The sequence below is a fragment of the Mytilus californianus genome, unplaced genomic scaffold (assembly GCF_021869535.1).
Source record: "Mytilus californianus isolate M0D057914Y unplaced genomic scaffold, xbMytCali1.0.p SCAF_5, whole genome shotgun sequence".
NCBI classification, from domain to species: Eukaryota; Metazoa; Mollusca; class Bivalvia; order Mytilida; family Mytilidae; genus Mytilus; species Mytilus californianus.
In genome coordinates this window covers 21,066,749-21,210,927 of record NW_026262701.1, presented here as the reverse complement: position 1 = coordinate 21,210,927, position 144,179 = coordinate 21,066,749, and the positions used below count along the sequence as shown (strand labels likewise).

The following is a 144,179-nucleotide window of genomic DNA, read 5'->3' as shown; positions in this document are numbered from 1 at the left end:
TTCAAACGGGAAAACAAACGGTCTAATCTTTAAAAAAAACGAGAAACGAGAAACACTTATGAACCACATCAACAAACGACAACTACTGAACATCAGATTCCTGACTTAAGACAGGTGCAAACAATTGCAGCGGGTTTAAACGTTTTAATGGTACCAAACCTTCACCCTTATCTGAAACAATAGTGTAACATCACAATATAGAAAGACACACTATAAAATATCAATTTAAATGGCTTAACTCAATCAAAAAAAATATTAACACAAGTGAACATACACTGAACGAATAAATTTGATCTATGATATAATGCAAATACAAAATCAATAAAATAAGGGAATAATAATTAAAGTAACAGTATCATACCGTTGTGAAATGTTAAACAATTTCAGAAAAACAAAAATCCGCCATTAACATTAATATTATACACAGGTTAATGAAAATAATTTTGTTGTTAGGTATACAGTTTAAATGGAGAAAGGAAATATTTTTACAAAATAAATAATTTTGATGTTCATAGTTCGAAGAAGTGAAAATTTATCGTAATACCAAACACTTGTCAAAGCTAAATCTGGATTTTAGTGAAGTTCTTGTTGTTAAGTCTGATTTTCTACTTTGTGTTTTGAGGACTTGTTCGTCTTTTCGTCGTTTTTCGATTTTTGACAAGGCGTTGCTAATTTTGTTTTCGATTTATGAGTTTTGAATGTCCCCAAGGTATCTTCTGCCTCTTCTTTATATCATCAAAAATTACTATCGTAAGAAAGGGCCGTATTTTCAACAAACCTACCTAGAGTACTTACAATACTTCAATTTTTATTCTTGACATAATTGTTGCTGATAAATTATCAGAAAAGGTTGATTGATTGATTTTTGTTTGCTTAATATCCAGTGGCAAGTATTTCATGCATCTTCAAGAAGACAACAAAAGGAGATGTTTTATAAATGACCAATGAACGATGATGTTAACAAATACTAGTATAGGTCAGCATACGTACGGTCTTCAAAAAAATCAAACCCCTACTGTAAAGTAAACTATAAAAGCCCCCCTGACAAAATGTGAAGCAAATCAAAATTAAAAAAAAACGGCCTGATTAATAAGAAATGATAGAGAGCGACTGAAGACAACAACTGAGTTACAGGCTCCTGACTTAAGAGCATTAATGACTTTATTTTCATTAGAATGATACAATGTTTTAATTCCTGTATCAAGAAAAGTAATCGATTTTTTTTTATCTCTGTCTCTATATGACGTTAATACTTTTTGATTAAAAAATTAAATCTACGTGTTTGATCATTCATTGTCTTGAACTTTCTATATTTCTGTCAATTTTGCCTTCGGAACAATTTACTATGCGGTTTGGGTTTTGCTCATCATTGAAGGCTATATTGTAATCCAAACCTGTGCAATCATACCATATTTCCTTATTTTTATAGTTCATAATTTTCAATAACAACTATTTACACATAATCACAATTGGTAATAGATATTGCATTTAAAATATTTAAACTTCGAAATAATGTATCTCATGTGTATAAGTTGCATATTTTCGAGCAATTTTTGTAACTTTCTGATTATTTCGAATATATTTTTCAACGATTTTTTGCTCGGAAAAAGATGGCCAAACGTGAAGCATTTTGAAACATTTCTCAGCTGTTACATACCCTCTGCCATATCGTTTGGTTGTAAACTATTTTAATTAATGCGTTAGGCTCGTCTATCTTCACAATATGTGAATTACATTTAAAAGGGTGTGCTCTGGACACAAAAACTGTTCTTACTGACTTATAAGAAAGAACAATTGAAATCGACACTACATGAGTTTTAAGGTAAGCATCGCGATTTGGTTGACTGCATCAAATCATTACCGAGATGTTTTTGCGATTTAAGATCTATAGATGCCAGAATAGTCGTCCGATGTGTAAATTTACGGATAGTGTTTTATTTATGATTATGGTATTTTGACTGGGTGTTGACTCGCATGGTAGTTGAAACATGTTTACTCTACCGAGGAAGCCAGTCTCGCTCCTTTTGAAATCTTGCAATTCCCTCAATTTTTGTTCTCTTTCATTGATTGTATCTTTTCATGTTTTAATGAGATTTGAACATCGGTTAACTAATATTGCATCTAATATCAATTTTTAAAGGAACCATTATTAATGTTTTATGCTGTGAAAATAACTTTGTTTTCAAATTAAACAAGTGGAGAAATATAAAATATGACTTTAATATTTCATACAATAATTTAAAGTTATTTCCCTTTTACCATACATGTTTAATATGGAATGTTATCAATGTTATATATTTTAAAACTATTGAACAAACTTAATTTGGTTCTTAGAAATAGTTATTTGACGCTTTTACACTTCAAGTTCCCTTTCCGATTGAATTATAATTTCAACCTCTTTTTCTGTCAGTTACGAATAATTTTCTTCGCTTCAATTCTGTATCCTTTGGTTTTTGTCCTTTAAATTAAATTCCTATTTCATCCAGTGTTTTCGTTTTTTTTTTCAATTTCAACTTTCAACTTGTAAATTTTATGTCTTTCATTTTGATAAGTTCTGAACCAACAGATATTATTAAATCAAAAGCAGTTCCTCTTCTTCTAAAGAAATGAACAACTGTATTTGTTATTTCAGATTTCAGCATGGAACTTTATAGGTTTCTGAATAATCATTTTAGTAGGCTTTGAAACATTATTACATACCATGAAATGAAGATCTTTTTAAGAGTTGTAAAATCTACCGTTATAGTATTTAAGATAATGATTTACGTGAGCTTTATTCATCAAATCGGCACCAATCAACAAAGACACCAAATTGCGATATAAATGTACATGCAGTTAGTAAAAGCTACTTTAAAGACGATTACACCTAATAAATATCTCTAAATGTTTTCCAAAAATAAAAAAAATCAATCAGTCACATTAAACAAACTTATTGTTAAAAAGTCAAAGAAAGTCTGAGAAAAGCATAACCTTATCGGCTGATCTACATTTCAACTGAACACAATTACATGTTAAGAGTGTCGAAATTGAAATAACACTAAACCATTATTTTCATTAATGATTTATTTTCCTCTACCTGCTTGCAAATTGAATGTGTATTATAAGAATACAAAAACATAAGGCAGGTTTTCAGGTAAAGGCGCTTGCACTCAATCTAATATATCTGTTAGAATCCTAAAAAATCCACGAGTAATATGTGATTCCCTGGTGAAACAATCTGTTTCGATCCAAACAGGTAGACCGAATATGATCGATGTCTACACCCTATCCACATTTTACCGCTCACGTCTATGCACATTGAAATGGGGTTCGGTATATTATAATCTCGTGTGTCAATACGTGTTTTTAAGGTGCCTATTGTATTTAGGACATGTAAGAATTGTGTATCTAACACAGCAATATGACCGTCTGAAGTAACAGATAAGCTTCTAGGTTTAAAATGCGAAGTTAAATTTGGATCACCTTTGTACATCCACATAACCTTATTTGGATATGCCAGCGATATAATACGACTTTGACCGCTTACTGGCTCTTGTAAATCAATAACATACATATCGTTATTAATGTGCGAGGTTGCTTTAAGCGGGTATGTAAAAATTCGCTTTTTGTCATCATCAAATTCATACGTGTGTAATATATCTCCGTTGAGCTCCATAATGATAATTTGCCTTACACTATTTTCTGATAACTCAATTTGACCCTTTTCGCATATTCCTATAACAATCTTGCAGGACTTTGTTAAGTGTAAAGCTCGAGGAACCATTTCTGGAAAATCAACAAATTCTAGTATTGTTCCGTCATTTCTCATCTTGACAAGCTTCGATTTTCCCTCAAGAGACAGAATCACTTCTTCGTTATCAATTTCTAGCATCTCTACGACATCAATATCTTTAATTTCGTTTTTTTGTTCAATGCCGTCCGTTCCCATAGCTATCATTTTTAAGCAAGTATCATAGTCACTCACCATTACTGCACCATCTAAGCAAGGTTGGATATTACTGACCGTTATGTCAGTGTCAAATGAACCAAGTACTTCTATCTTTACTTTATGATCCGGCTGGATATCAGTTAAAATCCCAAACATATCTGAAATTTGTGTTTCATTAATATTTCCTTGATCTAATTTCATTGAATTAATATGCGCATCTCCGTATGACTTATCCGGTTGTGTCCATGTTTTGATGGAATCTTCTGTTTCTGTTAATCTTTTCAAATTACCCGAATTCAGGGATAATGTCAAAGATTCGACTTTTGTACTTAAATCTTGTTTTGCATTTATGCTGGAATTTCGAGCCGCTACCTGTATGTCTTTAATTTCTTTCCACCTGTCTTCAAGCTTTTGAAGTTGAATTTTCGATTCATTTTCTACCGATTCTTTCATCTTTTCTGCTTGATCTAATAAAGCTTTTTTCGCGCTTTCGTACAAGCTATTCTCGAAGTTTATCTTCGTCTCAATACTTATTTCAGACGACTCATGAAAAGAAAGTTCGATTTTAAGTTCATCTCGGTAGTATTTCAAGCTATTGAATTTGTCCTTGTAAAGGTCTTTCAAACTCTCAACTTCATGACCACTATGATGATTTGTTACACAAAATGGACATACTAGCTGTTGGCATCTCGTGCAAAAAAATATTATTCTCAACTCGGGATGTGTTTTACAAAGTATGTGCAAATTCGGTTCGTTAATTTCCTTCTTTCCAATTTTTGCCAGTTCTATAACATGATGGACCTCTGATTCAGGGAATTTAGTATGAATGTTATTCTTACATTTTTCGCACATTAAATAATTGCAATTAGTGCATTTCCACTTTATTTTCATACTTTCCTCGCAAATGTGACACAAGGCTGGTGTTACAGGAGACGCCATTTTGCGTTATGATAAAGTATGCAATAGCTATAGATCTTGGTAAACAAAACACACAATTTAAATTTGCACAACTCAATCGACCATAAATCGTTTTAACTTTACAAATGTAATTTAATATGATTATCATCAGGAAACATTAAATATTTTATACGTTATGTGCAATACAATAGACAGAACACATAATTACTAAATAATTTGGTTAGTGGTTACAGAGAATTGATATTAAAAAGGAGAGGAAATAAAAAAGGAGGAGGATAACTCAAACGTTTTTAAGAGCATTTATTAGCAAAAAATTTTAAATTAAAAAAACAACAAAACCGTATAATTAAGCATACTAGTATAACAATATAAAATTTTATAAAATTACGTATTTAAATCAAAGTGGGGAGGGATAGGCCAGAAAATGTTTCTCAAACAATGTTTCTTATCTTAAAACGATCAATGCTTTTATCAAACCAACCACGTGTCTTCTATAAAGAGGTAGTATAAAGATAAAAGAGGAACGAAAGATACCAGAGGGACAGTCAAACTCATAGATCGAAAACAAACTGACAACGCCATGGCCAAAAATAAAAAGACAAACAGACAAATAACAGTACAGATGACACAACATAGAAAACTAAAAACTAAGCACAACGAACCCCACCAAAAACAGGGGGTGATCTCAGGTGCTCCGGAAGGGTAAGCAGATCCAGCTCCACACGCGGCACCCGTCGTGTTGCTTATGTTATTACAAATCCGGTAAATGATAAGATGTGGTATGATTGCCGATGAGACAAGTATTCACAACAGTCCAAATTATGTGGATATAAGCAACTATAGGTAACCGTACGAACTACAACGATCAGAAAACACCATAACAAATAGCCAGCTATAAAAGCCCTTGACATGACAAAATGAGAAATAATTAATGAAACGACAAAAACCAACGAACTAAATTGTGACAAAGCAATTAACAAAAAAAATCAGTTGGGATGTATGATCGTGTAATTGTCTAGTTATTGTTTTAGTTCTATATCGTTCTATATTGAACATATAGTCATTTCATTCATAGGTTGAGTTTATCCGATGTGATCCGTGATGCTGGTAGAGTCGGTTTCAAGTGAGTGCTAACTGTGCACCCTTACTAGCCGACTTGTTTTGTATTTATGTGAAGCAGAATTCAAACAAAACCTTTTCATTGACAAAAAGAAAAAGCATTTCGCAATGTTCTTTATTTTCACTTTCAGATATATTGCCTTTCTTTGTGAAGCCGGTTTGCCACTTACCCGTTATTTTCATTTCAATATCCGCTTCCCGATCATTGAAATACGCTGAAACTTTGATTCCCAAGCCTCAAATCATTTGCCTCACCAGATATAACGGCCAAGCTACGCCACTGATATCAAAAGTGATATTAAAATGATTTTGATATCATTCAATAATTGAAAATATTCATTTACTAATATATTAAGAGGCTTTCAAACTCGGGAGGGATGGGTTCTAAAGGCGATATTCTCAAAGATAAAATATCATATAAGTGTACTTTGCATTCAGGGTTCTCGTATAAGAAGAGGCAATTTCCACCTTTACCATTGTTCCATTTGGTACACTTCTCGTTCAGTTCGTCATATTAAAGGCTTGAACAAAAGATGTGAGTCGATTGAAAAGAGTAAATCAATTGACTGATTTATGCTAAAAACAACAAATAAACAACAAATTAAGACAGACATCAACTGAATTACAATCTCCTGACTAGGGACATCAACATTAAGTATGCGACGGGGTTAAATATGTTTGTGATCACCCGACCCTCCCCTTACAAGGATTTTGTAATACCAACACAACAATAGAACAAAACGATAAAAGTAAGTTGAATAGTAGCAAGACTAGTCAGATCGTTGTGTGTGTGTTTCCCTTCAGTTAAAAGATGGAGAAAGATACCTAAGGGGAAAACCAAAATTCATTAGTCGAAATTCAACCAACAACACCATTATAGCAAAAAAGAAAAACAGCCCACAAAACACTACATAGAAAAACTAAAGACTGAGTAACACATTTACCAGTGTCTGAGCAGAAAGTTGATGAACCAGGGTTATGTCAAAGAACGTCTCGTCCTTTTTTTCTAAAAAGAGTTATAAGTTCACAGATGGGATGAATAAATATGCAGCCATGTCCTTTCGGAATGGGGATATTAAATCCGATATCTCCTACCATATGTACTAAGTGTTTTGTTTGTTCTCATCCTGAAGATTTATGAAATATTTTCAAATATTTGCAACTAGACTTGTGGCAATAAACATTCACTCAATCTTTTCAAGTCGGAAAGCATTTCAAACCCTACTGGCTTTTCAAAGTGAAAGTCTAAATAATACACTTAATCAGTAATATAGATACAATGATAAGCGTTGATTCTTGAAAAAGAAACCATGAGCCCGGATGGCGAATGGTTTGTTTTTCATGAATCAACGCTTATCCATTGTGTTTATAACTTAAACTATTGTGTTGATATCTTTGCAAGATTGAAGCCTTTTCTTAATTAGAAGGTATTGTAAGTGAGTTTAAATAACCACGTAATCATGTTCAACGATGCATTAATAAATCTAAGTTCACAATTAATTGGTTAGAGAAATACAAATAAAAACGTCTGTCTTTAAATTATCAGGCATCTGAATATTATCCGTAATCTACAAAATAAGACATATTCGAACTTATTTCTAAGTTTATGTATATATAATAAGTATGTTACCGAAATTTCTAGCAAGAAGCCTAATTCTTGGGACATCATTATTTACTCGCATAGGGATTTGCAAATAAACATTTGGAAAATCATGTAGTAAAACAGATGAAATCATACTATATCTATAAAACAAAAATGGACAGATTGAATGTAATCATATTCGTTTCAAATATGTGAATAGCCAATAATAATCCAAAAATAAACGGAAAAACCCGCTATAATTACAAAAATATCCACAATAACATACAACATAAAAAATAAACGGAAAAACTAAAGAATAGGGACAACAAAGAGAATACAGGGATTCGAACCTAAACCAGTAAGTCTCTATATTTAACTTGACTCTTTAACTCATTGATCTTAACCATGTTAACCTCGCGGCTACCAACTTTTATACTATACGATTGCCTATTATGTATATATAAAGGTACAAGCTCTGTGTCGACCTTGTACCGATGTGTATCACATGTTCATTTATATATAAAAAAATAGACATCTAAATTGCAACCCATTGGTAGCCGAGAGGTTTCGTCGATGTGTTGATGTCAGTCACACATAACAGATTTCAAGGAGGGGTTCGATTCCCAGTAAAGGCATATAAAATTACAAAAATTAAAGGTAAGTTTTTAGATTAATTCCATTAGTGAACAGAAATCAGTAAATGAGCCAATTCAAACTTAATGAAATTAGGCACACAAAGGAAACAATTGAATATAATTTGATGAGTCCATTTCAGCGACAGATTTAGGAAGCGTTGATTCTGTAATAGTTATACACCGAGGGATAGGTGTGTCCGGAGGCCGGAGGGATTTCTTATCCAGACACGCCGTATCCCGAGGTGTATAACTAACTTACACCCCATTCTAAACCCTATATTTGTTAACATTGATTATTAAATGAAAAAAAAAAAAAACGATAGCATATTTATTGACAATATCAAACCATGATTTATAAGAATTTTTTTTTATTACATGATACCCCACTAGTAACCTTTCTTATGGTATCTTTCTTCAAACTTTGACAAGTGAGTATATTTTACAAATGTCAAAGTTGTTTTGCATATTCCCGTTAAATCCATGCGCTAAAATGGATCAGCGGGTCAAGGTTGACCGTTTCGTGTATTCTTATTTCAAACAAAAAAAAAACATCATGCTCCTTGTATGCAGGAGGGACGAAAGATACCAGAGGGACAGTCAAACTCATAGATCGAAAACAAACTGACAACGCTATGGCCAAAAATAAAAAGACAAACAGACAAATAATTGTACAGATGACACAACATAGAAAACCAAAGACTAAGCAACACGAACCCCACCAAAAACTGGGGGTGATCTCAGGTGCTCCGGAAGGGTAAGCAGTTCCTGCTCCACATGTGGCACCCGTCGTGTTACATATGTTATTACAAATCCGGTAAATAGTCTAATTCGGTAAGTCACATTCGTGAAAAGGGAGGGTATTGTAGTTACGACATAAGGAACATATCCGATATCATCTGTGAAACGGTTATTCCATAACGGTCAACCAACTCGTGATGGCGTCCGTAAAATTTACGAAGGGATGACTTCAACTTCACCATTTGGAACTCTTGGTTTAATAGCTTCCTTGTGAGCAGCAATCCTCTATCAAGGAAATCATGATAGGAAACACAAGCCCGGGAATATCGTATCAATTGGGAGATATATATACTCCGTATGCAGGCGCTGCTGGAATGTTGCTACAGAGAAATGGAAAGTTCACAATTGGGAAGCTGAAATCATCTCTTTTGTCGTAAAGTTTTGTTTTCAACCGACCCTCATTGTCAATTTCTAAATGTAAGTCAAGATATGAGGCAGACCTAACTGTATCTGTAGTATCCTTTATCTCTAGTTCGATGGGATAGATTCGTTCAACATAGTCACCAAATTTTGTATTATTTAGTGAGAGAACATCATCTATATAGCGGAACGTAGAGTTAAAGGATATTGCTAACTTCTTATCTTTCTTCCTGAAGAAGTTCCTGTATGAAGTCAGCCTCATAATAATACAGAAACAAGTCGGCAAGAAGAGGGGCACAATTGGTTCCTATTGGAATTCCGACAGTCTGTTGAAAAACACGTCCTCCAAACGTAACAAATATGTTGTCAATCAAGAAATCAAGCATCTTGATAATGTCAGTTTCAGAGAATTTTTGTTTGAATCAGAGTGATTCTTTACAAAGTAGGATTTATCCCTCCCCAAGACAAGATACTTGTATCTACGTTCGCCATTCTTTTTAATGAAACAAAGTAATACCAACTCTTTCAATTTGTCTTTTAGTTTGGAATGGGGAATACTTGTGTAAAGTGTAGAAAAGTCAAATGTTTTAATACTATTGCAAGATGAGAGAGTCTTAGATTGTATGTACTCTAAAAGACCTTTGGAATTTTTTAGTATCCACATCAGTTGTCAATATGGACGACATTTTGTGGCAAGCGTTGGATTTGGTAGAAGAGACTTAAGATAAAGGCAATATTATAACCAAAAGTACTTACCTGTATCAGTGTAATAAAGGTAATCATAACTGTATTTTATATCTTACGGTTTTATAACCCCCCCCCCCTTTTTCTTCTCGAGAATAAACAAACATTCATATTCGGACATACTAAGGGATAGGTGTGACCCGACTACCAGACACGCTCAACATACAGAGATACAGATTTAATATTTAGGAACTCCCTTTTGGGGGGCAAACAGGGGCTGATCCAGCTTGGGGTTCCCAACTCAAGAGAAAAGGGGGGTCCAACCATTCAAATGCATTGATCTTTTAAATAAAAGTCGGTCCAAACCGCGGAACCCCCACCCCAGATCGGCAAATGGGTAACCGAGTGGGGAGGGGGAATCCCGGGAGTTAGAATCCCCATTTTGTTAAGACCAATGCTTTAGAATAGAGACATTTGACTTGGATAAAAAAAAATACCTTCAAGCAAAGGAGTATTTAAAGGATGATTTTTGTATTCAAAATAGATGCTTAATTTTTTTCGCTATTGGAATTTCTTAAATGCAGTGGCGGATCCAGAACTTTTTGTAAGGGGGGCCCACTGATTGACCTAAAAAGGGGGGCTACAGTCATGCTTCAGTGATTCCCTATATAATCAACCAATTTTTTCCCACAAAAGCCCCCTCCCCCCTGGATCCGCCTATGAATTTTTTTTTTTTTTAATATCTTGAAACAATTTGTAGTGAACACTATTAGTAATTTCTTATGTTCAAGCTATTTAAAAAATAATCAATATCTATTGTCACGAATAACAATGGATTTTGTTTGCTGTATGTAGAAGCAGGGGTTTCCAGAAACCCCGTTCGTCACATCCTGTGGTCAAAATCCTTTGTTATTCGTAACAATAGATCTATTCAATTTACACTTGTTTCAGAAATAGAAACTATGAAGTATAACAATAGAACTGGGGTGTAAAGAAAAAGAATCCACGGTAAATGAATAGGCTGACGTCACGGCAATGGTTTAATACGTGTTTAATTATTTTACAACAGTAAAATACACTCCGACTGAAAAACAATCCCTTTTACAAATCAATATTCCATTAAGACTAGATAAACATGCGTTATTATTTTCATTTACCTGTGTACGTTATTTTATTTAACCCCATTTTGTCCAAGGTTATAGTTGTCTTACTGATATTGTTTTAAATTTCCCCCCCTTTTTTATTAATTTTGTATTTACATTGTTGCATAGATCAAATTTATTCGTTCAGTGTATGTCTACTTTGTTTTTGTTAATATGTCTTTTGATTGAGTTAAGCCATTTCAATTGATATTTTATAATGTGTCTTTCTATGTTGCGATGTTAGACTATTGTTTCAGGTTAGGGTGAAGGTTGGCGCCTGTTAAAACGTTTAAACCCGCTGCATTTTTTTGCACCTGAAGAACAAGAACCTGTTATTCAGTGGTTGTCGTTTGTTGATGTGATTCATAAGTGTTTCTCGTTTATCGTTTTTATATAGATTGAACCGATGGTTTTCCTGTTTGAATGGTTTTACACTAGTAATTTTTGCTGCCCTTTAAAGCTTGATGTTCGGTGTGAGCCAAGGCTCCGTGTTGAAGGCCGTACTTTGACTTATAATGGTTTACTTTTACAAATTGTGACTTGGATGGAGAGTTGTCTCGTTGGCACTCATACCACATCTTCTTATATCTATGCACTGATGAAGTATGTATTAGGTCGCGACTGGAGAACTATATATCATTAAAGTTGAGCGAGTGACAATACTTTAAATCTGAATCTTATATTTTTGGCATTCCAATTTGGACTTACAACTCGAATACATTATTACATGGAATCTTTAAATCACTTAATTGCTCATGCAACTACAATGATGTCCGACTCTTCAAAACTTTTCTAGGCTTGCAACATGAATAGAGTCTAAGCGGAACGTTGAATCAAACCCATATACCCAGTTTCCTCAGGTTAAATTAATCTTAGGTTTTTTTATTTCAGGTCCCTTTTTGTGACACCAAGGGTGACTGTGTTATGTGGTATAGATATATGATCGCTCATAGTCTTATTCCAACAAAATAGAGACGTTAAATCTGATGCCTTGTTTAGAGATAGTGCAACATTCTATGCACGTTTAGAACCATAGTTACAACTCTTTGAAGGGTTCGTATGTGGACCCTTGAAAGGCAAATTTTCTGTCCTATCCATTATACCCTCATTTTCTAGGGACAGTCTAAATTCCCCCGACCTTCATCCATGAAGTCTTTTCTTACAGGACCTACCTATTATTGTTATTTTTAATTTGTTCTCGTCCTGGACATGCATAAAATAGTTGCCCTGGACGTTAAGCAACCAACTATCAATCAATCAATCAATCGCTTATTGTGGTATTTTTGTATTTATATATCTTTGGCTATCAATTGTTTGGATTTGAGTGTTCCTAGAGAAAGTAAATCCAGAAAGTCACCTAGGATGCACCAACTTTATAAAGTGATATTTAAAATATTTATTTTTCTTTCTCAAATCTAGACTCCAAATACAAATACAATTCTTATCACATCCAGCACGTTTTGCAATCACCAAATATATAGAAGAATATTAGAAGTTTAACGCTTAATTCGAATATCATTTACCTCTACATAGCTCAAATTACGATCGTGTACATATGCATAGGTAGATGTTATAAAACTAACTTATTAAGTGTTAGTGTGTAAATGGCCTGTAAAAAGAGTCTGGTCCAGTTCCGAAGAACGGTTTACCGGACCAAATGGCCAGTTGATTTCTCATAGTCTTGGGAACCACTGTAAAAAGTTTGTTTCATGTAACAGATGAAAACATTAATGTGATGGAATATCGAACATGACGTAATTCCAAGACGAACTAGCTGTTTGTGTCGTCTGCCGAAGTTTAGATATGAAGTTTCTGGTTTTGTGGAGGATAAGTTAAAAACAGGAAAAGAATGTATGTTTATTGTTGATGTATTATGGTCAGATGAACGAGCTTGTTGCATAAGACGAAGTTACCAAGACTTTCTATAAAAAAGAAGATGTGGTATGATTGCCAATGAGAAAACTCCCCACAAGAGACCAAATGACACAGAAATTAACAACTATAGGTCACCGTACGGCCTTCAACAATGAGCATAGCCCATACCGCACAGTCAGCTATAAAAGGCCCCGAAATGACAATGGAATTTAGGCAAAAAATAATCAAACAGAATAAGAAACTGACAGATCTTCCAAAATTACCTGGTTTGTATTTGAACGCTAAATGATTAATAAGGAATGATTATTATAATGTATTCCTCGTGTCGAATTTATCTCTTGTATCTTATTGACAAGTTGTTGGGAGGTACTAGATGACATGAACACATTAGATAGTTGCCTAATATACGTTTGGGCGATTGAAATACTATAGACAAAATTTTTTAAAAATTCTCAAACTATTGCTGTATTGCATTATTGTTTAATAAGTAGTATATAAAGGCGGGTCAGTTACCACACTAACAAAGAATGATACATTTGTATATTATTGATAGTATGTGAAAAATGATAGATTCTTGTTGTCAGAATTGATGAAATATAAAGCATATTTTGACATGAGAATACTGATAAGTAATATTTGCTTTAGGGACTTTTGAAAAGGATAGGTTAATTGCAAAAGTTTACCGATGTTAAAATCTCGTAAACCGATTAGGAAAAGACAAATCAATGTAACAAACATAAACTGAGGGAATCGCATGAACACCAATTATAAGCGAGACGAGATGCGTTGACAGGGTAAGCGTCTCTGATGTTCAGTAGTTATCTTACATAGTTGCTTCTTACCATTTAACCGAGCTTTTAACGGGATTTTCTGTTTCTGACAGTCTAGTATATGGAAATTCGTGGCGCGGTATTTTATTTTCCATTTTTACATAATCTCAAAAGCTTTAATAGGTCTCGTTTAAACAATTTTAAAAGTGTTCCTATAGCAATGAACTTGAAGAGTAAATTAATATAGATTTGAAAGGGTTTTGTTAAAATATACTTTTTCACTTTTTTGGTCTTTTGGAAAATGTTGTTTGTGCTGTATTTAGACCCCTCTTCCAAGAAATTTGTTTTGCATGCACTCGTATAAACATTGCGATTTTTATCCAACGAAATCATAGGTTTGAACGTTGTTTTCAATTTAGACTTGTTTATATTTTTTCATTTGGGCTTGTATTATATTTGCCTTCGGGTTTACATGATCCGTTCATCTTATTTCGACTCTTCAAAATTCAAGAGTCTATCCTAAATTGAGGTAAATTATATGGCCTTCCAAATACCGTTTTCGATTCCTAACATCACTGAAGAGACATTAATTGTCGAAATCCGGATATGGTGTACTAAATTTTTCACCTTTTGTTTACGGTATACCATCTTTTCCGAAAGTGTATTTTAACAAAACGCATTTGACTAACAGATCGAACAACAAATGTTCTTAAACCCTGCTGACTGCCATTGGCGATTGCCAAATCAACGGATCACAGTTGTAACAAAATGGATCTTAATTATTAATTTAATACCTAACAAAAAATAATAAACTTGCGGAAATGATGGTATACCGCAAACAAAAGGTGCAAAAAATTTGTACACCATATCCGGATTTCGACAAGTAATGCTTACCTTTCCAGAGCACCTCAGATCACCCCTAGTTTTTGGTGGGGTTGATCAGACTTTATTTACTATGTTGTGTTTTGTTTACTGTTGTTTGTCTTTTGGTTGTTTTTGTTTTTTGCCGTGTCATTGTCTGTTTGTTTTCGACTTAAGAGTTTAAATATACAGGATACATTATCTTAGGTTTTTATGAATGTGTGTTGTTATTTTTTGTATACAGGCTGTAACCTTAAACAAAGCGGTGGACAGCTTTGGATATTTGGTGGAGAATTTGCAAGTCCAACACAATCACAATTTTACCATTACAAAGAATTATGGGTCTTTCATTTGAAAGATAAGAGATGGGAAAAAATTCGGTATGTATATGATTAATGTATTTTGGTTATGAATAAAACAGTGTCAGTAATGAAAATGCTCCAATTAAACATGAAAATACTGCTCATACAAATTAAAGCAGCTAGAACAAAACTATTGTTAAGGGGGAGATAATTTATAAAAAAATTTAAGATTTAAGATACATTGTATGCTAGTTATTATTATGTTTTTTATGCATACTATCAGTTACCAATTACTGTCACCTTGCATTTAATGCAAACACAAAAGCTATAGAAAATTTGACATGCTGCTGTTTTTTTTAGATAATTACTTCATATGTATAAATTATATTTTGTTTGATCCAAATAAGACAGGTAAATGCCAAGTTTTCTGTTATTTGGCATGTCCTGGGAAGATATGTATGCTGGGACATGATGTAATCAGTTTATGACATTCTCAATTTTTAGAAGTTTGAAGTAACTTTCTGTTTTCAGGCAAATCAATGTCTAAAAAAATATAAGGAGATGTAGTATGCTTTCTTTAGAATACTAATTTCTTTCTGAAAATTTTTAGAAGATTAATAAATTTTGAAATCTAAACTCTATGCTCCTATTTATTACAGAAATAGAAGAAGGAATAACACTTTCATACTTTTTGTTTCTTTTAAAAAGAGTTAAATTCTTAGTTGATGGTGCTAAAAGTATGATTTGTAACTCCAAACAGATTTCCGGTTGTACAGTATTCAAGAAAAATTGAACTTCTGACAATACTTTGTAACTGGTACTAGACAAGTTACACCTTTCATGTTCATGAATATAAATAAAACTTGAAATAAGCACCTTAATTTTAGAATTTTATTTGGATTTCAGTGTCCCTGGATCACCATCCAGCAGAAGTGGTCACAGAATGGTTATTTGTAAGAAACAGCTGATTGTGTTTGGAGGTTTCCATGACAACATTAGGTTTGTTAATCATGAATATAACTGGTTGTCTTGAGTATATAAAAATGGTTATCCCTTGGACCATCAAACAGTAAAACTGTTGCTAGAATGGGCATCTGTTGGGTTGTACAGGATGTATAAATACACAGCTATGTCTGGTTGCAATGGGGACATTAAATCTGATGCCATTTGTAGGGAGAGTGACATGCTCTCTACACATTAAAGAATCTTTGTAACAACTCTCTGAGAAGTCTTTACATGGCCTGTTGCAAGGCAAAATTTTCTGCGCCTATCCAACATACTTTCATTTTCCTATCGGCCTAGCCACAATCAGATGTACATTTTGTGTTTCACATGAAGTCAAAAATGAAGATCACATCAGGAAAAAACCCTTTTGATTTTTTGGTACAGAAATGGTTTAAATTATGAAAAATAGCCGTCATAAGGCTAACACTTGAAGCATTTATATAATTACATGCAGTTTTTGGAAGAAATATTCAATATTTTTATTAAATACCAGGTGTTTAAAAACTGTCTAATTTTCTTTAATGGTTGCCTTCAAGACATGGTCACCAGTTTCAGATTTTTGGCCAATGACAGAGACAAAAAAATATGTTTAGAATTATTGAATATCAAACATTTCAATCGAAAAAAAATGAACATGTTTAACTGTGTTAATGTGTTCTCTTATAAAAATAATATACATTTTATCTACAAATGATGCTGAACCTCAAGGAAATTGGGAACAAATACATTGTGATAATGTCTACAGACAAGACATTTTTTCACTTTTTTTGTATATCCAACTTTGATGGCATATATCTCCAGCTAGGGTACTGCAATATTGATATAGGAGGTAGTTGTTGATGATTTATATACAAGAAGAGAAAACAAAACACATACTAGCATAAATTTCATTTATTTTTCTCTTTTATCACTACACTGTACAAGGTAAAAACAAAAATACAAAATTGCATAACGAACGCATAGTATTCAACTTTTTATCATAACTTTGTAACCACTAAAGATTTTTCGTTGCAACAACCGGCAAAAGAAACATGAATAAATTGTCTATAACAGTAAACTAATAATGTAGTTCAAATTATGTTCACTTATTAACTATCAATTGATAAAAACAGTGTAATTTTAAATGAAACACCATAACGTGAAATTTTGCCCATTTTTAGCGTGTATTTTAGTGTTTTTTTCAAAACGGTCACACATATACATGATATTTGATATGCATTGTGAAGCCCTATATTCTCTTCTTCAGTTCAAAGATGTAATACTTAAATTAAGTTCATCTTCTTGTCTATAGAAGCCTATATAAACATAGACCTAATATGAAATGTACATTTGATTGTGGCTAGGCCGTATGGTCGTCCAAATTGTGTGCCATTAATGCCAGTTGACCTATTTACCCTGCAGAACCTTTATTTGTATTTATTGTTAGTTTGTTCTCATTGTGAATATAAATTATTTGTCACTGAACATTAGACAAACAAAAATCTCTCAAAATTTATCTACAATTCTATTAGATCTCATTTAAAGAGTACATAAACATAAGAATTTTCAAAAATCTGAATCATTCAAAAATTTTATACAAATTTAAGCTTAGTTAAAATGCCATGATTGATATTTAAATTTCAATTATTTTTCTTTTATGAACTTTTCATTTTTATTTACAGGGATTACAAATATTTTAATGATGCATTTGCATTTAATTTTGAAACATACTCATGGGATAAGCTTGAGATAACAGGTAATCCACCAGCCCCACGGTCAGGATTTATGATGGGGGTGTTCCAAGATATCCCTAAAGCAGTGGTGTATGGAGGCTACAGCAAAGAGAGAATTAAGAAAGATGTTGATAAAGGAACAATACATACTGATATGTTTATATTGTGTGCCTGTGATGGTTTGTACATTCTCTGTAATTCTTTTATACAAAAACTTAACTATATTATGAATTTCCCATTTATTTTGCTTAATTTTCCATCAAGAAAGATCTAGAGGTTACTGTTCTGCCAGATTTATATTTTTATGCCCCAACCGTAGCGGAGGCATATACACAACGTATACACAATGCTTATTACCACATAATACAGATTAAGTTCGAAATTTGGTGGCGTCACATTTACTGTTCTTCAGTTATGTCCCTTTATAACTTTATATGATATGCAAGCGGGTGCATACAATTCTTGAGTTATGCCTCTTTATAAAAATAAAAACTGCTGAATTTTTTGTTTCCGTTCTCTAACTTTAGTTTGCCACAACCAAATGTTATGAAACTTATACACAATGCTTATAACCACATAATACAGATCAAGTATGAAATTGGGTGGCATCACTTGTACCTTTCTTGAGTTATGCCCCTTTATAAACATAAAATTTGCTGAATTTTTCGTTTTCGTTCTCTAACTTTAGTTTGCCTCAACCAAATGTTATGAAACTTATACACAATGCTAATTACCACAAAATACAGATCAAGTTTGAATTTTGGTGGTGTCACTTTTAACGTTCAAGAGTTATGCCTGTTTACAAATGGAAAAATTGCTGAATTTTTAGTTTCTGTTCTCTAAAGTTAACCTCAACCAAATGTTATGAGACTTATACACAATACTTATTACCACAAAACACAGATCAAGCTTGAAATTGGGTGGCGTCACTATTACCGTTCTTGAGTAATGCCCCTTTATAAATGGAAAAATTGCTAAATCTGTCGTTTCCGTTATCTAACTTTAGTTTGCCTCAACCAAATGTTATGAAACTTATACACAATGCTTATAATCACAAAACGGTCTTAACTACGTGAATCCTGCATCTGTATGTAGAAATTGACTCATGCATATTTACAAGCTGGTGCATTTGTGGCCCATAGACACAATCTCCATTTATTTTCTGAAGAATGAACACCAATTTAGATAAAAAATTAATCATTTATTATTTTCATTTTTGTTGTTGTTGAGAAAGTGCATTTCCAATGCCTCTTTCTGGAAATTATTAAGCCAATTATTATTAATGGCATATAAAAAAATATACTACTTGTTTGACGATTCCCTTTCCATCCTTGTTAAAATCATTAAATTGCAAATATTTATAAAAAAAAAGAAGATGTTTAAAAAAACTGACAGTGTCTAAAATTGAAATATCAAAATAATTTGCATCAATATTGCGAAATTCTCCATCTTTGGGCAATAGCATAGAAATTTTACAGTTAGATTATGGAAATGAAAAGAACAAAAAAAAATAATAAAGAAAGAAGTATGGTCATAGAAATATCAGACTAGCTATAAAATCGGCTGGATCACAATCTTGACGATGCTTTGATTTCTTTATCCATTGGTTAATCTTGTATTTTCTGTCAGCCAACTGTTTTTGTTGAGCCTGCAACATTTATGTCACGGAAGGGAGACATAGGGATCCTAGATTCAGATGTTGGCATTATCAACATTTAAGTTTAATCTGTTGTTAAAGTTTTTCAAGACTTCAATAACTTGGTCAGTCTGTATTGAAATTTTATGAAATTACGACAGAAGCTTTTTTATGACCAATGACAGTATCCAGAGCAAAATTGTTAAAATATTTAATTTCATTTTTCCGTTTTTTTAGCTCACCGGGGCCCGAAGGGCCCCATGTGAGCTTATGCCATCACTTGGCTCCGTCGTCGTCGTCTGTTGTCGTCTGTCGTAAATTATTTCAAAAATCTTCTCTGAAACTACTGGGCCAAATACCTTCAAACTTTAACTAAATGTTTCTTAGGGTGTCTAGTTTATAAATTGTATCGTAATTTTTGATCCATCGACAAAAATGGCCGCCATGGCTAAAAATAAAACATAGGGGTCAAATGCAGTTTTTGGGTTATATCTCAAAAACTAAAGCTTTTAGAGCAAATCTGACATAGGGTGAAATTGTTCAATTGGCCATGATCTATCAGCTCTGAAATTTTCAGACGAATCGAACAACCCATTGTTGGGTTGCTGCCACCGAATTGGTAGTTTTAACAAAATTTTGCAGTTTTTGTCGAGCCTGCGACTTTTGTCGCAGAAAGCTCAACATAGGGATAGTGATCCGGCGGCGGCAACGGCGGCGGCGGCGGCGTTAGCTAACTTCTTAAAAGCATTATATTTAAGAAGGTGGAAGATCTGGATGCTTCATACTTTGTATATGGATGCCTCATGTTACGAAGTTTCAGTCAGTCACATGTCCAATGTCCTTGACATCATTTTCATGGTTCAGTGACTACTTGAAAAAAAAAGTTAACATTTTTTGTAATGTTAAATTCTCTCTTATCATAAGTAATAGGATAACTATATTTGGTATGTGCGTACCTTGCAAGGTCCTCATGCCCGTCAGACAGTTTTCACTTGACCTCGACCTCATTTCATGGATCAGTGAACAAGGTTAAGTTTTGGTGGTCAAGTCTATATCTCAGATACTATAAGCAATAGGTCTAGTATATTCGGTGTATGGAAAGACTGTAAGGTGTACATGTCCAACTGGCAGGTGCCATCTGACCATGACCTCATTTTCATGGTTCAGTGGTTATAGTTAAGGTTTTGTGTTTTGGTCTGTTTTTCTTATACTGTATACAATAGGTCTACTATATTTGGTGTATGGAATGATTGTAAGGTGTACATGTCTAGCAGGTAAATGTCATCTGACCTTGACCTCATTTTCATGGTTCAGTGGTCAAAGTTAAGTTTTTGAATTTTGGTCTTTTTTTCCTCTAATACTATATGCAATAGTTCAACTATATTTGGTGTATGGAAATATTTTATGATCTATATGCCAGTCACACAGGTTTTATTTGACCTTGACCTCATTTTCAAGGTTCATTGCTCAGTGTTAAATTTTTGTGTTTTGGTCTGTTTTTCTTAAACTATAAGCAATAGGTCAACTATATTTGTTGTATGGAAGAATTATTGGCTGTACATGCCTGGCTAGCATGGTTCATCTGACCTTGACCTAATTTCCATGGTTCATTGGTCAATGTTTAGTCTACTTGGTTAATGTTAAGTTTAAGTGACAATTGTAATAAAGCTTTATATTTAGGACTATCAACATAATATCAATGATTAGTAAAGAAGGCGAGACATTTCAGCGTGTGCACTCTTGTTTGTTATTATTTTGAATATTATTATAGATATATATAAACTGTAAGCAGCAATAATGTTCAGCAAAGTAAGATCTACAAAAAAGTTAATATGACCATAATTGTCAATTGACCCCTTAAGGAGTTATTGCCCTTTAAAGACAATTTTACACAATTTGTTCATCAAGTTTGCTAACATTTAAAAATCTTCTCCTCTGAAACTACTGGGCCAATTACCTTCAAACTTTAACTAAATGTTCCTTAGGGTATCTTGTTTATAAATTGTATCTATCGACAAACATGGCCGCCATGGCTAAAAATAGAACATAAGGGTCAAATGCAGTTTTTGGCTTATATCTCAAAAACTAAATCTTTTAGAGCAAATGTTACCAGGTAAATATGTTTAATTGGTCAAGATCTATCTGCCTTGAAATATTCAGACAAATCCAACAACCCATTGTTGGGTTGCTGCCACCGAATTGGTAGTTTTAACAAAAATTTGGCAGTTTTTTGTTATTATTTTGAATATTATTATAGATATATATAAACTGTAAGCAGCAATAATGTTCAGCAAAGTAAGATCTACAAAAAAGTTAATATGACCATAATTGTCAATTGACTCCTTAAGGAGTTATTGCCCTTTAAAGACAATTTTACACAATTTGTTCATCAAGTTTGCTAACATTTAAAAATCTTCTCCTCTGAAATACAGGTGAGCGATTCAGGCTCTTGAAAGCCTCTTGTTATGATAAATGGACTTAGTTTTTTGCAGTTAACAAGTAGATACAGTACGGGGTTAAAGTTTATTACACATCAATTACTTTATCAAACCATCATAGCATTTTATGAAACTTTTTGGTAGAAGCTTTTTTATGATAAAGGGCTGTTCTAAAATTGATTTTGTTGGGGGTTGGGAGGCACACAAATTAATAAGTTATGGGTGGTTTTATTTTCTTTTTGGTAAGAGTTTTAAGTAAAATTAAAAATTATGTATTATGGGTGGTTGAGGTCTAATAAAAATGCCTTGTATGCCTTTAATTCTTGAAAAGCCCTAAGAGATAATGTCTAAAGCAAAATTTTGAAAATATTTTTTTCATTTTACATTTTTTTTTGTAGTTAACATTTACACCCACCCTGGGATTACATTTTTTTGACCTGATGAATTTATAATCCTTCATGGATTGTTATGAAACTTGGACAGAAACTAATCTTCAAGATCAAGAAATTGCATCTACGGAATGTTTTTTTTATTTTACTGCTAAATGAACATATTTTTACAGTCAACATTACACTTTTACACTGACAGCAGCAATCACAGGGGAGACACAGGGTTTAGCGTAACCCCTTTCTGGAATTGGTTTCTGTTCTCTAACTTTAGTTTGCCTCCACTAAATGTTATGAAACTTATACACAATGCTTATTACCACCAAACTCAGGTAAATTTCGAATTTTGTTAGCGTCACTGTCATTGTTCTCTAGTTATGTCCCTTAATAAGATGAAAAAATGCTGAATTGGCTGTTTCTGCACTCTAACTTTACTTTGCCACTTCCAAATTTTCTGAAACTTATACACACTGCTTATTACCACCAAACACAGCACAAGTTTTAATTAGGGTTGTGTCACTTTTTCCGTTCTCGAGTTACCCATTACTGTTTGTTATTGAACAATGAGAGCACTCAAACCTAGAGCAATCTCTAATGACAACATACAAAAAAAAATGTCATTAAGTTTCACTATGAAAACTTTTGTCAATTTTGTTTTTGTTTTTGTATCTATGAAAGGGAAAGATTTTATGTTTGGGGTGGAGTTTGATAATTTATGAGTTGTAGTGTGTAAGCAATTTAACATCTGTCATTTAGTTACTTCTGATAGCTTGAAATTTAACAACTTTAATTGCATGAGGGAAATAAATTTTCTTCAAAGTTTCTTGGCTTCAATGAAAGGGAATGATTTATATTTGACATCGTTTTATAAATCATCTTCTTCAGTTATGCTTCAGTACATATTTTTCATCTGTCTATTGCAAGCAGCCAGAAAGGTCCAAGGTTTTGTTATTTTTTCTGTTGTTGGGTTGCTATTCTAAAATATACGATACATCACCTCTCTGGTTTGTTTGCAAACAACTTGCAAATTGTAACTTGGATGGAGAGTTGTCTCATTGGCACTCATACCACATCTTCCTATATCTATTATATTATGGTAAATATCAGGTGGGGAAAAGTACCTGTTTTGTGTATTTCAATCCTAAATTGTCAATCCAGAGCTTTCAAAATATCTAGAATATTTGATATTCATTGAAAAAGTTGTACTCACCACTTTGTGTAGACACTTGGATAACTTATGGACATTTTCCAGATGATGAAACTTGAAAACTGTCTCACAAACATTGTTATCCCTTTTTTTTCCCACTAATCATGTGACTGTTAGGAGAGTTCATGTGACACTAAAATGAGAAAAAAAAGTTCTTTTTATAAAATGTCTTGCACTTACCCTATATGTCGCTCTATAAGGGGGGACCCACTGGGCTTCTGCCCCCACCCACCCCCCCCCCCCCCCCCCCAAAAAAAAATCCGCCTCTTATATCTATATTAATAAAGTTTTGTTTAACAAGAATGATGCATTAATATTGAACCACCCATCTTAATTGTTTTATCAGGAAGAAGATGAAGAGCAGTTAGAAGGCAGGTTTTATAATGATATGTATATGTTGGATATGGAAAAGGGAAAATGGTTCAATATGGCACCAAGGTAGGTGATGTTATGTAGTGTTAGGCAGGTTTTATAATGATATGTATATGTTGGATATGGAAAATGGAAAATGGTTCAATATGGCACCAAGGTAGGTGATGTTATGTAGTGTTAGGCAGGTTTTATAATAATATGTATATGTTGGATATGGAAAAGGGAAAATGGTTCAATATGGCACCAAGGTAGGTGATGTTATGTAGTGTTAGGCAGGTTTTATAATAATATGTATATGTTGGATATGGAAAAGGGAAAATGGTTCAATATGGCACCAAGGTAGGTGATGTAGTGTTTGACTTGAAATTGATTGATAATTCTTTCACATTCAAATAGTTATTTACTAAGTAAGACAACATTCCAAGAATGTGTTTAGACTGGTCAATTTGAAATGAAAATAATGCAACTTTTATTTACATCTTGAATTTTTTATCAAATCATTGTAGGGAATAAAATGATTTTATGATTATTAATATACCCCAAATCTGAGTGTGGTTGATATATTGCTAACCCCTTGTCTGGTCATTCATAAATATTAATGCAGTTTTTGTTTCACCTGCAACTTGTCGCAGAAATCAAGACATAGGGATTGTTTTTCCGACGACGATGACAATGTTGGCATCAACAATTGTTTAGTTTTCTGCTTAAGTTAGTTTGATAGGAACTACTTGTGATAGATCAATGATATTTTCTATAAAGTTGCATTAGTGTTACTATCAGTACCTATCAGTTTGACTACTATTTTGAGGCTCTGATTCCTAGGTCATGGTCTAGTGATATTGAATTAATTAGCAATTTTCAATGTTAAGTTTTCTGCTTAAGTTAGATTGATAGGAACTACTTACAATAGACAACGATATTTTCTGTAAAGTAACATTACTATCTGAACATCTCATTTTGTCGACCATTTTCAGGCCTGCCCACTAGATCATGGTCCAGCGACTTTGAATTAATAAGCAATGTTGCTGTTCATCAGATTGTCTTTTTCTGATTTTTATGCAGACAGGCAAGACATATCTCTGTATCAACAGTTTATTGTATAAAGGAATGATTTAATATTTTGTCTGGGACTGTATAATGTTGAGTTACACTATGTATATCAGCCTGGCAGATATTTGAATTGTTATTAACCTGCTAAACATGAAATATTTTGTGAATTTCTAATAATCAATGAGTGGTGATATACTTTTCATAATATCAGATGCAACTTCTTGTTTGTTTCTAACATTCAGTAATAAACATTGTTTACATGGAAAAATTCTGTGCTTTTATCTCTTTGTTTTTCAGTATACATTCAGAAAAAAAGAATTTTTGCATTACTGCCAATGATATTCTAACTCATTATTTAATCATGTTATTCTTATTAAAACAACACTATTTGATATAAATGGACCATTAGTGTTTTTAGAGGAACGATATGTATCATTCCTTTAAAGAGCACATTACATGATAAAGTTTCTTTCTATATGTAATGGTATATGTCCTTTGAATTGAATATTGAAAGTATTGTGAGGACTCTGATTCCTCAAACGATGAAGGCAAAACAAAGAAAAGTGAGGACATGGAAGGTTGGTTATCAAATAAGACGGATCCAATCAAATTGAGAATTTACTTTTTTCACATGTGTTAATTATATGTTAGTTTTTGTCTTCTTCTTTTTTTAAAGCCAAATGAAAGCATAAATAAGTTATGACTTTACAGCCTTGCCTTCCAAAAAATTATATCTTGTATCATTTTGGCAAAGGCATTTTGCACAGCAGAAACAAGGATTTTACTTACTAAAAACTTTTGTTGTCCAAGTAAAGGGCAACGATTATAACAGGAGTTATTGCCTATATTGCTATAAAGGTCTAAACATTAGTCTGGTTTCAAACTAAAAGTAAGTGAATGAATATAAAAATAAAGAGGTCATGTTAATTTATCTGTAGAATTTTTCCATTCAAATTTTAGTTTTCCAGATAATAGCCAAAAACAACACTATTTGATATAAATGGACCATCAAGGGTTCTGCTAATTGTTGAAGGCTATATGACAACCTATAGTTGCTTATATGCAAGTTATTTGGTGGATAGTTTTCTCATTGGCAATTCTTTCATATTTTCTGCTTTGAAAGTGCTTGATTGACTATTTAAACTCTGGAAGATCATGTCAGACACATTGTAAAGATAGATACCTTTTTATTGTAGATAAACAAATGTTAACCTTTATAAGTCTTTTGTTTTTGTCCATATGTTGTTGTTTCATTGACATATCCCACATCTCAAATGAAAGCCATAAACAAAGTTTGGTAACTCAATATACACATATGAACCAAATCATTACATATTGTGGATTCATTTATTTTCATGGATAACAATTTTCGTGGATAAAGGAAACATAGTATTTTCATTGAAATTAGATTTCGTGGTCCTTACAAAAGTCTGCATAAGCCTATAGAAAATTTGTACTTCGTTGAATATTTAAATTTGAGGTTCACCTGTACCAACGAAATCCACGAAAATTGGTATCTCATGAATAATAATGAATCCACAGTATCATTTGAAAAGACTCATGTTTATCAATATTGAAAGTCAATTAATAATAATTTTATGCTCTATTGTAGTGTCAGATGATGATGACGACGATGATGATGATGACTTAGACGACATATTGGAAGTATGTGACGTTCCCGTGAAGACTGAAGATGAGCCTGTAAATGATTACTTTGAACGGACTAAAGAGTTCTGGCTTGAGCAGTCAGAAAAATACTTTAAAAGTGAAGATATGAGTGTTTCCAAAAGAACTATACAAAAATTTGCTAAAGAAATGTGTACTGAATATAATAAAAAATGAAAATTCCTTCACGAATTTTTTATATATATATATATGTATATTTAGAAGCAATGGATGGTTTAAAATAAAGCTAGAGTTCGAATGATCCTGGTTGACCATTTTTGGAAAATGACGCTATCAGCGGCATGTTTCCGATACCATTGACCAGAACTTACGGAAGTCGATTATTGCCTCCGCCTACCGCACTCGGTTTCATATTTACTATTTTACATACTAACTGGAATCTGCTTATAATACGCTACACTCGAAAAAAGTGTTGTAGTCGGACAGGAACAAGTTTACATACTTTATTTTATTTACCAAAAAGATATCTTGACCTGTCCATATGTTTTTTGTTATTAAATGGTATTTGGAGCTATCCCTTTGTTATATTTTTCATATTTATTCGAGCTTTCACTTTTATGCACATGTCTTACAATCGTAAACAATCAGTATGTTTACATGATAAATAGATCCGTTTTGTTATGGTGTTGGACTTTTTACCCTCCAATGATCAACAATCGCTAGACAAAATAGTTCTAAATAATGTCAGCCTTTCATGCCATTTCAACTTTACAATCATTAAAAAAAGTGAAAATCGGAATCATTTTGATATCCATTGGATAAAAACTGGTCTTTATCCAGATTTACGAAGATTTTAAATATCGGAAATTAGTAATACGGTTATACCCACGCGGTGCGTATGAATCTGTGTTTACAAAACGTCTCTATAGTTTTAGATCGTAAGTCACGATAAACTCAAACTGAAAGTAAACAGTTGTTTGTAAGACGCAGGTTTACTCACCATAAACAAGCTGAAACGTTCAGTATGGCATATATTTTAGGTTAAAGACGGTCCCATTCATTTAAAAAGCATTTTGAAAGTAGACGATGGGATTATTTCAGGTTTAACGAGTAAATTATCACAAAGTTCATTTCTTGACGACCTCATAATTTCATCATGTCGATGGTACAAATCGATTTTTACTGTTTACTGTCGCTTCTCATGTTTTGTATTTAAACGGTCGTTTATTTTTAAACCCGAACCAGGCATATGCATTCTGTAATTGTGCAAATCTTCGTTCTTTGGTCAATTGGCTTATGGATAGTTGTATCAATTTCAACTCTTGCATTATTTTTTTTTTAAATATATTTACATTACACATGCAATGGCAGTACCTTTCCAATTACTATTTATGTGTTGTGTCTAAATTAAAGTTGTAACACTTTATAGTGACTGGAAAGGATAGAAAAATTCATCAGATGAGAAAAGGCCGAAGATACTTCAAACGGCACCGAATCATTAAATATTGCATCTTATAAAAAGAAACTGAAATTTGGATAGTTCCACTTCAAGGTAAAAATGTTTATCTCTTATGAAATGAAATAAAAAAAATATTGTAACACTGTAGTTAATATACTATATAATAAAATATTAATTTTCGCGAACCATTTAGGTCACAGAAATTCCAAAAAATGGCATCAGTAAGGAGAGTTGTACAAATGATGTGAATACACAGAACCCGGATCCAAATTATATTTTACTAAAAGTATTCATCATTTTCTGTTTTGTATGTACTAACAACATTTCATTTTTCTACAAGTTCGATTAAAATATTATAAAACCTGCAGTTCAATAGGTCACATGCCCCAAATAAACATTCCCCGATTGGTCGAACTACTGTGGCCTCGGTGTAAAGCAACTCAAGCCTCGATGTAAAGATCACGCTTCCAAAAATAGAGGTATGTCCCAACTTAACATTCCCCGATTGGTTGAATTGCTGCTCGATGTAAAGCAACGGAAGCCTTGATGCAATGAAGAAAAGGGGTTGACAGGATAAACGTAATCGTTATAAATTTTAACTTCATGGTTCTTATGCAGGCAAATTTAATAAACAATGATTTTATACAGTTGTGCTATTGTTTTCATCTTACATAGGGCTTTATTTCTGATCTTATTTCTGTGTACACAATTCTGAATCTACATATTTCACCTTTATCAATATTAGGTAATCCGTTTGGACGATTCCATATACTAATATGTTTTAGGGTTTTTTAGCTTCAGTGTCGAGTTAGTGTATAGTATTGAGGGCTATCTGCGAGAAATAAATCTTTTTTTCTGATAGATTAACTAAATTCAAAACCAATATAAAAATAGTTAACACATATATTTTATTTAACTGAGTAAATTGATCGGAATGTGAATGATACATAAACCTAAAATTCGTTTTGGTCTATCCCAGTGATGACATTTGCGCGGGAATTTAGTCCATTGAAATCGTAATATAATTTACTTTGGATTATAATTATCTTTAGATGTAGTGTTACAGGATTTAATGTGAAATCATTTGTCTCTTCTTTTATAGTACACGAGTTTGACGTCAGGTTTGTACACATGAAGTCTCTAGTCTAAAAAAAAGCCAGTGACAGAAGGATAAACAGATATTGAGATAAGCAACTGTCTAGGGCCAAGTAAGGGAGGTGAAAAAGCCAGTATTACGCAGAACGATAAACAGTTACATAGACGGATCCAGGAGGTGGGGAAAATTTGGTTGATTTTATAGGGAAGCAGGGGCGGATCCAGCCATTTTATAAAAGGGGGGTTCCCAACTCAGGACAAAGGGTGGGTGGGGTTGTGTTCCAACTATGTGTCCCCATTCAAATGCATTGATCGTCCAAAAAAAGGGGGTTCCAACTCTCGGAACCCTCCCCCAGATCCGCCACTGGGGAAGCATGACGGGAGTGGGCAACCCTTAGGTCAGTCAGCGGCCACCCCCCTTTTGGCTTTTATGAAAAGTTGTGGATCCGCCACTGAGATTTATATAAGCAGGTTTTCTTTGTGTAGATACCTTAGAATATCACCAACTGTGACTGAGTACACAATTTGATTCATTTTAGCTCATTAGCTGGGCTCACTCACTAAAGGTTCATTGCGGGTCTGCTCACTGGCTAACATTTTACGATATTCATGACTCGTGTAGAAAAGCCAATAATCTATACATGTGTGTGAGGAGTAGTTATCAAGCTTCCTTTCGTCTGTAAAAATTGTCTTAGGCCAAGTTAGGGAGATGAAAAAGCCAGTAATAGAACGATAAACAGATGATCAGGTTTTCTTCATATAGATCCCTTAAATAACCCCAACTGAGGACACAATTTGATTCATTTTAGCTCATTAGCTGCGCTCACTCGCCATAATAGGTTCATTGCGGCTAACTGGCTAATATGTGTAGAAAAGCTGATAACTTATACATACATGTACATGTATATGGTCAAATCATATGCTTTCGTATGTCATATGAATTTGTACTATGCATGCCTTTTCAATGGAAATTGTGACGACAGTATGCATTCTTAATAGCACGAAAAAAGATGAAAAGAGGATACATATGTCAACCAATATTTTTCAGCAATGTCAAAATATGCGAGGACACCCTATCAAGATCTATCAAGCTTGTGTTCATGTTGCATTAAAACTGTTTTAGGAAGGTGAAAAATATCAACAACATAACAATAAATAGATAATCGATATTGTAAAATATCAATGTGTTGAAAAGCCAAAGATCTACATATATACTTAAATTTGTCAACCATAAAATAAAACTGATTTAGTTTACACCACAACTGTTGAAAAAACCTTTATGTTTATATAACTTATCTCAATACTAGTCCATTCAACTGACAGAATCGGTGTACATTTCATGAACTCTTCAATAACAAGAATCATCATGGACTATTCTTTATAGCAATATCTGTTAGCCATTTAGGGGTCTTTTGCATTCAAAGTTTAGTTTTAGTGGGTTTATTTTGCGAAAAAGAACTCAATTTCCAGATCAAAGTTAACATTTTCTATATATTTTGCTGTGTCAAAATGACCTAATAAATATAAAGGACAGTACCCATATAGACCCAAAAATGGTATATCACATTCTACACATGACATTTTAGCAGGAAAGACTGCCATTGGAGTATATAACTTTAAACCTATGTATATATAATTAAAATACGATAATAAAATTCATGTCTTTTTCAGGACCTCTGATCCAACCATGTAGTATGGCATGTTTGTGAGATATGGTTTTGGTGGATAGGATGTTCATGAAGGACCTGTAGTACAAAGTATATCACTGGATTAAGCTCTTTGTCTAAGTGTATTATTAAAGTGCTTTGCTTTGAGCTCAGTTCATTGTTATGCAATTCATTCTTTGTGAAATAAAGATTTGAAAGACAACTCTCATGTACAAGGATTTGTCAGGGTAGTATCCATTCTATGTACAATGTAAGTAATAAGGAGATAAAAGCATTTTATTATGATTTGAACCAAACATTTTTTGTCCATTAACCAAATTTAAAAAAAAGATCAAATTTACACGACAATGCTACACTCGCTACTAGCAATATGATGCTAGGTTGTTTAAATACATCTGTACTGCCTACTGATGACTTGGTCCTGAGTGTAAATGGTCATTCAGTATGTTAAAAAAAAAGGGCAAAATTTATAAGGCCTTTCTGGCCTAATTGATTTCTAAAACTATATTTCATTGTACATGTTCAACATTTTTCATTCATTTGTTTATTTCTTAATTTGTGTGAATTAACATTGTTACAGTAAATGTTAATTACTACACTTTCATACCACAACAAATACTGCATTGGTATCATTTATATTTGTATCCATATAACAAAAAAAATTGAAAAGAGGATAATTTTGCAATACCTTTTTCATATTGAATACTATAACTTTTTTGATAATTAGACATATTAAGTAGATTTTCATAATACCCACTTGACATGCTTGAAATTCTATCAGATTACTTTTGGAGCAGTTATGAGTCATTGAAGCATGCTCACAAAGGTTTTTTTGTTGATATCATTTTCATATTGGTCAAAACTTTTTTTGCTTCGGCCAGCTTTGGAGGAGATGTTATCAAAGAATTGATAAAAAACAACACAGAAGTTTACTTTCTAGCTCTTCTAGCCTCAAGCATCATGTCAGGCATTGTCATTACTAAAAAACAATAAATGTCTTCTAATCTGAGAAACAATTTCGACATTTTAACAAAATATTTTACTAATGATACTTACAATCCACCACAAAGTAATATAAATAGAACCATACAAATAGTGAGCAAATACATATAAAAAAGATGTGGTATGATTGCCAATGAGACAATTCTCCACAACAGACCAAAATGACACAGAAATTAACAACTACGGGTCACCGTACAGCCTTCAAAATGAGCAAAGCCCATAACACATAGTCATTCATGTTATTTATGTACACAAAATAAACGAAAAACAAATATTATGTAACACATAGACAAACGACAACCACTGAATTACAGCCTCCTGATATCATGTTCTCAGATATCATCTCCCATTTAAAAAAAAAAGCACATGAAAAAATGAACCTATTATGTGTTGCTCTCCTAGCTACAAAATCAAAGATGTGGAAAATATTCTATCATAATCATTTGGTAATTAATGCAATTAGTGTCTCTTCCATGCCCGTCTTGAACATAAAATCTAAATATTAAATAAACAACACTCCTCATGCTCAGGTTGGTTATCATCGTGCAACACAGTTAATAACAACATATAGGAAAAACATAGAACTCCTTTTGTCATATAAAACACTGTCAAACATCCAAACATACTATCCACATTCATCTGTGTCCACACTTGTTAATTAATAAAGATACTATTACGTGTATTTCTGTATTGGCCTTATTATTGGTTCTCGGCCAGCAGTCAAACGGCACCGAATCATTAGATATTGCATCTTATAAAAGGAAACTGAGATTTGGATAGTTCCACTTCAAGGTAAAAATGTTTATCTCTTGTGAAATGAAATAAAAAAAATATTGTAACACTGTAGTTAATTATAAATAAAGATACTATTACGTGTATTTCTGTATTGGCCTTTTTATTGGTCGTCGGCCAGCAGTATTGGCCTTCCGCTTCGCCTCAGACCAATACACCCAAGACATGGACCAATAACAAGGCCAATACAAAAATACTTACGCAATGATATTATAGAATGACAGTATGGTTCAATAGTGGGAATCAGCCCCTCAACTACTTTTTACATAAATATTAACTTCTGGCTTCAACGCTTTGTTCGTCTTGTCTGGAGATCTTGCTGTAGTTCCAGTTCAGCAAGCATTTTAGAGACGTATACCGTCCATCCTCTTTTGACTTGTAATCTCTGGTGATAGATTTTGCCGCTTGACATTGTATCCTTTCAAGCTTGTTTTTTTTTTTTGTTACAGTGTAGGGGTCCCATACTATGGCTCCATATTAAATTGTAAGATCCATTCCTAAAGATCTAGATCATTGTTCTAATCTGACTAGTAAGTTGAATATATGGTGACCCACGAGAACAGCATTATCACTATTGAAATTGTGTTTAATACCATGATTATTCAATGTCATTAACTTAAATTGGAGACAGACATATGACCTGAAAGACATGAAAGGTGGTGTGGGAGTGAAAATCAAAAACTAACTGACTATGATATATGGTTAAAGAATGAATATCAATTACATGGGTCAACATTGTCAAGCGCAGAGTTGTTATAAAATAACAATATGGCAGAGAAGTGGTTTCAAGTTTCATATAAAGCGACCTGACTGACATGAAATAAAAAATCGAAGGAGTATCCCTATGTGTCTTATCTTCAAGGTGAAATAAAACTAGTAAAACAATATTATACTATTGTCTAAATATACAGAAATATAATTTGCTTCAAGTAACAGAAATAACTAGGTCACTAGTAACTTATTTAATGAGTATGTGGGGTATAAGAGCTTGCTAACAACAGGCTCTTCATAATCATTTGGTTTGAAAAGGATACTAGTAGTCTATATTCTTGATTTAGAAAAATGTAATTGCAAGAAAAAAATCACATTACTTAGAATACTTTAGATCATTCAGGTAGTCTTATTTATATGTACAAAAGAACAGCCAGTAGTCATTGAATATTGTAGATCATTCAAATAGTCGAACTTTTATTAGTACAAAAGAACAGCCAGTAGTCATTGGATATTGTAGATCATTCCGGTAGTCTTGACCTATTTATTTATACAAAAAAACAGCCAGTAGTAATTGGATACTGTAGATCATTCAGGTAGTCTTGACCTATTCATTTGTACTGAAAAAACAGACACATATACGAATATCAATTATATGCTTACGAGACATGTTGCAATGTTAAACTTATTACGGTATGTGAAAATCAAGACTTGCATAAAAAATATCACAATATTAGAGACAGTGGCGTCATTTTTCCTCAGAGCTTTCAGCTCTTTGATTGAGCTTTTCTCATCACTTGGCGTCCGGCGACCATTAACTTTTACAAAAATCTTCCTCTCTGAAACTACTGGGGCAAATTTAACCAAACTTGGCCACAATCATTATTGGGGTATCTAGTTTGAAAAATGTGTCCGATTACCCCGCCTGCCAACAAGATGGCCGCCATGGCTAAAATAAAAACATAGGGGTAAAATAAAGTTTTTGGTTTATATCTCTGAAACTAAAGCATTTAGAGCAAATCTGACATGAAATCTGTCCACCCTGAAATTGTAATTTTTTAGGAAATTTTACAGTTTTTGGTTATTATCTTGAATATTATTATAGATAGACATAATCTGTACAGCAAAAATGTTCAGCAAAGTCAAATCTATAAATAATTCAATATGACCAAAATTGTCAATTGACCCCTTAAGGAGTAATTGTTTTTTATAGTAAATTTTTTTCAATTTTTCGTAAATTTTTGTCATCTTTTACAAAAATCTTCTCCTCTGAAACTACTTTGCCAAATTTTAATCACACTTGGCCACAATCATCATTGGGGTATCTAGTTTAAAAAATATGTCCAATGACCCTGCAAGCCCACCAAAATGGCCAACATGGCTAAACATAGAACATAGGGGGTAAAATGAAAGTTTTGTCTATTATTTTGAAAACCATTATAAAGAGAGAAAATCTGACCAGAGCAAAAATGTTCAAATTGTTGAGCCCCTTCCAATTGTCTAAACTGTCAGATGACTTCTTATAGGAGTTATTGCCCTTAAATGACGAATTTTACCTTCCTTTTTTTCCATTTTTGCCTACTAAATTGAAAACTAGAACAGAGAAACTTTAAAATGGTCAGCAAGACAAGTTCTACAAATAGGTCAACATGGTGGAAATGGTCAATTGACTCCTTATGAGAGTTATTTGATGATGATTTTGACCAATTTTTAGCATTTTTGCCTTATATCTGAAAATTTAAATAGACAGATAGAAATTTGGCTTGGCAAAAATGATCAGCAAAACAAAATCTACAATGAGGACAATATGAAGGAAATGGTCAGACGACTCCTTATTGGAGTTATTGCCCTTTAAAGACGATTTTATCCTTTTTTTTGCGTTTTGCCATATATGATAGAATTTTAATAGATAAAGATACACTTTAAATCACAAAAATAATCATCAAGTCAAGATCTACTAACAAGTCAACTTTTGCCGATATAGTTTAGTGGACTGTCACTCTATAGGAGTGATTGCCCTTAAATGAGGATTTTTTTATCCTCTTTTGTGTTTTGAGAAAAAACTAAAGAAGATAGAGAGAAACTAAACAGGCTAAATGATCAGCAATATAAGATCAACAAAACAGATTTTTGTCATGAATTCTGTTCTTGTCTACAATGTTGGAGAGTGTCCTTTGTTGAATATGCACATAGACCAAGGTGATCGACACAGGCTCTTTAGAGCCTCTAGTTATTGGTAGAGGACATTTAACTACCTGGAGAGAACCAACAGCTTTCTGCAGGACAACTGGCAATCCTTGTCCATTAAGATCAGTCAAACATGCCTCATCCCAAGTGGGGTTGGAAATCACAACCTTAGAGTTGACAGTGATAACTGAAGATGAACTAATGAGAGAAATTAGCTACAAAATCCCTCTTTAATGATTGTATGTACTGTACTGATGGGAGAGGGTTGTGCACTCACAAACATGTTTAACCCTGCCACATTCTTCAAGTGCCTGTCTGAAGTCCGGAACCTGTACTTCAGTGGTCAATGGTTCATGTCTGTAATATTTGTTGTTTTTTTTGTAAACTGTGAAGTTATAAATTAGGCCGTTAGTTTTCTTGTTTGAATTGTTTTACATTTTTCATGCCTCTTATAGCCTACAGTTTGATATTTTCTCATTGTTTAAAGCTTACTGTGGCTTATGATTGCTAACATCCTCTCCATTTGAAATCTGTTGGATAGTTGTCTCATTGGCAATCATACCAGATCTCTATATTTTTATATCCAATGGCTAATAAAATATATCATAGCCTTTGAACTTGAAACTCGACTGATTTTTGTACCCCATGCTACGAAATTTGGGTGGGTGTAATGTTTTTGACCTGTTTATTTATCAATCTGTTCGTCCATTATTCATCACTTCCTTGTTGCCCTGCTAGTCCCTTCTTTTTTTCACAAATCTTTTTATTTAAATGAAGGTTTCCACTCACCAAAACCACAGATGACTCTTATAATCATTAAAATCTAAAACTGGGGACCATTGTGTCAGGAGGGGAATTTGTATATCTGAAATATGCAATATCTTTTGAGAGGGGGACTTGTGTAAAAATAACCAAAATGATTTGTTGTTGCTGGGATGATATATGTGATCTTGCTCACTATTGGAATAAAATATGATCAAAGGTAGCCAGCTTATGTGCATTTGCAGGGATGACATATACTGCGTTGCATGCATTACATAATTTTAAAAAAATTGATAAAGTGGCTACAATGTAATTTTTTACCACAGAGGACCTAGTAAAAATACCAATCATTTATATATATGAGTCTTTTGTGGACAAAACGTATCTAGCGTACAAGATTTTAAGCCTGGTATCTATGATTAGTTTATTTGCAACCACTTGGTCTATGCAACTGCTGGTGGAGGTTTCCTCCCCGAGGGTATCACCAGCCCAGTAGTCAGCACTTCTGTGTTATCATTGATTTGGTCATAATTATGAATTGAGTTTATAAAACTTAGGATATTCTTTCTCAGGAATAGATTATAATAGCTGTATTTGGCAAAACTTTTTCGGAATTATGGGTCTCCAATGCTCATGTTGAACTTGGTTTGAGTGATACGTTTGATTTGCTTTTCCTTATATCCTTTCTGAAGTAGACTGATTTAACAGTATACCTTTTTATTGTTATTTTAAAGAAAGAGAGAGACTGAAAATTGTTTTAATTTGGAACACGAAGACAAACAGTTAGGACCTTTATAAAGAAAAATCTGTAAACAAAAGTTCCAATTAAACATATAAAAGATAATATAAAAGTGCATTCAGAGACATGTAATAATTGTAATGGGGAATGTGTGAAAGAGACAACAACCCGACCAAAGAGCACAGAACATAGTCTTCAAAACACATTTACTGCATTTCCTATTAAGTAATTTATCAAATGCATATTTACAATCACAATGCATTATAACTAGGAGTAATAGCGTAATGGTCCCAGATTATAAGCATACCAGCACTGGTTACTGGACAGTTTGAATTCATTATGAATGTTATACAAATCAATTATGATTTGATGTAAATGTGAAAAGACGGCATATCCAATGATTGACAGTCAAATCCAAAGTGCCAGATGGAAACGACTGGAAGCTAGATTAGGGAACGAAAGATAATTTAGTTAGATAAACTTGTCTTTTTGAATGCTGCAAGATAATTGATATTGAAAAATAGTAAAATAACAAACATACCGAACTCCAAGGAAAATTCATAACGGAAAGTCCCTTATCAAATGGCAAAATCAAAAGCTTAAACACATCAAACGAATTGAAAACAATTGTCATATATTGAAGTTTCTTGATGCTATTTCGCCGTTCGTTACTTTGATGTCTTTTCATTGTATTTGAAAAATTTAAGTTAAATCAGAGCTTATTAAAAAGAAGGGGAAAATACCAAAGGAATATTCTAAACTCGTTAAAGAGAAACTGAAAAAGCTATGGCAAAAAAACAAAAACCAACGCAAAAAACTAGATATCAAAATATGATTAAGTTTTATAAGACAAGAAGTGGTAGATGGTATTAAGAGTACTCCTTGTTACTCCTAGGAATTTTAGGCATTTATATTCAAGGAAAACGAATCTGATATTGAAATAAGTAGTCTTAAACTTTAGTCTAAACAAGAAAAGGTAATTTTTTTTCCTATATGATCGTCCACAACGTTCCACAATCCAGATAACAATTCTACATATTGATTAAATGATGCCTGAATAAACATATATAGGTTTGCAGATAATTCAAACCATCTTCTGGTTGATAAGTGAAGGTATTTAGACAAACGCAAGTCTGAATACATATCTTTGGTGATAAAAACAAATCTTATTAGTATGTACATTTTTCATGATCATGGTGGGTTTTTTAACTCATCTGGCCAAGTCGGTTATTAAATTTGAGGTGTTCGAAATATTAAGGATTTTCTACCCAAGGAATAGATTACCTTAGCTGTTTTTGACGAAACCTGTCGGAATTTTTGGTCTGTTAACTTCGTATATACTTTGGCCTTTTAACTTTTTTTATTCGAGCGTCACTAATGAGTCTTTACGCGCGTCTGACATACAACATTATAGCCTGATATCTTTGATGAATTTATTCGCTTGGCGGGTGATGCATATATAGCAGGAGTCGCTTACCTTATTGACGCATGCGCATTCACTCCTTTGGAGTTCAGTTCGTGCTTGATTCCTTCAGATTTGGTTTTTACCTTGATTTTTATCTACATTTAGATTTATGAGATTTGTACTACTAGCTGTTGCCTCGAATCTATAGACCTTTTTATGATAATCAGAAGTGTATGGTTTTCCATTTGTTTTACATAGATGTATTCGCGGTAGTTCACGTCTGTGTGACGGTTTATGTGATATTGTCCTCGTGACAACTCGACGTGTCTGTGTAAAGGATGGAATGCCTTGTTGTATGTTTTCATTCCCGTTGACCCATCGATGTGTCTGTTTGATGGATAAAGCGTACATTTTATGAAGTACCTTTTATTAGTTTTTTACCATTTCTTTATTTAAAGTTTAACTCACTATTGCACACCAAGTATAGTGCATGCTTTTATTCTAAAAACAATTTTAGACAGCTTTGTAGTATCATGATAACATAGATGCAGTACATATGCAAGATCATGAAATACATTACATCTCAGCAACAGAGACCAACACCATCGATTTTTGCGATCATATGAACAGTAATCATCCCGACACAGAGACATCTCGTTTTATTTTTAGGAACTTTGTTCAACTTGTCCCGTTAATAGATAGGTGAATCTTTTTGATATTGTGGACGAACACTTTCCTCCTAGGAATGGGTGGTGTAACTGTTAGGGGATAGGCTAGCGGTTTGTAAATGTGTCTTTTTCGGGCTACTAAGGAAACAATAACTTCTATTTCTACTGTTAGCCGACGCGTATGCATAGACATTTGATGAACATGATATACACTTTTATTATTATTGTATGTAAATATTGTTTGAAAGGTCTATGGGAATGATACAAAGGTGTTCGCCCTCATCGTTTGTCCATTGAAGGGTTTCTTACTGAATGACAAGTTCCAACTTCTGTTTACCCTCGTTTTGACAAGTTCCCACTTTATTATCTTTCTATTTCATTTGCGTATGTAAGGCATGAGTATAGTTACTTGGGTCCGTTTAGCTAAATAAACTCATCATAGATACCAGGATTAAAGGTTTACACGCCAGACGCGCGTTTAGTCAACAAAGACTAATCAGTGACGCTCGAATAAAAAAAGTAAACAAGGCCAAATCAAGTTGAAGAGCATTGAGGATCCAAAATTCCGAAAGGTTTTGCCAACTACAGCTAAGGTAAACCGTTCCTGGGGTAGAAAATCCTTAGTATTTCGAAAAGTTCAATGTTTTGTTAGCAGTTAATTTAAAATAATGAACATATCATTGATTAATCATGTCAACACAGAAGTGCTAAGAGTAGGCTATGTTAAGTCCATTTGACCATTTTCCAACCTGACAGAATGCCAACATTCGTTCTCGTCGTCATTCGCCTTAGTAATTGTACTGACGTCGATGACCTCAAAATTGAGATTAATATCCAATCAGCATCACAGTAAGGACTTTATATACATTTTTTTAAATATATGCAGAATATTGAATGTTTTGTATATAATAAATTGTAAAGCTTACATAAATCGTGTCATCCGTTGTACTAATTAGGTCGGTGTTAATGAGTTTCTCGGCTTACATATTGAAAAAAGTGCCTTAGCTATTTTGCCTATCACACTTCAATTTCCAGTCCATATGGACAGCTACCTTAACTTTGAACACTGATACCAGAGTTGATAGAACTTTAATTTTTTCCATTTCACGACACTTTCTGTAGAGCGGTGATAATTTATTTCGAGACACACTCGATCAGCACGTCGTAATATTTATATTAATATTTGTATCGGCAATCGTCTAGGTTTATGTTGATGATTAATTAGATGGTGTCCAGTCTAAAAAAAGGGGCCCGATGGCCGAGTGGCTAAGTAGTCGAACAACTGTATTACTATTCTATCAACACTGAGGTTGTGAGTTCGAATCCCGCACGTGTCAGGTGCGCTCGACTACTATGCTAGTTGGTGGTTCTCTCCGGGCACTCCGGCTTCCTCCGCCAATAAAAACTGACCGCCACGAAATATTACAATGATGCTGAAAGTGGTGTTAAACACCTATCAATCAATCATTCCAGTCAAAAAATTCACAGGAAATCCTTATACTTTATAACAATTCCATTTGTGTTATGTTTCATATGGAACTTGTCGTTTTGTATTTTTTAAAGTCCATTCGGTAGCCTGGGATCCTGACTAACTGCTCGACAGTAGAACTCCGCGAAGAAAAGGTTTGTCCAGAATGCGAGGCTACCATTTGGTGGGCAATAATTTGGCAGCACTTGCGTCTTAAAACCACAGACGGACTTGCACAGCTAGAGGGACTCTGAATAAAACATTCATTTGTTAGTTCACAACTCGAAAGCATTTAGTGATTGTAACTTTATAATTTACATGTTATAAGGACAAAATTTGCTCCATTTTTTGTTTGCAGTCGACACTTCGATTTTTTGTGACTCCACTTACATTACAGGTATTACTTGTTATCGTTATAATTTATCTGACTAACAAAATAAAAGGTATAATTATCAAACTATTACCATTTGTCAATTGTCAACCGAGTGCTTTTACAATATTATCTCTTACAATCCATTGTTCAACGATAAAATTATATCAGTGGAATACATTATTGGGTCAACGAGCATATAAAATTGTATTGACAGATATTTGGCACAGCAAATGGCCTTCATCAGTGTCAGTTCTTTTTTCAAAATGTAATAAAACAATGAGTTCTCTGTGTGTTAAAAGAGCTCGCTCTAGAATACAGATAACCTTGTACTTTATCCAAATAAAAAAACTCATTCACAATTTCAATAAAAGTAACTTGAAATAATAAAAGCGATGCATTAATTTCATCTTTAATTTCAAACCCCAGTAAAAGACATGATGACAAGCATTCCTTGAAATTTATTAGTAAAATACGTCATATAAGAATCTGAAGACAATCCTCCACAACTGATCCACAATCTCTCTTGACCGTCAATACACATAGCCTCAGGGTTAAGCACGTGAACGTTTAATAATGAAACAAAGGTTTTTAAAGCACCTCTTATATCTAAAATATGTAGAACTTTAGTATCGGAGTCTAACAAAACAATATTTCCGGTTGCAGTTACTGCAAGGCTATTCGGTTTGAACTGAAGTTTTGAGTTTATGGTTGTATTTCCCGTATACGTCCACATAAGTTTATTTGGATAAGCAAGCGACAGAAGACGACCGTGTTTGTCTTAAGATGTCTTGTCAATCACATACAAATCATTGTTGATATTTGTTGTTGCTTTAAGAGCATATGTTAATATTCGTTTATGGTCAGCATCGAATTCAAATGTATGCAATTTTTTCCCACTCGCATCAAGGATGATGATTTGCCTTACACTATTTTCTGACAATTTGTAAGAAATTTCTTCTCAAACTCCGACTACTATATTGCCAGATTTTGTAATGTGGAGTGGTCGAGAAATGTATGGCGAAAAATCTATACAATCCTTGAACGTACCATCGTTTGCTAATGTTACAAGTTTTGATTGTCCAGAAAGAGATAAAATTACTTCGCCTTTATCACTTTCGAGCATTTCGTCAACACTTAGATCCTTTACTTCTTGTCGTTGTTGAATTTCGTTTCCCAATTCCATATTTCTCAAGCATGAGTATTTATCACTCACCCACACTGACCCATCTTGGCAAGGCTGTATGTTATTGAAAATGGCTTTACTTCTGTAAGAATAAAGGACTTCAAACTGTACTGTATCCGAAACTTCTTCTAAAGACCCAAACATTTCCGAAATTTTTGTTTGGTCAATTGAACCACAATTTAGTTCAATTGGATTGATATCAATAACTCGATAAGTCTTTTCGGGCTCTGTCCAAGACTTTACAGATTGGTCTGTTTCAATTACACTTTTTAAACTACCTGTATCTATAGCTAAATTAACTGATTCCAAGTTTGAAACTACTTCTTTTTGTGCGTTGACGTTTGTATTTTGTGCCTTTATTGTCGCTGTGTTCATTTCTTTAAATCGGTCTCCAAGAATTTTAAGTCTGGATTTTGTTTCATTCTCAATTGCCTTCTTAAACCTTTCCTCTTGTTCTAAAATTGTTTTCGTCACATTTTCGTAAAAACATCTATTAGATTTTGTCCTGTCACTAAGTTCTTTTTCACATGTTGAATGAAAAGCCAAATCCTCTTTTAGTTTATCCTGAAAGTATTTTAAACTTTGAAATTTTTCCTCATATGCGACTTTCAAACTCTCTAAATAATGATCTTTATGTTTCTCGGAAAGACAGACAGGGCAGACTAACTGATTACACTTCTTACAAAATATGCAAATCTTTTGTTCAGGGTGTTCATCGCATAAAACAAAAAGATTTGGCTGAAACGAACCATCCTTCCCGATATCTGTTACCTTGATGACATTATGTTCGTCAGCTGCTTTGAATTTCACGTGTACTTTCCTTTTACATTTATCACACATCAACAGGGAACATTCTTGGCATTTCCATCTAACGTTTTTTTCATCTTCACACAGATGACATACACAAGGAATTTGCGCTTCTCCAAGATTAATAGATTTTGACAACGCCATTTTCCGTTAGCTGAATAAAGTCAAATTGAGGACGTGATAAATGTACATGGTGTAGTCGATAGATAATTCTGGAGGTGTGTATTTAAATAATATACAGTAAACAAAGTCATAGCAATAATTTTTTTTTGTTTAAACTTTACATATTATTTATTTGCCAATGGAATTTATGTATGTATGCCCACAAACTGAATTTGTGGACATTTTATGGAAAGAGGTTTACTTGAATCCCATTCCAGGCCTCTTTCAATTCGAACAAATATGTCAAAGGTGTTTGTCCCATATTTTGATACTTTATATAATTGATTAATAATACAAACGATATTCTGCATACCTGTAAAATATCGTAAAACATGTGCAATATTGAAGAACTTGATAAGTCTTATTCAAATATAATCAATAATAACATCATTAATCGTTGTATTTAAGGAGCTACTGGAATATTGCAGGACCTCCGTAATTCAAAATATAAAGGTTTTAGAAATATTTCAGGATATCTTGAAATCAAGTTGTGGAGGTCCTGAAATATTTTAGGAGGTTCTTAAAGATTTCTGGATATCCTAAATTTGAATTATTAGGGTCCTGAAATATTTCAGAAGTAATAAATACAATAATTTTGACTGAATATGTGCCTATTACCTACGATGAAGATAACAATTCCATGTATATTCTTCTTCGTTATGCGATGTATGGTAATACATTTAGTCACTTTTAGGGGATTGTATTTTCAAATATGTTATAGGATGAATAATGTCAAGCAATATATTGCCTTTTTTCCAAGAATACAAGAAGAGTTTTGAAATATAAAGCAGACAAGTTGCTTTATTAAAATAAAGAAGTGCACTACCTGAATCTGATTGCTTGTTTGGTGCGAAAGATCAGATTAATTTATAAAGATGGATGATTTAACCTCGTTTTTTATTAGATGTAGAAAACTGACCTAATTTCCTAATGCACATGGTTTTTAATGTGGGGCATAGTTCATGTTAAGGAAATCCTTACCAAATGTGACATTACAACATGCAAATTGTTTTTTAAAATTAGAAGATGATTCGTGGCTAAATTGATATCGAAGTGTTTATGTGAAAACAGTTTTTGTTTTGAAGAATTTTGTTGAAAGGAGTTGGACAATTTTTTTCTGATTTTGTTTCACACCACGGCCATTTCCAAAAAGAGTTGAGTAAAAGTGATTGCACCTACGCCATGTTTGTTATTATAGATGATGATGGAATCACTATGTTTTCAAGGTTGAATCTGGATAAATATGTAATCTTTTTAATGTCATGTAACAATTGTACCAAAGCAAAAGGAAATAAAAGCAAAATGACAGGGCATTGTATTGTGGTTTGAAATAAGAATCATGTAGAGATCGAGAGAAAAAAATTGATAACAGACAAAATTTAAATCTGCAGCTTGTAGTATCTGAGGCATTTGCGCAGTTAATGCTAAACAAGCAATGGTATTACTCTGATTAGAAATTCAGATACTATGGATTGTGTAAGTAAATTACTTTTTCCTAGTATAATGTCATAAGAAAATGAAATTTGTAATACTTTTTTTTCTTCAATATCTGGTAATAAGAACGTCAACGTTCAATATAACAGTATTTCTTGCCCTTATCACACTTTGTGTTCCTGTTATCAACTGCTGCTATGCTGTTATGTATGCATTCATAATGAATAACCTTTTTTATAGTCATATATATATATCTCAATTAATACGTCACTTTTATGCATATTCACACTATACAGACTTTATTAACAGTGGAGTTATCCTAACACAAAAATTGTTGCAGTAGCGATACGATGAAGCAGAAGTGGATCCAAAAAAATTGGGGAGGGGGTGTCACCAATACAAAACATTTATTGATAAAGAGGATGAGGGTTATGAAGGTAGTTACAAAGCAAATGGTAACATATGATTTATAAAATTGATTCTCATTTCATGTTTGTTTGATATATTCCAGCAAAAGTGTAAAAGAGCACATCAAGGCATAAGTGTAAATCATAATGCAGTACATGAGTTCTTATCTATTTAGTCATGGAAAATATTTGCGGCAACTTTCGACAACGATCTCTCCAGGTAGCTCTACCTAGTAGTTCTTTTGTTTGTTCCTTTTGATTCTCTTGACATTTTAAACATTTGCAGATACAATCTTCTATTTGTACAGCCATTCCATTCATTCATTAAATATTTAACGGTAGATTTTTCAACTCTTTAAAAGCTCTTCATTTCATGGTATGTAGTAATGTTTCAAAACCTACTAAAATGATTATTCAGAAACCTATAAAGTTCCATGCAGAAATCTGAAATAACAAATACAGTTGTTCATTTCTTTAGAAGAAGAGGAACTGCTTTTGATTTAATAAAACCTTTTGGTTCAGACCTTATCAAAATGAAAGACATAAACTTAAATTTACAAAATTGAAAAGAAAAACGTTAACATTGGATGAAATAGGAATTTGATTTTAAGGACAAAAACCTAAGGATACAGAATTGAAGCGAAGAAAATTGTTTGTTCACTTCAGTGTTTCTGTTGTTTCGTTGTCCAAATGTACTATATTGTATCGTTTAAATCTTGTGTTTTTAAGGTGCCTATTGTATTCAGTATATGTAAGAATTGTGTATCTAATACAGCAATATGACAGTCTGAAGTAACAGTTAAGCTTCTAGGTTTAAAATGCGAAGTTAAATTGAGATCACCTTTGTTTATCCACACAACCTTTTTTTGATATATCAGCGATATAATACGACTTTGCCTGCTTACTGGCTCTTGTAAGTCAATAACATAATACCGTTATTAATGTGCGAGATTGCTTTAAGCGGGTATGTAAAAATTGGCTTTTTGTCATCATCAAATTCATACGTGTGTAATATATCTACGCTGAGCTACATATTGATAATTTGCCTTACACTATTGTTTGATAACTCAATTTGACCTTTTTCGCATATTCCTATAACGATCTTGCAGGACTTTGTTAAGTGTAAAGCTCGAGGAAACATTTCTGGAAACTCAACAAATTCTAGACTTGTATTGTTCCGTCATTTCTCATCTTGACAAGCTTTAATTTTCCCTCAAGAGAAATTTCGTATTTTTTTTGTTCAATGCCGTCCATATCCATAGCTATTATTTTTAAGCAAGTATCATAGTCACTCGCCATTACTTCACCATCTAAACAAGGTTGAATATTACTGACCGTTATGTCAGTGTCAAATGAACCAAGTAGTTCTATCTTTACTCTATGATCCGGCTGGATATCAGTCAAAAACCCGAACATATCTGAAATTTGTTTTTCATTAATATTTCCTTGTTCTAATTTCATTGAATTAATATGCGCATCTCCGTATGACTTATCCGGTTGTGTCCATGTTTTAATAGACTCTTCTGTATCTGTTAACCTTTTTAAATTACCCGAATTCAGGGATAATGTCAAAGAGTCGACTTTTGTGCTTGAATCTTGTTTTGCATTTATGCTGGGACTTCGAGCTGCTACCTGTATGGCTTTAATTTCTTTCCACTTGTCTTCAAGCTTTTGAAGTTAAATTTTCGTTTCATTTTCTACCTATTCTTTCATCTTTTTCTGCTTGATCTAATATAGGGTTTTAGCGCTTTCGTACAAGCTATTCTCGAAGTTTGTCTTCGTCTCAATACTTATTTCACACGACTCATGAAAAGTAAGTTCGACTTAAGTTCATCTCGGTAGTATTTCATGCTATTAAATTTGTCCTTGTAAAGGTCTTTCAAATTCTCAACTTCATGACCACTATGCTCATTTGTAATACAAAATGTACATACCAGCAGTTGGCATCTCCTGCAAAAAATATTATTCTCAACTCGGGATGTGTTTTACAAAGTATGTGTAAATTTGGTTCGTTAGTTTCTTTCATTCCAATTTTAGCCAGTTCTTGCGTTATGACAAAGTATGTAAGAGCTATATATAGATCTTGGTAAACAAAAACACAATTTAAATTTGCACAACGCAATCGACCATAAATAGTTTTAACATATTTTGAGACTACAAATGCAATTAAATGTGATTATGATAAGGAAACATAGCTTTAAAAACTGTTAGGTTAACGTATACGTTATGTGCAATACAATAGACATAACACATAATAACTAAACAATTTGGTTAGTGGTTACAGAGAATTGCTATTAAAAAGGAGAGGAAATACAAATGGAGGAGGGTAACCCAAACTTTTTAGAGCATTTATAAGCAAAGCGTTTTGAATTAAAAAACACAAAAACGTATAATTCCTAACTAACGAACCTTGCAAAACAAAATTTTATACAATTAAATATTCAAATCAAAGTAGGGAGGGATAGGGCCAGAAAATGTTTCTCAAACAATGTTTCTTATCTAAAAAACGATCAACACTTTTATTTAACCAATCCCGTGTCTTCTATAAAGACGTAGTATAAAAATAAGATGTGGTATGATTGCCGATGAGACAACTATCCACCACAGTCCACATTATGTGGATATAAGCAACTATAGGTAACCGTACGAACTACAATAATGAGAAAACGCCATTAGTTCTATATCGTTTCTGTATTGAACATATAGTCATTTTATTCATTGGTTGCGTTTATCAGATGTGATCCGTGATGTTGGCCGAGTCGGTTTCCATTTTGTACTAATTCTGCACTTTTACTATGAGGCTTGTTTTGTATCCACATGAAGCAGAATTCATACAAAACCTTTTCATTGACAAAAAGAAAAAGCATCTCGCAATGTTCTTTAATTTCATTTTCATATATTTTGATATTCTTTGTTGCCGGTTTGCCACCTACCCATTATTGACATTCCCATATCCGGTTCACATGCTTTGAAAAGCGCCGAGACTTTGATTCCTAAGCCTCAAATCATTTAACACACCAGAAATAACGGTCCAGCTAAGCCACTGAATTCATAATTTAGTGATATTAAAATGTTTTTGATATTTTTAGTAATAGAAACTATTCATTTACTAATATATTAAGAGGCTTACAAACTCGGGAGGCAGGGGGTTCTAAAGGCGATATTTTTCAAAGATAAAACATCAGGTTCGTGTTTTTTGCATTAAGGGTTCTCATATAAGAAGGAGCTAAATCCACCTTTACCGTTGTTCCATTAGGTGAACTACTCGTTCAGTTCTTCATATAAAAGGCTGAGACAAAAGATGTGAATCGATTGAAAAGAGTAGATCAATGGTCTGATACCCTGATTTATGCTAAAAACAACATATAAATAACAATTTATGATATGCATCAACTGGATCACAATCTCCTGACTATGGACAAGCACATAAAGTATGCGACGGGGCTAAATATGTTTTTGAGCGCCCGATCCACCCTTACCAGGGCATTGGAATATCAACACAACAATAGAACAAATGGTTAAAACATAAGTTGAAAAGTTGATAGACTAGTCAGATCGTTGTGTGTGTTTCCCTTCCATCCTATTTAAAAGGTGGAGAAAGATACCAAAGGGGAAAAATTCATTAGTCGAAGATCAACTAACAAATTAACACCATTATGGCAAAAAAAACTACATTGAAAACTAAAGACTGAGCAACTCATTTAAAGGTTTATTATGGGGTTGCTTATCCAGAAACCTCTTTTTCAGCACATAATTGAGTCCATACTATCAAGTATGAAGTTCCCTCGGTCAACGTGATATCATTATTGATAGGAATCGAACATGTTTAAAATTAGTTTAAATCTCGTCTAAGGTTCTAGAGTTATCCTTGAAGTCATTTCATTCATTAGTTTCGGCCTATTTTGAGTTACTATGACCTCAAAATTAGTTGAGATCTTTCTTTCATAAGAGGCAATATATCAAAGTAAGGTTGAAATTCGATATACAATATTTGATTTATCGTATGAAGTAACTTCAAGAATAAACATGCGTTTTCAAAGCGAATCAATTCGGGTTTCCATTACTAAAAACTGTTGAGACGCTGCTTTGTAGTGGTGTCTGTTTGACTGTGCGGGATCTGGGACCTGATACATATAATATATTAGGTCACAGACGGGATGAATAAATACGCAGCCACGTCCGTTCGGAACGGGGACATTAAATCCAATTTCCTATGGAATTCAATGCTACTGTCATACAAGCTAGAGGTTTAGCTAGCTATAAAACCAGGTTTAAGCCACCATTTTCTACATAAGGAAATACCTGTACTAAGTAAGGAATATGACAGTTGTTTTACATTCGTTTGATGTGTTTGAACTTTTGATTTTGCCATTTTACAAGGGACTTTCCGATTTGAATTTTCTTTGGAGTTTGGTATTTTTGTTATTTTTCTTTCTACCATATGTACTAAGTGTTTTGTTTGTTCTCATCCTGAAGATGCACGAAATATTTTCAAATATTTACAGCTCGACTTGTGGCAAAAAAACATTCACTCAGTCTTTTCAAATCGGAATGCATTTCAAACCCTCCTGGCTTTTCACAGTAAAAGTCTAAATAATACACATAATCTTACGTGTTTAATCATTTTACACCAGTAAAATACACTCCGACTGAAAAGCAATCCCTTTTACAAATCAATATTCCATAAAGACTAGATAAACCTGTACTCATGAAGTTTGTATTAGGTCGCGACTGGAAAACTATATATCATTAAAGTTGAGCGAGTGACAATACTTTAAATCTGCATCCAATATTATTTGCATTGCAATTTAGACTTGCAACTCGAATACTTTATTACACGGAATTTTTAAATCACCTCATTTCTAATGCAGACCTTTCCAGGCTTGCAACATGAAAAGAGTCTAAGCGGATGGTTGAGTCAGACCCATACATAAGACTGAGCTAAGGTTCTCGTTTCCTCAGGTTAAGTAAATCTTAGTTGGATTTTGATTTAAGGTCCCTTTTTACTGTGGTATAGAAATATGCATAAAATACTTGCCCCGGACGTTAAGCAACCAACTGTATCAATCAATCAATCGTTTAATGTGGTATTCTTGTATTTATACATCTTTGGCTATCAATTATTTGGATTTGAGTGTTCCTAAAGACGGTAAATCCAGAAAGGCACCTAGGATACACCAATTTTATAAAGGTGATATTTAAAATATTTCTTTTTCTTTCTCAAATCTAAACTCCAAATACAAATACAAGTTGTATCACATCCAACACGTTTTGCACTCCCCGCACCAAATGTATAGAAGACTTTAAGAAGTTTAACGCTTAATTCGAATATCATATACCTTTACATAGCTCAAATTACGATTGTGTACATATGCATAGGTAGATGTGATGTGATAAAACTAACTTATTTAGTGTTAGTGTGTAAATGGCCTGTAAAAAAAGAGTCTGGTCCAGTTAAGAAGAACGGTTTACCGGACCAAATGTCCATTTGATTTCTCATAGTCTTGGGAACCTCTGTAAAAATTTTGTTTCATGTAACAGATGAAAACATTAAAATGATGGAATATCGAACATGAAGTTATTCCAAGACGAACTAGCTGTATGTTTCGTCTGCTGAAGTTTCGATTGGAAGCTTCTGGTTTTGTGGAGGATACGTTAAAAACAGGAAAAGAATGTATGTTTATTGTTGATGTCTTATGGTCAGATGAACGATCTTGTTGCATAAGACGAAGTTACCAAGACTTTCTAGAATTTAGTCAAAAATTAATCGAACGGAATAAGAAACTGACAAAATTACCTGGTTTGTATTTGAACGCTAAATGAAAAATAATGAATGATTTGAATCTGTATTTTAATGTATTCCTCGTGTGGAATTTATCTTTTGTATCTTATTGACAAGTTGTTTGGAGGTACTAGATGACATCACCACATTACTTGATTGCTTAATATACGTTTGGGCGATTGCAAATACTATAGACAAATAATGTTAAAAATTCTCAAACTACTGCTGTATTGCATTATTGTTTAATAAGCAGTCTATAAAGGCGGGTCAGTTACCACACTAACAAAGAATGATACATTTGTATATTATTGATAGTATGTGAAAAATGATAGATTCTTGTTGTCAGAACTGATGAAATATAAAGCATATTTTGACATGAGAATACTGATAAGTAATATTTGCTTTAGTGACTTTTGAAAAGGATAGGTTAACTGCAAAAGTTTACCGATGTTAAAATCTCGTAAACCGATTAGGAAAAGACAAATCAATGTCACAAACATAAACTGAGGGAATCGTATGAACACCAATTAGAAGCGAGAAGAGATGTATGGCAAGCCGTTCTCGTCAAAACTATGTTTAAACCATTTTTTCGAAAAAATTACACACTGAGAATTAAAAAAATCACACTGAGATTTAATAACCAAAAATAACACACTGAGAAATCGAAATTACACACTGAGATTTTAAAATTACACACTGAGATTTAAAAAAATGAAAAACACACACTGAGAATTTAAAATTACACACTGAGATTTTGAAAAGACACACTGAGATGAAATAAATTGAAAAACACACACTGAAAATTGTTAACTACACAATGAGATTTCAAAAATACACACTGAGATTAATATGCAAATTACTAATAAATATTCATGAGATGAATAATTCAACAGATTAATATCTTTGTCTGCCGAACTCTTGTCATTATAATGAAATGCGGTTCCTACAACCAACATTCGTAATAAATTTTTTTTTTTTGCTAACTCATATTCATAAGTTTGTTGCCTATAATTCAGATTATATCTAACAGTAAAACGGGATTTTTTGCTTAAAACTGTTTAAGCATGGTCCCTTTTCAAAAGTCTTTCAAATGTTATCCTGATTTCGCAAGGAAATTTTTTATATTTTTGTTACGTATATATGCTAAAATAGGCACTTGGGAAAAAAAATCACTGCATTGTTTATATTTTTGCAGATTGTTCCAATGTTTTCTTATAATTTTAATAAAGTTTTTCACCATTTGGTTATATTTTTTAATGAGAGTAAGTGGGTATTTTTCTTGTTCTATTTGTCTTAAATAACGTAGTTTTTCTATACGTTGTATTTTTAATTTCTTTTATAAAACATTTAGCGCCAAATTGAAGGACTAACGAGTTCTGTCCCCTAGTTGTTTTAAGCTTGTAATAGATTCAGATTAAGTATGCTAATTAGATATGTGCGCATAAAAAGTGCGCACAAATCTAAGTGTGTAATTTTAAATTCTCATTGTGTAATTTCAAATTCTCAGTGTGTGTTTTTCAGTTTATTTCATCTCAGTGTGTCTTTTTGAAATCTCATTGTGTAATTTTCAATTTTCAGTGTGTAGTTTTCAAATCTCAGTGTGTAATTTTCAATTCTCAGTGTGTGTTTTTCATTTTATGTAATCTCAGTGCGTTTTTATGAAATCTCAGTTGTGTTTTTAGGTTTTTTAATCTCAGTGTGTTTTTTTTTTTTTTAATTCTCAGTGTGTAAATTTTGCGAAAAATGGTTTAAACATAGTTTTGACGAGAACGGCTTGCCATAGAGATGCGTTGACAGGGAAAGCGTCTCCGATGTTCAGTAGTTATCTTACATAGTTGTTTCTTACCATTTTACCAGCTTCTAACGGGATTTTCTGTTTCTGACAGTCTTTGCTAGTATAAGGAAATTCGTGCCGCGGTATTGTATTTTCCATTTTTACAAAATCTCAAAAGCTTTACGAGGTCTCGTTTAAACAATTAAGGGTTCCCATAGAAATGATCTTTAAGGGTTAATTAATAAAGGTTTGAAAGGGTATATTCTGGAAGCCCATCTATAAGATATCTTCATTTCTCTCAGAGATACAATTAACATAAATTATTTCAAATGGAGATATATCCATTTTTTTCGAGATTTCTTAAATGATTAGATAAACATAAACAAGAAAATAACATTCTTTATTTGTTTACACCAGCACGAATAGAGGTATTTTAAAATATAGATTGACTCGGCAGTCTACAATAAGTTTAATTATTTAACTATTCGAAGCATATTAATATGACTTGGCGGTTAGTCACAATAATTGCGAGTGCGGACAACCCATTTTCAAATCAATTCTTTGATAAAGAAAATCAATTGTGTAAATATCTATATGTAAGTACATATTTGTGATATAAAATCATATCTTTGTAGATTCGACTGTCATACAAATGTTAAAATGGAACAAGACAAGCACTGCAGAAGAAAGAGAATATCAGCTACATTTTTATGTAAAAAAAACTGACTGATGGCAATCCATTGGTATAACTATTAATAATAAGATATATACATATATAATAGATTGTATGCAAATATCAAGAAACAAACATCCAGTGATTAACGATCTTAATGGAACAAGTATCTCTTTGAAGCATATTATTTCTAATGACTTCGTCAGTGACGTTCTTGAGGACTCTGTTGTGCGAGAGACTACTGTTTGTTCAACGTCTAGGGACTTAGTACCTCTGCACTAAGATCATGTGAATAAGGTACCTAGATTCAAACAAAGGTTTTACTGCATTTAGGTTGTTATGGCGAATGCTTAGGTTATGAATTTTACTTCATATTCTATTTGGCGAATATCAGCAAAATGGATTATCCTAAATACTGTCCTCCTTTAAGAAACTTAACTTAATTGGGCTCAATCATCACTGCATTAATCTGAATTAAGTCTGATGAAAGTTTTGCAGATATATGACCGACCAAATGGGGTTTGTCAGAAAGTGTATTGATTAAATCTAATATATAATGTTCCATCTTCAATAAAGTCTATTACGATGCGTTAACACATACATGTACCTTACTTTCCTTTCTATGATGTAGGATGATATTGATTTGAAACTAGAGTATCTAAGGATGAGTGTTAGCAAGGTTAATAGTTCTATTCAACCAAATGTTTTAGTTTAAATTTTTAAAAAGGTTTACGGATAAAAGAATAATGCTGCGTAAGGACCATTAGTCACCTAGCTCATTGGGGCCATGTGAGCCATAACGGATCCAGAAGCTTAATGAGTCGAAGATCGCTATTTTATCTGTTTACAACGTATTTGAGTTACTTTAGGAATGGAATGATTGTTTGATTCTCAGTGGCTGTTCCACGTCCAAGTGGCTAGAACCTCATGATTATTAAGGCTGTCGACAATTGTAAAAAAAAATTCTCTCAAATGCGTAAAACTTTTGCCCTTGAAATATGGAAGGGGTCCCTCTCGAGTCCAACCTCCCTCTTCCTAATTTAAAAAAGAATTTTTTCTGTCATATGTACATACGAAATTGCTTACCAGTCCAAAAGGTAAGCTCCTTTCGAAATGACACATGAGGCCAACTAGTTTTTGTCAAAGAAGAAAATATAAAAGACTGCAAAATATGAACATGAAAACGAAAATAAATATTATAACGGTATTAAGAGAGAGTCGAATGATACCAAAGGGATATTCAAACTCACAAGTCGAAAATGAACTGACAAAAGAAAAAGACAAACAGACAAGCAACATACACAAAAAAATATAGAAAACCAAAGACTGAGCAACACGAACCCCACCAAACACTAGGGGTGATCTCAGGTACTCCCGAAGGGTAAGCAGATCCTGCTCAACATGTGACACCCATCGTGTTGATCATTTAAGTACAAACCTTACATCTCAGATGCCCCCGAAGGGTAATCAGATCCAGCTCAACATGTGACACCTGTCGTGTTGATCATTTAAGTACAAATCTGGAGATGTTTCTAATTCGGTAGGTCACATCCGGGGGAAGGGGATTGTAGTTACGACAATTGGAACATATCCGTCGTCATCTGTAAAACATTATTTCTTAACAGTCAACCAACTCGTGAAGGCGTCCGTAAAATTTACGAAGGGATGATTTCAACTTCACCACTTGGAACTCTTTGTTTTAATAAGAGCTTCCTCGTTTGCAGCGAAACTTAAGACCTGGAATATAGTATCAACTGGGTGATATATACTCCGTATGCAGGCGCTGCTTGAATGTTGCTACATAGAAATGGAAAGTTCACAATTGGGAAGCTGAACTCATATCTTTTGTCGTAAAGTTTTGTTTTCAACCGACCCTCATTGTCAATTTCTAGATGTAAGCCAAGATATGAAGCAGACTTAACTGTATCTGTTGTATCCTTTATCTCAAGTTCGATGGGATAGATGCGTTCAACATATTCACCAAATTTTTGAATTATTTAGGGAGAGAACATCATCTTTATAGCAGAAAGTGATGTTAAAGTATACTGCTAACATTTTTCTTTCTTCTTAAGAATATCCCGTATGAAGTCAGCCACATATGAATAAAGGAACAAGTCGGCAAGAAGAGGAGCACAGTTGGTTTCCATGGGAATGCCGATTGTTTGTTGAAAAATACGTCCTCAAAATCAATCAAGAAATCAAGCATCGTGATAATGTCAGTTCCGGAGAATTTTTTGTTTAAATCAGAGTGATGTTTTACAAAGTACGATTTATCCTTCCCTAAAACAAGCATCTTCGCTAGCCAAGGGTTACGATCCACTTCCCTCCTCTCCAACCTTGGCAGATTAAGCCAACATTTGTGATGACAATGTTGCGCCATCTATCGGTAGATTAAAGACACGCCCATTCCGAATACATTATTCTTGACCAATGGTAGCACTTGAACTCTTCAATTTGGAGATAAAAACACGGTAGCGTCTAGATTCTACACACTTGGTAAAGCAGGAAACGAAAATATACGTTGACATTCATGCATTTGTGCAAGAAACATACACAGGAACTTCTATTAGTTGATTAAAAACATTCAAATTGTCACTAAATATAGTCGTATGTTTAGGGATGTAAAGACTTGTTGCACAATTAGCACGTGGCAATTGTTTACATACAATATCTACATTTACACGTGATCATGTTATAGGCGCTTTTTGATTGGATGCAGTGAGTTTCTACTGCAACTAATGAAAATCATTACCTTGTGTCTCCGAAATTCTATCTCAATCCGCCAAGGGTGTAGAGGAGGGAAGTGGCTCGTAACCCTTGTCTAGCGAAGATGTAAAACAAGAAACTTATATCTATTGAAGCTATTCTTTTATATGAAACAAAGCATGACCAACTCTTTCAATTTGTCTTTTAGTTTTGAATGGGGAATACTTGTGTGAAGTGTAGAAAAGTCAAATGTTTTAATACTATTGCAACATAAAAGAGTCTTTTTACGACTAGGTTGAATACGGACACTTCTTCCAAATCGTTGTCTCGTTATTCATTCTTCATTTTCAGATCGTCAGTTTGCCATTTGTGTTGAATTTCTTTGAACCTCGAGCTCGTGCTACAGATCCCATTCCTTATGAACATCATTCTGACGGAGAGGAAGATGAACATGATCCATAATCAGAGGAAGTTTCGATTGCAAGTGGATGAAACGGAAAGAAAACATATTCTTGTCTTCCTGGTAGATCATTATGTCATTGATCAGAAGCCATTGACAAGTGCCAAATCAAAATATTCATTTTGTGTCATAATATCAGAAATATTTATAAACATTATATATATATAAAATGCAAACACTTGTAAAATAATTAGGAATAAATGAGCACTCAAGTAATCCATCATACAAAAACATATCATTTGATAAGAATGAGATTTTGACTAATCATAAGTCCGTCATGGCTTCAATGAACATTACATTGAACACCAAATCAGAAGACTTACCTTGTTTGTATTGGATACCTAAGCTTCACAAAATTCCGTACAAACAACGGTACATTGCTGGCTCATCTGCATGTTCTACAAATGAATTATCCATTAGATTGACATAAATTCTGTCTGCAGTGAAAGAGGGTCTCCAGAAATACTGTAAAACTGTTTACTCACTAGTGGTATTAACCATATGTGGATTCTAAAAAACTCGAAAGAACTTCTGGATAATTTTAAATCTCAATCTTTCTCTGAAATTAATGCTATGAAAACTTTTGATTTTTCAACCCTGTATACCAAAATTCCCCGTGTGAAATTGAAAAAATCATATAAAAGAAATAATCCGCAATACATTTTATTGGGTGTATCCTTCGATTTTGATTCATCCAATGAGCTGATAAAGGTTATGACCCTTAAACTCTGTTAATCATCTTCTGAGATTATCGGCAACATCACGTTGATTAAATAGGTACAGAAAGGGTTAAATTGCCAAAGATTTAAAGAAACAGAAATTAGTAAAGAACTAGTCCTGCAATGAAACGCAAGCAGCTGTAATATGAAATTGCAAAGAATTGGTAATTTTGAGTGAAGGATACATCCGATAGAATGGATGGTTTTAGTAAAGACTTCCACACTTGCAATGTCGAACTTGCATACACAGAAGAAGATAGGATATGCAGTAGAAGTATACGGACAACAATTGTATAAAATACTCGATATATCCAAGAAACAGAACTCGTATTGCTGTTCTTTTTTTAACTCGGTAGTTGCTGGGTGATCTTTAATAAAGATTTAAAGAAAGTCAAACTTTACAGGAAGATCAGTACAGACCTATAGCTAAGGGTCAACTTGAGCAAAATTCTCTGTATTCATTTTAAATCGTTTAATGATTTTAAATCACCATATGCAGAAAAAAAATGTAAAAGTAATCTATACAGAGTACACACTAAATAGGTAGAGATGATCTCCGGTACATTACACATAGTATACCATGTCCCGCTTGCCGGCATTATAACAATTCCATATTTGCTGGATCACAAATATGGTGAAGTCTAATTTTGCATACAAGTATATTAGTTAATTTTATTATAAAGATCAGCACTTTGTTCCAAGTCGATGTAATCACAACGTTTTGGTAAACAAGCTTAAAGCAAAACTTTATATGGATCGATGCATACACCAGAAAACATAATTCCACCTACTATCGTTAGCTGTGCATACAAATTTGTCAAAAATCCTAATTTAAAGGCAATTAATGCTGTATAAAGTCCATTGGTATTTCTTTTTAAAAAACGTGTAATGCTGGTCATATTTGCTGTTCATTTTTATCTCTCCATCTATTGTAATCTTCAGGATTAAATGTATAACACAGAGTATAATCATAAAAAGAGGGAGAAAATACCAAAGGAAGAATCAAAAACCGAAAGACATAAAATGATACAGACAACACCATGGCCAAAAATGAAAATGACAAAAGACAATCAAAGGTATACATAACACTAAATAGAAGAGTCTAGATTGAACAATACATGTTCGAACTTCACCAAAAGAAAGTGATGACCACAAGTGTTCCTAAAGGGTATGCAGTTCCTGCTCAATTTAAGCAATGTGGAATGTCGTGTTACTCATTGAAGATAAAAACTAAGTGACGAGTCGCATTGAGTTGTGTCCCACACAAGTAAAGGAGATCAGTATGGTGCCTACGACAAACTCAAATGGTGAGTCAATAACTCACATGACCAATGGCAAAGTAAGGCATCAAAGATATTATTGTATAAACTGATATGTTAAGCAATGTCCTGTGTGGAAGGGGCACAATTTGTACAAAATTCTCTAAACTGTAAATAAACTTGCACTTTTTCTGTAACGTCTTATGATGTGACTACTTATCATTTGATTCAGCCATAATAAAACTAGAGGCTCTAAAGAACCTGTGTCGCTCATCAGGTTTATGGGCATTTTCAACAATTGACTCTCTCCAACATTGTGGACTAGAAGTTTTGCCTAATGTCTTAAAAACTATCTATCTATTATAGTTTTTAAGACATTAGGCAAAAACGCAAATAATTGGTAAAAATCGTCATTAAAGGGTAATAACACCAATAAGGAGATGTCTGAAGATAATGGCCATGTTGATTTATTTGTAGATCTTGTCTTGCTATTATAGGGGTCCCTCTATCTATGATACTTTTTAAGATAATAAGTAAAAACACTAAAAAAGATTCAGCCATAATAAAACTAGAGGCTCTTAAAAGCCTATGTCGCTCACCTCCGTCTATGGGCATCTTCAACAATGGACACTCTCCAACATTGTGGACTGGAAAAGTCATGAAAATTTCTCTTTTTTGCTGATATTTTTTTTTTGTCTACATTTTCTCTCTATCTTTTTTAGTTTTTGCGCATAACACAAAAAAGTCATTTAATGGCAATCACTCTTATACAGAGTCTACTAATGATTTCGGCGCAAAATTTTACTGATTGTTGTTAGGAAACTTATGTAATTTAGGTATCAAATAGAGTGAAAGAAGATCTAGTTCTTCATCTTTGGTTGAAATTTCAAAGGAACATAGAACAGACCTATGATTATTCAAGATTTTCTCCTTGGGACGTGTCATGGGTGTATATTTCGAGTTTCCAAGTGAATTGTCAATACTAATTATGTTATCAAGTAGTTAATGTAATGTGATTTACACACAAAACCAATGTTGTTAGTGATTTTTAATTGCGGGGATAACAACATATTTATTACGGAGCTAGGACTGTTGCTTAGCAAATTTTGGGTCCTTAAAGGTGTAGTAATACCAAGTACCTCACATTCATGCTAAAATGAGTCGAAAAAGCATATTCCCTCGAATTTGACAGTTGTAGGAAATTAACACTGCATTTCAATGTAGAAACTTTTTACTTGATAATAAACATAATTATGTTTTGGCACCATTCTTTTTTATTTTGATGTTCCTAAAGAATATTTTGGAATATTGAGGTGACATGGTTACGTAAGCTTGTAGACAGGAAAAATGGCTTGTTTTACTTCCGGTGACGTTTATTTTCTCATATATATATAATGAGAAATTATTTGAAATGTTCACAGTAGTCCTGGACAGGATAATTCTTGACTCGATTCAATTTTCTTTATTTGAAATAAAAATAATATTTGAAAAACTGCCAATTTAACAAACAGTAATAGGGGGAAACAATAAGGGAACTATATTACCTATAAAGATCGATGTAGCATATGTATTCATAGACCCATTCAGTGTTTTAATTCTAATTTGTATCAACGATTACAAACTTGGCTCAATCGGAAAGAGTGTCTACGTCTTCTTTTTTGCGTTTACCCCATTACCTGGCATTATCATCGACTTAATCCAACAGTATTTTGAAGTTATATTTTCAATTGATGAATGTAGATTCACGATATTTCGAGCTCTGGATAACAACTTTCGAAGAAAAATATAAGTAACAATGTTAAGGTTACCAGTAATTACGAGGCCGGTCGGATCATATATGACTGGGGAACTAGCACAGGCGCAATCTAGAATTTTCGACTGGAAGTCGTCCATATTGAGATCCTGCAACACCTGTTTATAATTGAAATTTTTAGTCAAAATTGGTTTGGTATAGGTTTAAGAGATGATAGGTACAGATTGATCTTTAAAGTAGAGAGGCATTTTCGACTGAACTGTTGTATGATGAAGGACATTGCCCAAATTGATGGCATCGAGACCTTTATTGGCAAAAGAAAGTTTTAGATAGGATCTTTTCTGGCAATATCCGAGATTATAGCTGTAAGTTTGTATAGGCTTTAATGTGAGACACAGGCTCTTTAGAGCCTCTAGTGTAAGCAGTAGCCGCTTCAGTTTTTGTGACATCTGTGTTTTCGTACTAGCAAAGTATTACTTGTTATAGTCATAATTGTTCTTGACTGACAAAATGATATATCAATGGGAATATATTTTTGCGTCAATGAGCATATTAAAATGTATTGACATTTCGGCATAACAAAATGGCATCGCAAATGGCCTTTGTTTCACTATCATACAACATCTTCTTATTTCTATATTCATCAACGTCAGTCATTTTTTTTTTCAAAATGAGTTATTTGTGTGTTAAAGGAATAACACCACTAATTCATAGCCCCATTGCTTTCCATGGTAAATTCTGCAACTTCAAGCATGCATAACTATTTTATCTTAAGTTCAAATAAAGTGATGGTCATTTCATGTTAAAACTATACCTTATCATGAGTTGTGCTGAAAAAAACCAACATAACTTTATATGCATATTAGAGCACACTGGTTCCCGGAAGTTGGGTAGTACAAACACAGGTACTTCTGATCTAAACAAAAGTGCAGACATGCCCTCCTTTCTTGATTTCATATATTTTTTTATTATTAAATTTTTTTTTTTAACAAGGGTTCTACAATGATCCTAAGTCCTTACTTAAGCTTTCATTTGATATCAAAATTACCAACATATTTTACTTATTGACAAAGCTACAGCTTTGTGTAGGAACTATTTTGTTTAAAGTATGTACTACTTTCTTTCTGACCGGGCCAAAATGCCTAGAACACAATCAAACTTGCTATATTGACCTCTACTTTACTTTACTTTTTTCTATGATCCATTTTAAGCACAAAACCACATAAAGCCCTCGTCCAAACACTTACTCACTGAATGCAAGCTCAAATTGGACTGGTAGTAACATGAGCGAAATACAATGAAAACTGCATATGGATGATGATAGTGACCAAATTAGACTCTTTCCATCATACCAGTTCTAATTAATTAAAATCTACTCAAATAACAATGTTCTAACCTATATATCTTACCAGTTCTAATTAATTAATATCTACTCAAATAACAATGTTCTAACCTATATGTCTTATTTTCATCAGAGATTGTTCGTTGAATCTAAACATAGTAGTGCAAACATAAAAATTAATTGTATCCCCCTTTTTCTGCAAGTTGGAAAAGGGATGTTTGGTAAAAAAATACTTATAGGTGAAAACACAAACCAACAAGAGCAATTTATGTATATCCCAGCTTGACAACTTACTAAACTGGTTGAAAATTGGATTTCAAGTGAGATTTTAGAATTCTTATATATATAAGTATATATCATTTTTTTTTTTAATTAATAAAATGATACAGTAAGAAACCCAATAAAACATGAAAACTCACAAGATAATTTGATCAAAATCTATCATTTTACAATAAACCAGTCATAACTTTTAGATTCAGATAAAGTGATAGTCATTACATGTCAATACTATCCTTGTCCTGAGTTGTGCTGAAAAAAATCAACATACCTTTAATTGCATATTGGAGCTCACTGATTCCCGGAAGTTGAGTAGTACAAAAACAGGTACTTCTGATCTTAGCAACAGGGCAAATATCCCCTGCTATCTCAGTATCATATATATTTTCTGTAATTCAAAAGAAATTTTTAACAAGGATTGTACAGTGATCCTACGTACTTTCATTTAATACCAAAATTACCAAAATGTTTTACTTATTGACAACGTTACAACTATGTATAGGAACTAATTTGTTTAAAATATGCACTACTTTCTTGTATGTTCTTTCTGAGCGGACCGAATTAGTGGTTCTATACCTAAAAGAACATACTCAAGTATACATGTAATCTTTTACTTTTATCCAATTTAATTTAAAATCATCCAAAGAAAACCAATCAATATTAAGCAGACGTAGTTGCGTACGTTTACATCCCCATACTCAAGTAGAAGTGAACAAGTATCTTTGATATCCAATTACTGACCCAAAAATCCTTTTTTTTCGTTCGCAATTTGTTGAAAGTGTAGTTGCATATCCAATGTGTTTCCTATAAACAATTGTATTTCTAAAATAAAATAAAATACCAGGAAAATAATAAAAGCGATACATAAATTTCATCTTTAATTTCAAAACCCAGTAAAAGACATAACAATAAGCATTCCTTGAAATATATTAGTAAAATACGTCATAAAAGAATCTGACGACAATCCTCCACAACTGATCCACATTCTCCCTTGAACATCAATACACATTGACTCAGGGCTAAACACGTGGAAGTTTAATAATGAAACGAAGGTCTTTAAGGCACCTGTTACATCTATAATATGTAGAACTTTAGTATCAGAGTCTAACAAAACAATATTTCCGGTTGTAGTTACAGCAAGGCTATTTGGTTTGAACTGAAGTTTTGAGTTTATGGTTTTATTTCCCGTATACGTCCATATAACCTTATTTGGATAAGCAAGCGACAGAAGACGGCCGTGTTTGTATTTAGATGTCTTGTCAATCACATACAAATCATTGTTGATATTTGTTGTTGCTTTAAGAGCATATGTTAATATTCGTTTATGGTCAGCATCGAATTCAAATGTATGCATTTTTTTCCCACTCGCCTCAATGATGATGATTTTCCTTACACTATGTTGTGATAATTTGTACGAAATTTCTTCACAAATACCAACTACTATCTTACCAGATTTTGTTATATGGAGTGGTCGAGAAATGTATGGCGAAAAATCTATAAAATCCTTTAATTCACCGTCGTCTGCCAATGTTACAAGTTTTGATTGTCCAGAAAGAGATAAAATTACTTCGCCTTTTTCACTTTCGAGCATTTCTTCAACACTTATATCCTTAACTTCTCGTCGTTGTTGAATTTCGTTTCCCAATTCCATATTTCTCAAGGATGAGTATTTATTACTCACCCATACTGACCCATCTTGGCAAGGCTGTATGTTATTGAAAATGGCTTTACTTTTGTAAGATTGAAGGAGTTCAAATTGTACTGTATTCGAAATTTTTTCCAAAGACCCAAACATTTCCGAAATTTGAGTTTGGTCAATTGAACCACATCTTAGTTCAATTGGACTGATATCAATAACTCGATAAGTCTTTTCGGGCTCTGGCCAAAACGTAACGGATTGTTCTGTTTCGATTACAGTTTTTAAACTACCTGTATTTATAGCAGAATTTAATATATCCAAGATTGAACCTACTTCTTTTTGTGCGTTGACGTTTGTGTTTTGTGCTTTTATTGTCGCTATCTTCATTTCATTAACTCGGTCTCCAAGACTTTCAAGTCTGGATTTTGTTTCATTCCCAATTGCATTCTTTAACCTTTCTTCTTGCTTTAAAATTGTTTTCCTCGCATTTTCGTAAAAATATTCATTCGATATTGTTCTGTTTTTAAGTTCTTTTTCACATGTTGAATGAAAAGCCAAATCCTCTTTTAGTTTATCCTGGAAGTATTTTAAACTTTGAATTTTTTCCTCATAAGTGACTTTTAAACTCTCGAAATAATGATCTCTGTGTTTCTCGGAAAGACAGACAGGACAGACTGACTGATTACACTTCTTACAAAATATGCAAATCTTTTGTTCAGGGTGTTTTTCGCAGACAACAAAGAGATTTGGCTTAAACGAACCATCCTTCCCTATATCTGCTATCTTGATGACATTATGCTCGTCAGCTGCTTTGAATTTCGCGTGTACTTTCTTTTTACATTTATCACACATCAAAAGGGAACATTCTTGGCATTTCCATCTAATTTTTTTTTCATCTTCACACAGATGACATACACATGGAATTTGCGCTTCTCCAAGATTAATAGATTTTGACATCGCCATTTTCCGTTAGCTGAAAAAAGACAAACTGCGGAAGAGTTTCTTGTAGTCTTTATCTATATAGATATGTCTATCACGTGATTATTTTGTGGAGGTGTGTATTGAAATATATACAATGAACAAAGTCGTCGCAATCGTTTTCTTTTTGTTTAAACTATACATATTTATTCATTTGTCGATGGAATTGATGTATGTATGCCCATAAACTGAATTTGTGGAAGTTTTATAGAAAGAGGTTATCTGAACCCCATTCCAGGCCTCTTTCGATTTGAACGAATATGTCAAGGGTGTGTGTTCTCCAACTGCGATATGTAGCAGTGAATAACCTTTGGATTTCATTGAAATATGTAAAACTTTGAAACTATTTTTCAATAGATGATATATAGTCTTGAATATTCAATTTCAAGTAAGATTTGACAAAGGTAGTTTGTTAAAAATAATCACACGAATACTTCATTTCATATCTAATACTTTATGGAAATACACCAAAGTACATTGAATGAATTGTTCTTGCACGATTGCTATAGATAGAAGGTAGCGAGAATAACAGGACTAATGCAGTAAAACTCATGTATTTGAAATCGCTCGTACGTTAAATACAGACTGATATAAAATAATTTGTTACTAAATTGTCATGTTTTTCGCTTATGAATAGAACGTTTTATATCGCCTTGTTTGTTATGAAATCTTTCTAATTTTTTTTTCCATAACGCCTTAGGCTTTTGCCAGCTGTAGCCTTTAACTTAGTTCATATATACAGCTTGCTGCAATTTCTTGAAAACGTATTGATGGAATTCCAAGAAACTTGCACTGATAATAGTCTTCTTACGGACATACAGTTGTAAAACTGGCCATTTTAGAGTGAAATATGATTTATTTTCGAGGGTTTTCAAGTACCAAAATAAAAGAAATGGATTTTGCCATTTATAATTTTATAATTTTATTTTTGGAAATGGTAGTTTACACACGACTCCCTTGGAAAACTCACACATCTTTTCTGAATAAATCAACATACGAATTTTTAATTCTATTGAATATTCATAGATATATTGTGTTCATCTTCCTGTTATGATTACTCAGATAATAGCTAATCTATTCCCGAAAACCGGATTTTAAGGAGCCTCTCCGTTACCCATCTCCTTTTCTTGAAATGCCTTTATTAGGAACTATTTGTCATGTATTCTATATATGTTTTACTTTTAAAACAAGTACAATTGAAGACTGCATCCACATGCTTATATGCAAAACATAACTCGCATCTAGATAAATTGGAACGTTTAGGACATAAGAGTAAATGAACTCCGAAATGGACAGTGCACCGTTTTCACTTAGCATAGGATCAAAGTCTGATGAATTCTCAAATATTTTACTCCTTTGGAATTTCTAACCCCCCATGGTACTTAGACAATGGCTAATCCATTCAAACTAGAGGCTCTCAAGAGCCTGTGTTGTTCACCTGTATCGACTGTTGTTTGGGAAATCATGTAAAATAAGGTTAAAATCATAATTAATAGTATTAGATACCCTAATAATGATTAAGGCCAAGTTAGGTTTAATTTGGCCAAGTAGTTAAATTAAAAGCAGGTCATCCCATTGTAGTCTTACAATAGTTACTGTAGACCTTTAATCATTATTTTAAATTAGTTTTCAAGTTGTGACCATTTGAAATTGGTTTTTTTTACAATTTTTCCTTAGACTTCTATAGTAAACCCCTATGTTCTATTTTTAGCCATGGCGGCCATGTTGGTTGGATGACATGATCATCGGATATATTTTTTAAACTAGATACCCCTAAGGATGATTTAGGCCAAGATTGGTTTAATTTTGCACAGTAGTTTCAGAGGAGAAGATTTTTGTAAATGATTACAAAAATTAACAAAAAGATGTGAAAAATTTACTTTAAAGGGCAATTATTATGGAGTCAATTGACAATTTTGGTCATTTGACTTATTTGTAGATCTTACTTTGCTGAACCATTTTGCTGTTTATAGTTTATCTCTATCTATTATAATATTCAAGATAATAACCAAAATCTGCAAAATTTCCTTAAAATTACCAATTCAAGGGCAGCAACCCAACAACGGGTTGTCTACTGCGTCTGAAAATTTAAGGGCAGATAGATCATGACCTGATGAACATTTTTACTCCTGTCAGATTTGCTCTAAATGCTTTAGTTTCAGAGACATACGCCATAAACTGCATTTTACCCCCATGTTCTATTTTTAGCCATGGCGGCCATCTTGGTTGATGGCCGGGGTCATCGGATACACTTTTTAAACTAATTACCCTTGATTTAGGCCAAGTTTGGTTTAATTTTGCCCAGTAGTTTTAGAGGAGAAGATTTTTGTAAAAGATTTCAAAAATTTACAAAAAATTGTGAAAAATTGACTTCAAAGGGCAATAACTCCTTATGGAATCAATTGACAATTTTGGTCATTTGACTTATTGTAGATCTTACTTTGCTGGACAATTTTGTTGCATACAGTTTATCTCTATCTATTATAGTACTCAAGATAATAACCAAAAACTGCAAAATTTCCTTAAAATTACCAATTCAAGGGCAGCAACCCAACAACGGGTTGTCTGATGCGTCTGAAAATTTCAGGGCAGATAGATCTTGACCTGATGAATGTTTTTATTTAGTTTCAGAGATATAAGCCAAAATTGCATTTTATCCCCATGTTCTATTTTTAGCCATAGCGGCCATTTTGGTTGATGGCCGGGGTCATCGGATACATTTTTTAAAACTAGATACCCTACGGATGATTTAGGCCAAGTTTGGTTGTATTTGGCCTAGCAGTTTCAGAGGAGAAGATTTTTGTGAAAGTTAACGGACGACGACGACGGACGACGACGGACGACGGACGACGGACGACGGACGCCAATTGATGAGAAAAGCTCACTTGACCTTATTGGGCCAGGTGGGCTAAAAAACCACATACCAGTAGTCATTTGTTAATGTATGCAACTCCAAACATCGAGGTAAATATCAAACCTCAAACAATTTCATTTCGTTGACCATAAGGTTTAGATTTAAGAGACATTTATACACCTAAAAGATCCTTTGTTCGTTGAAATACCAAGGTTAAACTGTGCTTATTTTTATAATAGCCAGTATGCTTTCTTTGTTTTATTTTCTATTTATTTCTATTACTTTTTTCATAATAATCCATTACGAGTTGGTTGACCGTTATGGAATATCCGTTTCACAGATGGCAGCGGATATGTTCCAATTGTCGTAACTACAATCCTGTCACCTTTTCCACGAATGTGACCTAACGATTTAGACTTATCACCGAGTTTGTACTAACTTGAGCAACACGACGGGTGACACATGTGGAGCAGGATCTGCTTACCCTTCCCGAGCACCTGAGATCACCCCCAGTTTTGGTGGGGTTCGTGTAGCTCAGTCTTCAGTTTTCTATGTTGTGTGTTGTGTTTTGTGTACTGTTGTTTGTCTGTTTGTCTTTTTCCTTTTTTTAGTCATGGTGTCAGTTTATTTTCAACTTATGAGTTTGAATGTCCCTTTGTTATGTTTCGCCTCTCTTTTAAGGATTTAATGTTTCAATATTTTTGTATTGAAATGATAATGGTTTCTCCATTACGTTAAAAGAAATTCCATTTGAAAATTTAAGTTACAGAAGAATTGATGTTTCATTATTAATATTAACATTTTCTGTTTTTATTTGAAATTTCAAGTTTTAGAAATTTCTCGCTGATCAGCATCTTGCATTAACGTAGAATTTTACAATCGCTTAAATTCATTTTGGCTTTGCCCTTTTTATTTTTCACTAACATTTCTTTAACTCGAAGGAAAATGCCCGTTTTATTTTTGTGTAAAGCAAACTGTTCCTTTTTCCTTTTAAATTTCCTCTTTACATTGACATCAGGGCCCCTAACCTCGTGATTGAACACAGCTTTTCTTTCGGAAAACTTAACATATATATGCGTCTCTAATTTAATGAGTATTGATATGAGATATTTAAGCAGTTTCTTTTAATAGTGAATCGTTATATTATCTTTAGAACTAGTTTTAAAACGCTAATGGTATTTGCATTTTATCAAGATATTACTGCGCAGACGGACTCTGAATAAAGGCGTATTTGGAATGTCATAAAGAACGTTCAGATGAATTCCGAAAACAGTTGCGATTCCGAAAAACTACAAAATACCACCAATTGATGTGTGTGACCCCCCCCCCCCCCCCCCCCCATATATATGTCATATATTATCTACATATCACTATCATAGAATATAAGCCAGCATCAAGCTAGTTAACAAAAACATCGCATCTGAAAAATAAAGATAAGAAATAACCTGGATCGGTGTTTAAAAAATTATGACAATAATGACACAGGAGGCAAAATTTTCAGAAATATGATTAATTAAACATTTATTTATGTATTTAAAGCCAAAGTTTGGCATCTCTAACGATAACGAGATTTTAAGAAGCCTCTCCATGACCACTCTCCCATTTCTTGGAATTCCTTCATTAGGAACTATTTGTCATTTATAATTATGATATAAGTAGTCTATATAGATAATACTTTTATAACTAGTGCAATCGAAAACTGCACCCACATGCTTATATTCAAAACATAGCTCGCAACTTAGTTAAACTGGAACGTTTAGGACATAAGAGTAATGAACTTCGAAATGGACAGTGCATCGTTTTCACTAAGCAATTAAGAGATCAAAATCTGACAAATTCTCAAATATTTCGCCCCTTTAGAATTTGTGACCCCTGATGGTAAATTACTTATCGCAAAACTTTCAACGAGCGTCGGTAATATCGAAACAAAGGGCTAGAGCTCCGGCTTGATAAATGATCGCTATTGCACATCGCTGGCGGATAAAAATCTGGAAAAAAGTCATATATGTTATCAATTCCTCCATATTTACATTGGCGTGCCCGCAACCATTAAGTATCAATACATGATCAACGTTTAAAGTTTTCTTTCAGACACTTTGTACTATTTTCATGTTTTCGTTTCCGCGTTTAACGGAAATATTTTTGTGACTGTTAATACTTCCTTTCAGTCTTGTTGTTGAAGTGATATATATATACTAAAACTCAAGTGTACATAAAATAAACTGAATATGCCGTGTTGGCATTCTTCTACTAATGGAATTGTCTGGCGTAAACGGTTCAAATGAACTTTGGTGCGAACTATGTCATAAAAGTGGGAAAAAAACATGTAAATTTGCAGTATATACCTTTCACTAGTTTCAAAAATAAAATATTCTAATATATATATGGATCTGTCGTAGAGTTGTCTCTTCGGTTTAGACGTTCTTATTATATAATAAATATATATATATATGCGAACCAGTTCCTAATCATGAAATTGAAAAAAGGGCGAGGATTGAACAAAAGGGTATGCGAGAGTCTGGTTGTCGATGCACGCCTTAAAAATATATTTATGCCGTGAATGATTAATAATCACCATTGGCACGTAAACGCTTCAGAATGATGTAGAAAATGATTGACAGGTTGTAAACCCATTATTTGCGACAGCATTTAGATATTTGATATTTAATAATTGATATTTTTCTCTCTTTTTCCGTATTTTTCTTAAAATCTCGACTTATACATTTACATTCTTATTGTTTATATGTGTTAGTTCTCTTTCTCTGTATTAATTCTCGTACAATACCCAACCATTTTGCTCCAAACGCGTAAATTATGTTAAAGTTAGATGGTTATTAACTATATCTATTACAGTATATATACTGTACACCTGGCTCGAATTTCAATTGTGTACATATACAAAGGTAGATGTGATAAAACCTATCTTATGTATAACTATAAGTGTATACGTTGTGTATTGGTTGTACATGTATTTCTCGTTAATAAGAGAAGGATCGAATTTCAACACATTACAACATTGTTCATGTGACAGATTAAAACATTAAAATGATGGGATACCGAACATGACTTTATTCCAAGATGACGAACTGGCTGTATGTAACTTAGCTGTGTCGTCTGCCGAAGTTTCTGGTTTTGTGGAGGATAAATCAAAACGAGGGAGAGAATTTTTGTTTATTGTTGATGTTTTATGGTCAGATGGACGATCGTGTTGTATAAGACGAAGTTACCAAGATTTTCTAGAATTTAGAAAGAAATTAATTGAACGGAATAAGAAACTGACAGATCTTCCAAAATTACCTGGTTTGTATTTGAACGCTAAATGAAAAATAATGAATGATTTAAAGCTGTATTTTAATGTATTCCTCATGGGAAATTTATCTCTTGTACTTATTGACAAGTTGTTGGGGGTATTAGATGCCATTACCACAATAATTAATTGCTTAATTTATGTTAGGGCGGTTACACATACTATAGATAAGTAATGAAGATATTTTCAAACTTGCGTTTTGCATTATTGCTCAACAAGCTGTACATAAAGGCAGATCAGTTACCACACAAACAAAGAATATTATTGATAGTATAAGGAGAATAATAGATTCTTGCTCTAAGAATTGATGAAATATAAAACTTATTATGACATACGAATACTGATCAGTTATATTTACTTCAGTGACTTTTGAAAAAGGTCGATGTTAAAATCTCGTAAATCGATTAGGAAAAGACAAATCACGGTGAGAAACAGAAACTGATGGAATCGCATGAACTACAAAAGGAACGAGACCCGATGCGTTGACATTTCGAGGTTGGCATGCAGGTTAAGCATCTTTGATGAGTTATCTTATATATTTGTGTCCTACCTTCTAACCGAGCTTCTAACGGCTTTCCTGTTTCCAACAGCCTTCACTAGTATATATGGAAATTCGACGTGCGGTATTCTATTTTTGCATTTTTCCCCCAAAAAAAAAATTTTTTAAATTTTAATGGGTATCTTTTAAAAAATTAGGTATTTTATAAAAATGATCTTGAGGAGTTAATGAGCATACATTTGAAAAAGCATATTTTGGATGACCATCGATCGAAGATATCTTCATTTCTCTAAGAGATACGATTATCATATAATTATTTCATTATTTCAAATGGAGATGGGTCTATTTGATTTAGAGATTTCTTAAATAATCAGATATACATTTGATTTTTTAAGAGAAAAACAAGAAAATTACATGCTTTATTTTTTTAAACGAGCACAAAAATATGTCTTTTAAAATTTAGGTTGACTCGGTGGTCTATGACAAGTTATATTATATTTAACTGTACGAAGCATTAATATACATCTTTTTTCACCAAGCTGGCTCTTTCACACTTTGTTTATCTTTATACATGTTATATAAATCATATAATAATGTTTGATTAATGTATTGTCTCTAATGAATGTGTACAGGTTTGTCTTTTTTCTTCATCTTATTTTCTTGTTTGTAATTGATATGCTTTCAGGAGCCCTTTAATTAGGAAATAAACTGATTGGAATTGATTTGATATATTACTTGGCGGTTAGGTACAAATCTTTCGGGCGCGGACAACCCATTTTTAAATCGATTATTTGATAAAGAAAATCAATTGTGTAAATATTTATATGTAAGTACATATTTGTGATATAAAATCATATCTTTGTAGATTCGACTGTCATACAAATGTTAAAATGGGACAAGACAAGCATTGCAGAAGAAAGGGAATCGCAGCTACATTTGTTTGTGAAAAAGCTAATTGATGGTAATCCATTGGTATGATTATTAATAATAAGACATATATTTATATATAATAGCTTTTATGCAAATATCAAGAAATATCCAGTGATTAACGATCTTAATGCAACAGGTATCTCTTTGAAGCAAATTATTTCTAATGACTTCGTCAATTACATACGGGAGTACTCGGTTGTGCCTGACTAATATTTGTTCAACGTCTAGGTACGAAGTAATCCTGCACAAATATCATGTGAATAAACTCATCATAGATACCAGGATACCGACAGGTACCTACAGTCCAACAAAAGTTTTACAGCATTTTGATGGATGCAAATGTTAGGAATTTTTCTTCATTTACTATTTGGCGAATAGACAACATAGTGGATTATCATGAATACGGTCCTCCTTCAAGACATTTTAGCAACTCAAACGAATCTTTGGCACAATCATCAATACATCAATCATCATATTAAGGCTGGTGAAAGTTTGGCAGAGATATGACCGAATAGTATTTGTCAGAAATTTTATTGATATCTTATAGATAATGTTCTATCCTCAATAAGAGCTGTTACGATCAAGACTTTTACCTAACTTTCAAAATCTTTTCTATGATGTATGAGGATACTTGAAACTAGACTACTAGTATCTAAGGATTTCAATCAAGTATAATAGTTTTATTTTCAATGAAGATTTTTGAAAAGGTTTATAGATAAAAGATCGATGCTGATTAATGACCATTACTCACGTAGCTCCTTGGGGCCATGTGAGCTATAAAGGATTAGAATCTGTATGAGTTGAATATCACCATTTTTTCTCTATATAACATACTCAGGTAACACTAAGGTTGAAATTATTTAATTGTCCACAATGGTTGTTTGTTTGTTAACTGTTCCATGTTAAGTTGCAAGTATCTCATGATTTTAAGGATGTCGAGAAGACAAGGTTAACACAATTGTAAAAATTCTCTCAAATGTGCAAATTTTTTGCCTTTGAAAAATAGGAGGGGTTAGGTAGGTTCGGCAGCTTTACATTTTCGGTCCCTCTCCAGACACAATTTTATGGACTCCAACGTCCCTCTTTTTTCAAAAGAAGGCTCTTCCTATCGGATATAAATATGAACTTGCTGACCTTTCCTAAAGGTAAGAGCTCTTGTGAAATGCAACATGAGGTATTAAGACTAGGTTGAATACATACACTTCCAAATAATTGTCTCATTATTCATTCTTTTTTTTCAGATCGTCAGTTTGCCATTGGTTTTGAATTTCTTTGAACCTCGCCCTACAGATCCCATTCCTTATAAACACCATTCTGACGGAGAGGAAGATGAAGATGATCCATTTTCAGAGGAAGTTTTCGATTGCAAATGGATGAAACGGAAAAAATGAGCATGTTCTTGTCTTCCTTTTAGATCATTATGATCAGAAACCATTGACGAGTGCCAAATCAAAATATTTATTTGTGCCATAATATCATAAATATTTATAAACATTTATATATATACAAAATGTATACGCTTTACAATAGTTTTAATAAATCAGTTGTAAGGAATAACTTTGATAAATTCTGCAGTTAACAAAAAACAGATAAATTAATTATTAATATCTAAACAATGTCAAAAACACAATACACATTAAGTCCTGGTCTCTGTAAGAATCAGGCAATTTGGAAAAAAATCAAAACATGGCCGAAAAAAAAACCACAGACCTAACCAACCTATCTTGAAGTTACCCTCATCCCGAGTTAGAAATTGTAGGTCTTTCATTTCTGCGTGTTTGGTAATTCGAAAAATCTGTAGATAACTTTTGGTAAGAATGATAACAAATTACGAAGTTAGCTCCCCTTAATTGTTAATTTCAAGTGCATTTCAACCAAATTCTATCTTGAATAACCAGAACAGGAAAAGGAAACGAATGTTAATTTCATGCACCATTATACATTCTGAACATAATTTAATGTTAACTTGAGTGGGTTTTTGTTTGTCATCTTTTCACCACTGTCTGATTCTTATGCAGATTGGCACTTAACACATACTTTTTTCAAGTGCCAGGAGACAAGTAACTAAGAATTAGTTCTGCAGTGAAACGCAGCTCTAGTATGACATTGCAAATGATTGGTAATTTTGAGTGTAGGATGCCCATCTCAAAAAAGGAATCGTTTTTGGAAAGAATTTCAACATTTACAATGTCCAACAAGCATATACAATACTCAATATATCGAAGAAACAGAACTTGTATTGGTGTTCTTTTACTTGATAATTGCAGGATGATCTTCTGTGAAGATTTAAAGAGATCAAGCAAAATCAATACAGACCTTAGTGTCAATTTGAGCAAGATTCTTTGATTTTCATTTAAAATCGTTTAACGTATTTTAATCAACATATGCAGGAAGAAATGTAAAAGTAATTAGTGAATTGCATATAAACTGGTAATGCTTTCTCTCCAACTCGAGCATTTATTTCCAGATAAAGGACTTTATGATAATAATTCTAAAAAACACAAAGCAATAGACTATAACAGGGTTTATGTATGAATTTAAAAGCTGGTGTTTACAATCATATGATAATGATGTTGTACTTTTTAATTCACTTAGCCAATTAGTATTAGCCATTGTCATAATTTTGAATCCATTTTCGTTGTCTATTTGTTCGTTAACTTTTCGAATTTCGACACCTTTCTAACCACTGGGGCAACTCGAACCAAACTTAGAGGGAATGGTCCTTTGGTTGTCCTTTATTATTACACCCAATAGAATGGCCCTGTATTCATCCCTTTCAAGGCCCTACTTGAAGATTCTTCTAAGCATCTGATCGGCGTTTATTTTATCTATACAGAGTACACACAACTAAATGAACATCTAATAGAGACAATCTTCAGTAAATAGCCAATAGTACACCATGACCCGCTTCCCAACTTTTCACATCTATATTCGGTTAACCGCGAAATCTGGGGCAAATTCTTATTTGGCATACCAAAATCTAAGTTCAAATCGTAATATATGTGTGCACTAAGTTTCAAGTCAATGTGACAACAACTTTTTGGTAAACAACCTAAAAGCCAAATTTTACGGAGAATTGGATGGATAAATGCATTGACCAGAAACTATAATTTCACCTTCTATCGTTAGCAGTGCATATAAATCATTGATCACTCAAGCCATTTGGGTATTTCTTTTGATCTCGTATTGATGATCGTATTTGCTGTAAACATGTGTATCTCTCTACCTAGACAAATGGTAAAAACACAAACAATGATCATAAAAAATGAGAAAATACAATTAAAGCAATAAAAAAACAATAAGTCAAAAATAAATATAGACAACACCATAATGATGGCCCTTAAAAAAAAGGTCTACAAAACAGAAACAGAAAAGTCAAGATTGAGCAAAACATGTACGAACACGACATGCGTAAGAAACGGTGGTAAACACGGGTGCTCTTGAAGGGTATGCAGTTCCTGTTCAATTTAAGCAATGTGGACTGTCCTATTACTCATTGCAGGGAAAAACGCTGTTACAAGTCACATTGATTGATATCCCAAGCAAGAAAAATATAACAGTCTTGCGGCTACGATAGACCCCATGATGTTGCAAAAACTCAAACGACCAATACAGCAAAGCGAGCCCAATGGAATGACAACTATGAAACCTCTTTCTAAATTATAAACATCAATTTTATCAGCAATTAAAAAGTTATTGTGAAAATACCTATTCTAGAGGTGGCGTGATTCAGATGTGGATACTTAAAAATTCGAAAGATCTAAAGTACATATAATCTAAGACTCTTTCATCTTGCAATAGTATTAAAACATTTGACTGTTTTACACTTTACACAAGTATTCCCCATTAAAAACAAATTGAAAGAGTTGGTCCTGCTTTGTTTCATAAAAAAGAATGGCCAACATAGATACAAGTATCTTGTCTTAGGTAGGGATAAATCGTACTTTGTAAAAAATCACTCTGATTCAAACGAAAAATTCTCTGAAACTGAAATTATCAAGATGCTTGATTTCCTGATTGACATATTTGTTACGTTTCGAGGAAGCGTTTTTTCAACAAATAATCGGCATTCCCATGGGAACTAACTGTGCTCCTCTACTTGCCGACTTGTTCCTTTAAATTTATTCATATGAGGCTGCTTCATACAGGAACTTCTTAGGAAGAAAGAAAAGAAGATAGCAGTATCCTTTAACTTTACTTTCCGCTATATAGATGATGTTCTCTCACTAAATAATTCAAAATTTGGTGACTATGTTGAACGCATCTATCCCCCTGAACTTGTGATAAAGGATAGAACAGATACAGTTAGGTCTACCTCATATCTTGGCTGACATCTAAAAATTGACACTGAGGGTCGGTTGAAAACAAAACTTTACGACAAAAAAGATGCGTTCAGCTTCCCAATTGTGAACTTTCCATTTCTATGTAACAACATTCCGGCAGCGCCTGCATACGGAGTATATATCTCCCAGTTGATACGATATTCCAGGGCTTGTATTTTCTATCATGATTTCCTTGATAGATGGTTGCTGCTCATAAGGAAGCTATTAAACTAAGAGTTCCAATTGGTGAAGTTGAAATCATCCCTTCGTTAGTTTTACGACGCCATCACGAGTTGGTTGACCGTTATGGAATACCCGTTTCACAGATGATAGCGGATATGTTCCTAATGTCGAAGCTACAATCCCGTCCCCTTTTCCCAAATGTGACCTACCGAATTAGACTTATTTCCGGGTTTGTACTAACATGAGCAACACGACGGGTGCCACATGGTGAGTAGGATCTGCTTACCCTTCCAAAGTACCTGAGATCACCCCAGTTAGGTGGGGTTCGTGTTGCTCAGTCTTTAGTTTTCTATGTTGTGTTTTGTGTACCATAGTTTGTCTCTTGGTCTTTTTCTTTTTTAGCCATGGCGTTGTCAGTTTGACTTATGAGTTTATGAGTTTTACTCCGTATGCAGGCGCTGCTGGAATGTTGCTACATAGAAATGGAAAGTTCACAATTGGGAAGCTGGAATCATCTCTTTTGTCGTAAAGTTTTGTATCCAACCCTCATTGTCAATTTCTAGATGTCAGTCAAGATATGAGGCAGACTTAACTGCATCTGTTGTATCCTTCACCTCAAGTTCGATTGGATAGATTCGTTCAACATAATCACCAAATTTTGAATAATCTAGTGAAAGAAAATCATCTATATGGATAATACTAACTTCTTTTCTTCCTTCCTAAGAAGTTACTGTATGAGTCAGCCTCATATGAATAAAGGAACAAGTCGGCAAGAAGAGGAGCACAGTTGGTTTCCATGGAAATGCCGATTGTTTGTTAAAAAAACACGTCCTCCAAACGTAACAAATATGTTGTAAAATGAGAAATCAAGCATCTTGATAATGCCAATCTCAGAGAATTTTTTGTTTGAATCAGAGTGATTTTTTACAAAGTTCATCCCTCCCTAAGACAAGATACTCGTTGACCATTCTTTTTTATGAAACAAAGAAGGACCAACTCTTTCAATTTGTCTTTTAGTCAGGAATTGGGAATACTTGTGTAAATTGTAGAAAAGTCAAATGTTTTAATACTATTGTAAGATGAAAGAGTCTTAGATTGTATGTACTCCAATAGACCTATGGAATTTTTTAGTATCGACATCTGATTCACACGGCCCCTAGAATAGGTAGTTCACAATAACTTTGAAGCCCGACTTTGATTGCTCATAGAATTGATGTTACTAATTTAGAAAGAGGTTTCGTAGAGCACTTTGAAGACCCAGCAATATAACGTTGCTTGTAAGGACACTTATGTAGTTAAGGTATCCAATACAGTGAAGGAATATCCACTTTGGTTGAAATTCGAAAGGAACATAGAACAGACCTATGATTATCCAGGATTTCCTCCTTGGTAAGTGTCATGGAGTATATGTTGAGTTTCAAAGTGAATTGTCAATACCTAATTCATTTATCAGGCAGTTTATGTAATGATATTTACACACAAGCATGAATACTTGTCATGGAGGTAGGACATGTGTTTTGCAACATTTGGGTCTTTAAAGGTTGGTGTAGCATGGGTTTTCATAGACCCATTCAGTTTTTTTTAATTATGATTTGTATCAACGACCTCACAGCCTTAATCCATTTTGAAAGAGTATCTGCGTCTTCTTTCTTGCGTTTAACCCATTGCCATAACCCTTAAGCAATTTCCTGTGTGCATCGGTCACAACTTGTAAAAAATTCTCTTACCTGTAATTAACCTTGCACTTAATCTGTAACTTCTTATGATATGAGTACTTATCATTTGATTCAGCCATTATAAAACTAGATGCTCTGAAGAGTCTGTGTTGCTCACCAGGTCTACAGGCATCTTCAACAATACTCTCCTAAAATGTGGACGAAGTTTTTATCCATCTATTACAGTTGTTATGATATTAGGCAAAAACGCATAGAATTGGTAAAGATCGTCATTAAAGGGTAATAACGCCAATACGGAGATGTACGATGACGATTACGGCCATATTAAATTATTTGTAGATCTTGTCTTGCTATTTTCGGGGTCCCTCTATTATAAAACCAGGTTCAACCCACCATTTTTTTCTTAAAATGTCCTGTACCTAGTCAGGAATATGGCAGTTGTTATCACATAGTCCGTTTCTATGTATGTTGGCTTTTGTTTTTGTAGCAGTTCAGTGTTTCTGTTGTTCCGTTTTGTTTCCTCTTATAGTTGATGTGTTTTTGATTTGTGACCCGAATTTGTTTCAGTTAGATCGATTTATGACTATTGAACAGCGGTATACTACTATTGCCTTTATTTATACTTTTCAAGATAAGTAAAAACACCAAAAATGGATAAAAATCGTCACTGAAGGACAATAACTCCAAAAAGGAATCGTCTGACAATTTTGGGCACTACAATATATTTTCCGATCTTGTCTTGCTGAACATTTTTGCTATATAAAGTTTTTCTTTATCTACTCAAGTTTTCAAGATAAAAGGCAAACATGAAAAAAATGGTAAAAATTCGTCATTTAAGGGCCATACCTCCCGGAAGAAGACTTCTGAGAGTTTGATTTTAATAAAAAAAAAATGGTAGATCTCAACATTCTGAATATTTTTGCCCAGTCAGATTTTCTGTAGTAACAGCAGTTTTCTAGATAATAGACAAAACTTGTATTTTACCACTATGTTCTGTATAGCCATGTAGGCCATGTTGTTTGCCAAGCAGGGTCAGCAGATACAATTTTTAAACTAAATACCTTAATGATGATGGTGGCCAAATTTGTTTAAATTCGCCCAATAGTTTCAGAGCAGAAGATTTCTCTAAAAGAAAACGGACGACGATGATGGGCCTGTGAGCTAAAAAAGAAGGTTGAAATTTTAATTGTGAGGAACTGATGGACTAACACATGATGTATGGAATGCAAACCTACAAGAATGGACTTATTTAAGTGATCTTTCCAATCAAAAAACATATGCATGTGATCTCGTTCTACTTTACCCGAAGGGCCACGTGAGCTTCTCTCATCACTTGGCGTCCGTCGTCCGTCGTCGTCATCGACTTAACTTTTTACATTTTGAACTTCTTCTAGAGAACCACTGAATGCAATGAAACCAAGCATGGCATGAATGTTCCTTATAAAGTGCTGACCAAGTGTTGTTACTTTGTAGCCAATCAATCATCCAAGATGGCTGCCAGCGGGAAACTTAGTTTTACAAAGGACCCTATGTGAAATACATAAAAAAGTTTTCTTTTGAAGAACTAGTGAATGGAATGAAACCAAACATGGTATGAATGTTTCTTTTGAGGTGCTGACCAAGTGTTGTTACTTTGTAGCTGATTTGTCATCCAAGATGACTGCCAGCAGGGGGAGTAAGTTTAACATAAGACCCTATGGGAAATACATACAAATCTTTACTTCTAGGGAACCACTGAAAAGAATGAAACCAAACATGGCTTGAATGTTCCTAATGAAGTGCTGACCAAGTTTTATTGCTTTGTAGCCGAACCATCATCCAAGATGGCCGCCAGCAGGAGGTTTAGTTTAACATAAAACCCTATTGGAAATACATACAAATGCTTCTTCTAGAGAGCACTGAATGGAATGAAACCAAATATGGTATATAAATGTTCCTTATGAGGTGCTGATGAAGACCTTAATACATGTATCTTTATAGATTGAGATATACTGTAAACTGCAAAAATATCAAGAAAAGAAGATCTACACATAAGTCAACATGAGCAAAATTGTCAATTGACATCTTGTTGGAGTTATTGTCCTTATAAAGTAATTTTCTACAATTTCAGTGAATTTATTGGTTATTTCTGTAAACTTTACAAAAGGCTTCTGCTTTTGATTAAATTACGGGGCCAATATTAAACCAAATTTGGCCTCAATCATTATTAGGGCAGCTGTTATGATTTTAATCTATTTTTACATGATTTCCAAAACAAAAGTAGAATCAGGTGAGCAACACAGGCTCTTGAGAGCCTCTAGGGTATCTGTTATGATTTTAATCTATTTTTACATGATTTCCAAAACCAAAGTAGAATCAGGTGAGCGACACAGGCTCTTGGGTATCTGTTATGATTTTAATCTATTTTTACATGATTTCCAAAACCAAAGTAAAATCAGGTGAGAGACACAGGCTCTTAAGAGCCTCTAGTTATTAGTGTCATTTGGTTGCTGTCTCATTGACATTTACCCAAAATCTGTTTTTATTCAAACTTGTTCCTAGTTGGTCAAGGGATTAAAAAAAAAAGTATAAGGAGTTAATGAAAAAGTATGTCAAATGATGCCATTAGCTCACTCTGGACTTTTGGATCGATCAGAGGAGATGACTTCTAATGAAGACAACATATAAATTCTGTGCATTTCACTTCGTGAGATAAGAAAATATCTGAACACATTTTAATAAGAATATTTTCTGTCAACAAATATGCTTATAAATTAAATATATAACTTATTTTCAAAGAAATTATTCCAGAGATATAAATATGTTATCATAATGCCTATAAAATATTAATCCACTAAGATTCTATCTATGAATCTTGCATTTGTGTAAAAAGAATCATGATTGGGGGGCAGGGGGGATCCAGAAGAACTGTAGATACATTTTGTCAAATTGTGTCTACAATACTATGAATGTAATTGTTCATTTTTACCTGATTAGGTATTTGCACAAATTTAGGCTTCAGATATTTTTGAACCCTTTAAAAAAAGTTCAACCAGGCTTCATCATACAAGGCAGCATGTCCGTCTGGAGAGTATCAGTAATTCACCTTTAAATCATACTGTCAAGAAACCTAGAACAAATATGTAATTGATATGAAAAAGCATAGAATGGGCTCTTTAGAATATCATCCAAACAGTTAACGCAGGACTTCCTCTATCCGGATGGTCTAGGAGACATCTGCTATTATTCTGTGCAGAATATCTTCTAAAAACATGCTAAATTTGCCTTTTATGTTGTTTGAAGGTTATCGACTCAATCTTAATCAAGACTTTTACCTCCTGACAAAGAAAAACATACATAAAAATAAACACAACCTGAAAATTTAAAACGTAAATAAACAAGAGGCTCTCAAGAGCCTGAATCGCTCACCTTTAATTTTTTGCTTAAATCTTTCATCAATGATTATTTTTGCTTTTCAAAATAAAGTAATGAGTGGCTTAAAAATGCCATTTAAATGTTCTTTGTATCTGTCATATTTTCTTCAAAAGCAAAAAAATGCATTTTATCCCTATGTTCCATTTTAGCCATAGTGGCTATGTTTCTTGACATACAAGGAAATTAAATACAAAATTTATACTAGATACCCTGAAACTCAGTCAGCCCAAGTATGGCTGAAATTGATTCAGCAGTTTCATAGGAGAAGATTTTTTAAAGTAAGCAAACTAGATGAGCAAATTGTGAAAATTGTCTTTAAAGGGCAATAACTCCTTAAGGGGTCAATTGACAATTTTGGTCATATAAAAACTTATTTGTAGATCTTACTTTGCTGAACATTTTTATTGTTTACAGTTTATCTTTATCTATAATAATTTTCAAGATAATAACTGAAAACTGCAAAATTTCCTTAAAATCATCAATTCAGGTGCAATAACCTAAAAATTAGATACCCGATTTGGCTGATAATTTCAGGGCAGGTAGACTTTGACTTAATGAATACTATGACTTCTTGTCTGATTTGCCCTAAATGCTTTAGTTTTTGAGATATAAGTCAAAAACTGCATTTTACCCTATGTTCTATTTTTAGCCATGGTAGCCATATTTTTTGAGGAAACAGAAAATAAAACACAAACTTAATTCTAGATAACCTAACAATCATTCAGCTTAAGTTTGGTTTAATTTGGTTCAGTAGTTTCAGAGGAGAAGATTTCTTAAAGTTAGAAAACATGATAAACAAACTGTGTAAAATTGTATTCAAAGGTCAATAACTCCTTAAGGGGTCAATTGACAATTTTGGTCATATAAAAACTTATTTGTAGATCTTACTTTGCTGAACATTTTTGCTGTTTACAGTTTATCTTTATCTATAATAATATTCAAGATAATAACCAAAAACTGCAAAATTTCCTTAAAATTACCAATTTAGTGGCAGCAACCCAACAATGGGTTGTTAGATTCATCTAAAAATTTCAGGGCTGATAAAACTTGACCTAATGATCATTTAGACCCCCGTGTCAGATTTGTTCTAAATGCTTTAGTTTTTGAGATATAAGCCAAAAACTGCATTTTACCCCTATGTTCTATTTTTAGCCATGGCGGCCATGATTTTTGATGAAACAGAAATAAAACACAAACTTTATTCTAGATACCCTAAGGATCATTCAGCTTAAGTTTGGTTGGAATAGGTTCAGTAATTTCAGAGGAGAAGATCTTTGAAATAGTTTACACCGGACGGACGACGACAGATGCAAAGTGATGGCAAAAGCTCAAATTTCCTTTTAGGAAAGGTGAGCTAAAAAAGTAGTTGTATAAAAATAAAACATTTGAAAGACATGTGATTTGGATACATTGATATCATCATAAAAAATAAACAGGGAGATATCGTTAACATAATACATTAATTACTCTTAGGTTCAGAATGGAAAAACACAAACAAAATAATGTTGTTTGATGTCAAAATAAAAACTATTTGTATGGCACTAGAAAATGGTAATAGACTGCCTCTTTTTATGCCATTTTCAATCACAGAAAAATAATATAAACATCCACTAATTACAGCTTTATATAAGAACATATATTGTATATTACTGCACAACACAATTTAATCATAAGGTAGTTTACATCGATATATGAATACATACTGTACAAATTAAGTTACTGTGGTATATTCATTTCATGTTTTCTCCAATTTACTAGCCTTTTAAAAGGTGTATGTTGATCAGACACAATGAAAAAACATAAACACTATTCATTACTTATACATTGGTGCACTTACAAAATTTATTATAGTTGAAATAGCAGGAAGGGAAAGCAGGAGATCTTTGGACTTGCATGGTACTTGATGTCTCCAATATGACAATTTTGACAGAAAATAGGAGTTTATAATTTACATATTTGTAACGCTAGATCAGAAAATTATTTTTTTCAACCTATTCACTAGGGATACTTCCAGGAAAATCCAAGATTTTAAATAAACATTTTCTATTCTTCATAACTGACATATGAATGATTAATTGGTACTTTTATCAAATTCAGGTATAGGACAATATCTAAACTATTATAGGCTTTTGATTCCTAATACAGCCTAGAAGATATGCTAAAACTCCCAACTGGGGTTACAGAAAATGGTGTCAAATTCTATGGATTCACTAACTTTAACCTGAGACCCATGAATATTGTATCAGTCCCAGCTTTAAACCAAGTTATGTGTAAATTAACTTTGTTGAACTTTGGATTTTTCTCAGCTCTCTTTTTTAATTGTTATATAATTTGTATTTTGTTATTCTCGTACATTGAAAATTCATGAATATAAGATTTTGTTTCACTGAACTGGAAAGTTTTTATATGATTATTGTTATTCATTAAATCAGTTTTTGTTGTTCAAAATTTTTCATGAGAAAAATTTGTATTAGAAAAAATGAGTTACTTCCCCTTTTATTTGATGGACAGTAATTCTGCTGGGCACTTTTATCCAATTGGTTTGCTTGGTTCTTAACATTATTTATTTTGTACAATTTACATCGAATAACATATTAACACAAACAGTTAAAATGCCTCAGAAATCTTTAAAAATAATTTTATCAAGAAAATGAATTGTAAATACTTTTAATGAGATTTCTGGAGACATTTATGAAATGAAATTCAAACCATGATACAGGTGATTGACAACATATTTGTTAAATTTGGAAGTTTCTTGATTAATGTCCCTTATAAGGAGAAGGGAAATAAAAAAATGAGATAATATATAACAAAATTATGGGAGCAATGTAGATATTTTCACAACAACTAAAACTAATGGACGTTTGAATAAGTTGTTTTGGAATGAGAAATTAAAGTACTGCTCAATCTGTAAATTTTTAGTCCATAGATCATGTTTTAAATCAACAACTTACAGAATGTTGATGATTACTAAAGGAAATAGAAATTAATTAATGTAAATTATTTACAATTCATTTTGATTAAAAAAAATATGAAATTCCATGGCTTAACTAAATATTTGATAGAATTTAGATGAAACTTTATGTATCACATTTGATGTAAAATTGTTAAAAATTGCACAAATTAGGTTAAAATGGGCTTTATCATATTTTAATATTTTCTGTGACTGACAGACACATTTAATTATACAACTATGAAAAAATAACATTTTCAGTATAAATGTAACTGTACGTATTTTCCTTTTAATAAGAATAATATTGATTAAATCGTAACAGTGATACTAAAACTGATGTACCAAATTGTAAACCTTGTTATAATGAGTTCATTCTTGTACCATACAATTGAACATGTCCATAACATTATACCACTAAAATATTTGCCTTCAAAGGAGTAGTGGCAATAATGCCCTTATTTGGTCCAAATTGAGTTCAAATTGAAAAGTTACCATAAACATTCTTAAATTTGTTCTGACTACACTTAGGTTCAAGGTGTTCAGAAAATTTAAAAAAAAATCACATTTAAGGAGTTACCATGGCAACAAACAATGACAAAATTTGTGTTTTTGTAAAACTTGATTTCCCTTGTTTTACATCAACTTTTAAGTATACATAATAAATAGATTGGAAAAATATGTGCGTACACAAGAAGCAACTTTATATTTGGCAAGAATATGGCAATAGTTACTATAAAGCTTCTCTAAAATTATTCTGTTGTTTCTTGCACGATGTTGCCAAAAAGGAAATAACGATGAAAAACTGCAAAACTGCAAAACTGCAGTTTTCTTTGTTTTCATGAAAATGGTACATATTATGGCGTAATCATGACATCATAACATCAAAAATCTTATGTTATGCATTTACTATTTCTTTATTTTGTGCATTTGCAAACATTATGTGCAAATTTGGAATAGTTCTCCAACAATTTATTTTCTTGGGCAAAAACTGGGCCTTAATGTCCCACTCCTTTCATGCAAAAGTTTAATTTCATAAACTCACTTCAATTTATTTATGTAAATTTATAGACTGTTATTTGACAAAAAAAAAATGAACCTTAAAAATTCAGATTAAAAAAAATTGAACAACGATTCCATATCTAACCAAGTTCCAATTAAACAAAAATGTGGTCTGTACTTCTCATTATATAATTTATATAAACATAATAAAAAAAAAAACTATGGTAGATCTTTTATCATTACCTGAAAGTGCTAATAAATACTTTTGTGAAAATATATATATAATTATGGATTATTAAATACATATCTGTTTTAAAACATGTCATGCTAACTGTTAACACATAAACCACTAACTTTTTGCTTTGATTTTTTATACAAATTTATGACAATTTAAGGATTTTAGCACCAATATAAGGAAAAATAAAAGATGTCTCAAAACTAGATGCCTAAAGAGCCTGTATCTCTCATCTGAATCTATGGACACAGTTGCCAGCTTGGCCAAATAAGATAATGAATTAATAGACAGAAATTCATCCATATATATATATATATATATATATAAAGGTATCCTGAAGTTTACCTGTCCCTGCAGTATTCTAACCAAGTAATCTAATTAACTTAACATTATCTATACAATTATGCAGAATTCTTCATATTTCTAAATCTTGATCTTCTTCCAGTAATCTTCGCCTTTTAAATAGTTTATGTTGAATATTCCACCGTCTGTAGCCTACCATTGCTGTCAGGCCATATAAAAACATACAGATGTAACCAAGCACCTGTCAAAATAATAGTCATTATTAAATAACTGCAGTAGATCCAAGAACTTATCAATAAATTAATTGATTGATTGTTGTTAGTTTAACATCCCATGGCATATATTTCATGCATATTAATGAAGAGAACAAAGTTAACAATGCATCCAATAGGTAGGTTTTGCGGAGTAGGTCGATCCTGATGAAGGGCAGGATTTTGGATTGCAACTGGAAAAAGAGGACAGATAGATAAGATAGGGAGTTATTTAGGATGTGCCTGATTTATGATAAAAGATGCTGTAATGGCTTTAAAATACATATGGTATATGTCTTGAAATGTTGCATGTAAACACTATACAAGCTGCTGAATGGCTGAAGTGGGAATGTACCATCTCTATTACTTACAACACACTATACAAGCTGCTGAGTGGCTGTAGTGGGAATATACCATCTCTCATACTTACAAAACACTATACAAGCTGCTGAATGGCTGCAATGGGAATATACCGTCTCTCATACTTACAACACACTATACAAGCTGCTGAATGGCTGTAGTGGGAATGTGTCCTCTCTCATACTTACAAAACACTATACAAGCTACTGAATGGCTGTAGTGGGAATGTAACGTCTCTCATACTTACAACACACTATACAAGCTACTGAATGGCTGTAGTGGGAATGTGTCCTCTCTCATACTTACAAAACACTATACAAGCTGCTGAATGGCTGTAGTGGGAATGTATCGTCTCTCATACTTACAAAACACTATACAAGCTGCTGAATGGCTGTAGTGGGAATGTAACGTCTCTCATACTTATAACACACTTTACAAGCTGCTGAATGGCTGTAGTGGGAATGTGTCCTCTCTCATACTTACAACACACTATACAAGCTGCTGAATGGCTGTAGTGGGAATGTAACGTCTCTCATACTTACAAAACACTATACAAGCTGCTGAATGGCTGTAGTGGGAATGTGTCCTCTCTCATACTTACAACACACTTTACAAGCTGCTGAATGGCTGTAGTGGGAATGTGTCCTCTCTCATACTTACAAAACACTATACAAGCTGCTGAATGGCTGTAGTGGGAATGTAACATCTCTCATACTTACAACATACTTTACAAGCTGCTGAATGGCTGTAGTGGGAATGTAACGTCTCTCATACTTACAACACACTATACAAGCTGCTGAATGGCTGTAGTGGGAATGTAACGTCTCTCATACTTACAACACACTATACAAGCTGCTGAATGGCTGTAGTGGGAATGTAACGTCTCTCATACTTACAAAACACTATACAAGCTACTGAATGGCTGTAGTGGGAATGTGTCCTCTCTCATACTTACAACACACTATACAAGCTGCTGAATGGCTGAAGTGGGAATGTTACGTCTCTCATACTTACAACACACTATACAAGCTACTGAATGGCTGTAGTGGGAATGTAACGTCTCTCATACTTACAAAACACTATACAAGCTGCTGAATGGCTGTAGTGGGAATGTGTCCTCTCTCATACTTACAACACACTTTACAAGCTGCTGAGCGCCTGTAGTGGGAATGTGTCCTCTCTCATACTTACAAAACACTATACAAGCTGCTGAATGGCTGTGGTGGGAATGTAACATCTCTCATACTTACAACATACTTTACAAGCTGCTGAATGGCTGTAGTGGGAATGTAACGTCTCTCATACTTACAACACACTATACAAGCTGCTGAATGGCTGTAGTGGGAATGTAACGTCTCTCATACTTACAAAACACTATACAAGCTACTGAATGGCTGTAGTGGGAATGTGTCCTCTCTCATACTTACAACACACTATACAAGCTGCTGAATGGCTGTAGTGGGAATGTAACGTCTCTCATACTTACAAAACACTATACAAGCTGCTGAATGGCTGTAGTGGGAATGTAACGTCTCTAATACTTACAACACACTATACAAGCTACTTAATGGCTGTAGTTGGAATGTGTCCTCTCTCATACTTACAAAACACTATACAAGCTGCTGAATGGCTGTAGTGGGAATGTATCGTCTCTCATACTTACAAAACACTATACAAGCTGCTGAATGGCTGTAGTGGGAATGTAACGTCTCTCATACTTACAACACACTTTACAAGCTGCTGAATGGCTGTAGTGGGAATGTGTCCTCTCTCATACTTACAAAACACTATACAAGCTGCTGAATGGCTGTAGTGGGAATGTGTCCTCTCTCATACTTACAAAACACTATACAAGTTGTAGAATGGCTGTAGTGGGAAGTATCGTCTCTCATACATTTCTGTACTTACAACACAGAATACAAATTGTTTATCAGAGAGGTAATTACTGGTTTGGTTTTTAACTATTACACTAACGTTGAATGGTTGGTTTGAGAATGTGAATTATCGTATACATACAACACAGAATACAAAAAGTTGAATGGTTGGTTTGAGAAGTTCCTTGCATAACAATATGGCAGACATAATTATTCGAAAGGTGGATAACTGTATCTAAATAAAAGAGTAAAAAGTTCCAAAGGATTAGTTTCTTTAATAATTGAAATTTGAAAAGTAAATACATTATTTGTAAAACTTAAATTTAAAAAAAAAACCGAATAATACTTTTTATACTTTTATTAAGATAGAGTTATCCACCTTTAGAATATTTTACATCTGCCATATTGTTATCTACACAAAACTTGCATGCAAAGCACACATGAAGTGAAATTGTACTTTTATTGAGTAAAAACGACTTGTAGCTTATAATTATATACTTTAATATCTATTAAAGCAGTATACCACCATATAAGATAAAGTTTTTGTGTAACGTTTATTGGTTCTCTGGTCAATATTCAGTTCTTGGGTGTTCTTTGGAAATCGTGGTACCGTGGTTTGAGAATGTGAATTATAGTATACGTACAACACAGAATATAAGCTGCTGAATCATAGTTCTGGGGATGTCACTCCTCATCTTCTCATAGAAATCAAAAGCATTGGCCACTAATGATGTTCCAACTAAATATAGGAAAGAAAATAAGGAATACACCACTGTATCCTGAAATGAAATAATCAGTGCTTTAAGATGTGTCTCCTAATTGATATAATCTGATGCTTTATGATGTGTCTCCTAAGTAAAACAATCTGATGCTTTATGATGTGTCTCTTAAAAATAAAATAATCTGATGCTTTATGATGTGTCTCCTAAATAAAATAATCTGATGCTTTATGATGTGTCTCCTAAGTAAAACAATCTGATGCTTTATGATGTGTCTCTTAAAAATAAAATAATCTGATGCCTTATAATGTGTCTCTTAAATAAAATAATGTGATGCTTTATGATGTGAGGCTTGCCGAGCGTTTTGAATATTAAAATTTAACTGCCGAGAGTGGAGAAATATTGTATTGCACGAGTTTTGGTGGTGGAATATGTTTCTCTAATGATTTTTAGACGATATGCAAACTTAAAGAAAATTTGACGTCATAATTGAATTTTGACCAATGAAGAACCGAGGTTTAAACGACCACACATTGATTAAATAAAATATAATCAACAGGTCAGGAAAAGTATAAATTCACTAAGAATTAGAGAAATATATATATATGACTGAAAAATCAACATACAAGTATATACTAGTTAAGGGGCAGAGCCAGAATCATACAAACCATTATCTTACCTCCTATACATTTCTAGGAATATCATTGGTTAAAAGCTACCACGTGGAGACCGTGTATATTTCATATGGGGTTAGTAGGCTGGGCTTATTCTAATACACGGTTAGTAGTGGTGTTACGTCCCCTTATAAAAACAACATGGCGTTGAGGAAAACGAAATTGATGATGAATGATTGAAATAAATGTAGAAAACACATTAAAAGCTAACAAGTGTTTAGTGTTGGCATTTGTTTTTGTATAGACAAATGGAAGTAGGTTCTTTTTTATTGAAGACTTGATCACTTTGATAGGCCACTAGTCTAAATGCCACATATTAAGATAGTCAGTAAGATAAATTCGTTACACAGTGTGCTAGTGACCTAATATGATATATATATGGGGTCAATAAATATCGTATTAGGTCACTACTACGCTATGTAACTAATAGTATACCAGTTAAGCGGCAGAGCCAGAATCATACATACCAATAAATACCAGTTAAGCGGCAGAGCCAGAATCATACATACCATTAAATACCAGTTAAGCGGCAGAGCCAGAATCATACATACCATTAAATACCATACATACCATTAAATACCAGTTAAGCGGCAGAGCCAGAATCATACATACCATTAAATACCAGTTAAGTGGCAGAGCCAGAATCATACATACCAATAAATACCAGTTAAGCGGCAGAGCCAGAATCATACATACCAATAAATACCAGTTAAGCGGCAGAGCCAGAATCATACATACCATTAAATACCAGTTAAGCGGCAGAGCCAGAATCATACATACCATTAAATACCATACATACCATTAAATACCAGTTAAGCGGCAGAGCCAGAATCATACATACCATTAAATACCAGTTAAGTGGCAGAGCCAGAATCATACATACCATTAAATACCAGTTAAGTGTCAGAGCCAGAATCATACATACCAATAAATACCAGTTAAGTGGCAGAGCCAGAATCATACATACCAATAAATACCAGTTAAGTGGCAGAGCCAGAATCAATCCTGTTGCATTGATTATCCACAATGTCAGACTTGTCATCGATGTCAGCAGTAGAACAAATACCATTACACGAAAATGCCACCCAAGAGGCAATTGCAAAAAGTCACCATCTTTCTTCCCTACTGTGGTCAAACTTATTATTGCAATCAATGAGAAAATCTGAAAAAGAAATAGATAAGAATGATGGTTTTATGACAATGTTGAATTAACTCTATTTATATTTTACTTTCTATAACATCTGGCTTGAACAAACCTTAAAGTTTATCAAATGATGCCCAAACAATTCAAATCTTACAGTTGTGGACAAGGACCAATTTCTGGAGTCAAATAAATACTGTATATAAGGGTCTATAAAAGAAGACATATAAAGGTCATTGATATAGGGTGCAAATTCATTGTAATGTGTGCAATTATGGTTGTAAAAAATTTTGTTAATTGTTTTACTGTCTTGAAAAGGATCCCATTTTGTTTATATTTGAAAAATATCAACTATCAATTTACAAATAAACCAATATATCTCTGATATATCCTGAAATCAGTGGTTTAATGAAGTCATATTTGAACAACTATAATAGACTAAAAGTTTCTGGACCATACAAATAACTGTCTGCCTCCAATTCACAGAGATTTAATTCTACTAGGAAGAAATACAAACTTGATCTTTCTCTTTCCATTATACGCTAAAGAACCAGGAACCAAAAATTCCCTCAATATCTACATAAGTCTATCCTACCTGAAGTTAAAAGGTAAATATTTGATTTTAGAAAATTAAGGACAGAATTTGTGATCTATATAAGAATGCAAAACAATATTAGAATCAGTTTCAATTGGAATGTCCTTGTCTTTGAAAACGTCACAGTAGTAAAAGGCATGACTACTTTTAAAATTTGTCAGTATATTTTTGAAAAAAAACTTAAATTATTTATTATGATAACTATTTTGTCTGCAGTTTTTTTTACCAAAAGATCTTTTAAAAAAATAAAAATGTACAAATGTCCATGCAGGTCATGAATATATTTTGTGGAGTTAAGGTAAAGGTACATTATAAATATGTATCTAAGTATATGTACATGTATAGTTGTATACATATGTGTAACAGCAAATTTTAAATAATATCTCTTTTTTATAGTAATATGTTTGTTTTTTCTGTTTGTATGATTGTATTGTTTTTACATAGTGATCTGTAATTAGATACATAAAATGACTATCCATTAAATTATAAAGAGCCTTTTGTGGCTAGACAGATGTTTTGACACAAATTAAAGTTGCTGTAAAATCCTTGTGTCTTTTATTTCTTGGGGAGATCAATAAATCAATTTATTCAATTAGTTCATTTATTTACTGATTGAAACACAACAACATTGAATCATTATTTTCCTTTTCTGTATTAGAACTTGAATACAATATTATAAAAAAATTGTTTTCAATCACTAGAATCAGAAATTTATATATACATTTTTTTTTTTAATTTAGCCAGGGTATGCATATATGTGTTTAAAAATGTGCTTGTAAACAGGATTAAAAATTGCCATTCATATCGATGGAAATGTCATTAACTCACAAGATAATCCATCAATCCCATAAGTGTAGTAAAATTACTAATCCTTGAGAAGCATTTTATCAGTTGTTTTGTTACAAGTCAATTTTTAGGAAAAGAATAATAGCTTTATACTGAAACTCGTGATTTACATGTAGATTTAAGTGGTTTTAGATACTTGCATGTCGCTATCAATAATACATCTCTACTTAAACTTTGACATTCTATTGGTATTATAATAACATGTCATCAAAGGCTCATGTTAATATCAAACCAGACACAAATAGCTTATTTCTACATAGTAAATGACATTTCCTCCTTCCACAAAATTCATGCTGTAAACTAAGAAATGATTGTAATTTATTGTAATGCTATAATTGTGATAATAATCATCCTAATTACTGAAACTTTAATTGTAGATTTTGCTTAAATGTAATATCATTCCATTCTGCACTGTTTTTGGATCAATTGGGAAAGTTGAAAAAACACTACTAATGAAGAACACAAGCATGATTAATTTAGGAAAAATGTGTTTTCTTCCATTTGAAAATCATCCACTCAATAATTACATGTACATGAATTAGAAATGGCTTTGATAGTTCTTAAAGAAAACAATTACGCTGGGCATCACTTCTTATTTAAAAATGATTGCCGAGCATCCCTTATCATTTAAAAAGTTTTGATCATGCACAGAAAAATGTGAATTCATTGAAAACAAATTGATACCATCACTAGGACCATCACTGTCCTCGGATGGAATTCATTTGAGCAATTCAGGAAAGAAAAGCTTTGTGGATATTATCAAGGCCCATCTTAATCCCCCGTATTGGTATGAAACAATATCAGGATTACTTCCGGCCATACAGAAACAAAACTTTTCAACTGTCAAAATCATATTAGAAGAATTAGGCATATTTAATCAGGACAAAAAGGACAAGGAAATTAAAATCAACACGTTAGTCCGTCAACTGGTACAGACAACTAGTTAGTTAAAATGTTATAATATTATTACTAGTCTAATATTATCTTTATAAAAGCATGTTATGTAGAACAACTGGACTTTTTTTTCTTAATTGATCACTGTTTTGTTATTGACCCTAATGGTCCATTGCTAGAAAATATCTAGTCCTTTCAACTTGTGATGTATGCAATAAACATTGTTAAACGAGAATTTGAACTTTCAAATATTAAATCATTAGTTTTTTTTCAACTTTTTTTTTTTTAATTCATAAGTTACAGTAACCACAAAACTAAAGTTTAAATTTAAAGTTCTAAAATTGGTATTTCAGACTTCACAAAGACACAAATATATATATTAGAAGTGAAGAACTTAATTAAAAACAACAATTTAATTGTAATCCAAGCTTATAAATATAATGTTACCCCTTTATTCTCACATATATCTTTATATGTATGAATAAGTTAAATATAGGCTTTTGGAATACTCATGGCTTAAATAGTCATGGCTTAATGGCCTTTCCTGGATCTTGATATCTATATCTTTAACGGGAAGCTTAATACCAAAATTTATGATAAAAGAGATGATTTTTCAATTCCTATTGTTAATTATCCATTTTAAGATGGTGACGTTCCTTTGTCACCATCTTATGGTTTTATATATCTCAACTTGTTCGATTCGCTCGTGTATGTAACAACGTATTTGATTTCAACGAAAAGAAATCTCTGTATTACTGAAAAATTATTAAACCAGGGTTTTCGATATTACAAACTAGTCAAAACATTTACTAAATTTTATCATCGGTACAAGGACATCATTCGTAAATATAAATCAACATGCAGACATCTTATACGTTCGGGTATTTCACATCCAATATTTTATTGTAATATTCTTTACAAAGCACAAAAATGTCGGCATTCACCTCAAACATGTCAAAAGCTATCCAAACCTTTAAACAGACTTATTCGGAAAGGATATAGTTACGATACTGTTGTCAAGTCATTAAGGATTGCATATTTTGGTATAAATATTGATTCACTCATAGGGTCTTTGCATCTGAAATAAACACATTTATTCTAAAACCAGTTATTTGCATGATACAGTTATGTTCTTCTCATATATTTTATGATGGTATGATACTAAACCCCTTACGGGATGGATTGTACTTGATTTTCATATGATGAGACATAATCTTTCAATCAGTTTAATTGAGGTCTGGAGCTGGCATGTCAGTAACTGCTAGTAGTCCTTTGTTCATTTATGAATCATTGTCATTTTGCATAATTTCTTTTGTTACCTATTCTGACATCGGACTCAGACTTCTTTTGAACTGAGTTTTACTGTTCGTATTGCTATGTGTTTCTTTATTCTACATTAGCTAGAGGTATAGGGGGAGGGTTGAGATCTCACAAAAACATGTTTAACCCCGCCGCATTTTTGCACCTGTCCCAAGTCAGGAGTCTCTGGCCTTTGTAAGTCTTGTATGTTTTTTTAATTTTAGTTCATTTATATGTTTTGGAGTTTAGTGTGACGTCCATTTTCACTGAACTAGTACACAATTTTATTTAGGGGCCAGCTGAGGACCACCTCCGGGTGCAGGATTTTCTCGCTGCGCTGAAGACCCATTGGTGGCCTTCGGCTGTTGTCTGCTCTTTGGTCGGGTTGTTGTCTCTTTGACATATTCCCCATTTCCATTCTCAATTTTATACTTAAATTTTAAAAGAATAATGTAAATAGTTTTTTATATAGTTGGTTTTGTAGAAACTTTAGTATCTTTAGAATTAGATTCGACAGGAAATATCCTAGATTTTCATCCCGTTTCACTGTAAAGCCTATTAACATAGAAGAGGGAGACCATCAGGAGATATAGCAGTATACTGCAAACCACATATATTAGAAAGGGGAGTAAAATAGATTAAATGGTCAAAATTTTCACAAAGTTAGATAAACAAATTGTTTGACTCTCTTACAAAGTTTATTTGTGTTTTTATAAATTGGTGATGAATTACTATCATTGCAATTAAAAGGTAATCCAGATATAAGGGGGATTACTGTCAATGATAATGAATCACTTTTCAGCCAGTATGTAGATGACACATTCCTTATGCTAGAGGGAAATATTGTTGAGGGAAACACTTTCATGTTTTGAATCTTTTTATAAAATTTCAGGTTTGAAAATGAATGCTTCAAAGACAAAAGCACTATGGTTCCAAGTAAAAAGTATTCAGATCTTATTCTATGTCCTGACTTAAAACTTCATTGGTCACATTCAAATTTTAAACTTTTGGGGATTGATTTGAACTGTATCACAGAAATTAATTTTGCCAAGAAGATTAGAGAGGTCTCTGAAATTCTGAAGAGCTGGCAACATCGTAAACTCATGTTATTCCATTCGCAATTTTATTGGAGAAAATTACAGTAATGAAATCACTTGCTCTTTCAAAATTGTTACACTTAATGACTGCATTGCCAAACTATCACACTCCAGGTTAACAGAGCTCACTTCATTATTTTATGATTTCATATGGAATGGAAAACCAGACAGAATTAACAATGATTAAGCATAACACACTTATTGGTGATATTTCACAAGGTGGACTTAATATGGTACATCTTTATTCCTGTAATATCTATTTGAAAATCAGTTGGATAAAAAGACTGCTGTCAAACCCTGATGGTGGCTGGCAGCAGTTGTTACTGGCAGACCTTATACAGTATGGGGGTGAAAGGGTTTTACATCTTCAGAATGAAAAGCTGAATGAGATTTCTAATAGATGTAAAAATTCTTTCTGGAAGGATGTTTTCACTATGCTTTTCTGTTGCAAAACCTAATACTGGTATTTCTGTCAGTGGCTTTTTATCCTTAGATATTTTGAACTTCTCTTCTTTGGATGATTTCCCCTGCCACATTCAAAGGAAAAAGGGAGGTGTGCAGTCATTAAGTGGCCTTATTAATCACTCCTTCATGTATAAAGAGTGACAGTCTACTAACTTTATCTGCAAAATATATATAACGGTTTTTCAAAATAATAGACAAAACTTGTATTTTACCCATATGTTCTATTTTTAGCCATGTCGGCCATCTTGGTAATCAGGCGTGGTCATCAGACACATTTTTAAAACTAAATACCCCAATGATGATTTTGGCCAAGTTTAGTTAAATTTGGCAAGGTAGTTTCAGAGGAGAAGATTTTTGTAAAAGTTAACAGACGACAACAGACGATGATGACGGACGACAGACTCCAAGTGATGAGACAAGCTCACTTGGCCCTTTGGCCCAGGTGAGCTAATAAAAGAAAGAGAGCTCAAGCTACAAAAGCATGTCTAATGATTATCTTTTACAGAGGAAAGAAGTAAGGTCTCTTGGTGAAATTATTGCAAAAAGGCAACAAAAATGTAAACCTTTGTCAAATTGTGTTGATTCCTGCACATGTCTTAACCCAGTATTGTATCCAAAGAATGCAGCTTGAGTGGTGACAAATGCTACTCATTCATCAAAATAAAGTAAGGCCACTCAGCAGAATTACAAAATATATATTGTTTTTGTAATTTGTCCTATAAAAGTTATTTACAATCTAAATAGTGGTCTTAATTTATTACTACTCTGCGGCATCCAATGTATTTTTGAACATTAAATTGTCAACCTTGGGCAATAAGAAATTATGACCAGGATCGACATACCAAAATGTGTGTAAAAACATGCTATGACTTAAAACACAGAGGTTCTGGCTTAAGTCCTGGAGGATCAAGACAATATGATTTTCTAGTGATAATCATGCTCTCAGGTTTCATCACAATCACTTCTATAAGGACTGTGATTTCACAAAGATGTCAAAGTACATGTAAGTGCCAAATGAAGAAAAACTGTTGTCGTTAATATTTCAACTAAATTAATCCATTATCCCATAATTTCCCACCCTCAAGCTAGATAAGGATTTCTGATAAATGTAAAATACTCACCACTTGAATCAGTCTCAGCAACCCAATGCAGGATTTTATGTATGCTTTATCAACAAACAGAACAATCTTTTCTTCTACATTATAGTTTAGTGTGTTAACTTTCACATTTGCATCTAATGGTACTTTAGGGCCATTATAATTCATATTCTGAATGGTAGAAGATTCTGATTCTGCATGCCGGCACTGTTCATCATCTGTTGGTTGTGCTAACACATTTTCTTCTTGATCCATTATTTTTCTAGCACATGTTAAGAACAAAGCTTGGCAATGTTTAGGAACTCATAAAACAACTGATTATATCATGACATTGTTTCAATCTGGTAATTTGGACATTTTTATTTCAGCTTTGCTTTGCAGCATCCAAGCAGACGGTTTAGGACCGCTTACATCAAAGTATACAAAAACTTTGTTTACTTTACATTTAGCCCTCCCAAAAAAACTTGTAATGTGAATTATAGTAAAAAATTCTTATTTTTTAACAAAAGAATTTCTGGAACCGATATGATAAATTATGATAAATATTCTTTTTGATGTAAGGAAATAATATTGTCACGTGATTAACAAAATGGCGACGCCCATGAAACCCAGCGAAAAAGAAACCGTCGAAGATAAACCTTACTTATAGATAATTTAAGATGATTTTTAATTATAAAAATGAATGAAAAGGATTTTGCACCTCTTACACCAATATGTGTAAAAAATCTTAGTGATAGATTATATGAAAAACGGAAAACTGGTGCTATTGAAGTTGAAAGGTATTTCCCTGTTGGAAGGGACTTTCCAAAATCTCTCAATTTTGTGGTCTAATGTAAATTGATTATTCAAAATTAAGCAATTAATGATATAGAAGAATTTCATGAATGGGCACTTCAACCCCCGATCTGAGTGTCTCACTATATCTAGCTGTCAATATATCTTCAGACAAAGAATTTTAAGCTGAATGCTTTCCCTTGTATTGTGAGTGGTGAAGGTGCATTAATTTATTGATGGTTTACGAGGGCAGTTTTTAAGCTCTCTTCACTTGTTGAGAATGAGTTGGTATGTTGTGGTGTTCTATTGTGGAAATGTCAAAACACCTAGTACTGTTTCTCACTTGTTTTTCTACAATGTTTGTTGGTTGAAAGTTATAAAACTCAAAGGCTGTGATGGTTCTTCATGGCCTATGTTGTAGTTCTTGGAGTTTTAGTTTGATAAGCATGTTTGTTATGAATCCATCTTCCCTTGTTTTGTAGTATCCTGTTATGAATTAACCTTACTGCTTGCCATTGTATTCTTTCTAACTTGTTAGTATCTGCTACATGGTCCCATACTGTTGCTGCATATTCCATCGTTGAACATACTAGTGAAATGTACACAGTTATCTTACATTCTTGTGGACAGTAAGCATTCTAATATTTGCACTCCTAGGTATGGGTTGTTCTTGACTTGTTGGAGTATTGACCATTGAGTGTATAGAATCTCTGGCTTTTGTTTTGAATGATATTCAATTGCATTAAATTCCATTCTCGAGCTGTTGGCTATGTGAAAGAAGATTAATTAGTATTTTCTACAGGAATTTTAGGCAGGGTAGGGTGCCTTATCCCATTTTCATGATGCCCTGCATTATTTGTAGAAATTTTGCCACACTGTCCCTTTCATAGTACATGTATTTATATTGTATATAAAAATAAGTTTGAACTTCTTTTAAGAGAGGGGGCCTTGGTGGCCCAGTTGTCTAAATAGTCCAACTACTATATCACTAGCCTGTCAACACTGAGGTTTTGAGTTCAAATCCTGCACGTGGCAGGTGGGCTTTTCTTAATTGTCTAGGATTTTGCAGAAGGTCAATAGTTCTCTGTCCAGGGAAATCTGGCTTCCTCCACTATTGAATGCCACAATATAGCCAATAGTGCTGAAAGTGGTGTCATACACCAGTCAATCAATCAAACTTTTAAGAGACTGAGTACAAATGTCAAATTCTTATCAGTCAACTGATTTATTTGCTGTTTATTATAAAGTTGAATTTAATATTTGAAACACTTCATCAAATTCATTTATTATGACTGGTTTTTGCTTTTTGAACGATGGAAGAATGTTGTTTGGTGAGGATTTACGACAGCTTTCTCTCTGTTCTTTTATTTCAATTATGCACTTTGTGAACTTTTGAAACAAACTTTAATTTAAATCTCTTAAATCAAAATGACTATACCCAGTGACTGACATTAAATTTTATACCAACATGTCCCATCGGACAAGAGACTATGAATTTTAATTGTCCGAATGGAAATATCACTTGTCCCTACTTCTTTTCAGTTCATATTTCTTCTTATTTTCATTGTCGTTGGCCTTTAGTTTTTCCCGAACCCCACTAAAAAAATTTCCCAACGTTAGTTGGGACATCGTCAGCGTCTGTACTCATAGTACTAAAACTCAAAAATGATGAGGCGATCAATAAAAATCATATACTGACATGCACTAATATTGGTTCATTGGTACTAGTAAAATCCTCTTTCAAATCAATCTTTTAACATATTTTTATCTTAAATTTTATAGTTTTTATACGCCCATTTACGGGACGTATTATGGTATACTGTTGTCGGATTTCCGTCTGTCTGTCCGTCCGTCCGTCTGTCTGTCCGTCGTCAACATGTCGGACATTAACTCAAAAACGCTTTAACCAATTTGCTGAAAACTTTGGTGAATTGTTTACATCTATTGACGTGAGCATTTTCGTTTTTTATAAATTTTAGATTTTACGTTTTGCGAGTTGTGGGGTTTTATTCATTAAAAAAAGGGTGATTTTCCAGTTTCAGACAATAACTCAAGAATGCTTTCACCAACTTGCAAGAAATTGTGGTGAATTGTTTATATCTATTGACATGAGCTCCCTTTCGATTTTTATATATTTTAGATTTTACGTTCCCGAGTTACAGGGTTTTATTCATAAAAAAGGGGGATTTTCCAGTTTTTAGACAAAAAATGAAAAATGCTTTCAGCAGTTCGTATGAAACTTTGGTAAATTGTTTATATCTATTGATGTAAGCTCCGTTTAGAATTTTATAAATTTTACATTTTACATTTCTTAGTTATGGGGTTTTATTCAGTTAAAAAGGGGGGATTTTCCAGTTTTTGGACAATAACTCAAAAATGCTGTCAGCAATTCTCATGAAACTTTGGTGAATTGTTTATAGCTATTGATGTAAGCTCCCTTTACATATATATATATATATCTCTATGACATTGAAAATTAATTGAACTTTATTTGTTTATAGTCTGACAACAGATTTACTAAGTATTGCCCAACAGCACAGTGTATTGCACAACAGCAAGAAATCTTTAATTAAATATAAATTCAATTCATATGACCAATTTCAAGTTCTTTGACTACATTTATTCAGAAACCTATAATATGTCAAATGTTTAATACAATCCAAATTCAGACCTGTATCAAGCTGGAATATTGTGTCCATTTTTGCCCCAACTGTTCAGGGTTGGACCTCTGCGAGCATATCCAGCTGCGCTCAGCGAAGCAGTTTATTAATTTTGGACAACTTTTTCATTCAATAAAATCAAATTTGTATATTTGCACCTTTAATTTCTATTAAGAACCACTTCCAAGAAACAGCGAGAATAGAGACTTCTGAATGGTCCGATAAACGTACTGCACTCTTTGATTGCATTTTGGTCGATATTTAAAAACTCTTAATTTAAACTAGGGAAAATATGCAAAATGCTGAATGTGCACCAGATGTGTAAAAGTTGAATAAATGACATCAACAATTGTTAAATTGATGATTTACGATTTTTGGAAATAAACTTCCAATCTAGAAATACTATAACTGGAGCAATTTAGTTTGAATTTAAAGGATATCTTTATTTTTGTTACTTGTCACCTCGGACAAGTGCACTACGAAAAATCAGTAGTCCGAACATCGTTTTTAGTTGTCCCGGGCAATCGGACAGCCGTTAATGTCAGTCCCTGCTATACCTTGTAAATATGACTGAATGAAAAACAACTAGATTCTCAATAGTAATTTATTTAGGTTTAGATTTCTATTTGTTTGATTCTGATTTACGATTGGTTGCTGGATTCTAAAAATAGGTGTAAATTATCTAATAAAAGCAAGAATAAGCCAAAAGCACAGTAACACTCTATATCGTATTAAAATATTGTTGGTACACATTTGTAAAATTTCACCATTGCATACATTATAAAACCATTTCTATGTCTGATGATTTATATCCTTGTTTTTAAGATGACTCTAGACAGATGAGTCTCAAGTGCCATCAAGATACCAAGTGGCAATTTTATTACTGAAAATGCATTGCTATCAGGATTTAGCAACTGTTAACCCCCAAAATACAATTTCTGACAAAAAGGCATTAGTAATTTCTGATTTCAGGAAGGTTTGTCTTTCAGACTAAAAAAAAAATTCCTAAATTGACTGAAATTAGGAATTGAATTTCAGTCATTTGTATTTTGAAGCAGCCATGTCTGGAAAATATTTTTTTTTTGTGCCCCATGTTTAAAAGCATAGATCATGTTAGTATTTTTATGTTATAACAAATTTGAATTTAAAAATTAATCTTAATTACTGAATTTACTTTCAGAATTGTAAAAGATTTGGTAACAAATAGCAAGAGATCACAGATAAAGAGAGTGCTGAAAATTCTTGGTGATGATTTTGCATTATCAAATAATCCTAACGCTAGGAATGGTGGCTTTATTGGATTAGCAGCTTCAGCAATAGCTCTTGGAAAAGTAAAGATTTATTTAACTTACAGGATTTAAGAAAGATATAACCAGAGTTGATTTTGATTACATGCATGGTTTTTTTTAAATGCATTATATTTGTAAACATCTTTTGTACTGAGCATACCTTTAAAGAATTATTTCTATTAAAAAAGGAAAAACTTGTCCCAATGATTTTGAAGTACTGTGAGCTTTGTATATTATATGAAGTATCTTTTATAAAATTCAGAATTTATCAATCACAAATGTATTTTAGTAGTGTGTTCAGAATTGTGACTGCATGTAAAGAACAGAAGTTAACATTTGGTGAAAAATAGCCTAATTTGAATGGTTTACTCTCAATCTGCCATTGATTTAATCAAATTTTAAGATAGACTGCACCAAGCCTCTGTAAGTGCTCTATCAAAAATAAGAAGATGAGGTAAGATTGTGAATGAGACAACTATCCACCAGAGACCAATCAAGGTAGATGTAAGAGCAAGTACATGGCACAGTATCACCTTCAACAATGAGCAAAACCCATTCCATATTGTAAGCTATAAAAGGTCATGTCTGACATGACAAAATGTCAAACATTTCAAATAAAAAAAAACAAATGCCTGATTCATGTACAAAACAATAAATGAAGAACAAATGTGATAGACAGCGACCACTGAATTACACGCTCCTGAATTAGGAAAGGCTAAACACATTTATTCTATTTTTCAGGAAGCCAACAATTATGTAGAAGACTTGATTCGTCCAGTTGTTCCATCATTTACTGATCAAGATAGCCGTGTCCGTTACTATGCCTGTGAAGCACTGTACAACATTTGCAAAGTCTGTAGAGGGTTTGTGCTGCCATACTTTAATGAAATCTTTGATGGAGTTAGCAAGGTTTGCATTGTAATATTTAATATTTATTACTGTTGAGAAACATGAGAAAGATCAAACTGTGTTTAGTTATGGCCTAATTTTGCTTGAAAAAAAAATTAAAAACTGAAAAAATTTCCAAAATAAAATTTGGTATGCTGTGCTTTAGGTTTGCTTAAAGACACAAAAAAAGTTTTAACAGAAAAAATAGTAAATTCTTGCACGACTTTACATAAAAAATGAACTGTTTTTTTAATAATATCATAAGAGATGCATACATGTGCATTCACTTTGTTCAGGTTAGGCAATGAAACTTTATAGATATACATAACAGGATCACACCCTAACTATGTAACACTACACTATCAAACCCTATAGATATATAACACTATATGATTCCACACTAACTACTGCTATCTCATGTTGAAAATTTGTATTGCTCATTGTTGCAAAACCAAGTTTGACTGAACTTGATTTTTCATTCATTAGAAGCAGCACTTGTCAAATTTAGAAAACAGTTACAGACTGTATTAGACTATATTGAAGAAAAAAATGCAAGAGAAATAACAAATTTTAAATTAAAAAAATGTAATAGAGACAAAAAGCATAGATAATTGTTGAAGATGCACATGATAGATGCAGTTCAAAAAGAAAGATAAATTTGTATTTAGATAAAAGTGTATAATATTTTAATTGCTATTTCAGTTAATAGCAGATACTGAAGTAAATGTAAAAAATGGTGCAGAAGTTCTGGACAGACTCATAAAGGTATGTGTAGTGACTAAATGTTCAGCCTGGGTTTTTTCTAAAGAAGATGACAGTTTGATCACACACACAGTAATATTTTTCTCCTGGTGTCTATACAATTTCTTGGAGTCAGGTGAAGTTGACCTTGAGAGATTATCTCATAAACAAAACCTCATAAACTGGACGATGATAAGATGAATACATCTCAAACATGGGAGCAACTTTTACTGCATCCATACAGTATAATTATAAGAGACAAATCTGATTGTTAATTGGAAAAGAAAGGATATGCGTTGGATGTACAACAGCTTTTGACATAAGCCTTTACTATATAGATGATGCACTGTCTTTAAATAACTAGGAAATAAAATTATCTACATCTTTTTTCATTCCAATGGGGTTGATATTTAGGGCACTACCGAAACAGCAGGGTCTGTTTCAACCTGGACACTCACATTTCAATGGACACTAAATGCTGTGTGAACAAACTTTTATAGCAAGCAAAATTATTTTAGTTTAAACTGTGTATAAATAATATATTATTTTTAACTTATTGCTGGTAAAAAGACTTTTACCTGCTCAGCTGCTCTGTAAATCTCGTATCATGTCTTTGAAATGCGAGCAGAACTTATCAAAGATGTTACAATGCCTGAGGAGAAGTCATCACCAAGTGTGAGGAGACAATATAAAGCTTACTTTCATCAAGCTTTAATCGGTCTAAAGAAAGGGGAAAAGACCAGAAAAAACACATTAAACAGTTTATCAAGGTTTCTGTGTATAGGTATTGTAAAATATCAGCCACCCGACACAATATGAACCTTTTTGCTCATTCACTGTGCTCCATTGCCAAAAAGTATCAAATTGTGGATCACTACTGATATTTTTACATTATTAATGTGTGTAGAAAACACCATAATCTATAATTAACCCAATGATCTATACTGAAGCCTACCTCCTGATGCAGGATTTTCTCACTGTGTTGAAGACCCTTGGTGGCCTTGGGCTGTTTTCTGCTCTTTGGTCAGGTTGTTGTCTCTTTGACACATTCCCCATTTCCATTCTCAATTTTATTACTTTAGATATCAGACTGACCTACTCCAGTTACATTAATAGTTTGGTCACCTTTATATTCATCCATTAGTGAAATCATCACTTAAAAAGTTTTTAAGGTAACTGTCACAAATTGTTGTTCCTTATTGAGTGATTGTTTCACAATTGATTGCTGACCTATTTCCCTATAGGCTTCAAATTCTTTTACTGGGTTTGACTCTTACAGAATTCATTTAATTTGGCTTTTGTGCAATGTAAGGTGTCACATGTATATATAGCAAGAGATGTTTGCCATTCTTTAACACCTGTCATTACACTCAGTTTTTTTATGGGCTCCCATATTGCCAAAATCCTTTGGTTTTTGTGTTTTCTATTTGTATTTATCAGATTTAGTCTGTCCAGGTACCAGTCTTTACATACTGTTATATACAACATTTCTTCAGCCAGGATGAAGCTTTCGAATAAATGCATTTACATGTTTTTAAAAGTGGAAAAGTTTGAAATAACTTTGCCTGATTTGAACATTTGTGATAAGGGCTATTCCATTAAAATATATGTGGGAGGGTAGGAAGGGAAGTTTAATTATTGAATGTGGGTCATGGATCTTTTTTCAGTATGCATCTATTACCATTATGCAAAATTATCTAAACAATAGTTCTTGGTTTTAGGGATATTTTGAAAGTCCCTTCCTACCCTCCTATATACATTTTAATGGAATAGCCCTAATTGAGATCATGTATTTAGAATGATTTATGGTTAAAGAAAAGTACAATCTTCGCTATAAAAGAATCAAGAAATAAAAATAATTTGTAAATATGATATTACAGTTTTCATTGGAATTGTACTATTTTTTATGCCCCCTCAAAACACAGATCAAGTTTAAATTTGGTGGCGTCACTTTAACTGTTCTAGAGTTATGCCACTTTACAAATAGAAAAATTGCTGAATTTTTCGTTTCCGTTCTTTAACTTTAGTTTGCCTCAACCAAATGTTATGAAACTTATGTACAATGCTTTTTACCACAAAATACAGATCAAGTTTGAATTTTGGTGGTGTCACTTTAACCCTTCTAGAGTTATGCCCCTTTACAAATGGAAAAATTGCTGAATTTTTTGTTTCATTCTCTAACTTAAGTTAGCCTAAACCAAATGTTATGAAACTGATACACAATGCTTATTACCACAAAATATAGATCAAGATGGAATTTTGGTGGTATCACTTTTACTATTCTAGAGTTATGCCCCTTTACAAATGGAAAAAATGCTGAATTTTTCGTTTCTGATCTCTAACTTTAGTTTGCCTCAACTAAATGTTATGAAACTTATATACAATGCTTATTACCACAAAACTCAGATCAAGTACATATTTGGGAAGAGTCACTTTTACCGTTCTTGGGTTATGTTCTTTTATAATGTTATATGCTAGCGGGGGCATCATCTGTGTCCCATGGACACATTCCCCATTTATTTGTAATGGAATCAATCCCCCCCAAAAAAAAAGTTTGCCTCAACCAAATGTTATGAAACTTATACACAATACTTATTACCACAAAACTCAGATCAAGTACAAATTTGGGTAGCGTCACTTTTAACGTTCTTCAGTTTTGTCCCTTTATAACTTTATATGATATGCAAGCGGGGCCATCATCTGTGTCCCATGGACACATTCCCCATTTATTCCAAATAATTATTTAGAATTGCAGTTATCATTATAATGTCTAGGGAAGATATTTAGTTTGGCATTAAATGTATATAAAAGGTATTTAATTTATTATCAAGAAACAAATTGTAATATTTGATTTTATATTTGAATAGGACATAGTTACAGAAAGTTCTTCATTTGATCTAAAAGCTTTCATTCCACTCCTTAGAGAGAGGGTTTATGCCAGGGATCCTTATGCTAGACAGTTCATTGTATCATGGGTAAGTCAAAGTATTGACATATTTATATTGGAAAAAAGGTTATTTCTTTACCACAAATTACTTAAAACTTTACTGAATTCTTTCATAGATGCAAAGATTTGGTTTGGAAGTTTGGCTGTACCTGTAGAAAACTTATTTCAAAAGGGATAGCACATTTTAATTTTTATGGAGATGTTGTTTACCGAGCATGGAAATTCATGGTTCTACAAATTGTCGATACCTGTATTTTGGCATTGCACAAAAATGACTTTTTTTCTCTTACTGTTAATGACGCATTTATATCAAATCGATTTGATGTTAGATGTGTACTGATTAATATTTTAGGTTTAGATACATGTTTTTTATATCCGGTAGTTGTTATTGGCTTTGAACTAGCTGTCAGTAACTGTGAGTACTCTCAGATCTGTACTTAATGTCTTTTTTATTGTGGGGAAGTATAAATTCCCTACCATGTCAGGTCTGTGTTTTTGTGCTTTTCAACTTATTTTTATAGTTTGTTCATTTGTTTTGCTGTTACACCACTGTCCCATGTTAGGGGGAGGGTTGGGCGCTCGCAAACATGTTTAACCCTGCCAAATTCTGTATGTGCCTGTCCCAAGTCAGGAGCTTGTAATTCAGTGGTTGTATGTTGCATTTTTTTTTCGTTCATTATTTTTTGTACATAAATCAGGCCGTTAGTTTTCTCGTCTGAATAGTTTTAAATTTGTCATGTTTTGCTCATTGTTGAAGGGTGTACAGTGATAGTTGTTAACTTCTATGTCATTTGGTCTCTGGTGGAGAGTTGTCTTATTTGCAATCATACCACATCTTCTTATTTTTATATGTATATTAAATTTCTGACTCACAAATAGTACAAAATAAAGTGTCCCAGGCTAGGAGCTCCTCTTTCTACAGTCTGATGGCTTATCCTGTTAGAATCTTATGATTCTGAAGTACCATACATGACATACACACCACCTGATTGAAATAGGAGGATTTTTATTTGAAGTTTGAATTATGTCCATCTCTGACATAAAACACCAACGAAATATACAGAGTCAATCACCAATAATCTCCATCATTCATTGTGAAAATTACCACTATGACTTAAACAAAAACACTTTGAGTGGCCTTTAGTCTTAGTGCTGTAATCAATAGATTTGACTGTAATTTTATGAGTTCTATGTTATATCTTCTTCAAAGTTCATAATTTATAATGTTTTTACTATACCGAAGGCCAATACAAAGGCAACCCTACACATATTTTCTATTCAATAAGAATTCAAACCGACAGATATTCTTTGAAGTTGGCCAACTGTCCTATTAAGATTTTCAAGACTACCTAGGATATGCATACAGAACATTTCCTGCAATCTTCCCATATTTTTTATTTTCAGGTTTAACTGTTAAGAATTTCCACGTTTTTGATAAATATATTGAAATTCACACTGTGAATGGCAAATTTCCATCAGATTTACATTTTTCTTTGCAATCAGTCTAGTCTAATAACATTTTGGATGAACATTTGTGAGTTCTGAATTTGACTGATATGTGACTAGTTGCATGTTTTTGAACTGAAATGAGAAGATCAAAAACATAACCATGACAACTTTAAAGTAACATGTAAGTAATGTTTGAGGAATTCAGTGAGAGAATATTTTTATAATGTTACTTAAAAGGGACCTAAGCAGGCTTGGAATATAATGTTCAGTGCTCCAGCTAGAAATTGAAAGGGGCAGGGTGCCAGTGGAGGGCAGGGCACTTTTTATGATAGGAAAAGGCACTGCTTATTTTTTTTGTCTACGTTTCTGTGTGTATCACGAGTTCACATTGTTTTTTTACTGTATATGTTGACAATAAAGATAATAAGTTGTTGTTTTGATTATTTATTCTATAAAATTTGCATTAGAAAAGTCATTCATACTATATGTTCATAATACATGGCAATACACATTCATACATCACATCACTATTAACCAAAAGAGTCAAAATAACTATAACTATAACCCCCCTTCCAAAAAACAGCATAAACTAAACATCTCATATTTTAGAGTTGTCTCATTTAAAATTTTTAGCTAGAGTTTGGCCCACTCAACTGTTTTCATTGTTCCTGTCAATGAATTATTTAGTATAAATAAATAAACATTGTTGGATTTCTTAAGGCACTCAGTATGTAAATACTTTTTTAGCTCACCACGCTGAAAGGCCAAGTGAGCTTTTTCTCATCACTTAGCGTCTGTTGTCCGTCATCATCTGTTAACTTTTACAAAAATATTCTCCTCTGAAACTACTGGGCCAAATTCAACCAAACTTGGACACAATCATCATTGGAGTATCTAGTTTTAAAAATGTCAGATGACCCCGCCTCCCAACCAAGGTGGAAGACATGGCTAAAAATAGAACATTTGTCTATTATCTTGAAAGCTGAAATAGATTGATAGAAACTTTAAATAGCACAAATGATCAGCAAGATAAGATCTACAAATAAGCCATAATGGCTGAAATCTTCAGTCGACTTGTTATTGCCCTTTCATGATAATTTTTAACTCTTTTTTTTTGCATTTTTATCCTATTATCTTAAAAACTATAATAGATGAATAGAAACTTTAAAGAGGAAAAATTATCAGCAGAATAAGATCTACAAATATATCAACATGACTGAAATTGTCAGTTAACTCTTAATAGAGTTATTCCCCTTTAATGATGATTTTTTACAAAAAAATAGCCATTTTTAAAGATACAGGTGAGCGACACAGGCTCTTTAGCCTCATGTTTATTTCCCTGTTGATAATCATCCATTATTAGTACTTATAATACATTGTGAGACAATTTCTGGTTATTACATATATATATAATTTGGTAAAAATTTCGTTTGTGCAAGATATTAATACTTGGTAGTTACCTGATACAATGAATTTATTATGCACAGGTAGCTGTGTTAGATGCTGTACCAGACATCAACATGCTGGTTTTATTACCAGAAATTCTGGATGGATTGTTCAAGATACTTGGAGATCAGAAACCAGAAATAAGAAAAATGTAAGTATTATTTACAAAAGTACCAAGATCAACTGAAAAAAAGTTTAATTTTTTTTTTTTAGTTCAATATTTAATTATATAAGTTTTAATAAGAACTATATTTCCAGAATTATTTTAAGTCCAAAATTCATTGTTCATGTTGCTATACATAAACTATGATAATTTCTCAGCTAGATAGCTAAATGGAATAGAAGAGCAAAAACTTTAATATAAAAATAGAATCAACACAGTAATAGTCCTCCTTTATTAGATATTTGTTGGGAATTATAACATCCATGGAGTTTTCAGTTTGCAGGTATGGTCACTGTTACACCTGCTATAAAAGTCCTTAGTTTTCTGAGAATTGTCTTGGAAATATGACAGCCATGATGATATATAAGACAACATTGAACTCTGTTGAACATAACACTGGAGGAAACTGTAGAGTGGAAACTGTTGAACATAAAACTTGAAGAAACTTTTTAAACACATTTTCATTTTCAGGACAGAGTTGAAGTATTGCACATTTTGCTACCTTGACATTTTGTCTGATTGTTCTTATGACTATACATGCATAGTATATGGTTAATCCAAATGTAACAGTTAGTCTGTACATAAACAATTGTAGTTTTGTATTATTTTCAGGTGTGAGAATGTATTAAAAGATTTCCTGAACAGTATAGATACAAACCCAGCAGATGTCAAGTTTGAAGGAATGTCAAATATACTGATATTGAACTGTCATAGTGATGGTAATACTCATTAACATAAGTTTTGTTTACACTTCACCTCTGTGTCTCCTAATTACTGTAAATTCAGAAATTATTGTGTGAATTTATTATTGCGGTTTATGGAGAATTGACAAAAAATGTAAAATTAATTATTGTGATTTCAGGAAAATCTGCATACAGATATATGTATCAGATATTAGTATGCGAGTTTTTATTGTTGTGATACTCAATCAGTTGCATTATTTGCATTAAAATAAAGGCCTCTCAATAATTTCTGAATTTTCAGTATATACAGGTTTTGAAACATACATAACTATCTTTTATGGGACTATTGTTTCATGCTATTTTTTAGGTCATATATATTTGGTGTGTGGAATGATTGTAAGGTGTACATGTCCAGCTGGCAGGTTTTATCTGACCTTGACTTCATTTAAATGGTTCATTGGTCAAAGTTAAGATTTCATGGTTGGGACTGTTTCTCTGATACTATATGCAATATATATGTAATCTGTACTTGGTGTATGGAATGATCCTAAGCTGATTCTGGTTCATTGGTTAATGTTTAGTTTTTGTGGATGGGTCCTTTTCTCAGATGCTATAAGCAATAGATAAGCTATTGAATGATTGTTAGGTGTGAATATCTGTCTGGCAGGGTTTATTTGACTGTGATCTCATTTTCATTGATAATATTAAGTTTATGTGATACTTATAGTAAAACCTTTATCTTAAAAACATTCAACATAAATTCAATCATGATCAGTGATGCAGGCGAAACATTTCAGCCTTCACACTCTTGAAATTCATATCAGGTAAATATTTTTTATTTGATCCTGGTTTTAGGTTTTAATAACATCTTATGTAAATCATTTTCACTCATTCACTCAACTGTTACTAACACTATATGATACATGTAGATTTTGATAATTCAGTTTGTCAAAATAAAATAATGATATATTTTTCAAATGCACGAGTAATAAAAATCATATATCTGACCTGAATATTAAGGTTGCTTTATAAAAGTTAAAATGGTCTCTTACATTCTTCTGTACATTGTATATATATATGGTAGCCAGGTTATGACTTATAAAAGAGAGTTTTGATAGGGTCCCCTATTCTCTATTGTCCTTATATAATAATATATGTAACATAAATTTGGTTTGTCATCATTAATTTTTAACCATTTTACTGTACATGAAATATTATAGGCCATTTTTTTCTACATTCTTCATTTTTCTTGAATCATTAATTTTCTGTAATTGATTTATAATTTTAAGACCACAACATTTTTGGACTAAGCTTACCCTTGTTTTAATGGATTTTTGTCTCGCCTGAGAGGAAAGTTGCAGTATGAGAGACATAGGTATTACTATGCGGTAGTTAAGTTTTCATGGTTGGAACTGTTTACATACAACATTGTATGTAGGTAACTTATGTTCCGTTTGTCATATGCCCATTGTCCTTGACCTCATTTTCATGGTTCAGTGACTGCTTGAAATAAATTTACAGTTTTTTTGTCATGTGAAATTCTCACTTATTATGAGTAATAGGATAATTATATTGGTATATTGGTTCCTTGCAACATCTACATGTCCGTCAGACAGGGTTAACCTGATCTTGACCTCAATTCATTAATCAGTGATCAAGGTTAAAGTTACGTGATTATGTCCGTTTCTCAGATACTACAAGCAGCAGGTCAACTATATGTGGTGTATGGAATGATTGTCAGGGGTACATGTCAGACTTGCAGGTTTCATCTGACCTTTACCTCATTTTCATGGTTTATTGGTCATTGTTAATTTTTTGTGTTTTGGTCTGCTTTTCAAGTACTATAAGCAATATGTCAACTATATTTAGTTTATGGAATGATTGTAAGGTGTACATGTCTGTCTAGCTGTTGTCATCTGACCTTGGCCTCATTTTCATGGTCCATTGGTCAGCGTTAAGTTTTTGTGTTTTGGTCTGTTTTTCAAATACTAATAGCAATAGGTCGACTATAATTGGTGTATGGAATGATTGTAAGGTGTACATGTCTTTCTAGCCAGTATCATCTGACCTTGACCTCATTTCCATGGTTCATTGGTTAACATTAAGTTTTTGTGTTTTGGACTGTTTTTCAATTACCGTAAGCAATGGGTCAACTATATTTGGTGTATGGAATAATTGTAAGATGAACATGTCTGTGTGACAGTTTTTATCTGACCTTGACCTCATTGTCTTGGATCTTTAAAAATGTTAAGTTTATGTGATACTTGTAGTAAAACCTTTATCTTTAAGACTTTCAACATAAAATCAATGGTCAGTAAAACAGACGAGACATTTCAGTGTGTGCACTCTTGTTATTTTTTTTGTTTTCAGATGAGATTATCCAGTGTACAGCAATGACCTGGCTGACAGTATTTATATCTAAAGCTGGTAGGACCATGCTCCTAAATGCTCCAGGCATTATCAAGACTGTTCTGCCTTGTCTCACCAACAACTCGCATAAAGTGTATCCTTAAGGTTATTATTCAATTTTAAAATTGTCAGAAAAATATTTTCTTTAAAGATTTAGTTTCAAAAAGTTCTCCATTTAGGGAAATTGTGTGACCAATCATGACCAGCTAAAACTTTTAATTGAAAGATTGATACGAAGAATTTAATACCTTAACTTCTATAAGTGTTTTAGATGCTGCTAGGAAACTTAATTCAGAAATGAAGACCCTAATATGTGAGCAGGATGATTTGCCCACACCATTGCTTGGAAGTCCAATGGATGGTGAAATTAAAATAAAAGACCAAACAGACACTGATAAAGAGGAGATAACTCCTGATAAAACTGGTGGAAGGTTTGTTAAAGATTCATTTTCTTATAATTGTGGCCTGTTATCTATTTCTTCCATAAAGAGATATTTCTCTTATCAAACTGCACAGAGTGTGTTATGAAAAAGTGATATGAAAAATGCATTAATTTGATTGGCTTATCCAGCATCATGAGATGATATAACAACATTTCCATTGGCTAGATAATATACTAAACGTTCACACATTTCACCTGGAAATCTTGTTGACAAATTTTTCTACATTCTGAAACTTACAAATAGTTTTAAAATGTCTAATGTTAAAGTTTGACGCCAGAACAGGACATATGATGTCATGCTGGTATGTGCAAAAGACTAGATCAGCGATTCATAGAATTTTTAATTTAACGCAGTGAGAGTTTGACCATAAGAGAAATAGGTTTAACAACTCGTGAGAATTTAATATCACTTGATATCAACTCTCGTTATTTAATTTGAATAGTAATGATAAACTAGCTGAAAGCTTATTTATTATTATATTGAAATTAAATAACTCGAGTTGATATCAAGCAATATCCAATTCTTACTCGTTATAAAACCTATAATTATTTTAAATAAGAAGTTTGATTGAATATTAAACAAAAGTTTAAAAACATTTTTTAGAATCTAAATTGGTAGATCTAAAAATATTTCAGTTGTATCAATTGTTACTGTATAACAAGGTGCAAGAAATAACATATTAATTAATCTTAATATCAAAATTTTATCCAAGAAAGTTTATGGAATGGTTAATTAGGCTGAGTATAGATGCGGATCCAAGATTTTGAAAAGGGGGGCCCAACTAGACAACTTTTGGAGTGAAACAGGTAAAAAGTCAGAATTAACCATAAATCCATAAAATAGCTCCATAAAGATGGACCTGGGCCCTCATGTTGAATTTGAAATAAATTGGAATAAAAAAAATATATAAATCCTGAGAGAAACAAATGTTTCGCATCTTTGTCAATCTGATAAATACCAAAACTCTCACTCTACTAAATTACTATGTGTGTTGTGCCATGGGAGAACTGAAAACACCCATGGTGCAACATCCAAAATAATAAAGCAGAGTGAGAGATTTGATTTATTCAGATTGCATCATTGTAACCATGAAATGGACCGTCTTCAGGTAGAAATTATTCATCATGTTGCATTTAATACCATTTATCCAGGAATCAGCCAACTTTTGTGCAAATAAAGGGTATACTAATGAATATTTTTCTTTATTTGTAATTATACGATTAATTCTTGAGCTAAGGACAATGTTAATATTACTATTTACATAATTGTTCATTTTTGAATCTCCTCTGCAGTCTACGTTTCACCTTGTTGATATCTTTTAAAATCAAAACATTAATTTGAAATTAAAAAACTAAACATAAAAGTGCCTGGGTTAAATTCCAGGATAAAACCATTATATGTTCATTCTTGGAAAATAAGATTCATATGTACTCACTACGAACCTTGCTTTTTGCCCTGTTTCTAAAAGCTTGTGCAAATAAATTTTATATTTCCAGACAATGTTCTTATATTGTATACATAAAAATTGCAGTATCACCATTTTCAAAGTTTTTTGCTTTTAGTCATGCATCTCAGCGTTTATGTTATGTTATTTCTTTATTTCAGAGTGATACAGTTAGATGTAAAGAATGTTATCAGTGTTTTATGTCACATGTTAGAAAATGGACATTTCCAGTCTAAAATAGCTGTTCTTGATTGGATTAATCATTTACTACAAAAAGTTCCAAATAAAGTAAGCTTTTCAAGTATTACTGTAAGTTCAGAAATTATTGTGAGGGTTTTATTAATGCAAATAATGTGACTGGGTGAGTATGGCAATAATAAGAACTCGCATTCTGATATATGTATACAGATTTTTCTGAAATCGCAATAATTCATCTCACATTTTTGTCCATTCTTAAAAAATCTAAATAATTTCTTCATTTGCAGTGCTGTAAATTCAGTAATTATTTTGAGGTTTTTATTAAAGCCAATAATGCGACTAGGTGAGTATCGCAATACATTGTAATAAGAACTCGCATTCTGATATCTGTTACATATATCTGTATGCGGATTTTTTTCTGAAATCGCAATAAAAAATATCACACTTTTGTCAATTCTTAAAAAATCACAATATAAAATTAACACAATAATTTCTGAATTTACTGTATCTGAAATTTATATTACCAGTACAATAGCATTACAACATTCAATTCTTTCAATTAGTAGTACAAATGTATATAACTATTCTTAGAGTAAGCTTATGGTCATACCATAACGGTTTGTATTCCAATAACTCCTACATATTTTCTTGCAAGGTTTATAGCAGTTGTTTGAACAGTAAGTTTCAGATAATTCATTCTGTTTACATAATTTCAGACATTCCTGAATATGGATGTTTTATTCCCTGCCCTGCTTAGATGTTTGACAGATGAATCTGAGGAGGTAATTTTAACATTTAGAATCATTTTCACAAATGTTTTATATAATCGCACCTGCAAAGCTATGAATTGTCATAAAACAAAATCAACAAACAACAAGGTAGCTGATTTATTCTGCATGACTGATTTTATTTCTATAGTAATATAGAATTCAAACAGTTTGATCATTCATTAGATGAATACAGGTTATTGTCAACTTTGCCCTCAAATTTCTTTTAGTTATGGCATAATGGAAATTATTGTGAAAGACTGTATTATATCAAAAATATATATTATTTTGAGACCTTGAGTAGGAACAAATACAAAGGCATCAAAGACAACCTGCATTTTGATTACAAATAGATGTATTTACACCTGTATGCAAATTTGTCCGCCATTACGTAAAATCACACAGGTTTCCGTAAACTTTGACATCATAATTCAAAACATTTGACGTCACAATTAAAAAGTTATTGTTGCCTGACGTCAAAAGGTGATTCGGAGTAGATCTAAGGTCATTCGGAGGCAAAATATAGCTAAATACCAAAAGTGTAAATACGTTTATTGATACATGTATAAAAAACTTAAAGCAGATCACATAATTTCCTACAATTTGACAACAGAACAAAAGGGTTGATTAATTTACATCTGTTAATGCTACAAATTAAACTATAGAAAAATAAAAATTAAAAAGCAAATATGGTGGATTCTTTATTATTCGTGGGATACCAATTTCGTTGATTTTGTGGGTAAAGGTGAATTCAAATGTTCAAAGGAGTACAAAATTTTTACAAGCTTGTATGCAAACTTTTGCAAAACCAAGAAATCAAATATCCAAAAAAATACAATCTTTCGTATATCCACAAAATTGGTACCAACCAAAATATAATTTTTCTCAATCCACACAAATTGGTACCACAAAAAAAATAAATGAATCCACAATATAGTGAATCTATTTAACATATATTACTAAAGTTTTATAAAATAACAATGTATAAATAACACTTAGATAAGCACTGCAGTTTAAGAAATTGTATGTTAATGTTTATATCATTCTGCTTAGAATTCACCAAATCTATATTGTGGGTTTGCGACTTAGCAAAAGATATTAAGTTTGACCTGGAGTCAACAATTAGTCGTAATGTTTTGGCTTAACGTTATTTAGATAAACTCAACTTTAAATGTAAAATCCTTAAACATCTTGTTCATTTAGTTTGACTGTTAATTTTTTAACATGCCTTATTACCTATTTAGTATACCAAATTTTGAATGGCACAGTTACAGAAAAAATAAGGTTGTCTCCTAAGTAGGGAGACAAGCGCCTTACATGTATTGTATAGACCACAAGGGTCTCTTCCGTCCTTATCTAGGGGAGTGCTAACCTTCTCTCCTTTCTTACAACACATTTTATTGGTGAAGTGAACTCTTTATGTACTGACACTTTTGAATGGATTTTACAATTGTTGGTTTCATAAAAAAGAAACAGCTGCAAACTTTGGTCTTAATGTAATTAAGTTATGCATTGATTGCAATGATATATGTATTTACAGTTAAGTTTTGATTTGGGAATTGAAAATAATATTTATAATCATGCAAACAACATTTTACATTGAATTTTTAAAATGAGCAAAATCAAGGGAGGTAACTAAAATTCTCCTATGTCTTGTGAATACATTTTTTGTTAAAATTGTATGTTTTCAGTTTTTGTTAAGCTATAAAATATAAAAGAAAAGGTTTTCTTTTGAACCCCTCTTATTGATGGAATAAGCATAGGCATATATGAAGGAGGGATTCAAAAGGAAGTCTTGCCCAATAAGATAAAGCAAAAATCACTGATACAGTTTATATAATATTATAACAAATTATGCACCAATTTGAAAATCATTGTATTTTTTTTAACATTTTGAAAGTTATTATTATTATTATTATTATTATTATTATTATTATTATACCCCTGCAAATACCCCTGGATCCAAAGTTTTGGGGGTATGAAGAAATCCCTGTCTGTCTGGCCATTCTTGTAAGCACTCCTCCTTATGGGCTGAATGTATCGATGATTCTCTACACAGCTGTAGAATGCAACCTGAGGATGTGCATTATGGAATATAATTTCGATCCTGCGCGTAAAAGGGGAGGTAATTCAACTTTCTAATTACTTCAATATTGTCATATGTGGTAATATTCTCTCCTAATGTTAGGATAAGTCATATTCTTCATTTTGGATTATAAGATATTTCTATTTGCAGAATAACTTATGAAAATATAAGAGATTATGATTTTACAATGTAATGAATTTTGATAGTATGGGATGTATTGTCTAAACAACTTTCAAGATCTTATAGTTGTATAAACTATATTTAGTTTATTTTTTATTGGGATTTGATAGAGACGCATGCTTTTTATCTTCCTTCCCTAAAAAATGAAGGCATTCTCTTTGATAGAAACATTTATTGTTTTGTTTTAAAGTTATATAAATTGACCTTCACGAGCACATGTGTTCATTGCCTGTTTTTGGTTAGGTACCTAAAATCTCTAAAGTTTTCTGGACTTTGGTTTTTCTTCTCGTCGTTTTTTTTCTTTGTCTTGATTTCGTCTTTTTAATTTGACTTTTTTAAAGTACACACAACCATTTACTTGACCTGATAGCTGGTACTATTTTGTTACTTACAAGAGATTTATACAAAATGTTTTTTATTGCCCACAAGGTATCTTCTCCCCCTATTGTACTTTGATAAAAAGAATTGTCATAGAATTTAATGGAAATAAAATAGAAAAAAATACTCTTATGTTCAGTGATTTATTTATTACAGTAATGAAGAAATAAGAATATGAATTTCTTACTTTAGGTTGTATTATTAGATTTAGAAGCATTAGCTGAGATTTCCTCAAATCCTGCAGGTCAAATAACACAAGACCTACAGATGGCAGTAGAGAAACCACCAAGGGAGTTAACCCCTGATAGGAAAGATAAGAAGGACAAAGAGGGTAAAAAACGTCCTTCTGATCCAAGACAATCTGCTGTTAGAAAAGGAGATAATTTATCTAAATTGCCAAAAGCAAAATTAACTGTTGAATATGAATCTAAACATGGACTAAATGCGTATTTTACGAAGTTCATGGTCAGTCTGTTGGACATGTTTAAAGTAGATCAACAGTCTACAGAACCAAAGGAAAGAGAATATTTTATCATCCGGTTAGTACACACATCACAAACACTTTCTTAGCTTTTAATGCCAACCATACAGTTAAAATCCATCACTTCAAGTACTTAATCATATGTTTGTTTTACATTCCATAAAAATTTAACTGGTTACAGAATTTTTATTCTTTTTTCATTTTGATTTAGTGCTATGAAATTTGTCTATCTTAAGTGCAAAATTTAGGTTTTCAGATGATATCTCTTGAACCTTATGCCAACCTTCACTTATCTTTTCTAGAAATACCCCTATTGGTTTTTTGGTCAGTAGGAAGGTTAAAGGTTAAGGACACATTGACTATAAATAGAGTGTTTAAGTAAATGTTTGTGTCTGTACTCTGGACAATATATCCAGCTCTAGATCAACTGTCACCAATATTTGGTGAAGAATACACCTTGGGGCAAAAAAGTCCTTATCAAATTGAGTTCACTTAGTCATAGGTCAAGTTTTCAGCAGAAACTAACAGGTTGAAATTTAGACATTTGTATTTTGTTTTTCATCATTTGACATACTAGCAAATTGTTAGCAGAATTGCAGTTGCCATAAGCAACCCCCTCCCCCACCCCCCAAAAAAATCAAAACAAAATCCAGTACCTTACAGAAAAATCTTTCTACTGCAAATTAAAATATGGTTGTAGCTTGGCTAATGTTCCCATGGTGCTTCTGTTGTTTTTTTTAGGTCTTTTACTTTGGACCAGTATACTGCTATAAATTTACATATTATGTTCCTTTTTATTTCTATTTTTTAGACAATTGTCCCATTTACTGAATGCAGAAGATATTTTCCAGTCATTTTCTAAAATCCTTGTTATAGAGGAAGATTTAGACTTTGCCAAGAAGATGGTCCAAACACTAAACACAATACTATTAACCTCAACTGAATTATTTGGTTTGAGAAGCCAACTGAAAACTTTAAATTCTCAGGTAAATGTTTTTCAAATTTTTCTTGTGAGGCTTTATTCTACTATCTGCAAATGTTTATGAACAAACTTGCATGTGTCTCAACACTGTGAATGTATGTCAAAAAAGACTTTTTCTTCCAACTTTTGCAATTATTCACAACCAAACTTTAATTGTAAGAGGAGATATGGTGTAAATTTCATTGAATCATCAACCCAGCTTCACAATTTAACCTAAAAAGACATTAAATGCATTTCTTTATGGACAAATACGGTATGGTATATTCATTCATTGTCTTAGAATGTAAAATTTTATTGGTACAAGGCTTTGAACCAGAGACAGACCTCTGAAGCTTGCAAACCATTTCTATTCCAAGTACTGATATAATTTATGTCTTAGAGTAAGACAAAACTGTAAGGCAACATAATTTCGTGGATACATTATTTTGGCATTTAGTCGATATTCACAGTTTTTCACTTTGTGGATGTAGTGATATAAGAGATTATCGCTATTTTATGCTTTTTTCCTTTGATCTTTTTTTGGTGATAATTTTTCATATCATGCTACTCGCTTGAGATGGAAATTATCGTCAGAAACTAAGGGTGCACGTGACGTTGTTAATGTAAACATGATCGACCTAATAGGCAAAATAGTTTGGCATATTTGTGATCTTTGATATTATATACTGGGTACATTAAAGTCATGAATAATATTTGATTGGCAGTATATGGTCATATTCAGAGCAATGGTATATTGTGTTAGAAATATTTTATTTTTAACAAGAAGCAGACACCAAACAAGAAAATTTCAACTTTTAACATAATAAGTAAAATTCAAAAGTAAAACATTGTGAACGTCACAAACAAGGCATTATCAGATCAGTAACTTTTTATTAAATATGTATACAGGCAAATACACTTTGGCTGTGCAAATGGATTGTTTGCAGAAATCAAAAGTTAAAAAGGAGCAGAATAAGAACATGTTAAAATTCATGACATTTATTATACATTTGTAAAACCTTATTTTAGAAAATGTATCTATATACATAGTATTTTTTTTATATTTTACTTGTGAACATAATATGCAATATGTTGTAGGTATCTTCATCTGACATTGATTATATTTTTTTTATATTTCCTGAATATTATGGTGATTTGAATCTAGCAAACACTGATAGAAAAATGAATTTATTCAAAACAACAAATTAAACATACAACATACTAAACTAGTTTGTCTTATTCATTTCAGCATGGAATAGTTTGAAAGAAGTATGTGCTATAAATTCTTTTTCTTTTGTATTTTTCCAGTGTGGTTTTTGACTATGTGTCACTTTTACTGTTTCCCGTAGCAGCATTTTAACTACATTTCTTGTAACCAAACTACATTCAATTATTCTGTCTTTTGTATTCGTTGTTTTTATGCCCCATGCTGTAGCTGTGGGGGCATTAAGTTTTACCCTTGTCCGTCTGTACGTACGTACGTACGTCCGTCTGTACGTCCCAAAATTGGTTTCCGTTCTCTAACTTGAGTTTGCCTCAACCAAATGTTATGAAACTTATACACAATGCTTATAACCACAAAACACAGATCAAGTTTGAATTTTGGTGGCGTCACTTTAACCGTTCTAGAGTTATGCCCCTTTATAAATGGAAAAATTGCAAAATTTTTAGTTTCCGTCCTCTAACTTAAGTTTGCCTCTACCAAATGTTATGAAACTTATATACAATGCTTATTATCACAAAACACAGATCAAGTTTGAATTTTGGTGGCGTCACTTTAACCTTTCTAGAGTTATGCCCCTTTATAAATGGAAAAAATTGCAAAATTTTTATTTTCTTCTAAATATCAAGTTATTTTTAAAATTGGAGTTATCTTCCTTTGTCCATGATTATAGTTGAATCAACTACAATCAATGCTGTATACAATGCAATGTTTAATTTTGACTTCCACTGATAAAACACAGATCAAGTTGAATTTGGGTAGTGTCACTTTAACCATTATTGAGTTATGCCCCTTTATAAATAGAAAAATTGCTGAATTTTTAGTTTCTGTTCTCTACTAAAGTTAGCCTCAACCAAATGTTATGAGACTTACACACAACTCAGATCAAGTTCAAATTTGGGTAGCGTCACTTTTACTGTTCTTCAGTTATGTCCCTTTATAACTATATGATATGCAAGCGGGGGCATCATCTGTGTCCACATGTGGACACTATCCACATTTATTTCACTACATTATATATTTGTAACTTAGCAACAGTATTAATGTGTTTCCTATCCAATAATAGTTGTGAAAAATTTCATTATTTATTAACAGGATAGCTGTTCACTATTTTGTAACCTGTATATGTCATGGTGTCACAGTCCCATAGCAACAGTCTCACTGTGTTTCCTGTCACAGAACTACAGTCATGCCTGTCAACTGCTACAGACATTGTATCCTCTGCTGCTTAAAAAAAATGTTGCATCATTCTGAATACATGTATTTATGAAATATTGCCACAGGGTGTTAAGCAAGCAAGTTATGAAATATTGCCACAGGGTGTTAAGCAAGCAAGTTATGAAATATTGCCACAGGATGTTAAGCAAACAAGTTATGAAATATTGCCATAGAATGCTAAGCGAACAAGTTATGAAATATTGCAACAGGATGTTAAGTGAGCAAGTTATGAAATATTGCCACAGGATGTTAAGGTTGCACTTTGTAAATACAGCTGTTTCTCAAACCACACCTCTTTTGGGGAGATATATAATATTCATAGATATGTTAATTTGTTAATGTACTGGTTCCCATTTATGATCTCTGTGTTTCATCTCATAGAGACATCACATGGGAATGTAACCAGTATAGAAAAACATGGTAGCGCCTAAATTTTAATTCTTAAGAGGTCCAAATATGAAGGTAAGGGTAGTATAGAATTTTAGTATAAGTTTAAACTCTTAGAAGTTCAGGGCATATAAATGTTGAAAATATGCCGCACAGCCCTATATTTTGACCTTTGAATAAAATAGTAGTGCATATAAACTTTCCGTTCTGGGATATTATTTTTCACGAAACTTCATAGTAAAAGTGTCACAGTTTTTGCCGCAAAGGGAGTTCCTATGGGAAATTGCATTGTCTATATTTACAGAATTGCAACCTATATAGGGTTAAAAAATAGAACATACAGAATTTCACAAAATCTGGTTTATCACAGAGATTTTAAAGAATTTAACTCAAATATGAAGTTTTATAAATATTTCATGAAGATTGAGAAAATCCTGAGCCTTAACTATGATGACTCAGCATAAATTCACAGTTTACAGTATGCATGGTTTACTTAAAGCCCTGAATTCAAAATAAATTCATAATATATGCCTATTTGTGATTTAAATTGTTAAGAAGTGCTTTTATTTACTCTTCGCAGTCATTGCAACTCATTGATCCTTCCTAAATATTATTGGTGGGGTGTTTTTGTCCTGTTGATAACCCAAAAGTAAGCCATAACACCTAAATGTGTTTTTTTGTGACCGCGGCATTAAAAAGTACAAGCTAGAATTACAAAAAGACCTCAATAAAACTTACAATAGTGTGTTCTATCCTAAATATATACTAAATATTCCACATTGCTAGAAACAGGGAAAATATTTAGGAAATTTGAGGCCCCAGGGGGCAAAAAACAGAAAAAAATGCCTACCCTGGGTCATAAAACAGATAATTTAACTTGTAAATGCTATGATTTTATTATTTTCAAGGTCTTTTGTAAACAAAACAATAACTGTGCTGGAAAGTTATGCAAAAATAAGATGTAAGCAGTCATTTCTATCAAACTTTTAGTGAATTTATGCACCAGACTGATATCTTCTTAAATACAATTTTTCAAATATGGCTTTGTTTAGACACTTCTAGTTCATACATTAACTAACTTATGTTAGTTATATGGTTAGAGATGACACTGTTGTGACAAGAATTCTTAACTGACCATTTGAGACAGAAATTGTGAACTTTCATTGACAAATAGGCATACAGTAAGATGTGGACTGGAGACACAGGCAGGATTGGATACTTTGTACAATCTTGAATGTTGGAATGATTAACTACTAAACAATGCATTTATAGTATTCTAAAATGCTTTCAATTTGTTATCATAATAGTTTCAAACATGTTTTAGACATTTCATGTCAGAAAACATGCACATAGGGTAAGCTGGCAATGATTAAAGTCTTGTTTTCAAATTCTTTAAAAAATTGAAACAGGGGTAGGGGTATAAAATGTACTGTAAAAGGAAACTTAGAGTATATGCAGTGATTTCCTTAAGGCTATAATTCTGATAAATAAGTATAGTTGTGAGAAAAAGTGTTTTTAGAAGGTTTTCTATTTGAATAAATGTTTGTATAGGTTGCACTTTGTAAATACAGCTGTTTCTCAATCACGCCTCTTTTGGGGAGATATATAATATTCATAGATATGTTAATTTGTTAATGTACTGGTTCCCATTTATGATCTCTGTGTTTCATCTCATAGAGACATCACATGGGAATGTAACCAGTATAGAAAAACATGGTAGCGCCTAAATTTTAATTCTTAGGAGGTCCAAATATGAAGCTAAGGGTAGTATAGAATTTTAGTATAAGTTTAAACTCTTAGAAGTTCAGGGCATATAAATGTTGAAAATATGCCGCACAGCCCTATATTTTGACCTTTGAATAAAATAGTAGTGCATATAAACTTTCCGTTCTGGGATATTATTTTTCACGAAACTTCATAGTAAAAGTGTCACAGTTTTTGCCGCAAAGGGAGTTCCTATGGGAAATTGCATTGTCTATATTTACAGAATTGCAACCTATAGTGAGCAAGTTATGAAATATTGCCACAGGATGTTAAGTGAGCAAGTTATGAAATATTGCCACAGGATGTTAAGCGAGCAAGTTATGAAATATTGCCACAGGATGTTAAGCGAGCAAGTTATGAAATATTGCCACAGGGTGTTAAGCGAGCAAGTTATGAAATATTGTCACAGGATGTTAAGTGATCAAGGTTTAGTTGACTTTTACTTGTACTGAATTGATTAATGGTTGTAAGAATATGAGTGTTTATTCTGTAGCAGTGTGAGGTGAAAGTCACATTATTTCTTCAACAAGCACCATGCTTTTATCTCCCCATTGCAAAGTTTCTTTTCCAGCAAGCGGATATTTCATGTTGGGCATGTTAAAAAGTCTGAAATAGCAATAAACTTTGAATAAAGTATGCGTTTTAACCATATTTACCACTGGCAATCTTTTTCACTATTGCCAAGAACTGCAAATGATGAACAAAATAATTTAATTTTGAACTAATTATTTAGAAAAAAATATATGAGAATTAAGTTAAACTTTATTATACATGATTCAAAGTATAAACAATGAAAAGTAAATTTTATATGTACTTTGTATCGCTATTATAAATTCTAAAAATTATTTAATAAACTGTACATCCTTGAAACATTCTAATGATAAGTTTCTCTTTCAAATAATTTGCCTAATTATGTACCTCTTACTTTTATATCGTAACTGTGATTTTTTTACAAATATTATTTTCCTTCACTCTGTCTTTAGTGGTGATTTAGAAGTTACTGTAGATTTCCTCAAAGAAATTGATAAGCTTGTTCAGCTGATAGAGTCTCCTATATTTGCATGTAAGTAAAATATTTACAATTTTACATTGGTCAGTATCAAGGTGAAAGAGACCATAGTTTAATGTATCTTAAAGTCAGGTGTCAATAGAAATAAATTGATCAAATTACAACAAAACCTCTTTTGTATAAGGAAATTTGCCAGTTTTAAAAGTTTAATTTTACATAGATTTTCCAATGCAGTCATCTGCTTTGAAATGATGAAAAATGATACATTGCTTGATTATACAAATATGACTATTTCATTAGTGTGTCCCACTGAAATAAGGTAATGATTTAAAGTGTGTCAACAAAGGCGAAAGTAGGTCTAGTAACTGCTCGACTTCGTCCGTCCATACGTCCAATCTTATGCATTTAAGCCAGATATATATATATATATATATATATATTATTGATAATCAATTATGCAATTGTATATTTTATAAACACTGATGTATGTGGCATGCTTTTTGCTGTCTATACTACATGCATATTTTGTTAGTTATTATGAAATTTCAATCTTTCACACTTACTTTATGTTGTATAAATCTATATATTATGGTACAAAAGGTTTACAAGGTATGTACAACTTGCCTAGAATATTTCGTCAAACTTTTCTTGACTTCTATGAAAGAGAACGATTTTATATTTGGTCTGCAGCTTCATTATGTTCAGATGCAGCCACTTCCTGTTTGCTGATAGTTTGAAATTTTACAACACTCAGTGCACAAGGAAGATTTCGGTCAAACTTCTCTGGGCTTCTATGAAAGGGAATGGTTTTATATTTGGTCTGCATTATGTTGAGTTGCATATGGAAAGTTAGTTTTACACCTGCATTGCATCCACTTCTTGTTTGCTAATATTTTGAAATTAAGAAATATTTTCCTCATTATTTTCTTGCCTTCTATGAAAGGAAATGATTAAATATTTGGTGGGCAGCTTGATAATGACGAGTTATAGCTAGTAAGCATTTTTTACATCTGCATTGCTGCTACTTCCTGTTTGACCTCATTGCATGAGGAAAATTCTCTTCATAAGTTTTCTTGGCTTCAATGAAAGAGAATGATCAGTTATGCTTCAGTATGTAATCTCAATCAGTTGTATGCAGAGACGCAGGTCCAGATCCTGTATTGGTTTTAAAAGTCATTATTTTAATGCATTTATCCTTAAGTTTCAAAATTCTGTAATATAGTTCAAATGATGCAGAAAACCTCAAAATTTAAAAATACAACTTAAATTGGCATATCTTCAATGCCATCTATGTTTGTATTGATGCCATTTGTTTCTACAAAAACAAGAAAACTGAAAAGGGGAAGAATAAAACCTGTTTTAACAAAGTTAACAGAAAGTTTTATACTATCAAATTGAATAAAATATAAATATAGAGGGTACACTATAATGTTTTGCCCCTGTTTGGTGCTAGAATATATATTTTGTTCACTTGCATGTAACATTTTGCAATGGCTGTTCAAGAACTCATTCTTTCTTGTCTACTCTACAAATGATGTGCATTATGGCCACAGTTCAATATATGAAACAAAGTACACATGAAAGGAAAGTAATGCTGTGAAGAACAGAAAAATTTACCACCACACCTTTAAGGTGAAATCCATTGCTGTGAAAATATATCACAGGATTATCTTGAAAGTATTGTTAAGTATATCTTTTTTATACAATTGAGTTTTCATTTTTATTTCTTTCCAGATCTACGTTTACAATTATTAGATGTTCAGAATAATCAAGATTTAATCAAGAGTTTATATGGACTATTAATGTTGTTGCCACAATCAGAGGCATTTAAATTGTTAAGATATCGACTGGACTGTATACCACATTATCAGCTAGCCTTAATGAATGACAGGTAAGCTTGGTCCGAAAATAGTGAGCTAATCTTGATGAATGACGGGTAAGCTTGGTCCGAAAATAGAAAGCTAATCTTGATGAATGACGGGTAAGCTTGGTCCGAAAATAGTGAGCTAATCTTGATGAATGATGGGTAAGCTTGGTCCAAAAATAGTGAGCTAATCTTGATGAATGACAGGTAAGCTTGGTTAGAAAAAAGTCAGCTAGTCTTAATAAATGACAAGTAAGCTTGGTCAGAAAATAGTTTGCTAGTCTTGATGAATGACAGGTAAGCTTGATCAGAAAATAGTCAATTAGGGGTAATGTAAATGTATGTATCCACTGTTTAAGTTCATTATTCAAATTTTTATTACGTACAGTGAAAACCTTCAAACTATTTTTGAAAGGCAGGGTAATAAAAATTTTTTTTTTTTGCTTTTTTATGCCCCCGCCATAGCGGAGGGGGCATTAAGTTTTACCCTTGTCCGTCTGTATGTCCGTACGTACGTCCCAAAGTTGGTTTCCGTTCTCTAACTTTAGTTTGCCTCAACCAAATGTTATGAAACTTGTACACAATGCTTATTTATTACCACAAAACACAGATCGAGTTTGAATTTCGGCTGCATCACTTAAACCATTATAGAGTTATGCCCCTTTACAAATGGAAAAATTGCTGAATTTTTCGTTTCCGTTCTCTAACTTTAGTTTGCCTCAACTAAATATTATGTAAATTATACATATAGCTTATTACCACAAAACACAGATCAAGTTTGAATTTCAGTTGCCTCACTTTAACCGTTCTAGAGTTATGCCCCTTTACATATGGAAAAATTGGTGAATTTTTGGTTTCCATTCTCTAACTTTAGTTTGCCTCAACCAAATGTTATGAAACTAATATACACTATGCTTATTACCACAAAACACAGATCGAGTTTGAATTTCGGTTGCATCACGTCTACTGTTCTTGAGTTATGCCCCTTTACAAATGGAAAAATTGGTGAATTTTTCATTTCTGTTCTCTTACTTTAGTTTGCCTCTACCAAATGTTATGAAACTTATTCACAATGCTTATTACCACAAAACACAGATTGAGTTTGAATTTCGTTGGCGTCACGTCTCCCGTTCTAGAGTAATGCTCCTTTACAAATGGAAAAATTGCAAAACTTCTCATTTCCGTTCTCTTACTTTAGTTTGCCTCAATCAAATGTTATGAAACTTATTCACTATGCTTATTACCACAAAACACAGATTGAGTTTGAATTTTGTTGGCGTCACATCTACCGTTCTAAATTTATGCCCCTTTACAAATGGAAAAATTGCTGAATTTATCATTTCCGTTCTCTTACTTAAGTTTGCCTCAACCAAATGTTATGAAACTTATACACAATGCTTGTTACAAGGAAACTCAGATCAAGTACAAATTTAGGTAGCGTCACTATTACTGTTCTTGTGTTATGTCCCATTATAACGTTGTATGCAAGCGGGGGCATCATCTGTGTCCTGGGGACACATTCCCCATTTATTTTCATTGATATTTCAAAAAGGCTTTAGGCACATTTTACAGGGAGTCAAACAAGTACAGACTGGATAGGGGAATCCTGGCTTAATATTTTACAGGGAGTCAAACAAGTACAGACTGGATAGCTGTAGCAGAGGGGGCATTAAGTTTGACCCTTGTCTGTCTGAACGTCAGTACGTCCCAAAATTGGTTTCTGTTCTTTAATTTTAGTTTGCCTCAACCAAATGTTATGAAACTTATACTCAATGCTAATTAACACAAAACACAGATCAAGTTCAAATTTTGGTTGCGTCACTTTTACCGTTCTAGAGTTATGCCCCTTTACAAATGGAAAAATTGCTGAATTTTTGTTTCCGATCTCTAACTTTAGTTTGCCTCAACCAAATATTTTGAAACTTATATACAATGCTTATTACCACAAAACTTAGATCAAGTACAAATTTGGGAAGAAACACTTCTACCGTTCTTGGGTTATGTCCCTTTATAATGTTATATGCTAGTGGGGGCACATTCCCCTTTTATTTGTAATGGAATCAATCCCCCAAAAAAATTCTGATACATTTGAAATGAATGTGTTTGAAAAAAAATTTCTACACCAACATTTATACACACACAAAAGGAAAGGGAGCACCCTTGTATATTTTTTAGAGGATTCCAAATGGAATTTCAGTGTGTTTTGTTAGCAAAAAAATATAAATCATGCAAATAAAGAAAACTACTACTATTACTGCAGAAAAATAAATAAACATAATGTAAACATAATGTTCTGTTGTGGGTACAACAACCTTAATGCACCTTTGGTAAATAAAATATTTAGGAACCTATCGTTTGGACTCGCTTATGGCTTAAATCTAGACTACTTTCTGAAAAATGGTAGACAGCAAAAAGTGTAGGCAAGCGATCAATTTTTTTGTAACCACAAATATGTGTAATCATATATATGCATCTCAGTGCTATTATTATATAAACTAGTACATTGATCTTTCTAACAATGGAAAGCTGCTCCAAATTTTTGTCAGATGTAATCTCAGTTATTTCTTACTAAGTAGATTCTGCATATAGATCCTAATGAAGAGGGTATTGTTCAGTCATGACGAAATGTATTACGATTTTCCTGGTCCTCTTACACTAACCTGAATTACAGAAGGTTAAATCATTAATTTTAAACAAGCAGGTTTGAAGTATTTCCTGTCATTATGGGGTCATGTGACTTTTATCACTGAAGTGACTTCCTGTCACAAAACTAAGTCACATTATTCAAAATGATTTGTAATTAGTCATATTTATATTGTTAACTTAAAAAAAATGTTACAGTGAATTTACATATTTAAAGTAAGCTTGTACAATGATTTTGGTTTATCATGAACCTTTTACTAACATTAAGTAGCACACATCTTTGAGACTTACAATTCAAGGTATTGTAGTATGCTTGGTGTCTCTTTTTTGTATATTTTTAAAAATGTTTCCAAGTTTTAAATTCTTCTTCTAACCACAGGCTGACAAGAACTGATTAAATGTGCACAAAATTAGTGCAAGATGTGTGTGTTTTCATCAATTAGAGATTTTTGGTGGGATTAAATGTTTATTTTTATTTTTAAGGATGACCTGCACAGTCAACCATAATGGCAGCTGAATCATGTGAAATGTGAAACTTAGTACAAAATATCCATATTTTGTTCAATTACATTTAGAAACATTTAAAAGAATTCTAGATAGCATCTCTAGCCTTTAATAGTAGTGCTCTGTCTAGAATGATCCATTTTCTAGTATATGTCTATATGATACCTATACTAAGAATAAGACAGGAGTATACATATAAATCCATTTCATAGGTTAGATTTAGTATAGTGTTGACTTTCATGTCACAGAAACCAATGACAGTACCATTGAAATCTCTGAAATATTCTATTGACTGGCAATACAACCTTTGTGTGTTTTGAGGGGGTATGCAAGTGACTCCCACTATTTCATCATGAAGTTCAACTGTTTTACTAATTCCTTTCAAATTTTAGTATGTTGTTACTATTGACAAAATGAAGGTTAAGTTATATAGTGATGATTTCCCTTTACTTTTGCCATTCAGGAAATGTGGTTCTTCATTTGATTGGAAAAAATGATATCTGTTATTTCCTTGCAATAACTTTAAGTAGCTCACATCTTTTAGACTTGCAATTCAATCTAATATTGTATGCTTGATGTCTCTTGTTTGTATATTTAAAATATGTTCCCAAGTCTAAAATTCTTTTTTCTCTAAACCACAGGCTGACAAGAACTTATTAAACATGGACTAAATTTGTGGAAGTTTTGTGTTTTTTGATCAATTAGAGATTTTTGATGGGTTTGAATGGTTATTTTTGTTTTTATTTTAAAGGATGACCTGCTCTGCCACCCATAATGACAGCTGCAATGTAAATAAATCATGTGAAATGTAAAATTCATTTCAAAATATCCATATTATTTTCTATTAGAAGAAGAAACATTTAAAATGGTGGATATTTTTGTTTAGCGTTTTTTTAGTAGTGCTCCATCTAGAATGATAAATTGCCTATATATAAATGTACTGCCTATGCTAAGAATAAGACTGGAGCATCCATATAAACACATGTCGGTCATGGGTTAACTTGATATTGTGTTGAGGTCCATAACTCTGAAACCCATGATACTATATTAATATTTTACCATAACAAATACCTGATATATTATATTGACTGGCAATGTTTACCTTTAGCTACCTTTTATGGTAGATTGACTTTGATATTGTTTTAAAATTAGATTCTCAGATTAGTATATCAGTGATAGTCACAACTTTAGTTTGCTTTAAAGGTATAGAAAAACATCAGTGACATTTTGGTCATTATGACCTATATTATACTGTTGAGCGATCTTGATAAAGCTTTGCAATTAGCTCTGTATTTCAGAAACATTAAGTAGAATGTCAATGATATTACACTCCTATTATTCTCTGATATAAATTATAGTAAAAAAACAGTTCCAATACATTTTGGTAACCATGACTTACATTTTATGATTGAGTAACTTTGGCTATGTTTGACTGACCATTCCTTTCTCATACATGATTAGGAAGTTTTTGAAATTTTAAAATAAGAATAAAGATATTGGAAAATTTTTACTAGTGCCATTATTTGTGTTGTGTTTATTGGGAACATAAATTCTACATATTGCCCTTTGAAAAATCATTCTACAGAAAAAAGGTCTGTTAAGGTTTGCAGTGTAAAATAAATTAATAATTGTCAGTAGATGATAGACAGCATCAAATGAAAATTATTAATCTCATTGTGTACCTAGCAAAATGCTTATCAAACAACAGGTTGACAAAATGGATTTGTTTCTTTTTGTGGTGTGTAAGATATAACAGAGATTGTCTATTTTTTTACATTGTAAATTTAAAAACCAGGACAAAGCATGTGGTTTTTAAACAAATTTATTCACAATAATTCAGTGCATTGAAAGTGTAGCGGTTTCTTTGTTGAAACAATTTGTTCAATCAGAAAAAACTATGAATGTATTTACATTTTAGACAGTACAAAAATAGAATGATTTGTAAATCATTGTCACAATTTGTTGTTATATCAGCATTGACACATCTTATTTCAATGGATACTTTTTGGCCCAACCCCTCAGTCATGGTCTACTGACTGAAACTTTGGCATAGTCTGTGATAGATAAGTTTATAGGAAACCACTAATGGTAAGTCAATGATATTTAGTATGCAGTTATATTAACACTGTCATGTCTCATTTCCATGGCGATTATTTTGTCCCACTCCCTCAGTCATTGTCTTTTGACTTGGGAACTTTTGCATACTGTAAATTCTGAAATTATTGTGAAGTTTTTATTATTGCGAAATAATGCAACTGGGTGAGTATCCCTATAATAAGAACTCACATTCTGATATCTGATACATATATCTGTATGCAGATTTTCTTCAAATCACAATAATTAATTTCACATTTTTTGTCCATTCTTAAAAATCGCAATAACAAATGCCTGCAATAATTTCTGCATTTACAGTAGTTTACATGTTAAAATTTGTGATTATGTCAGTATAAGGAAACCCTTTATGTAAAGTCAGTTGCATTGCCATATATCTCATTTCCAAGGGTTAATTGGCCCTGCTCCCTTAGTCATGGTTTACTTACTTCGAATTTTGGAAATAAATGTTAAAGAGTTGCCATTTTCTCCAGGCTATTTTAATTTCAACATATGCATTATCCCAAAAAAATTACATACAGGCGAGACATATCTCTGTTTCAACAATTTATTACAACAGATTAAGGATATTAAGAATGCAAGTCAGCAAATACAGCCCACATTCTTGGACAGTAAAATGTTGAAATATTTTCCAAACTCATTGAAACTGATTAGATTTTGTATCTGAATTTGAAATTGATTACATGAATTACGTCACAATAAAATTGATTACTGACATAAAACTATTATTTCAGACAGACAGACAAATTATTTGATGTAAATTGTTTGAAACTTTACACCTTTTTTGAAATTGCTATGGGATGCTGATTAATGAGATGATGTAAGTTTCATGAGAGACAATTAAGTGCTTGAGTAATTTTACATGAAAATAGAGTGTGTTATATAATTTAGATTGTGGGATTAAGTTTTGCAATTTCAGGGCTAGGATTTAGGGAATCTAAGTAATTGATGCTGTAATACAATTTATTCACCAGGTTTCACCTGGGAAATATGGACAACATCTATCTTTTCACTAAAGCCTTTTTAGGGGTTTTATGAGTGTATACTAAAATTTATTCAGCAGTTTTAACCTTGAAAATAGGGACAAAAACTTTTAACTTAAACCTTGTTTAGGGGTTTTATGTCTGTAATATATTCCTTTTTTAACTAGGATTTTGGTAATGTAAACACTCATTTTAGAATGTTAACAATTATATATTTTTGAATTATAAAGGGAAATATCAGGTGAAAATAAGGGAGATTCATTATGTTTTTGTTACCCCATTTGTAAGGTTCTTAGTTTTTATGTAGATCAATTGATGTGATTGCTTAACCAACGATTTAATCTGCTTAGTTTGTAACTACTTACAATACTGTAGAATGATTCAATATCTAGTGTTGAATATATTTTGCATGTGTAACAAAGCATAAGGTGAAGAACTTTTAATGGAATTAATGGTTTTAATCATTATTCTAAAATATAAAATCCATCAAAAAAGTGCCTGACTAGTAATCATTAAGTCTTTACTGAGTCAAATATCCAGCAGACCAGGCCCCTCGGTCATAAAACTTGACTCAGTACTTGGAGTACAAAATTTGTGCTTGAAACACCAAATCCTGTATTTTGATTGGTTGATTTCTGAGTTTGTGTACAATAATCATGCTCGAAAGTTTTATGACTGCAAGGCCTGGAGTATTACTTCTTTTAATGTCTTGTCAAAAAGTTTGTCGGTATACCTAGAGAAAAACCATCACCTCATTCTTTTGAAATAGTCAGGCGACTCTCTCAAGGACTTTAAATGACTATATGAACCAAGTGCTTGATTTTTATATGCCCGTTTCAGGGACGTATTATGGTATACCGTTGACCGTCTGTCCGTCCGTCAGTCCGTCCGTCCGTCGTCAACATGTCGGACATTAACTCAAAAACGCTTTAACCAATATGCATGAAACTTTGGTGAATTGTTTATATCTATTGACGTGAGCTCCCTTTCGTTTTTTATAAATTTCAGATTTACCGTTTCCGAGTTTTGGGGTTTTATTCATTAAAAAAAGGGGGGATTTTCCAGTTTTCCGACAATAACTCAAGAATGCTTTCACCAACTTGCAAGAAATTTTGATGAATTGTTTATATCTATTGACATGAGCTCCCCTTCGATTTTTTTAAATTTTAGATTTTACGTTTCCGAGTTACAGGGTTTTATTCATAAAAAAAGGGTGATTTTCCAATTTTCAGAAAATAACTAAAAATTGCTTTCAGCAGTTCTCATGAAACTTTGGTGAAATGTTAATATCTGTTGATGTAAGCTCCCTTTAGAATTTTATAAATTTTAGATTTTACATTTCTGAGTTATGGGGTTTTATTCATTAAAAAAGGGGGGATTTTCCGGTTTTTGGACAATAACTCAAAAATGCTTTCACATGTTCTCATGAAACTTTGGTGAATTATTTATAGCTATTGATGTAATCTCCCTATTGATTTTCATATATTTCAAATATGACATTGAGAAGAAATTGAACTTTATTTGTTTATAGTCTGACAACAGATTTACTAAGTATTGCGCAACAGCACAGTGTATTGCACAACAGCAAGAAATGGTAAATTGAATTCATATAACCAATTTCAAGTTCTTTGACTACATTTATTCAGAAACCTATAATATGTCAAATATTTAATTACAATCCAAATTCAGACCTGTATCAAGCTTGAATATTGTGTCCATTTTTGTCCCAACTGTTCAGGGTTGGACCTCTGCGGGCATATCCAGCTGCGCTCAGCGAAGCAGTTTATTTATATATATTTTATCTTGAAAGTATATAAATACATAATAAAATAAAACATTAGATAAATAAGTCAACATGGTTTTTTAATTGTCTCTGGACTACTTATAGGTGCTTTAAGTTGTTCTTTAATAACAATTTTTTCTCATTTTTGGGCCAATTGACTCCTTACATGCATTGTTGTCCTAGAATGACTAGAATTATCCTTTTTAGCTCACCTGGCCCAAATGGTGAGTGTTGAAGATGCACATTTCGACACAGGCTCTTAAGAGTCTCTATTTGGAAATTTTAGCTATAACATTGATAAGTATGATAGATAAAGATGGCTGTGACTGTTTTTAAAGGTATAAATGTAACATACTTTTGTTAGGTGAGAGATACTGACTTGGAAGCCCTTAGTTTATGGATGCAACAGACAGAATCCTTCCCCAACACATATATATGCTAAATTCGACAAAATTATGTGTAGGATGTAAATATAAAAATGATAAGATGTGGTATGATTATTTAAGAAAAACTTGAATACAATTCATCCTTATGTACTTGAAATAAAATCTTCAAAGAAAAAAATGATTATGTATTAAGCTTTCTGTTCTGACATATTCAATATACATATAATAATGTAGGAAAAAAATCAGAAAATATTATGAAAAGTAATACATTTTGACTCCCACTCATAAAACAGTTTTATGTGAAAAATGTTACTATTACTTCTTGCAAAAGATATGATCTAAAATCATAACCATAGGCCCATTTCAAATGTGTTTGACACCCATATTACGTTGACATTTAGTCCTAGTGGCTATCAATACTGACATCAAATAGTCTGTACACATCACTATTTATAATTTACAAACCATGTGAGCAAAATCAATATAAACTTGATATCTAATTGGGTGGCCATTTATACTGTATCATATATCACATGAAAGAGGATTAAAGGGGGATAATTCACACATAATTAACTTTGATGGGAGATAATTGGAGCGTTAACCTGTCATCAGTACATACTTAAATGGGTCATTACAAACAAAATAATGTGGTTTTCTTCTGATAATATGGTAGATTGTCTCCTTTTGTACTTTGAAAGAATCTTTCATAGTTGATTTAGTTTGTTGGAAATCAGTTTTACCATCACACCTGAAGAAAAAAACTTTGCTTTTGTGACATTTGTGCATATAAGGTCTTAATTTTAATAATTTCACATCAGAGGAAACCCCCTTTTTTTAAATTAGGCAAATTAACCTCAGAGGTAAAACATCATAATATGTATCATTGTATAATATCATAATTCAAATATCATTTACATATCTACAAATACTTGAATGTGATTGGTCAAATGGAATTTTTTTCTTGGCATACACTTCATTAGACATGTTGCCGAAACTACTTTTGTAGCTAATGTAAACAATAATTATGTTGATTTCACTGTGATATATTCATGTACTATACACATGAATGGAATCCTGGAGTTCCAAGAAAGTTGAAATTGAAAGAAAACATAATGATTGTTTTTGGTTGAGCATTATAAGGACTAAACATATTTTTTTCTAGAGGTTATTGATTAGTAAACAGAGCTATGGACTCACAAAAGTATTAAGTAACAGTCTATTAGTTAATCATCTGAGGAACTTAAATTGATTACCATATTTTTTGTTTTGGCATGTGGAATAAGTGTTTCAGATGAAAATTTTTATTTAAGATGTTCATAATTTATAATATTGATAATTCACAAATTTATTACAATTACCCGGTATATTGTGAAAAATGGTTCTGGTAAATTTTGGATGTGTTTATCCAACTGGGGACGTATATTTTACACTTGGGTACCTCTGGGTAGTGTTTTTCATATAAGCCCAATGCTCACTTATTTGATGTCAGTTGAGAATTGGTCATCTTTGTCATCTAATTTGTGTACCTTTAGTAATATTTAAATACTAAAACATTCAGCAGAGGAATAATGTAAGCTACTCAAATATGATTAGCTTGTGTCACTTCATTATTAGAAAAGGGGATACACAGATGACCAAAAATCTCATTCCACATATTACAATACACAATATTCCAATTTCTATTCTGTGAATGAACGGCCCCTGAGTTGACCTGGGGTCATTTGGGGGAAAATGTGTCAGAGGACATTGGGACTAAAGATTTTTGCATTGTGATGTCAAATTTTTAACAGGAAAAAGCATCAATTCGTAGATCATGTATTGAGGATGATAAAAGGATATATATATGAAAATCTACTTTAATTTTTCACATATATCTTGTACAAAATTTCCTTTTTCACTGGAGTATGAAATGCACTTAACACTTTCATTTTCACCTGAGTATTATAAATGTGTTGGAATATTTGAAGGATAAACAAATACAGGTGTGAAGTAAGCACCTGTTTGTATTATCGTCACCACACCAACACATCTATAATAATCTTACATATGATATATAAAATTACATATTTATTCATAATTCTAAATTGCCTTAATTTTATATGTAAATATGATGAATGCTGACACTCTAAAACAATATGTTATTAGCTGTGATTCATAAAATAACAAATATGAATTATACGCAGGTTATATAAACTAATTCCAATTTACGTTGTTTGCGGATTAGTCTTAGATGAAGTCATTTTTGTGGTTAAACATAATAGGAAGTGTGGATAAGTGTAGCCTTGAGAAGGCTTAAAAATAAGAAAAATTATATACATGTAATAAAAGAGGAGGACAAATGAAATGTATTTATAAATGAGTCATCTTGAAATGAAGCTAAAAGCTATAACCTGCTAATAAATATAATTGAAACCAGTGCATATAGTTTATGAAATCATTGAAATTAGTTGTACTTAATTATGTAGTAAAGTCAATTAATCTGCAGCTGGTTGTGCTTTCAGAAGTAATAACAATATAAATATAAGCACATCTAAAACTTTCATTATTTATTAAATCTATTATTGCTATATTTAGTGATTTTAAGATAAGAAGAAACAATAATGAACATTATGGGCTTATAAATATGTCAAACATTAACTGACTTTTACCTTTTGACCTCTATCCTGCCCTCATGGAAGACAATTTATAGATTGTAGGATTTAATAAGCATGGTGTTGATTAGCTGGTAAACTTTTGACTTCTGTTTTGACTTGCTGTAGAATTGTTGTGCACTGCAACATAGTTTCTTTCAGCTGTATGCATATAACAGTTACTTCAGATAAATGCTATCACACAAAATACATTGTTTCTATTGATTTGTTATAAGTAGTGTGATTTCAGTTATTCTTCCTAAGTCTTGGCGAATAAAGAAATCATTCTAATGTTTGTATTCTAGCTTATAGGCTTAATCCTTTTTGTATTTTGTGAAAATTTTGTTTTAAGGTGAGTGAAACTTATATATTTTCTAATTGATAATTTGTTCAAAAATAAATCTTAAGTAAATTGGAAATTTATAAACCAATTATGATTCCTTCATTTATTTTTTTTGTCATTACTGTGTTATTTGGAATTAACTAATGAAATTAGGGGCTTCCCTGCTGCTGCAGATAAACTTTTTGTTCTTTCTAATTTGGGTTTGTGACCAGTCAAAGTTGTAGTGAATTTGGGATGTTCTTTATGATACCACTTTGTCTATATAGCTTAAGCTAATTCATGTCTCATTTAGGCATTTACACTGCAGTAGCTGCAAGCAGATGTATTCAAAAACTTTCTGGCAGAGAAATTATTAAAAAAAAAGCCAAGAAAAACCCTCTCACCTTCATTGCAAGGTCTCTGTTTTATTAGGAAGTTTAAAATTTGTTTTTAAATTTTTTTCAAGTGTATAAAAGATTTGATTTTTTTTCAGGAGTAGATTCAAGTTTTTTCAAGAGTAGATTTAAGTTTTTTTCAAGAGTAAATTAAAGTCTTTTTCAAGAGTAGATTTAAGTATCAGGAATATACAGTTTTTAATTGCAATATCTGCATTCTGGGTATTATGTTTGAATCCTACAGATGGTCTTTATCTTAGGTACTGTTTGTGTAACTATATTGTCATTGTGTTTGTTGATCGATTCTAATCCTGTTTTAACTAATGATTTACTTTGGTTTATTACCGAACATATAAGTGTGTCAACTACTATTGATTGTTAGAACATTAGTTTCCTGGACTGTTTTGAAGTTTTGGTTTTCTAGCACTGAACAGTCGCTGTTAGTCAGACACTGATTGACATTCTTTCAGTACTTAGTTCATAATCTTAACATATACTTCTTAAACCATGACAGATGAGAAGTAGGATTCAGACAAGAGGTGGTACCTTATGTTTAATGAACATATATGTTTTTAGCTGACTTAGCCTGAAGGGTCAGCACAGTTAATTATTAGTATAATTTTGATTGCCTGTTGTAAACTTTTTCAATTAACGGGACCCTCTCTTTGGCAAAAACTCATGTTTTTTTAAGTACATTTTACTGACTTTTTTCCAGCAACACCCCTTCCCCCTCCTCCTTTTTGAAAATCGAAGAGGATCTCCCACAGTGTATTGTAATCTAACGTCAATTTGAGTTTGGACTTCCAGCTTATAGAACATGTTTTTGACAACCAGGATATCTGTATGCATTAATGTAAGAATCTTAATCCCAACTTACATACATGGATTATCTGGCATGTCAATAATTAAAATGGACATTTCATAAATGACTGAAAACCAATACTTTTTACTTTTATTTTCAGGCAAAAGACAAAATCATCAACTGATCAGAGACCATTTGTATCTCACCTTAATTTCCAAGACTTACTACAACATTTCAAACAAGTTCAAGAAAAACACAGACAGAAAGCTTTTGCTGTCAAACCAAGGAGATGATACTCATGAAACATTATAGAATTAAAATAGATAATTCAAATGCTGAATATTTAAGTACCATAGATTCAGTAAACAAACAAGAACAACTGCGGACAAAAATATGACATTAGTTAATACTATTCTTGAACATTATGAAGGAGACTACAACTAGCCAAAAAAAAATACAAGTTTGAATTAATTCAATGTAAATTTTGAATATAGAAATAAGGAGATGTGGTATGATTGCCAATGAAACAACTATCCATAAAGACCAAAGGAGAAAGTTGTGAACAATTTGTTTTGTTACTGGTAATTGAAACATCACATTAATTTCTGAATTTTTGACTGTAATAGCTTTTTAAACAAACTGTCATGCAAGTTTAAATTAGCTGTCTTGTTTCTCTGCTTTAATTGTCAGCTTAAAACAGAACCCTCGGTCTCCATTGTTATCTGTACTCAGTTTGCCTTTTTTAAAATCATCTTCTGAAAGATAAAATGATAATAAACAAAAATTAAATAAAAAAAAAAATCATTGAATATTGCCAATTTAATCCAAATCAAAAAGACTTGTTCATAATCCCCTTTTTTTAATTTCTTTTTTCACAACTTAGACAACTACCAAATATCTCTGCTTGCATTTCAAAATTTTTTTTTTTTAAGAATTTAACCAAAAGTTCAACGAAACTAGTCATTCATAGAAAAACAAAGGATATGGGGTATCCGTCCATGACACAAAATCACATGCACAGCAAAAAGCACACAAAAATCAAAGGAACAGCGCTTGTATTAATTACTGTTCTTAATCTCAATGTTTATATTTAAAGTATTCCATGAATACAAGTTGTTGAGTTAATAGTTGAAATATTAACTACAAACGTTGTAAAAGGCTATGTTACATAAAGATTAAAGTTAAAATGGAAACTGATCAAATGTTATCACCATAGTAACAAAGAATGACCTTTGTGTTTTTAAGTGTTTTATGCATACCATTCTTGTTACATTGTACATGTATTGTTATTGTTATCTGAACTCATGCAAGTCCTAATAGACTTAAAAAGGAAATATTTTCACTAATATATTGTGATCATAAAGTAATAAGATATAAATTTTACTTCATTTGCATTAAACAATATATTAACCATAAAAGTCGACATAATATATCATATATTGTAACCTTTCGGCATGTTTTGATTAATTTCAAAAGATTCATTTTGTGTAATATTTTAATATATCAATAAAGTGTGACATGTAAAGAAATAACAAATCTACTACGAACTATAAAAAAAAAGTTATTATAATCTATTGTTACCAATCGAATAATGATTTTAAGATATTAAATTGAAAGACAGTACATGGAGATTTTAGATTACTTTTATCTGAAATTCAGTCAGTACTTTTACTTCCATATGAAAAAAAAAAGAGTAATGCATTAAATCCATATCTTATTCAGACAAATGAAATTTTTACTACTTATTTCAGTGGACTTATATTTTTCTGCACCAGAGACAATAAAATGTTCAAATGTAAAAAGTGCATGCTTAGCCATTTACGTTAATATTTGAAATTTGAATGTTGAAATTCTCCAATGATGTAAGCTGATATATTGGTGAAATTTGACATTCTTTTAAGTTAATCTTCAAAATTTGTGTTCTTTTTTCTGTGCAACATCATCAGGCTTGTTGCCAGTTTTTTTATGCTGTCATATGATATTTTCATGCACAAAACACAGTGTAGTGTTGTTGATTTGTAATGGTCATACTGTATCAAGTATTTTACCATAGCTCTTTTCATGTGAAGTTTTCAGCACACCATATTAGAATGTAACTTATACTAATTATGAAATAATAATTAATCTGTCAGGAAAAGTTTAAATAAGCTGAAAAGTAGAAAAAATCTTTGAAATTATTACTTTAAAGTTATATATAGAAAGACCAAGATATCTTATAATTTGAATGTCTACATCTCCACAATCCCTTCAGCCTTTTATAGAAAGAAGTAGGAGCAATAAGGCCCTTATTTGGCCCAAATATTACTGCAAATTTAAAAGTTATCATACTTATTCTTAAATTTGTCCTAATAACTAGGTGCAATGTTTCCACAATGGAAATAACGATGGAAAACTGCATAAATTCTGTATTTTTCATCGTTTTCATGAAAATGGTATATATTATAACGTAATTGAGACGTCATCAGATAAAGCAATCATTTTTCTTTTATTTATATTTCTTGACTCTATGCATTTCCAAACATTATGTGCCAATTTGAAATAGTTGTCAAACATTCTATTTTCTTGGGCCAAAACCGGGCCTCAACGCCCCTTCTCCTTTAGAGAAATACCTTTGCTTAAATAGTGAAATAATACAATCTGTTGAATATGAAATAATGTTCACACATAAACCATCTATCATATATTGTCCTTTATCTGACCATCTCAGGTGTAATCATGTCAATTTTACCAAAATTTGATATTTATGGATAAACTTGTTAAAATGACAAATTACTTGGCACTTCCTATTTAGAAGGTGAGGGAATTAAGTACATTTTGTTGTGACCACTGACCATTTAATTTGCATATCTATTATACAGTGTCCATGGAATTCATGGTTATACATTTATTAAAAAGCTATATGTTATTGTATCAAATTCTTTTTGTCATAAATGTGAGAATAAATTAAAGTATAGCTAACATATAGATTATAGATATGGTAATTTTTATTCCTTTTTAGAGAGTGAAAATTTAGAATATATATGAAAGACTTTTTGGGAGATAGTTTGCAGATTCTACCATTATGAATATGAGTAAAAGGAATTGTATGTTAAACCAAACAAACAACACAGTTTTACCTCCTGTACTGTTCAACAATGTAGATATTTTTTGTATTCTTTTTTAATGCTAATGATATTCTTAAACCTTGAGGCAAACTATGATAAAAAGGAAATGATTATATTTGCTCACCTCTGCTGACATACAATTAAGATGATGTGTTCCTACTGTTGTCAGTTGAAAGTTACAATCAATTATATCTATATAATACCGGTACTCTATCATGGAAGAATGTTTTTGTATTTGAAATTATCATAAGGTTCTTCAGTGTTTACTTGTATGTAGGATTCGTTTCACATAATTTTCTATTACACTTGTAAATTCAGTTAAGGTCGGTTCTAATGCTGGATGACAAAAAACATATACCAGAGGTAAACACAATAAAAAACACTGACAAACCTCATCGCATAATGCAGGAAGATGGAGTGAACCATGTCATTTTTGCAAATGACCAGAGCAAGTCTTGGACCCCTACCAAGGTTAAGATTTGTTGATATGATCTGTACTAATACATTCTGAATAACTACTGAGACCACTTGGCTACTAAGACCACTTGGCCACTGTGGCCTCTTAGGTTATTTATGAGGGGCCTGATGTGGGGGGGGGAGGGTCTCATCACGATTCACGAGTTGATTTTTTTGTCAATCACGATTCACAGAAAATAAATTTCCATGATCACGGATCACGAAAATATAAAAAAAAAATAAATCTGTAGAAAAAACGGATCACGATAGTGAAAATGCGCCGATCACGAAGAACGAAAATAACCCATCAGGCCCCTCATTTATGAAGAATGTAGCAAATAAACATTGTTTTAACCAGTTGAAGATTTTTGGGTAGATGAGCACTAGGACCAGGTAAGCAGACAAATGCCCTATGAAATAAAAAAAACATATATATAAACTTTATTAAAAACAAAGAATTACCTTCAACAGACATTAAGAATACTATTTTCAAAACTTTTAATATGTTATTTTATAAGGTGTTGACAAAACGTAAAACATTTTTTACTTGATCTAAATATATTGTTATCAGCTATAGATTGTCTTAGATGTAAATATATGGAATAAGTGCTTTATTTTGTTACTTTATATTTCTTGTCTGTGCATTCGTGTTGCTTAGCAATAATAAGTTATTAATAATTAAAACACATGATTAATCAACAGTTTCTTGTCATATTTCTGTCATCAAAGATTGTGCAAAATTACTTAGTACTTTTGTTTTTGTTGTGAACTCTGCCAAAATGACAACACTTATGCCAAAATATATGTCTATTATACTTTAACCAATCAACCTAACAATTACATTTAATGAAGTCTGAAGAAGAGTTGGAAATCTTTTGAAACATAACAAAGTGGTTTTCTGGATTAATCTTCATCAAAACTTATCTGAAGCCGAAAAAACAAACATCAAAAAGATGTACATAAATACATTGTCACGAGTGGGAGTCTTTGGAATAGATAGTTAGAACCTTGTTCGCATTAGGTCAAATAGATTTGAAAAAAAAACACCGTATTTTTTTGCTTACCTTTTTTATGCATGCGGTACACAAGACAGGTGTCCTCTTCAGAATAAGTGAGAAATTCTGAGATTGCTC

At 32.4% G+C, this 144,179-nt stretch overlaps 7 protein-coding genes and 1 non-coding gene across 9 annotated transcripts; 3 read left to right on the top strand and 5 right to left on the bottom strand.

Moving 5' to 3' along the window:
• Positions 1–2,201: 2,201 nt before the first annotated feature.
• On the bottom strand, positions 2,202–4,878 carry LOC127702679 (uncharacterized). Its single transcript, XM_052206979.1, has one exon. It carries the CDS (start codon positions 4,865–4,867, stop codon positions 3,167–3,169), a length of 1,701 nt encoding a protein of 566 aa, XP_052062939.1. The 5' UTR covers positions 4,868–4,878; the 3' UTR covers positions 2,202–3,166.
• An 8,474-nt stretch (positions 4,879–13,352) lies between these two features.
• On the top strand, positions 13,353–23,715 carry LOC127701884 (kelch domain-containing protein 4-like). Its single transcript, XM_052205856.1, has 5 exons — positions 13,353–13,407; positions 14,917–15,052; positions 15,881–15,973; positions 17,641–17,870; positions 23,705–23,715. Exons 1-5 carry the CDS (start codon positions 13,353–13,355, stop codon positions 23,713–23,715), a joined length of 525 nt encoding a protein of 174 aa, XP_052061816.1.
• A 17,750-nt stretch (positions 23,716–41,465) lies between these two features.
• Positions 41,466–42,923, bottom strand: LOC127702686 (E3 ubiquitin-protein ligase Trim36-like). The gene has a single exon (XM_052206987.1). It carries the CDS (start codon positions 42,866–42,868, stop codon positions 41,693–41,695), a length of 1,176 nt encoding a protein of 391 aa, XP_052062947.1. The 5' UTR covers positions 42,869–42,923; the 3' UTR covers positions 41,466–41,692.
• A 19,419-nt stretch (positions 42,924–62,342) lies between these two features.
• Positions 62,343–64,082, bottom strand: LOC127702678 (uncharacterized). The gene has a single exon (XM_052206978.1). The coding sequence runs from the start codon at positions 64,071–64,073 to the stop codon at positions 62,355–62,357; it is 1,719 nt and encodes a 572-aa protein (XP_052062938.1). The 5' UTR covers positions 64,074–64,082; the 3' UTR covers positions 62,343–62,354.
• Positions 64,083–69,807: 5,725 nt separating this feature from the next.
• On the top strand, positions 69,808–73,240 carry LOC127702688 (uncharacterized). 2 transcript variants are annotated; one of them, XM_052206990.1, is made up of 3 exons: positions 69,808–70,242; positions 71,614–71,709; positions 72,920–73,041. In XM_052206990.1, exons 1-3 carry the CDS (start codon positions 70,005–70,007, stop codon positions 72,952–72,954), a joined length of 369 nt encoding a protein of 122 aa, XP_052062950.1. In that variant the 5' UTR covers positions 69,808–70,004; the 3' UTR covers positions 72,955–73,041. The 2 variants fall into 2 exon arrangements, with proteins under 2 accessions (XP_052062950.1, XP_052062949.1); XM_052206989.1 differs by having other exon boundaries at positions 69,820–70,242; positions 71,614–71,720; positions 72,920–73,240.
• A 7,319-nt stretch (positions 73,241–80,559) lies between these two features.
• Positions 80,560–97,469, bottom strand: LOC127702687 (uncharacterized). The gene is made up of 4 exons (XM_052206988.1): positions 97,100–97,469; positions 90,609–90,803; positions 88,893–89,027; positions 80,560–86,004 (listed from the first exon to the last, which is right to left on the bottom strand). Exons 1-4 carry the CDS (start codon positions 97,328–97,330, stop codon positions 85,876–85,878), a joined length of 690 nt encoding a protein of 229 aa, XP_052062948.1. The 5' UTR covers positions 97,331–97,469; the 3' UTR covers positions 80,560–85,875.
• Positions 97,470–97,672: 203 nt separating this feature from the next.
• On the top strand, positions 97,673–143,745 carry LOC127702674 (protein VAC14 homolog). The gene is made up of 17 exons (XM_052206974.1): positions 97,673–97,854; positions 101,690–101,840; positions 102,540–102,707; positions 103,389–103,451; positions 106,295–106,402; positions 109,311–109,420; positions 110,045–110,151; positions 112,486–112,618; positions 112,788–112,955; positions 114,573–114,699; positions 115,326–115,391; positions 118,213–118,559; positions 119,313–119,487; positions 121,780–121,898; positions 125,037–125,116; positions 126,797–126,953; positions 139,647–143,745. The coding sequence occupies exons 1-17, from the start codon at positions 97,754–97,756 to the stop codon at positions 139,777–139,779; spliced, it is 2,313 nt and encodes a 770-aa protein (XP_052062934.1). The 5' UTR covers positions 97,673–97,753; the 3' UTR covers positions 139,780–143,745.
• On the bottom strand, positions 116,650–116,770 carry LOC127703332 (U6atac minor spliceosomal RNA). Its single transcript, XR_007982930.1, has one exon. It is a non-coding gene; the product is annotated as a U6atac minor spliceosomal RNA (small nuclear RNA).
• Positions 143,746–144,179: the final 434 nt, after the last annotated feature.

Coding starts and splice junctions, on each gene's coding strand:
- LOC127702679 (XM_052206979.1), bottom strand. CDS start 4,867: ATGGCGTCTCCTGTAACACCAGCCTTGTGTCACATTTGCGAGGAAAGT.
- LOC127702688 (XM_052206989.1), top strand. CDS start 70,005: ATGACTTTATTCCAAGATGACGAACTGGCTGTATGTAACTTAGCTGTG. Junction 70,243..71,613: donor AGATCTTCCAAAATTACCTG/GTTTGTATTTGA, acceptor ATATCTTTGTAG/ATTCGACTGTCATACAAATG. Junction 71,721..72,919: donor TAATTGATGGTAATCCATTG/GTATGATTATTA, acceptor CTTTTTTTTCAG/ATCGTCAGTTTGCCATTGGT.
- LOC127702674 (XM_052206974.1), top strand. CDS start 97,754: ATGAATGAAAAGGATTTTGCACCTCTTACACCAATATGTGTAAAAAAT. Junction 101,841..102,539: donor CAGCAATAGCTCTTGGAAAA/GTAAAGATTTAT, acceptor TCTATTTTTCAG/GAAGCCAACAATTATGTAGA. Junction 112,956..114,572: donor CCTGATAAAACTGGTGGAAG/GTTTGTTAAAGA, acceptor TCTTTATTTCAG/AGTGATACAGTTAGATGTAA.
- LOC127702687 (XM_052206988.1), bottom strand. CDS start 97,330: ATGGATCAAGAAGAAAATGTGTTAGCACAACCAACAGATGATGAACAG. Junction 89,028..90,608: donor CACTTAACTGGTATTTATTG/GTATGTATGATT, acceptor ATTTCATTTCAG/GATACAGTGGTGTATTCCTT. Junction 86,005..88,892: donor AGCAGCTTATATTCTGTGTT/GTACGTATACTA, acceptor TTATTTTGACAG/GTGCTTGGTTACATCTGTAT.
- LOC127701884 (XM_052205856.1), top strand. CDS start 13,353: ATGTATTCCTCGTGTCGAATTTATCTCTTGTATCTTATTGACAAGTTG. Junction 13,408..14,916: donor TATTGACAAGTTGTTGGGAG/GTACTAGATGAC, acceptor TTTTGTATACAG/GCTGTAACCTTAAACAAAGC. Junction 15,974..17,640: donor GGTTTCCATGACAACATTAG/GTTTGTTAATCA, acceptor TTTTATTTACAG/GGATTACAAATATTTTAATG.
- LOC127702678 (XM_052206978.1), bottom strand. CDS start 64,073: ATGGCGATGTCAAAATCTATTAATCTTGGAGAAGCGCAAATTCCATGT.
- LOC127702686 (XM_052206987.1), bottom strand. CDS start 42,868: ATGGCGTTGTCAAAATCTATTAATCTTGGAGAAGCGCAAATTCCTTGT.